This window comes from Lagopus leucura, unplaced genomic scaffold, assembly GCF_019238085.1.
Source record: "Lagopus leucura isolate 7727_CA_CO unplaced genomic scaffold, USGS_WTPT01 Super-Scaffold_1, whole genome shotgun sequence".
Lineage (NCBI taxonomy): Eukaryota > Metazoa > Chordata > Aves > Galliformes > Phasianidae > Lagopus > Lagopus leucura.
In genome coordinates, this window is record NW_024962250.1 from 21,071,131 (window position 1) to 21,193,108 (window position 121,978).

The window sequence follows — 121,978 nt, forward strand, 5'->3', positions numbered from 1 at the left end:
ACTTCTCACACACTCCAATTTGAGGGTTAGAAGCAGAGAAAGAAAATTATAAAGAAAACGGGGAAAACAAACAAACAAACAAAAAAAGTGAGAGAAAAAAGAAAAAAAAAATGGGAGAGAGAAAAGAAGGAGTACCCCAACATGCTGGAGATCCGAAGCCCTCAGCCCCTGGTCCCGCCAGGCTCCAGCTAGCCGTCGGCCCCCCCCTGGTGGCCACGCCGCTGCACCAACCTCTTGCTGGATAGACACAAAGGTGACATTTCTGTACTGTAATTTTTAGTTTCAGCAACTGATAATAGCACAGGGCATGTTATTCCCGAGACCCAGGATTGGGAAGGTTGCATATCGCTCCTTTAAGTACAGGCAAAAGGGAAGGACGCTGCCAGTTCTTCCTAAGCAAGGACCTGGAGCTGCTCCACACCAGCTGTGAGGGTTTCCACAAACCTGAGCCAGTCCCTAACCAGCAAAGTGCCTCTCCAGACACAACCGAACCTCTCAAAGCTGGTTTCATCCTCCAAGAGAACTGGAGAGAGTTGTGCTTCCTTGTACTTCTTTATCTGCTGCAGTAAGTGGCTGTGCTGAAACTCAAGGCAGCCCCATGCTTCAGCTACTGCAGCACGAGAGCCCCAAGCAGCTGCTCGTTCTGGTAAGAGATTTCTAACGTTATTTGGAAAATTGCATCAGTTTACAGGGCTTCAGAATTATGTTAGCATAAATCTCTAAATTAAGGGATGGGTATGGGCCAGCACACTTCTCACAGCCTATCAGAGGGCTGTCTCAAGAGGGAGGGAAGAATGTGGTTTTGGCCACCATAGAATCACTCCCCAAAAAACTACCCAAATTTACTCTGGCCTTCACGTGCCTTGTAGAAAGACCTGGAGCAGCCTTAGGCCAATTCTCGTTTCTCCATCCCTCATCTGGTGCAAGAGTTTTGCTTCCTCTGCCTGCATTCACTGCAGCATTACCCCGAGAGCAGCTTGGCTCTCAGCCTCACTCTCCATTTCCAGCCCAGCGTATGCTGTAGCACGCCATTCCTGCTGAAGGGTAGTGGGGAAACACTGGTTGGGAATTTTGGGTGAACTTCAACTACAGCTGTTTTGTTTTACTGCAGAAGAAAAAAAATTTATAGCAAATTATGTATAAAAATGAACACATTCATGCAGCAACACCTCCCTCCTACAATCAAATTCCATGCTCTTGAGAGCAGGGATTAGTGTTTCTCACGCATTCAGTGAAAGAAAAAAAAAAAAAGAAAAACACAAACAAGGAGAAAGCTTAAAATTTTCTTTTTAAAATCACAGATTTGGCACCAGAAGGCTCTTGCCAAGACAGACTGAGGCTCTTGTGGACTTGAGGGTCTCCCATCAGTTTCTTTCTTTTGCAGTTCCCATAATCACATACTTAGACTTTTTCTGCTCTCACGTGCAAGGCAAGTCAGACACAGAATAGCCAAAAACATACACGTTCACTTTGGGAACAAGGAATTACTGTTTGGTTCAATTGGCAGATTCAGCCATAACATTATGAAAGAGAGGAAAAAAAACATATCCAAATAAAGCATCATTTCCCCAGATGCTTCACTCATTCAGTTATCTGAAGAAAATCCTTATCAGCTGTTCAACAACTGAGCCAAGAAAAGCTTAGCAGTGGAACTGAGTGCACAAAAGCCATTGACAATGGCACAGCTACCTGGACACATCTCAGGTCAAACGGCCACATGTAGAACCAAGGACTCCAAGCCATCAGACAGACAGATGCTGTTACTGAAGACACGTGCTGGGGCAATGCAGATTTCCAGCATGAAGGGCACAGACCCAAGTACATGCCAAACCAAATGGCTACAGGTTCAGCAGCAGGTCAGTGCCACTGCTCCCTCTCCAAGACACCATCAACGCAAACTGGTGGCCAGGAAATACACATCCTGAGGTAAGGGGCAGAAACTTTAGTATCTACTTCATGCTGAAGTCATCCAGCAGGATGTTTGCCGGATAGAAACATACCATACAACATAAAAACACACAAAAGTCTCAAAGAGCTTATCTTTCCTGACTTCAGCAGACCCTCTTGGACAATACAATGAAGCATGAGCAGTGCCTGGACCTGTAGCTTAGAAGTCAGGTACTACACAGTGAGTTAACCACTAATTGCAACAACTGCATTCTTGACTCACATTACAGATTCTTTACAATACATTCTGGGTTTACCAACTACTGTGCATTTTCTGGGAGTCCCACAACAGGCTGCAAGCCCTGAAGCAGAGCAGTCTTCTAGGACCTCACAGCTCCTGGGTTCAGCCAGGCACCTGCAAGCCACAGGTAGAGACCTGCCCTTTCCCTCCCCTCCCACTAGGCCCTAGAGACATTGGGAGACCCCAAGTGGCTCCTCATCCATAGACAGCACTAACCAGCTTGGTTACCTCTGCCAGCCCTGAAAGAACACAGAGTGAGAAGGCAGCATTTTTAAAATATTTTATTTATTGTACAAACTATTTACAAAATCAGCTACTACAACCACAGGCTTCCAAATTTTGGCTGAGCTCTGCCAGAACTTCAACGGAGAGAACTAGGATTTGATCTGTATCATCCACAGCTCCTGGTTTCTAAAAACATGCAACATGGTCTGCAGGTGCAGGCTGAAGCCAGACCCTCTGCACTTCAAAGCTACTTCAAGAAACATGGAACTGTCTGACACGGCACCAGGGTCCTAAAACTTTTTATGTAAGTGCCTCTAGTAAACTGGGAATAAATAAGGAGAAAAAGAAAATAACAAGCCTGTCAGAAGAAACACATAGTACAGGTAACCAGAGCGTACCTGCTGCCAGCGTTAAGGGCAGCATAAAAAGTGAACACTTTGGAAAAGAGTATAAAGCTAGAGATTAGAAACACTGCGACAGATCCAGGAACACGGAACCAACTGGGGGCCTGTGTCAACAATGGAAATGGGTTTCTTTGACTAAGAGTACCTGCACCCACCACAGTTCCGCCTGCACTTGTGTTAAGAAGAAATTCCTTGGCTCTGTATAGCTTCTGAGAAGCATAGGATGCTGGCTGCAATGCACTAGGATTTTAGGAGCTCCTTCCAGCAGAGGAAGAGTGCCCAATGTCCAGCTACTTTGTCCTTGGAGTAAAGCAGTCCAGCTCAGTAGAAGAAGGGAGAATTCCTGAGGAAGATGTCATTGGCAGACCTGGTCCATAGCTACAAGGCTGGAAAGACAAGGCTGGAATGTGGGAAGAGCACCAGGCTCACCTCCCAACAAACAGGAGCTAAGACAAGCCACCTTCTCTCGGTCCCTAGAGAAAGCAGTGAAGTGGTGGCACAGAGAACACAGCCACAGCTGCAGCGGCCACAGAAGCCATCCACAGCACAAAGCTAGCGCTGCATTTTCTACCCAAAGCTCAGGACCTTGCAAAAAGAAGCCTGCACTGAAAAGGGAGTTCAGATCCTACTGCAGTGATCTGTCAGAGCGCAATGGTGGCAATCTCTCAAGCTGGCAATCTCCTAGCACCTTGGCGCCAGTGGCAGAATGAATTCACAAGGCAAAGAAATCCCCCTGAGTAGACTCAACGCTCAGCTTGCTGGTTTTTGGCACCAAAATGGCTTGTTTCTTTCTGCACAGCCCAAGAATAGGTAAGATGCTGACTTACTAAGAACATCCTCTAGATGAAGAGCATTTCCACAAGTTCCCAGTCAATTCAACTAAGGTACACTGAAAAAGCATACACTTATCTAAAGAAAAAAATAATCCATACTGTGCAGAAATATGCCTGGATCAGCTTGAGGATAAAAGAGGGCTAAGGAGGATGATGTGAATTTTTATTTAATACAGTGTTCTAAAGTTAGCTCAGGGGTGCCACTTTGAGACTTCACTCTGGAAGAAATCCAGCCATTCCATAGTCCAGTGAAAGCTTAAATTGCAGGCATTAGCAATGCAGGATGCCTGCATCTCCTGACCTGAACTAAGAGACTGTTGAGCACTTAAAAGATCTTCAAAAAGTTTGCTTCACTGAAGAACCTACAAGCATTCACAGACTCATTTTCCTTCTTTTTCCTTAAGAAGGGCTGAAGAAACTGCCAACTTAACTCAAACCAATCATGCTGGTCTGTCCACTCCTCTCCCCACAAGTCATACAGCGGTGAGTGCAATGTACTATCATGCAGGCTGTTGAGTGATCATTTGAATGAAGTTCTAATTAGCATTTTTTGCTGGAAAGCCAGCAGCCCTGAATAGAGCAGTAGGAAAGGAGAGCTCAAGAAAGAGCAGGCAGGAAGATTGGGAGGACAGAAAGCCAGCTGCTCTCCAGGCACCAACAACCCTCTGGAAACCCTGCCTGAAATGCAGTAAAGAAAGAGAAGCTTCAGACTGCTGCACAACAGAGGTAGAAGCCAAGACCCTGGGGGATGCTGGGGTGGAGGTACGGCATTGTGCCCAGAGCCATCACCCCAAGAACAAACACAAGACCAATGTATATTGTAGCTGCTTACTGACCTGTCGCTGTTCTTATATAACATATATACCCCTGAAGGTGAACGTGGGATAGGCATTGGTGCTCAGCAATAAGGGATCACAGTCGTGCCCGTGCCCCCTCTCCTGAGGAAGGAGAAAGAAGGCAAGGGCGTGGGACAGCTTCCTGTGCAACATCATTAATCGCTATCATAGACATTCAGTGGAGGAGAAATTCCTCTTCCAGTTCATTTGCAAAGGCTCATTACCAGCTGGTGCTGGAGAAGGACGCTTCTGCTGCTGGACCCTGGTGGAGGTAGTACAGAATGACTGTCAGGGCCAGCACTTGTGCTCTGATGAGACTGCTCTCCCCTTTGGGCTATCCCCTCCAGTGAGGCAGACTGCCCATTTTTCTCTGTGGCACAGGTGACAGACAAGAGTATCCAGAGCAAGATGGAGGAGAACAAGAAACTCTTCTGGGCCAGGTGCTGAAAGAAGGAATCACTCTGCACCCTTCTTGAGTGATTGAGCTAGATGAGCTGTTGGGGTGCATCAGTGAGGGAGCTGAGCCAAGACATGAAAGTACTAAGGCTTCCTTTGAGCCAGGTTTCCAGCAGAGCTCTACACTGGCCTTCCCTCTTCTTCCCTGAGAGCTACAATAAAGGCAGCTCAGCATGTTGTTTGCACCTCACTGCAACTTCTGCTCATGAATGTCATCTCACAGATGGATGGGTGTGCAGGGTAATCCTGCACAGTGTCTCCTTGATAAATGCACCACACTCCTTCTGCTGTTTCACACTGAACCAAAGGGAGAATGAAGGAAAGGAAAACTATGAACTCTTGATGACATATTTGAGATACAGAAAGGCCACATGACAACTGGATGACAAATTCCTTTATACAGAGTCTTTGCTCTGCCCCCATTGCCCAGGTGAAGGGAAGGAGAACAGCTAAGGGATTGAACCTGGCTCTTGCCATGAAGAATGATGTTCAAATGGCCTCCTGGAAAGGGGAAATCACAGCATGCCAAAGCCTTCACAACCCTCACTGATAGCTAGCTGCAGCATTTTGTGCACTTCTTCGTAGGAGTCATACGTAGGGAGGCACAGCTGGTTAAAACTGTAAGACAAAAGAAAAAACCCATTCAGATTAGATTGAAGAGGAGCAATCTCCATCAGCTGATTTTAGATGGGTAAACACAAGTGCCCCACAAATTATGTATAATACACACATCACAGATAGCCAGCATCATGCCCAAAGCACAATGCCAGAAGTCCTATCACTCCAGGATGTTTACCAAGTGTGAGCTGTCGGCAAAGTACTGTGAGTTGGAGCTGCAATGATCTGGAAAGATGGACAAAGTGCAGCAAACCCTCCTGGAGGCAGTTGGGATGAACCAGTTGTGAACTGTAACAGCCTAGCCAGCTCTTCCTGTGTGAAACTGGAGACCACAGTCCAAAACCACCTCATGACCTGTTGGGAAACAGTAAAGGTAAAGCCAGGTCAGGTAAACAAATCAGATAAGCCTGTAAGCAGATCAAAGAAGATCAGGCAATTTATCTCACAACCTAATGTTCTAATTACAGTAACAATTTGCTGTTACCAGGATGAGACAAGGATCACATAGTTCCTTTAAGTTAAAAGATGTCTCAACACTTCTACCCACTACTTCACTCCTTTAAGGTAGAAAGACCTCTGCTTTCCCCACAGATTTTATTTTTAGAAATACCTGTACAGACAACCAACTAAGTTTACAACACAGAAGCTCGTTTGCTTCTTGTGCTATGTTCATCTTTTGCTTTTTCACATCCTCTGCTACTTTTGCAGGAAGGTGAAACCATTCCAGTGCTTACAGACAGTAGCTTGTACTCTCACCTCTCTTCTGCTTGGGTGTTTTGGAAGTTTCCATTATTTTTCTAAATGAAGGGCTTACATTCCTATACTGTTCCCACTAGAAAGATTTGAAGGGTACAAATTTAGACTACTACATTAGTAGTCTACTGTAGCACTGAATTCCAAACACACCACATGGGCTGCAGTCATGATCTTAAAGCATCCCCACTAGCAACAATTCCCACCACTTCCTCTCAAATCCCTGCTGAACTGCTCTTAATTAGCAAATTGTTGGCTTTTTGTAAAAGGACTGCTGCTGCTAATTTTTTCCTGCTTGTACTTGATTAAACATTATTTCATAATACTTGCAGTATTGTTCTTGACTCAGATCCTTGTGTTCATCTTTCTGAAAGCTGAATTTCCAACCAAGAAAGCAAAGCTGTTTCCAGTTTAACTTGTTTGCTGTTACTGGTTATCCCAGCTACAGCAGAAGACAAGAGATAGAAACCCTATCACATACCTTCTCTCGGAAGTGCCAGGATCCTCCTACCACTACTGCATGTGCCTTGAAGTCACAGACACTGATATCTCCAGTACCACACATAAGCAGCTGAAAGGCAAGAGATGGCAGTCAAAGTCAGAAGCTCAGGAAACAAGACGACAGCTACTGTCCAAATTATAAATCCTTAGAAAATAAACACTTTGACATTATTCCACATCAGAAGTCTCTTCATTTGTCAGAGAGGAGGCACTGTAAGGGTAGACATGCTTAGGAAGGCAGTGATTACCTCAAGCTCATTTTCATCAAAAATAGCCAGTAGATTCTCAGGAACTAACTCATTAAGACCTGGAAGAAGAGAGGAGAGAAGAGCAAGAAGGTGTTAGCCCTTGGGACATGAAGGCAGAAAAGAGAGGGGAGCAGACAGCGTGTTACCTTTCAGGAAGTGATCCACCTCCTCTCTAACCTGATTGGCCAGCCTGTACTGTGCAAGCAGATTCAGATAAAATATTTTATTTTCATTTGTTACTGGTACTTGAGCCCCTCCTGTCACCAGTTCAACCACCTGAAAACAGAAGATCACTTGACATGAGCATGACCAACAGCAATCCCCAAGCCTGAAGTCCCAACCAGAACAAACACCCCTGGCTAATGCCCAGCACAAAGTCTATTTCTAGGGTGCACAAAGTTTTCGGTCTCCCTTGGTACAGGTAGAAGGGGTTGAACTGTCCCACCTTCAGGAACTGCCTTTCTCACCTTCTCCAATTGTCCTGTTCTACTGTATTTCTCTTCAGCAAAGACCAAATCCATCTCACTCACGTCATTGTTCAGTATGAAACAAACTTTTGATTTATAGAACTCTGGATCATCCGTTTCAAAATACTGAGTAGAAAAAAAAGGAAGGAAGGAACATGAGAAAGAAGAGAGATTTTCTGAAAGTTACATATATTGCTAGCTAGGATTCTGAACATGCTCCTACCACACTAACATTCATCTGTTTCCCAGATCCCATCTTCAGACAGTGCTGGGAAGCTTTTTACCTTGTAATGCATACGAAGTCCTATGATCTGAGCCAGGAAGGATCGGGTGAAACGAGCTCGCACCAGTTGTTTGTAAGCACCTCCCAGTGATGACTCATAAAGACACTTTCCTACAAGGCGGCCTGCAAATTCATACAGCTTGAGTCGTACATACGTGGGACGCCCTGGATTTGGATGCACCTGTAAAGAAATAAAATACTGAAGTACCAGACAAGGCTATCACAGCTAGTAGGTATGAGGAATAAAGTTTAAGTTGCATCTCACTAGGTGCCCAAGAAACTTCAGGGTAATACCCTCAGAGCCAAGCAACAGAAATGAAATGCCTGAGTCTATTTGTGAAGAACATCAATTGTTTCACATTCACAGGTCGGAGGCTGTGTGAGAGAACAAATTGAATCTGAAACAGTCAGACCTAATAAAACATCTAGACACTCTGACAACACCTACTCTTTCCCAAAAATGTAGTCTTCCCTGCTGACTGGTATAGTGGTAGAATTAATGATACTCAAGATTTGAGAGGACTGGCTAAGTTTGTCCCAGTGAAATAACTTCTGTTCTTTCTGACCAAAAGCTAGCAGTCTGAGCTAAGGTAATACCAGACGTGGTATTCCTACAGAGTCCTCCAAGATCCATCTCTCCATATTAACAAAGAATTCACTGCTTGATTCCTTCTTCCATCCCAGAGGCAGGTACTTGGCCCTGTTGACTGTTCAAATGCTCTCTTGCTATGATCATAGTTAACAAAGCTGTCTGGCCTATCTTCAAACTGTATGCGTGTTATTGTGCACTTGGAGTCCCTATATTCTCTGGCAGTGACTACCCTCTGCTTTTCATCCAGCTTTTCATGTTTCAGTGGATTCAGATCATTAAGCAAAGCTTTGAGAAAGGCAACAAAGTGTCTGGGTAGGCCTCCTAAAGGATGGGTAAGGCTGCATGCCTCTTACTAAATTTAGCAGCAGCATTATTTAGGCAGCAGCATGCCAATGCAGAGCTTGGACTATTCAGTACAGAAAACTGCAGACTCACCAAAGCCTGGTTGTTATCACTAAAGCGGGTAAAGAGTTGACTGGTGGTATCAAATAATGCCTTACAGATGAGCTCAAACCACTCTCTGCGTGGACCTCCCCAGTCCAGAGCTATAAGACAAAACAAGTTCAGACGTCACCCACAGGTCATCAGTTCAAGAGTTTCATGCATGCAGTTCAGTACTACCTGATGAGAGAACTAATCTCAATGAACAGCTCTCTGTAGCAGTAAAAGCAGTAAACAGGGACTCGAGAACACCAGGTTCTGTTCTCTGAGTCCTGATACACACATTTTTACTTTAAGCCTCAGGTATCTATCTGAAGTGGTGACAGATAGTACCAGAAGGTTAATTCACCAACATCCGTGAGAAGGTGAGAGCTAGAAAATCACAAAGGACAGAGACTACATGAAACCAGAATTTCAGACTAAGAATTCTACTTCCTCCTCAAACAAAGTCACAGGATAACTCACCTTCTTCATCTTGAAAAACCACTTCAAAGTTTTTGCTCCAGTCAGAAACAGAAAAATTTCGTGTTGCTTTAAAAGACTGCAAATAAATTAGAAAAAAAAAAAAAAAAAAAAAAAGAAAAGAAAAGAAATGTAAAATAGCAGCAGCTGTTACTGCTTGGCATCCTGTAACCAATACTGCACATGTGGATGGACAAGTGAAACTACACAGAACATAAGAAACACAGTCCAGTACTTTAAAGTACAGAACTGAGAACTAGGAACTCCTGAGGTCTAATTCCTATTTGTTGAAAGCCATAGAAGTCAATTACTCATTTTCTATTAAGGGAAGAGAAGCACTACCCATGCAGATCTAGCTCATCTTAAAACCAGTATGAGGTTCAAAAACAATAGTCTTAGCACAACCCAGATATATCCCTCCCATGGCTGCAGTATTGTTTGAAGTATTAAAATGCTTGTGGGTAGGAACAATTTCTGTAAAGCACTTTCAGCCCACGAGTCAGATTCAAAAAAGGAATCTTTCAGAGAACATTAGAAAATAGCTTGAAGGGTTCACTGAATTCATACTTAAAGCAATTCACAATGCAAAGAAGTAGCAATCCTCCAGGTGCCTACAACTTCTTTTGTCCCAGTTATGGATTTCAATTAAAGGAAAATATTATTTAGCAGTCCTCAACCATATGGTTTGCCTTGGCTTAATCCATCTTCAAACAGGTTAGGCACCATGCTAGTCAATTATTTGGGATAAGTGCTGGTCACATTTTTCATGCCTGCCAGCCTTGTACATTAGAACTTACACTTATTATTATGGCACTGAATTTATTTTGTCTTACTAGGCAGTAACACCAGTGCAAATGATGGTGCAGGAATTCCAAAAATAGCAGGAAAAAATCCTTCTAACAGCATTTCTATGACTAATGCCATTCTGTATCACGCTATTAACTGAAACATAATCTTGTAAACAGCGCAAGCTTGTACGTGCAAAAAATAATCCAAAACATGGATTTACTGAATATATCCCAGCCAGTCCTGCTTTCTCCAGAAATGTTCTTTTCCATCTTCATAACATTTCTGTTATGAGACATATGGAAACAATAAGTCAGGATAACTGCCTGCTCTCTTTACATGGTATTCAGAATGTCAATTAAGAAATGTATTATATGAATATGTCAGATCAGATCAGCTTCAGTGAAGACTCAATCAAGGACTCTACAGAATATCTGATGGCTACAAGCTCATCAATGCATGTGTGCAGTTCAGTCATACTTGATGTGAGAGCTCACGTCACTGAATGGCTGTATAGAAGAAAGAGTAAGCAAGGACTTGGGAACTCTTAGGTTCTGACCCTAGATCCAATTCAAATGATCAGTCTCTGTCTGAGCCCCAAGCCCCAAAAATCACGACAACAGTACCAGCATTCCTGCATTTACAGGCCATGCAAGCATTTATGCGAGACATTTCTCAGGGCCTGCTTTACTCTATTTTACTTTTTTTTTTTTTTCCTTAATCAGAGCTGAAGTATCCTCATTACTAAGGAAACAGACAACATTTTACTGGCTGTAGAGGAAGAACACAGCATCCAACAGCATGTTACAACATCTGAACACAAAGGAGCTACCTTAAGATTTTCTTCTTTTTCCAGCGTCCAGCTTTCTACTGGCATCTGCCAGTGGGCAAAAGGACTAATCATTTTTAGTGTGGCAGCCCTAATAAGTGCCAGTTTGGATTTCTTTAGGCATCGAGATGAAGAAAAAGGATGGAGAAGTGCTGGACCTGACTGAGGTGACCTCTACACTCACTCACCGACTCCAGAAGAGAGTGACGGCTGACCTTCAGCGTGACCTTTGAATGAGGTCTCTTCATATGCACTTGACGCAGTTCTCGTTGAAAAAAGTTCACTTTGTCCTGGAAGGTCTCTGAGCCTCCTAGGAACAGCGAAAGTTAGGGTCAGGTCTGAGCTGTCAATGCTTGGAACAGTAAGAAGGCATTCCTAAGCCTAACGGCTTTACAGTCCAAGAGTTTGTTACAGCAACATTTGGGACAGAACTCTAAAGTTAGTCTGCAGTTATTCTTGCTAACGTTCAAATACAAGTGTGCTTTAAAAGAGCATTACAGGAAAGCCAAACTGAATAGGAACACATGGCACAATGAAATATACTCACTGAAAGCACCAACAGCAACAGAGTATGAGACTGCAGGAATCACTGCATTCTCAAAGTTCATTCAGTGCTGATACTCTTCATTGCCAAGCACTTGAGTCTGCTAGTTTTGCTAACTTCCCAACTACTATACCTACCTCCCTACCCTTTTACCTATGTTTTTATGCAGAGAGCGAATGAAAGTGGCTGCCAAGATGTTCCTCTCCTTGCAGCTGAGCTCCACAGGGGGTTGGATCCCATCATCTACCACCAGTGTCAGTAGTTTGTGCACAGGGTCAGGACCAAGATATGAAAACTAGAAGCAAAAAGATGCAAGAAATGGTAAGCATCACGCAGATAAAAGAATCATAGAACCATTAAGAGTTGGAAGGGACCTCTGAAGGCCACCTACTCAAGCTCCTCTGCAACAAACAGGGACATGAATAGCTAGATCAGGCCCACAGCCCTATCCAGCCTCACTTTGAAAGTCTCCAGGGATGGGGCATCGACCACATCAGCAGGCAACCCGTCCCAGTGCCTCACCACACTCACTGTAAAAGATGTTTTCCTTATATCTAACCTAAATCTACCCTCTTTGAGGTCGAAATCATTTCCCCCTGTTCTATTACCACAGACCCTGCTAAAGAGTCTGTCCCATTTTTTCCCCATAGATACTGAAAGGCCACCACCAGGTCACCACAGAGCCTTCCCCAGGCTGAACAGCCCCAGCTCTCTCAGCATGTCCTCATAGGAGAAGTGTTCCAACAGCACATTCAGCAGACAGAACAAGACCACCTGCACTCTCAGATCTTCTCTGCCCACTCATGTAGAGGCAGTCAACAAGAACACTGCTTCCAAGTATCTGGACTCCAGTTGGGAGTCTGCTTCAAAGCTTGCTCCCTAGCCAACAGGCTTCAGGGGACACAGTCACAGCATTCTAGTAAAGTTATGAGGAAAACAATAAAAATGCAAGAGAAGTCATGATTTTAGCCTCAACCTGGGACAAAAGGCAGGAAGGACTAACAGAACTAGTTCCTACTCAAATAACAGCAGAGTTAAGGCAGTGAGACAGCATTCCAGAGTCTGAATTTTACAAAGCAAAGCTTCACTCTGTGTCTGAAAAACCTCCTCTCCAAAAGGGAGAAAAACAGATTCTCACTCACAAGGACTTCTCACAAGGAGAGACTCACCTTTGTACCAGGACATACTCGAAAGGTGAAAAGGCGCCATGGAATGATCTTCAGGTAGAATTCTTTCACTGAGAATTGCTAAGTAACCACAAGGAAAATAAAGTGTTAAAGGTCACTCAATCATTAAGGGGTCTTCCCCAAAACGCTTGAGAAATAGAGCAGTCCTAGGGTCAGGCTTCTGCACACTGATGACATCTTTTCTCTGGTACAATACTTAAAAGCCTTTAAAACTAGCAACAGCACAGAGAAGCTTAACTTGTTAGCAAGAGTTGATCGTGAACACTTACAAGGCATGTAAGATACAAATTATACAGCAATAAGCCATTGTGTTCAGTACAATATCACCACTCTAATCGCAGGGTACTTAATGTAAGTACCCTTGAGAGGCTGAATTCAAGACAACATTGTAACACAAGTTCTGGAAAAAAAATAAAAATAAATCACATTCTGCCTCCCAGAACTCTTGCTACTACCCCCTTAATTTTGACAACCATTTCAAACTATTTTGGAAAAGCACTTGTAATTGCTAAATCCAGGAGATTTGGGAAAAACTTCTTTCCAGTTCATATCTGGCTGAACAAATAACTGCTAACTGTGGAACTGTCAGCTTCCAAAGAGCAAGCTAAGATGAAATTTTAGCATCATTTGATGAAAAACAAAATCATTCTTTGCACTGCTCTAGCTGCAGTAACTGGAGAAAAAATGATGAGTGGCATTTCTCCACTGAGCAATTATACAACAGAAACTGAGCAAATATGAACAGGAACATCTTAAATAACAGCACAGTTACCTATCACATGGGACAGATGCTCTAGGCATATATAGGGAAATCCAGGGATACAGTTATACAAGCATCAGAAAATGCATCACCAACTTTGGCATCTGAAGAGAACCTGCATTGGTACGCACTTCTGGGGAACCCCTTAAGCAAATAACACAACAGAAAAGTCTACAGAAGTCCAGAATGACTCTCAAAGAATAAAAGGATTCAAAGTTCCTAAGGGCCCGCAACTCATTCCCAAAGTCAGCTCTTCATGGTGCATGCTGTCGAGATCTAGAAATCTCTAGCAACAGTTCTCTCCTGTTAGATAAACAATTCCTTGATTAGCCTTTTACACCGATACTCATCACTGCATTTTTTCAGCATGCATTCAGATTAATAGATTTGCAAAGTGAACTTATTAGCAGATTCAGTGGCATTTTCTTTCTAGCTTCCTTGAAAGTTTGAAGGCAATAAGAAGGGATAATGGCTTCTGCTGACATTCTTATAATAAGGGAATCCTCATTTTCTCTCACTTGTTGGAATTCTCTTCCTTCTACTTATCCACACTTCATCCTCTGACTACTTTTTTTCTTTTACTTTCTCAGTAACTGTCAAGAAAAAGGATAAAGCCATAAAACCTAATAAGTGTCTTAGTTCAGGTCTAGAGGCATTAGAAACTGACAAACGGAATTGCTAGTCTGACCTGACCAGAGCAAAGGAAAGGCCAAAGTCTCCTGAACAATCCGTGACAAAATTCCTATAAAGCTTTGATGAGACTTAGAAAAACAGAATCGCAAAGCTTCACAAAGTTCTCAGCCATGAGCTTTACGTTTGCTGTCCATCCACAGGCAAAACTTTCTCAGCCAGATTTTAGGCACCTAAATCTGAAATTGAAGGGTAGGGTACAGGGAATCTGTTTAGTTATTTTGTACTATAAATGTTCCTAAGAGTGGTATCTTTGTGGTCATTACCTTAGGAGATACATAGCAATACACTTTCTTAGGTTTCTTCACTTTCTCAGGAGTTTGGCTGTCAGAAGGAGAATCTTCATCTTCATCCTCAGTGGCAGTAGAAGGACGGCGCTGGGAGGAGCTTAGATGTGTTGGTGGAAGGTGCCACTGGGTGTTGGTGTAATTAGAAGCTTCATAAAGGTAAGCCTCAAAGTAAATACTGACACCCGAGGTGGAGACATTGCGTTCTACGATGTTCTTCTCATTCTCTAAAGGAAGTGAATAAGGGTTGTGTAAATCTTAGTGCAGCCCAGAACCAAAAAATAGATAATCCATAGAACATGACTGCATGGGAACTGCTAAGTCACAGCCTGAACCTCTGACTGATCACCTGAGGCAAGCAGTGAGTCAGCCAGAGGAGCACAGGTGAAGGCAATTCCTATTAAATAGGTTTATTCCTAGACCTATTTTAGAGCTGGCTACCAGTGGGGAAGGATCTCTTCTGGAGATCTGCTCTGCTGGAGTTCTGTAAGTGAGCCCAGGATAGGGGTAAGCTTTCTATCTTTTTTTTTTTTTTTTTTTTGTTATCATTATCTGCTTTGCCTAACTCTCTTGTTTATTTTGTAATTATAACATCTTAATATTCATTGATTATACAATGACAAATTAGTCAGCCTTAAGGTAGTCAGATTAAAAGGAAAACAAAACAAAAAGAAAGAAAGAAACAAACAAACAAACAAAAAAACCAGAAAGCTAACATCCAGAAAAAACCTGGTGACATGAAGTTACTAAAGTGAAACCAGGAACAGGATGTAAGAGTTTCAAGGTAGCATCTTGCCCTCCCTGGCTTCAGATTGTTACTAGTCTTTGGATTTTTTTTTTTTATTATTATTATTATTATTATTTTGGTTGGTTGTTTCTTTAAGAAAATAGCCAAATACTTCAAGAAACAGCCAAAGCACAAGGTTTCATATAGTGATCTTCATCGCTACAGCTCAGTATACAATACACAGCCAGCTCGCTGTATGGCTCAGATGCAAAAGAGTAGGAAGCAATAAAAGTTGCCTAATTTCAGAGGTAAATCTCATGAGACCTGCAAGAGGACACACGTTGTTTTATCTGAAGGTACAGAGAACATCACTCTTCCAAGATCTCCCTTGTCAGCAACAAATTCATTTAGCTTAGCATTTTTAAAAAGAATAGGTATTCCTTGAGCAACTAAGCATGGCTTGCCTGCAGGAATGTTATGTTTAACTTTGCTACAAGACTGCATGTAGCATTCTGCAGTGGGGCACTCGGAGAATAAACACTGCGCAGCTCTTTACTCACCACTTAGAACAATGATGTCAAAATCACCATTACTTATGGGCTGGTTCTGGTAGGAGATGCAGGCATGGAAACACCCCCTACAGTGCAAGGTGAATCGGAAGAACACTTGGCAAGTCTGCCGGTTGGATACCACAGATTTCTCAAACACAACGTCAGAGTTCTCTTCTTCTTCAGGACCCAGCTAAACAGAAAACACAAAACAGAGGACAACTCTCTCTTGTTCACGTGAAATGAATTGGCAAGGGATAAAGCTGCACTCACCTCATGGATGGAGAGACTGTAATTGTGCTCATCAATAAGGGACACAGAATTGCTGGTAGGATTGTCATACTCATCTCTGGGAACTATCTGCAGGGTGTGCTGCTGCCCACAGGTCAGCACCAGAGTGGAGAAATGGCAAACAATTTTGGTTTTGGAGGGAACCACCATCCCTGGGGTAGAAAAAACAGCGTAGAGTCAGAATGCCAGGTGCTGCTACAAAGAAAAAGCAACTAGGGGCACAATCCACTTGAAAACTGATAAAGCTCTCAAAAGATTTTATGTCCTTAGACTCAAAAAAACAAAGAATCTGATCACTGAAATGCATAGCATGAGGCAATGGAGACACCTTGGATTAGAATCTCAGTACCAATAAAGGAAACCCAATCAGTCACCAGCCCTCCAAAGAATGCCCTTTTCTTCATTCTGACCTTCAGCTCAGAAGCTTGCCCACACTGCAGTTACAAAGCACAAGTCAGCTGGCATCCAAGGAAACCTGCAAACTCAGTTTACCAAACAAAATTAATCCTGAAGGGTATCTGAATTAAATCTGAGCTCCCTCTTTCTAAGGGGTCATCTTAGCAAGCTTTCTATCTATTTATAATGCAACTTAGCAGAGAAACTTTCAGTGAAAATGCGCATGAAATATAAAAGATTCTGATGGAGTTCAAAAAGCAAAAGTAGAAAAAAATTAAAAGCGTAAAAAAGAAGCAGCTCAGAGAAATAGTGTGGAATATTCAAAAAAGGAAAGGAATCAAATCAAGGGAATATTTTCAGCAGCATTATCAGTACAGGATACCTTTGCAAAAAACATTCTCTGGCTGCTAGACAGATCACAAAGAATTTATTACAGAATTGAGAATATGCCACAAATGGTTAGAGAGCTTAAGAATTAGTGACTTATTCTGCAAGGCAGTTTCTGTTTTGCCACGTTCTAGTAGTAGAAAGTATGTTTTAATCACAGGTCTGTTGCTGGGATTTATACATGGCTAGAGGAAAATCGTGAAAGGTAACCCTTTCCCAGCCACCTATTTTATTTGGAAATATGTACACCTAATTCCTTTCAATAATTCCACATCCTACTTTTTGAATCATTACAGAGCTACCTAGACCTTACCTGGCTGAAACACCTTGTAGTAGGGGCTGTAGGCCACATTCAAGCCACCGAGTTTTATAGAGATCTCATATCTCCCAGCCCTGCGCACAGTGAAGGCCACTTTCACCACATTGGAATTAGGCTCCTGAAGAACTTCCTGGGTTACAGGAATATCAATTGCTAGTGCCACATGGCAGATGTGAACTCGCAGCCCCAGAGGCCGGTGAGCAGGGAAGGGCTGCCCATTCTTATAGAATAACTGCATGGGAAATGGAGAAATTCAGGTCAGCAAAAATATGCAGTGCACAGAGAGACAGAAAGCAAGTTGCTTTGCAACCGGGGGAAACAAGCATAAGAACCCCAGCTCAGCATAGGAGACAAAAACGAACAGACAGCTCTAACACACAGGCTGTGTTCTCCCAAACAAACAGGGCACAAGTGGGCGTCGAAAAACCACATTCTCTTTTTAGCTGGGGTTCACATGAGTGACCCAAAAAGTAAATGCCTCTGGGCATTTCTTCTCTGCGATGTTAGTCTGTATCAGAACAGAAACCAAGAGAATCCACTACCCAAGGAAAAAAGGCAAAGCTATGTCCTTTCAGAGAAACAAGCAGACCATCTGTGCTCAGCTAAACTCTCCTCAAGTTTGCATAGAATACCATGCAGAAGATGCTGATCAAAGGAGTTGACTGAATCCACGCAGATAAGAAGCATTGGCACGAAAACAACACAGATACAGCCAGTTCCATCGCAGCAGTTGTCCAATTTTAGAAGGTAATTTTAGAAGCCTGTAGATTAGATCCTGCCTGCTGTCAGCAGTCTCCAGTCAGCAAAAAGTTACCATTATTCCCTGCTTCTAAACAGTACAGGGCCTGAAGTAGTATGTGTATGGGCTGACAGGGAAAGTAACCAGTGCTTGCAACAGCTACTGTTGATGAATAAACGACTAAGCAAATGTGAGACAAGCATGGCATGCACAAGCAGGTTGCTGGAGCTGCTATGAATGAGTCAGTGAGGTGAAGGGAGTAAATTTAAATAGCAAGAACAGAACAAGTCCCTTCTAGCTTTTCTAATTCCCTGTTCTGGTGTTAGAACCCCTTCTCATTTACCATCAAGTAAAACGGTTTTCCTCACCTCAAAATGGTATCATAATTGAAACTTTCTTCTTACTTTGATACCTTTCTGGCTGGGTGGGGTGGAATGCACAGGAGCTCAACAAAACCTGCTCAAATGATCCTCACATAGCTCCAGACCCTCAGTGTTCAGGCCCCTCATGAATCTCAATTGTATTCTTGACCCATTCACCTAAACTTGACCTTTCAGGAGTAGGGGGAAAACCAGAGACCTTGGCAAGCTTTTCCAGATCAAAAAGAATAACACTCAGTTTTTGGAATAACCCTTCTAACAGTATGGGGAGAAGCCACGAGGCCTTACAGCTCTAGGGTTGCTAAAATGCTCAGTGTCATGCTCCTGGCTTCAGCTGCATGACCAAAAGATACAAATGACCAAGTCTGCTGAAGGCAAGGCTCAGCCCACTCATTTCCCAGCAAAGGAAGCAGAAGCAGGAAAAGCCTGATCTCCTCTAATTATTTTGAGGATCCTACAGAGATTGTGATCAGGTTTTATAGGAGAGCAACCTTTGGATATGCACTTACTGAGTTCTGTAATACATTAATAGGGGAGAATACAAGAACAGCTAGCTTTCCTACTCCTAAGTTGGTCCCAATTAGAAAGGAGGAAAAAAAAAAAAGCATTTGAAGAGCTCATCCCTAACTCAGACCTACGTCCCCACCCCAGAGATGTTTGGAAACAGAAATACTCCCTTACGTGCACTCGGAAGGCCATGCTATGGCCCACCTCATGGGGCTCCTTCCAATCCCAGGAGATCTTGCAGGACCGGGGATCCAGGTAGTTGCCTCGCACGTAGTCATAAATAGTTCGCTCCCCTCGGCGTTCCCGGTCCTCATGCTGAAGGAAGCTGACTATACGTGCGGCAAGCTCAAAGAGGAACTTAATGGTGAAGAAGAAGGCTACCACAGATACTGTGATCCCACCTGCAGCAAGGAGAAAACAGATGGTAGTTGCAGTAGCATGATGAATCAAGCACCGAAGCCACATCCTCGCTATCCCAAGATGCCTTTTATTAATGACATTCTACTCAACTGCAAATTAGTTGTTTAAGGCAGAAGTTATTGTGCAAACATTTACGGATTGTGTTATGCTAGAAGTTAGGTTAGAAAACAACACATCCCTTAAAACACTGCAAATGATTGCAAGTGGAGGAGAAATAAGCAAAGGTGGTACGGAGTCTCAGGCATGGCCAGCAAAAACACGAAATTCTCTCTGAGTTGCAAATTAGAACTACAGAGATTTCTTTAAGGAAAACAGTAGATAGCCACACAAACCCTGCACATCACATTAAGCCTGGATTAAGAAGCATCATGGAGGCAACAACCCTACACTAGTTCTGAAGAGAAAAAGTAAGGGCATGGCTTAGGAGTGAGGTCAATGGAAGAACTTTGGAAACGAGAAGAATGGTAAAGGGGTAAGTCTGCCAAATGGAGGGCACAGTGCAGGGTGACAATAACTTCATGTTTGTTAGGTAGACTCTAACACGAAATCAAAGGCTTTCAGTAAATTCCTCTAATGCCTATGGAGAGGTCAACAAACACAGTGGCAGCCTTTCCTTCACTTACCAATAATGTAAAACATCAGGTCCCTTCGGTGAGACACAAAGCCGAGGATCACAGCTGCATCTAGAACACAAAATAGGCCAAGTCCAGACCAATACCTCTTCCTCACATACACTGGCCCAAATTTAGTTTATGATTCCTCAAACACCTATCATCTATCTTCCTCTCCAAGGATATCTTTAAGGCATTATTCCATAAGACTGAAATATACAAACAACGTGCTAAAAGGAATAGTTCTTGCACCATCACAGATAGCTGTTCTGATTCAGGGACCCAAAAGGACCTGTATTATCCTCAAAAAACAAACAGTGGGTTTGCAGTACTGAAGCATGAGCTAATTTTGCAGGATTTCAACAAAAATATCTGAAAGCCGCTCATTGGAAATCTCAAACCTAGAGGAATCGAGTCATGAAGTTAACTTCCAAACTACCATGAAAGCATATAACAGAGCCAACACCAAAATGGACAGAAACTGACTCTCAACCAGCAACTTTAGAAGAAAGCCTGTGGAATAAAAAGGATGTGGACCAGACCATTCTGATCGATTGAGAACAAAAAATCCTCCTAGGGCAGGGATGAATCCATTATTTTTTTTCCTGCCTTGTGCCTGTACTGTAGAAAGTAGAAAAAAAACTGTCCACCTCTGTGTACTCACTTCTGAAAAGCAAAAACTCTTGCTGATCAACTCACAAGCTAAAACCTTGATTTTTGCACACTTAAGATAACAGCAATTTTCAGAGTCACCAATCTAAAATTAAATTCTCACTGAGGGAGGTGCTAAACAAACATGTAGTAAAAAGACTACACCCTGAACAACATGTTCATGGTTGATAAGACACAGCTGACAGATGGAACAAGCAGTAGCAGCGAATGTGTGTGACAATCAGACAAACAACTTGGCATACACTAATGCATCCAATATAGCTCACCAAGTCACCATTCAGTTAGTGAGAAGCTACATTGTGCATTCAAACTGTCTTTAAAGAAAAAAGAATATACACACAAAGGGGGAGTTATTCAGCAGTCATCTCAACAGCAGCAGCAATGGACACCAGCATGCAGAAGGCTTAAATGAGGCATATATCCCCCTGGGCCACAACAACGGCCATCATTTTCCAGCCCAGCAAATGCCCCCCACATACACTCCATCCCCCTGGCTAAACAGCTTACCTTTATGCAACTGCCCATGTTCTAAAAACCAAAAGGGTGGTACCCATTCTTCAGCATCCTTCCTCCTTATGCCCAACAGTGGGGCAAATGTCAGCACAAAGAGGCCATAAAAAAGACTGTCACAGAAAATGGAACTCCTGGAACTTGCATCACAGGAAAAACTGCTCAAAGGTGAGGACCTGAGCACAGCAATCTCTTCTTCTTTGCGGAAAAAGGTTGCCCTGAAGCACAGCTCCCTGTAGCCTGTTTTGCTAGCCTCCCTGGAAAATGAAGAAAAAGTAAAGTTAGATCTTTCCATTGCTGACAACAAGTCTAGCAAGTGCAAACAGGTGAGAGGTGCACTGCACGAGTATCACTAGATGTCAAATCCACAGAAGCAATCCTATGAAGATACCACAGTCAGTGAAGCTCTTGGCTTCAACATATTCTCAGTCTCCACATAACACTCTCATTCCACATGATCTGTTAAACTGGAAAGTTCAAGACAGAAGTAAAAGCAAATAAATAACCTGCCTCCATAGGTTTCATCGGGCTCATGAGTTTCCCAGAGCAGCCAAGAAGCTCTGAGTTACTCAAAGCACAGGGAGCCAGTTATGGCTCCAAGCCTTCACGTGCCACAGGACACTTTATGCTATCCCAAACTAATTTTTGCTGATGTTTTAAGGGTTCAGAAAACAAGTTCATAAGGCATTTCAGTTTCGGCAGCACTGTCCCCTAAATCACAGTTTACTGTCAGAATTCAGATTTTAATAATGAAAATAATATAAACTAAATAATAAATAATAATAATAATAAAAATAATAAAGTAATAGAAAAGTAAAATCCAACAGCATGAACATATGTCTCTTATTTCCCTCCACCCCAATAATCAAAAGCCAACTGCTTCTGCACACTTCCACTCAGGCTCTAAGCTTTCTAACTCACTGGCAAAACAATGGGTAAGTTTTTGATTGTGCTGCAAAAGTAAGACTCTCGCTGCCTTCTCTTCCCCCACATCTCAGGGAGAGTCCCACCCACACTGCTATTTTCTTCTCTCTGGTTGAGTGAACAGCGTTGCAGTCCCCGGGGGCATAAGCTCTTAAATTTTCCCCTTAAATAATGTTTCAGGTCTATAAACTCTTATCTCTGTATATTAAGAATCACAGATTAGCAATTTCTTTGATGTTTAAGTTATTTCACAGTATATCTCCAGGATAACATCGAAGTACAGAGTCTTCAGTGCTTGCCTGTGTGCTACAAAAGCCTGCTTGAAACTGCCCCTTAGTGGATTGGCAGTGAAAGGGATGCATTCCTCCCTGCACAGCTGCAGAATTTCACAGAAAGTTATCAATGCTTTGGAATCTGTGAGATCCCCTCCCAGCATCTTACAGAACCTGCTTTTTTGGGTCACCAAAAAGCATCAAACTGACACCACTGGTTCATCTACCCATACTACTCTCAGCCCGTAACTCCTTTCTGTAGAACACACCGCAAGTAACAGCCTCTCTACAGAAAGGAGAGAAAGAGCTGTAATTCCAACTACAGGTGTATCTGAAGACAACAAAATCCTCTTGGTTGGGATTGCAGAACTTCAGGATGATCCCCTGCATCTACAAGCCATTGCCTTCAGTCAGCACAGCTACTTCTCATCCTATCATCTCCACATGAAGTGGCAGGCAAGGCGCCAAGCCGGGCAACCAGCAGAGATGAAACAGCCATGGCACAGTTGGCTTCCCTGGAGCACACATGCCAGCAGCAGCTTTAAGGATGCTCCTTGGGTAAAGTTCCTACCTGTGAGTAGCTAGTATTCAAAATAAGCTGCAGCATACACAGCTAAATTAAAACAGTACCAGTGCTAAAAACTGCCAGCTAACAATCTGGGAATCTAATTCATAAAAGCAGCAATATAAGGTGCCATCATAACTAGGCTGAGAAATGCTGAATTGACCCACAGGTCCCAGTGGTCTGAATTTAAAGACACAGCAGACAATGGTCTCCTGCCACCTGCATGGAAAATGGGGAATCAATAAAAGCTTCACTGTAGTTCGCTTCAAGAAGTCTTTGCACAATTAGGATAGACAGCCAGGAATCATAAGATAAACATTAGTGCCATTGCCTCTCTCATGGCAGAATGGAAAACAAGACCAGTAACAAGAATAAATTTTGTTTGCATTACTGCTGCTGTAAAGCCAAGGGAACACAAGACAGAGCTCCAGGAAGCAGCACCAATATATCCATGCATAGGAGCTATAACAACGATGCCACATTCACATGGCTGCAGCTACAGGGCCAGCTGGGATTTAAAAATGGTTTAAAAGCCTTTCTGTAATTTGGTATCGCTCCAGAATCATTAAGACAGAATTTCACACCTCTGAGCAGAACATCCCCATCCATGCATGCAAACATCCACCACCAGCACCCACTGTGTCTCATGCCACACACACCACACACAAGACAATTCTCCTTCAACCAAGAAGGTGCAGTATTTTTTTACATTAATTAAAGTATGCACAGAAGGACACACAGAAACTTGGCTTTAAAATACACTCATGGAAGACTGAAGAGTCAGCTCAAAAGGCACAGAGCACACTCAGCCCTCAAGGACAAAAGCCACAGCAGTGACAAAGGTATCCGCAACACAAATCTGCCCTTCTCTGTTCATAGCCAGCATTTATCACACATGCATTTACATGCAATTCCAAAGAAATACATGCAACATAAAATAATATAAAATAAGATAGTATAGGGAAACCTCAGTCAGCTACCCAAGGACTTTCCACAGCAGGTGAACGACCACAAGGACAGCAAGCTGTTTTCCCCAGGCCAAGCAGGTGCTGCTTTGCAGGGCCCTCCTGTAGTGTGCCCCTTCCCCTGGGCCGGGACGAATCTCTCATGCAGTACATTGGTGCTGCAGAGCTGATTTGGTGACCAGCAAGTCAAGCAAAGCTGGCCACATTTAGGAGATACCTACAGGTTTCAGTAACCTCAGAAAAACCCACAGTGAAGACAAGAGCCACAAGTCCTGCCTCACTCCTCGTGCACAGGGCACCAGAACCCAAGTGCAAGAACATCAGAAGCATTTCCTTCCCCGTGCAGGAGGGCTGTTACAGATCAAGTCGCACCGCCAGCAGAAAGCACAGCTTAGTAAGACTGAGGGCCACAGACCCTCCAAAGAAGCACAGGTATCAACATCCCCTCTGCTCTCCTCGAAGCCCATCAGCACAGCACCTCCAGCACGGCGCCGTTTCCCAGCACACGTCAGCCCAGCGAGCTTATTAAAGAGCTGCATCCTCTGCTCCTCCGCTCAGCCCAGTGCCCGTCACCGCAAACAGAAGTGGCTCCGGGCCTCGGGAGGCCCCCGGCTCAAAGAGGCAGCCCCGAACTCGGCTGTGGCAGCAGCGAGCGAGAAGCGAAGCGGCCGCAGCAAGCCGAGTTCAGCGCTCGCGGCCCCGAGCCCGATGTGCCATCCCCTACGCACTGCGGTGCCACTCACCTCGCCTCGCCTCACCCCGCTCCCAGACCGGCAGCACCCTTACCGAACACCCCCCTGACAGAGCCGCGAAACCGATGCCCCTTGCCGGCGGCCGGAAGTGACGTAAGTCCCGGTCCTCTCGGGGGGCGGGACTTGTGACGCACATTGACGACGCCGGAAGTGCTGGCTGGGCAGCATGGTGAGGCGGGCCGGGCTGGGCCGGGCCGGGGGCTTTGGGTCTCGCGTCTCGCGTCTCGCTCATCCGCGCCCGTGTCTCCTTATAGGGAAAGCAAAAGAAGGTGCGGAAGTATGCGGTGATGAAGCGCATGATCAGCCTGCGTGACCAGCGCATGTGAGTGTAGCCCACTGCTAGGCCGTCTCAGGCGGCGCGCCGCAGCTTAGCGGCCCGTTCGGCGGCGCGGGGGTCCCATTCAGGCTCGCTGCTGCCCCGCTCCAGCGGTGCGCGTTCTTTCTTGCAGAAATGAGAAAGAACGGGCCAAGGCTCCCGCCAAAAAGAAGAAGGAGGATCCGAGCGCTATCAAGGAGCGGGAGGTGTAAGTGCCGCAGTGCGGGCCTCCTGGAGGGTGTCGGCCTCGTACCCCTCCTTCGTTGTAGGATTTGGTGTCATGTCGATCGCAGTTAATCGATTTGTATTCTTCCCTCCAGCCCCCAGCATCCCTCGTGTTTGTTCTTCCAGTACAACACGCAGCTGGGGCCTCCTTACCACATCTTAGTGGATACCAACTTCATCAACTTCTCCATCAAGGCTAAGCTGGACCTTGTGCAGTCTATGATGGACTGCCTCTATGCCAAGTGTGAGTGTCTGCCTCACTTTCAGATTCCAGGTTACATAGTGCCATGATGTGTCTATGAACCACCTATTTGGCCTCACCACGTTAACTGAGGGTAACAGAAATATTTAATAAAATATGTACTATAATCATAGAACTTGTTGCAGATGGCCTGTGGTAGCCCTGAGACTTTGTTTTCTGACAGTCAGTGGTTTTAAATACTAATACTAAGGTAAGGCAGTGGTATTTTAAAAATCTAAAATTATCATGGATTTGTCCAATTGCTGCTCAGTGGCTTTACATTTCATCACTTTGTACCTTTAGCAGATCTTAGAAATTTAGAACTGCAAACAGTGGGTTACAGAGCTCATGACAACTTTCTGAGCTGTGCTGTTGAGATCTGTGCAGAAATACAGTTTTGTTCTAATACAGGCTTCTAATGCTGTCATTTTTGCATGTAGGTATTCCATGTATCACAGATTGTGTAATGGCTGAAATTGAGAAGTTAGGACAGAGGTATCGCGTGGCATTAAGGTATGTGCACACTATTCCTCTCTGCTTCTGGAACTTTGTATTTTAATACAAAGGAGACAGACAAGAAGAAATGAAATAAATTTGCTATGATGGTGCTCTTGTACAAATGGATTGTAGGTCTTGAACTTGATTTTATTTCTCTGGCTTTCTGAGTTCAGTTCTCTGAGTTCAGTTTTAGATCACTTTGAAAACTTATATACTAGGTATAAATATCCAGCTATAATTTTTTTTTCCCCCTCAGACCATCTAAATAACATTTTTTTCTTTTTCTCTAAATATTTAATCATAAAAAATTATAAAAATAAAGAAAAAAATGACTCAGGTCTTTTGGAACTTTTCACTTATGCCTCATATTTTTCCTCTTGCAGTAGGTAGCATGTACTGGTAATGTAGAGCTGTGTCATTGTGTGATATCTACAAAACAAGTCCAGGATGGCTTGTGCTCTCAAGGTTTACTGTTCAGTTGTATTGTTTTTTACCATTTATTTGAGCTGTTGAGTTGTAAAATATATGAGTGCAGCCCTTAAACGTCTTTGAAGTTCCCCTTCAAAGGGAAAGTGAAGTGTTCCTGTATGAAAAGATACAAGGTACAAAGGATCAGCAGTAAGATCTAGAATTTCTCCTAGTGTTTGAGTTATTTCAAATGATTTTTCTCTGTTAGGCAAGAACTTAACATTACAGAGAGTTTGGAAACCGGTTTAAAAGAACTAAGAAATATTTAGGCAGATTGTATTATTTGTTTGCTCATCAATTCAAGTTAGTGGAATGTACCATTGGCTCCGTGGCTTAAGCCCTTGTTTAGAGGATAGTATGCTGTATATCATAGAAAAGAGGGTCTGTGTTCCACCATACTATATTACCATACATTTCTGGTCTGATTGCTGTGATGCTGCACATATGTATCCCCACAGAATTGCCAAGGACCCTCGGTTTGAACGTTTGCCATGTATGCACAAAGGAACCTATGCAGATGACTGTTTGGTACAGAGAGTCACTCAGGTATTTACCCATACTATACTAACACACTAAAAATTCCTGAACCCTGCTAGTTACTCATGACTTAAGTTTCCAGCAAAGTAACTGTAAAATCTCATAAGGAGATATTTTCAGTACTTAGCACAAGTTTATTTGGAGGGGAGGATGTAATCTCCCCTAAGCATTCTTGTGGAAGATAGCATCAAGAAGCATCTTGAATGGGAAAGTTGTCATCTGTAAAAACTGCGCAGTGTTTGAATGTTTCTTGGAGTCTGTTTTGATTAGCAGAATTATATTATTAATCTGTTATGGGATTCTCTACAAGTCCTAGGAGCGCTTTACTGTTGACAGGTAGCCCTCTCCTGTTAAACGGGCTAATTGAATTGAGGCTTTTGCTTGCCTTTAGCACCAGTGTTGACTCAGGCTTGCCTCTTTTTTTCAGCACAAATGTTATATTGTAGCCACAGTGGATAAAGAGCTCAAGCGGAGAATACGAAAGATTCCAGGAGTGCCCATAATGTATATTTCCAGGCACAGGTAAGGGACTTCTGACAGAAAGGAATGCTGCCAGGCAGAATCATTGTCTGGCATGGACTCTATTCCAGTGTACTTCTCTCCTGCAATGTCTGTAGTGCAGACTGTAGTAAAGGGCCTTGTGTTCACACAAAAGTGAAAGCATAGCTGCTGCTGGGATAGAGACTTGTTGTAGACCTGCTTTTATTACAGTCCACTTATTTGCTACCTGGAAGACTTCTTTCCTTGAGACCGGTGTTTCCATAGATACATCTTGCATAAGCAGTAGGAGGACTATGGGGCAGATGTATTCCATAGATTCTTGAGAAAAACTTCCTGTTCCATGTTCTATTTGAAATTTTTTTATATCCTCAGCTAAGAAACTGAATTTGCTTCTTAGCTAAAAGCTGAAGCAACTTGGAAGGATGCAGCAGTTTCAAAGCAATGAATCTGTACAGTAAGACTTGTGAGATATTGTAACAACACTGGTTTGAGTTTGTTTCCCATTCCTTCTAAAGCATTCATCATATCCAGTGTTTTAGTATTTGTTCTGCATTATGTACAATTTAGGTTCTATGCAAGACAGAAGTTCTATGTCAAATCCTTTCGAAGTGTGGTACATAATTTTGGTAGCATGGTAAAGAAATAAAAACGTGTAGAGAAAAGGGTCAAAGTCTTCAGATGGGATGGGAAGGATGCTGGGAGGCAGGTATGCTACCAGTGGAAACTGAGTGTACTAAAATGCAGACAGAAGCATGTCAGAAATGAGGAAGCTAATTGCTGTAAATACATGGTTTTAATTGACCTGCAAGTAGAAGATGGCATAGAATATTTTCCCTCCAAACATCTTCAGCCTTACTCATTTTGCCCATGTGTCACAAGTTGAATGGACAGGATTTTATTCTCCAGAGTGGTTCTGCTCCTAAATCCTAGATTAGTTCTTAGAAAAACATTTTTTTTTTTCTTCTTTGGGATTAAGGATTTCTTGACACTCGAACTCTGCAGGATAGAGGTAACTTAATAAAGTCTTTTTAGTTTTCTCCGAGGTAATATTTTTCTCCCTGAGGTTCTGAGCTGCAGATAGAAATGCAGCAAAGCTGTTTTATGTTCAGTCTTCCTATAAGCATGTTGCTGCACTAAGAGGGGAACAACATAGAGTAGGTTGTCTTAATAGGTTTTCCCTTTCTTTTGCAGATACAATATTGAGAGGATGCCAGATGATTATGGAGCTCCTCGGTTCTAACTTGTCCAGCCAAGCCATGAATGCCAAGGCCCTGAGCCAGTATAAAGCTCCTTCTTGTTCCAAGCCCTCCTGCTTTCCTCTTTGCTGGAACTCTGTTTGTAGGATATCAGACTGACTTCATGGCCTTGATCTCCTAGGAAAAAAACAACTTTGTGAAAGAGTCTGTTTTAGTCATCTTTTTTCTGACTGCACCTGATAATCCATAGCTTGGAGAAGGATATCAGAAGAAGAGAACTCTATGTTCAAGAATGTGCTAGACTCCCTCTTTGTTCTCACATGGTGATGGGTTTCACCATTCCGAATTAACTACTGGTGATACTCCAACTATGACTGAGAGTGGGACCACAGAGGCATTAGAAGGTTCTTATCTCTGCATCTGCAGCAGGATGAGTATTCCTTTGGTGAACTCCTTTGCATCTACTCCAGAAAGAAATTGGAATCTGAATGCTGGGGGAAAGCCATCAAGTCTGCATCAATAGACTGCCTTCTCTGGAGCCATGGTCTGATAGATTTTAATTGAGAGTCAATGGGCTTTTATTCAACTGTATCTCAATACAGTGAATGAAAACAAGTTGTGTCCTGCTCATGTTCCCTAACTCAGTTCATCCTTGTACGTTGAACAGATTTTCCCTTGTTTTTGTAGGTGCTCAGTGCATATTTAATATCTCCTCTTACCAGTGCACCTTGTATTTAAGATATGATGGTATCATCTCACAGTCTGTCCACTAGGTCAGCCAGCAGTCCAGCCTTTTTGCTTAAATGCAGAGAGATGTTGGCGTTGTTGGGTCTGGGATAGACCTCTCCCTTTTGTGTGATACTTAGGTGCTTTTAAGTCTCATGTAATGGAAGAGGAATGTACTACTGTTTACAGGAAAGTGTCAAACTGAAAGGTATTAGATTGGTCTGGGACCAGAGTAGGTGGGGAGAAATCAGAGCAAATCTCACAGAGATCTGCAGTGTTGGCAGTAACGTGAGGAGGAAGTAGTCAGAAGAGTGAGGGGGAAAAAAATGGTTAAGCACATGGAGAAAAGCAATGGAAAAAATAATTCTGAGATGTATTGCTTCTGTTTTCATGAAGGTGCATTCTCATATCTTCTCCATTAGGCTTTTATTTTTAGTTTGCTCTTCTGATCTCTGTTCCTCTGTGGTGGTAAGAACTGTTTTAGGACAGAGATAGGAGAGAAACTGAGAGTCGCTGAGTCCCACATGCTGCAGCATGGCTCCTGGCCAAAATATTGGAGTTGGGGTACAGAGAAAAGGGGGAAAACTTATACTCCTGGTATAACTAAGAAAAAGACTAAACTTCAGTAGAGCTTGTATCTTGCAATTCCCTACACTAGTGCAGTCTTCAGTGTATGGCTGAAGTCATGTCCCTAAAGGCAGGCAGCACACAGTGAAGGTAGTAGCTCTCCTCTGCTAATAATTTCTTGTCCTTGGGAAATGCCCCAACAAGCTAATAACCTTAATGCTAGCACCTGCCTTTACAGATGTTGCAGGAAACTTTGGGAACACGTCAGACTTGCTCTCTTTGCTTGCTGTGAGCTCACCTGCTAGTCTTATCCCTGAAATAATACCATACTGACACTTCTCCACTTCCAGACAGAAAGAAGGTAACCAACCAGCCTGAATTTTGACACTTTTAAATTGTACATTTCAAAAATAGTTTCCTTCATTTTCTTCTCTCAGTTGAAGTCACTTATTTTTTTTTTTAACCCAAAACTATTGCCATGAACACTTAAAGGCCACGCCTTCTCAAACAACAACTGAGAAATAGCTGTAGCATTTGATCTGCTTATTTGGTTTTCAGAATAATCCTAGTTCTAAAAGACTTCTTCAGGTACAAAGTTACCCAGAATTTTCCCTATGCAGATAACTTGAGATAACCTAGACTGAAGGAGTCTGGAGGAGAAATAGACTGTTGCTCATGGTTAATACCTGACAGAAGTCTCCTAGGTGCTGAAGAAGTCAAAGGCACAGCAACCTGATGAACTTGTGGGATGTCTTGACGGCTGGCAGAATGCTTAAAATTGCCAGACAAAATGAAAGGATATAAAATAACAGAGCTGTGTGTGCATATTAGGGTGATCTTCCCAGAGAGTTGTCTCATAACTGAGTTCAGACTTCGCTGGAAGCTTTTCTCATAGCTTCACAGCTGCACGATGTGTCATTTGAACACGAAGCCCAGCTTTTCCAGCTAAGAGGACAAAGCTTTTTCCTGACCTTCCTCCTGCCTGCAAGGTTTTGGATTTCTCAACTGTTCTTTCCTATAGGGCGGAGGTGCTCAGTTCTCCAGCCAACTAGAGGTGGAACATCAGAACAGTTGTTCGAGTTTCATGGACTTCGACTCCGCTGCTAGTGGAACCCGGCGCTGCCCGGCCACACATAATGGAGCCCGGCTCGGCCCCGCCGCTCTCGTCTTCCGCCCCGGCCGTGCCAATTAGGGGCGGGCGGAAGCGCGGGCGCGGCGCTCTGCTCTCGCTTCCTTCCCTCTCTACGTGCCCCGGCCGGCGGCACGGCGCCCTCCCGTAGTCACGTGGCCTCCCGCCGGGAAGCGCCTCCCGACGCTCTAGCTCCACTCTCGCGCCGCTCTATTGCCCGAGAGGGCGGAGCGCCGCCCCGCGCAGACGCCGTGGGCCGTCCGCGCCGCCGCCGCCGCGGCCTGTGGAAGCGCCGCGCTCTGCTCCGCGCCGGCCGCCCGCGGCGCCGCCATGTACCCGGCCTGGGGCCTTTACGGGGCGGCGGGGCACTACCCGCCGCCGCCCACCTCCATCCCGCCGCCGCCGCTGCCCATCCCTCCGCCCAGCGTGCCGCCGCCCGCCGTGCCGCCGATGCCGCTGCCCAGCTACCCGCCGCCGGGCCCCGCGCCCGCCGCCGCTGCGCCGCCGCCTCCCGGCGGCACCTCGGGCTTCCTCAGCCTGCAGGAGCAGCACCTGGCGCAGCTGCAGCAGCTACAGCAGATGCACCAGAAGCAGCTGCAGTCCGTGCTGCTAGGGCCGCCGCCGCCGCCGGGACCGCCCCCTCCGGGGCTGCCGCCGCCGCCGCTGCCCGGCTCCTTCCCGGACTGGCAGCAGCCGCCGCCCACCGTGCCGCCGCCGCCGGTGCGCAGCTACCAGAAGCAGTTCTCCCACCGCGAGCCGCCCCCCGCCGCCCGCAAGCCGCCCCCCGCCGCCGCTTCCCGGGAGCGCGACGGCGCGGAGCCGCCCGCCGGGCACGGAGAGTGGGGAGAGCCCGCTCCTTCCGAGCCCGTGCCCATGGACATGGAGCTGTCGTCGCCGCCGCAATCCCCGCAGCCCGCCGCGCAGCCCTACCTGCCCGCGCAGCCCTACCTGCCGCCGCCCGCCTCCTCTCCATCGCCCCAGCCCTACCTGCCCCGCCCGCAGGCCTCGCAGCCGCCGCCCGCCTTCTCCGAGCCGCCCCCCTCCTACCTGGAGCCCCCCCCGAGCGGCGCCGCGCCGCCCTTCCTGCCGCCCCCCGCGCAGCCCTACCTGCCCCCCCCGCAGCCCTACCTGCTGCCTGCGCAGGCCTCTCCCTCACAGTCCGCTCCGCCCGGGCCCGCCGCCAAAGCCGCCCAGCCCCGCTTCACCCCCCCGCCCGCCGCCTTGCCCGAGGGAGGCTCGGAGGGAGGCACGGAGCAGCGCGGCACCCCGCAGCCCGACCCGGCTACGATGACGCCCCAGGTAAGGGCTCCGTCCGGCTCCCGCAGGTTGCGGTGGTATCGTGTGCACCCGTGGCGTGCATCGTGTGGTTCCTTCAGTTGGTTTTCCGTCGGGGACCATATGTCAGCCGGTCTGTCTGGTCAGCGTGGAGCTGTGGCTGATCCTACCGGCTGTGGGTAAAGCTTCACGAGTCTGCCTGCTGTGGTACCCCGTTCTCTTTGACTTTCTGGAAATACGCTTTCCGCCACATGGGTTCGATCTTCTGCTATGATACAGAGCTTCTTAGGGAATACCCTGAAATAATAGTTCTCACACATGATTCTTACAGTTAACTGTGCACTTTTACGTGTGCACTAGGGCTGAAATTAGTCCAAGTGTGAGTACATCAGTGCAGCTCTGTATGCGTGAATTTGGGCACAGTGCCGTTGGTGAAGTGTGGACAGAGGCGTGCGGAGCCCCCAGCTGTGTGTGCACCACCCTTGGCCTCGCTGGGGCTTTTGCAGCCCTTAGGGGTCAGCTCATGTAGTTCCAGCTGCAAGAACAAAGTATAAATACTCTTAAGAGTGAATGGATTTTATTTAAGCTTGAAATACGCAGGTTCAGTTGTTCTTTGGATTCTGATCTGAAGAAAATTTGTAGAAATTTTGTATCAGACTGAAGTCACTGAGATTAACTTTGTTAGTTCTTGGGACATCTTTAATTTGTATCCATTAGACTTCCATACCTGCACAGAAATAGCAATGGAAATGTATCCTTTTTACATTTGTACCATATAATGAATCACTGCTCAGCGGCGGAGTGCTTTTAGTTGCAAATGTGATGTTATGAAGACTTCGGACAGTGCTAGTTAATCTCTTACAGGGATACCAATGGGGCTCATATTTAGTACCAAAACCTTGACAAGTCAGATGTTGAAAGTGAATAGCATTGAAGGTGCTGCTGAATTCTTGAATTGTTAAACTTCAGATCGAGCAGTGAAGTAATTTGTCCCCCCACTGTGTAGCCAGAAGTGTCATAAGTGATAGGAGGAGAGAAAACCAGATTACTGAGAATTTTGGGTCTTTGTCAGAGTGACTTTACAGCCGTTGTAGCATGCAGAGAACTGGGTGCATTGAAATTGCTCAGTGGTGCAGGCTTGTGTTCCTCAGAACCGTGCTTCTGGTGGTGTGTGTTCTGGTCACATCTGTTGTGGTGCTGATTTCAGCCTCTGTGTAATGCAATAGGCATAGTCTCTTGGTCAGCCAATGGTGGAGTAAGTGCTCAAATAACTGAATGTGCTGTCAGGACTCTTCTGCATTACCTCAGTGCTTCTGTTTTGTTCAGGAGCTGCGGAAACTCGTGTTTTCACTTTTTTCTCACTTCTCTGTTAGAGCCTGCAGGGCATGTATTACTGACTTCATCTGCTGTGAAAACTATGAGACAGGATACATTGCTGTGTATGAATGTCCTTGTGTGAATCACTGGTCATACTGTGATTTTCACCCCTTATCCAATTGTTTGAGGAGGATCTCTTGGGTCTCTGGGTGAACAGAATTCTGTGACGGTGGCTCAGTGGTCATTCCTCCAGAGGCACAGCATCCAACACCTTTGTTCTAAGTCACCTTATGATGCTGTTTGAGAGGGATAAATGTAAACATCTTTTGTATAGCTGCATTGTGTGCTCCTCCCTCATGCTTACTAACTTACTAACCTCATCTCTCCAAGTTGCAGCCTTTACAGAAGTATTTTTAAAAAACACATTGGTATGTTTGTGTCTGCTAGGTTTTTGACAGTGGAAACCCGCAGTCCCTTTCTGAGTGTCAGGTGGGCTCTCAGGGGAAGCTTGTGCTTCTCTTAAACCTGTTTAAAGACAAATTGCATAGTTCAATTTTGAGAAATCCCATCAGACAATGCCTACCACCGTTGTTACCATGCTTTTTCTATTAGTTCCTTGCATCCCTGTCTTTCGGATTCTTTTTGGTTTGTGAGGAGGCTTTTTACAGATTGCTGTTCTCATCAGTGTATGCTTGGATGGAAAGGGAGAACAGCGGACATGAAAGCTGCAGGGCAGTCACAGATTCTCAAAAGTGGTGGAACTGACATGAGAACATAAGAATGGTTGCGCTGAGTCAGACTAAAAGTACAGTGTTTTATTATTCTGACTTTAACAGTGACTAAAAGGAGATGCTAAGAGAAGAATTCACAAATAAGTGAATAGTGATACTTCTCTAAAATACAGGAGCTGCCTTGCCATGACTGGTGTCTTTGTCTGTAAAATCTGGAGACTTTTCTTGTTGGAGCTTATGTGGTTGTGCCTTGATGCCATGGCAGTTCATTGCTTGCAGTTCTCTGGCAGGGACTTGCATAGCTCAGGGCTGTCAGGTAAAGAGCTGCCTCCCACCAGCTTTAAGTCTGTGTCCTGCTAGTCTGATTGATGCCTGGTATTTGTGTATTACAAGATGAAATGAGCTAATGGTTCCCGCTTGGGTCTCTCTAATGTGCATGGTCCTGTAAGTGTTGAGATACTCCTCTTTAGTCTCTTACTCTTTACTTTAGTGGCATCTCACAGTGCTTTGAAGCTGCTGTCATGTATTGACAGTACTCTGATTGTAGCCTGAATTATTTAAAACTGAAAGCTGAGCCACATCTTAGATGGAGAATTCTTTAGATGGAGCCATATCTACTTTTTCAGCTGCTGAGTATTAATTGTAGAATCACAAAGTGGTCTGGATTGAAAGGGACTTTTAAATATCACCTTGAAACCTCCCTGCCATAAGCAGACATAAGAAACATCTTCCACCAGATCAGGCTGCCCAGGGCCCTATCCAGCCTGGCCTACAACACCTTCAGGTCTCCAGGCAGCCTCTGCCAGGGCCTCACTACCCTCTGAGTAGACAATTCCCCCCTCATACCTAATCTAAATCCCCCCTTTTCTTGTTGAAAGCCATTCCCCCATGCCCTGTTGCTGCACACCTTGATGAAGAGTCCCTCTCCTGCTCTCTTGTAGGTCCCTTTTAGGTACTGGGAGTAATTCAGAGTAATCAGAAATCAGTTTCTAAGTATTCTTTGCTGGTTTTTGGGTTGTATTTTTTTTTCCTAACCCCTCTTTTATTCAAATATTTCCACCATGATTACTCTGCCATCATTTTCATACTACAGGTGTGTGTTCTCTGTTCACGCTCATCATCTTTTTGAACATTTTATCGTTTTTACTGCTCCCCTGCTTGTATTTGTTGTCCACCTTTTCTCCTTCGTTTTCCCTAAGTTAGTCTCTTAGTAAGTACACTCATTTGATAGGAATAAAAAGCATTAACATTAGCAAGCATGGTACCTACCACATGTCTCTACTACTTGGTCATTTTTCTGCTTTTTATTTTTGTTTTCCTTAATTGAAGTCTCTTTGGAGTGGGGAATAAATTCGTCAGTCTTCCATGCCTCACGTATCACTATCTGAGTTTTGATTAAATCTTTTTACTTTCATTGCAGTACTGCTGATAACAAAGTGAGTTTTCTCTCATATAAACATTTTTCTAGAATATTTTTATTCTGCATGATCATTAATGACTATCATAAATTAAAATTCTTTGGTTTTTTTTCGCTGAAAGCCATTTGTCTTAGAAAATTTGTTTATTGTAGGAACAGCAGCAATACTGGTACCAGCAGCACTTGCTTAGTCTACAGCAAAGAGCAAAAGCCCATGCTCAGGGACAGCAGCAAATGAAAGGCCCAGGAGTAGGGAAGGATTCATCTGAGCAGAGAGCAAAATCTGAAGAAGGGAAAATGAGTGCTTCAACTCCGCAGTCTGAACCTCCTCCGCTTAATGAATCCTTGCCTCCAGCATCTAAGGAAGATGAGTCTTCTCTTACATCCACTGAAACTCAGGTAGGCTTTGCAGAGAGGTGCCGCTCTGTGTGTTGTGCTACATGGGACAAAATGCAGGAAATATTGTCATCAAATTCTCATTTACTGTGTAATAAGAAATACAGTAAAACAATCTTTGAAGAACATGTAAAGCCACAGCAATAATAAAAAATACATTCCTCATGTTTAGACTTGCATAGATACTCACACATGCACCAAGCTTGACTCACTTGCACCTTCTCCAACACTGTCATCTTTGTCTATGAGAAACACGTTGTGACACAGAAGTGCAAAATGAAGTACTCTGTAAATGAGGAATGCTATACTTAAGACGCTGTTTTCAGTGCTTCTCTTGGTGGTTGTCTGGTCTGGCTCTCTTTTTCTCTGTGTATAATAGTTTGTCTGGAAGCCAAGAACTTTGTACTGAGTATTTAGTATTTTGTCAGAGTGCTTAATGATAGTTTCTATGTAATGGACGGAGGTCATTATTTCAGTGTTTCAGCAGATTACTGTGGCATGATAGGCTGCCCTACAGCATGTGCTCTGCTTTCACTTACAATATGCAGGTTTTCATCAAGCAGCAAAATTATGCTCTTAAAATTATTTTGTTTCGTCATGAAAATGCACAGTTGTCTCCCTGCATTTGCTGTGAGCAGCACAGAGCTCACAGATCTGTGTTAATCTCTTACCTGTTAGTTTCTGTATGTATGAAAAACCTAATCCCCATCTGCTTAACCTTTAGATCAGACTACACAAGAATAGAGGAGATAAAAATCAGAACACTGGAATACACAGTGATAAGATAATGAAAGCCGAGAGGATTCTTGTAAACTGAGTAGCAAACAAGTGTTCTTCTCTTCTGACAGAAACAGCCTTCCTTTATTTATAGTATTTGCCTGTTTCTCTAGCTTAATATTGATCCTCCTGATGACCCTGAGGAAGATTTGAGACTGCAGCAGTTGCAAGCAGCAGCAGCTCAATGGCAGCAGCATCCCCATCACCGAGTTGGATTTCAGTACCAGAGAATAATGCAGAAGCATGCCCAGCTGCAGCAGATAGTACAGCAGTATCAACAGATCATGCAACAGCCTCCACATCTGCAGGTGAAACATTCAGGAGATGGTATTTGATATGTTTTGTGAGTGACCTAACACTAACAGTCTGCTGAAAAAATGAGTAATTGAGTGATTTCTCATGGTCGGCTTATCTGTCTAATTACTTTTTCTGCATGGACAAAAGTCTGTATCCCTGTTTCCTATTATCACTCAACTTCAGAATGAAAAAAAGTAGCTTGAGAGGTGATGACAAATCTTTAATAGGATAGTGAAAATAAGAATTTACACTTTTAAGATTTTCAGGCATATCTGAGTGATACAGGAGCAGAGTTGAATACAATACAGACCTTACTCAGCTTCTGATATTTTTCTGATTTAGAAATCATGCAGGAGAAAGTGAGCAGGTGATTGTGTGAAGTAAATTGGTAGCTGCCCTATTTCATAGTTTTGAAAAATGTGCAGTGATGAAGTAGAAGTCTTAATTACAAATTTGGATGATTATATCACTGTTGAAACCTTTAAGTTTTTAAGTAAACATTAATTGCTGTATTAGTTGAACCAGCTTTTTCTGAATTGGAAGAGTTTGTACATTAAGCATTTATTTATAGCTTGGGCTGTCTGTTTAAAAAATCTGGAAGTATAATGCCCGAAATCTTAGAACAGGTCAAGCCCATCAGTATTAGCATCTGAGGAAAAACTGACTGCACTGTGCAAATTATGTCATCCAGAAAAGGTTTAAAGAAAAATAACTGCTTGTAGCTGAAGCAACTCTCTGCAAGTTAGTAAGTTTAGAAATTGAAATTCTGGGAAGTAGTCACATACTATATGTACCGCAAGGGTGAAGATTGATTTGTGCTTTAGTAGCTGTTGTTTGCATCAAGTAATAACACAGCTTGAAGGCCTTTGGCTATAGCTTTCTTTAGCTTTCCTGTGTAAAACAAAATAGTCTTCTATGCATAAACGCTTGCCCTCCAGTCATTCAATGAGTAAATTGATGTTAGGTGTCAGAGTTTGCTTTTGTTTGGTTGTAGTTCTTCCTCAAGTATCTGCAAAAGTCAGAAGTTGTGATAGGAGGAGTGACGCTAAAATGTGTGGCTCTGACAGTAACTCAAATGGTATTTTGAAGTTATTCCTGTATTCTCATTGTAGACAATGTCAGTGGAGATGCAGCTGAGACATTATGAAACACAGCAAAAACAGTTCCAGCAGCTTCATAAAGACTGGGAGCGATCAATGAACCAACAGTGGCAGCATCAGCTTCAAACATATCCTCATAAAGACCAACTTCAGGAGTATGAGAAACAGTGGAAAGCATGGGATGAACAGATGAAGGTCACTCAGTCCCATCTGCAGGAGAAAGTGAGCTCACTTCAAAACTTGAAGAATCAGTATCCTGCAAATGTTTCACTTCCACCTCCATTTGTTCCGTATTCCCAATCTGCTCAGGGTGGCATTCCAGTTATGCCTCCAACTTTGCCTTCAACTACACCTCCACTGGTTCCCCCACCTCTATCGTCTGTATCTCAGTTATCCAACTCCTCCTCTGTCCCTTCAGGATCCAGTTCTCAAAGCAGTCAATCTACTGAAACACCAAGGCCAGCTCTACTTCCTACTCCTGGTACCTATGCATCAAAAATATCTAGTTCACCTGTGTATTCAGCTTACCATTCTCAAGGAAGTTCATCCTTCAGCTCTTCAGACCACGGAAAGTCTCAAGTTCACCATAATAAACAAACTGAGCAAGGATGTGGGGAACTGAAAACCCCTTCTGCGTTGTCTTCAACATACACACCTACCATGCAGGATAAACCAGTGAGATCAGGTGGATTGCTTCCAGATCCTCCCAGATCAGCACGTTTCGAAGGCCCCAGAGGTCCTCGGTAAGGATACTTTCATTGATTTATACATGTTTGAGGCTGAATGCACTTTGGTGATATATTAAGAAATGAAACATTGTCTTATTCTCAGATTTTCCTGAGATCAGATGAGGTGTGTTTGGCAGAGGTTTTGTGTATGCACGTTATGGTCTGTATTTATCTGATTACAGCAAAGATAAGTAAATTCTATTTACCTAGTCATCTCCTAAAATGGAACACTTTTTTTTTTTCCTCCTGTTTTTCTAGTGAAATGCTTCAGCATGCTGCTCCCTTTTAATCCTCAGAGATATAATATTTCTTTTGTGAAAATAGGAAAGATGCTGTAAATATTTTATGCATCTTTGCCATCTTTAGCTTAAAGATGATAACTCGCATTTGGAAGACTGACCTTTCACAAAAAGCCGTATAAATTTCCAGCATTCCATATGCAGTACTTGGAACACAATTTAGGAATATCTAAAGCAAAAGTGTTGAGGAACAGTCCCTCAAGTCATTGAGGGATTAAGTCATTGCTGTAGATGATGACACTTCAATGAGCACATTCTGAAAGGGGTTCAAGAAAGTATCCAGATATCTATTTAGTTAAATATACTACCATAGCTTATTACTAGAAATTTAGTTTTGAGAAGAGAAACAATTATTCTTTGTAGTCCAAATCCATTGATTGCAGAAAAAAATGGTAAAACTAAGAGTGCTTCACCTGTGCTTTTTCTTTAACTTCTCTTGCTGTGAGAGTTCTGTAGCTACATCTTTTTCCTATTTGCTGCACTTTCCAAAATGGCTGCCAGATAAGAGAGTGGTGGTCTTTGTCTTGCATGCAAATCAGTGTTTTTCCACATGTGTAGCATTACTTAGCATTCAAACAGCTATAAATGAGAAAGAAAGAAAGAAAGAAATGATTTGAGCCTTTGCCTAACACTGGGATTCCTTTTGTTTTCTATAACATCTGGTAGTTTTGAATTTGAAGGTAACTGTCTTTATTAAGATAGAGTTTTATTAGAATACAAATCTGCATTTTTTCAAGTAGATGGTCTGCTGCCTTACTCTAAATGTGCCTGCTATATGCTTTGACCTAAGAACTTGGTTTTTGAACTGTTTTCTTTCCATAATTGTCATGATATCAGTTTGCAAAAACAACATCTGTTGTGTGTGGTCATTAGTTCAAGGCTGGTTGAAGTGATGCCTACTAAATTTGAAACGAACAGACGAACAAACAAACAAAAACTCCAAGAAAGTAGACTGTGGCTTTATTTCTGAGGACACTTGAAGTATTAAAATAGCATAACTTTTGAGCATTGCTATATTGTGATTGTATGAATATGCTATGGCTTTCCTAAAAATCTGCTTACTATATGTTCTCAGTATCAGCCATTTAAATTTTTTATTGAACTTGTGATAAATTAAAAATGTAGTTGTTAAAAATGGTACTATCCCATAGTTAACAGGTAATGATTGGATGTATGAGGAGACACCCATCCACTCCATTTTAGCAATTAACATTTCTCAAAAATCTGTAAAGAATTTCCTTAAACTAATTTTCTGAATTTAGGGGATGAAGAACATCTTACAGTACTCAAACTTTTCTTCTAGCTATACCCCCCGTGTAAACAGTGATCCTTAAAATTCAAGATATGTTGCTGCTATGCTTTACGATTTCTTTTTTTTCCCTCATCCTGTTTATCTTGACCTCCTTCACCCCAAACAAAATGCAGTTTTGTTCCAAAAGAAAATGTGCTTTCTACTTTTTCATCTTAAGAGGATTATTAAAATTCTTTGATGTTGTGTAAATGATCTAATTTGGTAAATTGTTCACTGAAACCTTAATTTCTGCAGCAAGTCAACTGCTGCTAGTAGGTAGGCAGTAATGAATTGATATCCAGTGAGGCACAACTGTAAATCCCAAACATCCAAGCAATTTGAGTCCAGGCACAAGTTCTATATTCTGTGTGAAATGAATTTCACTTGTTGTAGCCTGGTAGGTAAAACAGTATTGTGCGTGTGCAGGTTGGATTTTTTATTATATGACTGTGAATTATTCTTTATGTTTGTTTGCTTGACTTCTTGTGTTCAAGCAAGAGCAGTTGTAGGTGTTCTCAAAAGGAATTAAAAACAAAACAAAACAAACAAAAAAAGGGATGCCATAAAAATGCACTTGTTTTAAGCATATTGTCTTGCATGGAACTTAATATCACAAATTGTTAAACAGATCCTTTCTGTAAGTATGTATAGATTTTCCTGTATGCCATTCATCACCATAGCAAAGTAAGCTTGCTGCATAGTATTAAAGCAAAAGTTCAGCAAGTCCTATTCGTTTTCACAAAACTGAAAAGCTGAAACTTTTCTCAGTCAACTTTGGAAGGCTTGTGTTTTTTTTTTTCCCTTTTTAAAGTCACATTTAAATCCTGAGATACTTAAGTCAAGTTTTCTTTTTAGGGTCTGCAGCTGGTTTAAATGTCTTCGTTGTGCAATGTTGAAATGGAGATTTCTTCTCTCTTCTTCTTTGTTCTGCAAGTGGTTCAAATGGGTTTGGTTCTAAGGCACACTAGAGTACACCAGTTAATTCAAGGAGGTGTGAAATCTTTTTTTAGAGTTTGATATATTCATTTGAGTAAAATTGCCTTTATTTCATATACAGATTTGATGGACCTCGAGGAAGAGGATATGACAAATTTGAAGGCTCAAGACCAAGAGGTCCCCGTTTCGACTCTCAGCGCACAGAAGGACACAGGTCACGTTTTGACCGACAGAATACTGACGGACAGCATACGAGTAGATGGGGAAATATCCCACGTGGACCAGCAGGACAATTTTATACTTCTCAAAATACATCACATGCACATGGTTCTCGACCTGGTGGTCCACGGTGGAGGGGGCCTAGGCCTCATTTAGGACAGCAGCAGTCACAAACAGACTCAAGATCAGAAAACAAAGAGCCTTTTACAGACGTAGCTGGCAATCAGCAGACTGTAAGTGGAAAGCAATCGCCTCCTGACGTGAAGAGTACCAGTTCCGTTGAGCCAAATGAAGACCTTGCAAACACTCAACAGGAACCATCCAAAGCTGAAGTCAAAGAAACCACTTCAGACCCTCCTAAAAAGTGGACGTGGAGTTCACATGATCCTAACGAGCAAGTAGAAGAGTCCAAAGCAAGTACTTCACCTATTCCAAACCAGAATTCAACATCCCTTTCTAGCAATTCTGTAGCTTTGCAGTCAGGTGTTGCAAGGACAGGAGGTGCAGTAACCCCTGTAACAGGAAATGAGGATCTGGATTCCACAGACAGTCAATTGCTTGATTCAGATAGTACCCAGGGCTTACCTGGGCCAGAAGGCAGAGGGAAAGGGTCTTTTATGCATGAAGATAGAGGCAAGGGGCATATAAACAGAGGAAGAGGACAGGGCAGAGGGCAGGGAGATGGCCGTGGCTGGGGAATGGGCCGTGGCCGAGGCATGGGCAGGATGGATGGCCGAGGAATGGGCAGGATGGACGGCGGCCGGGGAATGGGAAGAATGGATGGTGGCTGGGGAATGGGCAGGATGGACGATGGCCATGGCTGGGGAATGGGCAGGATGGACGATGGCCGTGGCAGAGGATATGTGTACAGAGGGAGAGGGCAGGCTAGGCAGGCATCCATCCGTGGCAGGGGCATGTTCAGGAGAGCAGGCAGCAGGGAAAGGATGCCAGATGGGCAGTCAGGGAGCAGGGAGAGGATGCCAGATGGACGATCTGGCAGCCGAGAGAGGACGATGGGTGGCCAGTCTGATAGCCGGGAGAGGGTGATGTCTAGCCGAGACAGAGAGCTAGCTGGGCGGCCAGGCAGCCGGGAGAGGGGACAGAGGGCAGGCAGCAGGGAAAGAGGCCCTGTCAGGCGGGCAGGCAGCAGGGAGAGGGAGCCCATGCGGCGGGCCGGCAGCAGGGAAAGAGTCCCTATCAGGCGTGCTGGCAGCAGGGAGAGGGTCCTTGTCAGGAGGGCAGGTAGTCGTGAGAGAGGTCCTGTCAGGAGGGCGGGTAGTCGTGAGAGAGGTCCTGTCAGGAGGCCAGATAGCCGGGAGAGGGAAACAGGAGGCGATATGGATAAACCAAGTCACCTAGGAGATGACCCTGACAACATGCCTCCTTACCATCGAGATGAGACACTCAGGGGTTCTTGGAGTCATGAAGATGAGAGAATGCATGAAGAATTTCCTTTGGATAGTAGAGATGACCCTTCGATGGAGCATGAGCATTTGGATGACTGGGAAAGAGAACAATACTGGAGAGATCACAACTCTGATTATCGGGATGATTCTGTAGATCCATATGATAGAGATGACAGGCTGCCATCTCACCATTCAATGCCTCCATTATCTCCACTACCAGCACTACCTCATTTATCATCTGATCATGACAGACGAGATTCATGGTGGGATGACTGGAAAAGGCCAAGGGAGAGGGAACTAGAGAGAGATCTAGATAGAACTGGGAGATCCTCAGACATTTATGATCAAGATTTGGACAGAGAATGGGATAATAGAGACTGGGACATGAGACCTATGGATGACAGAGAAATGGGGAATCGTGACCTGGATATTCCCCCACTACCACCACTACCACCCCTTCCACCTCTGGACAGATATCGTGAAGACAGGTGGAGAGAGGATAGGAATAGAGACCATTATGACAGAGACCTCCGAGACAGAGGTGAGCTGAGAATTCGAGAGTATCCGGAGAGATATGACACGTGGCGGGAGAAACAGGACTTTGTTCCTGAAAGGAACGACTGGGAGAGGGAACGGTTGTCAGATAGGTGGTATCCAGACGATGGAGACAGAGTGAGGTCTTTGGACGGTCAGCTGGATTCATCCCTTCTTCCACCTTCACATTCCTCTGATATGCTGGGAACAGATTCCAACCTGGACTCGGAACAGTCCTTGGGGGGAGTGATGGTCCTGAGCCAAAGACAGCATGAAATAATTCTGAAAGCTGCCCAGGAGCTCAAAATGCTTCGGTGAGTTGCCTGATTCTGTCACATTTGGCAGGAAAAATAAGTAGACATTAAATTATTTTTTTTTTAATCTATTTTCATACTGTTGCGTGTTCTCTAGAACTTTGAACTTCTGAGCTGGTACACTTCAATTGTATAGTATTGAGTGGGGGATGTTAATTTCCTTTTGGACATCTTCATGATAAATGTTTCTTGTCATGCATTAGTATGTTCTGATGAGTTTACTCACTTCTGACCTATCTTTCTTTTTTATTTCCAATGCAAATTAAATATTCTGTGTTTGCCAAGAAGCAGCTAAATTTTGGTGGCCAAAGATTTCATAGGGATTGTGAATCCACATCCAGTTTCAGCTGTTAAGTAGGCAAGTCAATCATATTGTAGCTTTAACTAGCCAAATGGACCAATTGGATGTGAATGAAATTTTCAAAATCTTGATCAGCAATGAGTTGCCTCTGCAATTGAGTTGTTGGTGATTTTATCATTTTTCTTTTGTTTTTTAAACTGTTTACTCCCTTTTCTCATCATGGCTGTTTCAAGAGCACAAAATTTACTTTTAGTAGTATTTTCTCTTTTTATTTTGCTTTACATATAGGTAGTACTAGTTTTAAAGCTGAGTTCCTATGCGGGGAAATGCACTTCATGTATTTGTAACACTAATTACTAAGAAGCCTTGTTTGACATCAATCTGTTTCCAGTTCCAGGAGTCATCTCACTTATGTGCTTTTCCAACCTTGAGAAAAATGTTGGAGGAAGAAAACTTTGTCCTGATGTAATTTCATGACCTTAGCAAGCTCTTGGAACCTCCTTTTTCATTATGTTCATTAACTAATGTAGTTGCCAAATAGGTACCATGAGAACGAACCTGTTGCGTGGTGCTTTTGCTTCTTAAGTATGTTGTTATTCCCACCACAGCTCACCCATAAAGCAAAGCTATCAGAATAGTTTGGTGCTTCTGTGGAGATGGTCCTTGTTTTCCAAATTTCTTCAACTTACACATTAATAGCTTCGTTTCTTTTCACCATAGAATGGCAGTAGAAACTCACATGGAACTAGTTATTCAGAGTATTGCTATCACAGCTTTCATGGGTGAACTTATTTTTTTCTTAAATAATAGAACATTCTCCTGTTGAATAGGGCATTTTCCATTAGTTACTTTTCAACATGCATCCACATCACCTGACCAATCTTTCCATTATTCTCAAAAGAGCTTGTTGATAATTACTTTGTAATATTCCATTATCCTCAGATGAGTTTGGTAATTGTTTCAAATAGTCACGTCAAGATCTATGTTGGAGTGATTCCTAATTTACATAATGGAACCTATTTAATTTTTGAATACTGCTCACTTTTTAATTGAAGTATGGTTTGTATGTTTGTTTTCTTTTTAGAATGTTCCCTCATTTGAACCTGTAGCATCCTCAGTGAATAATTTTGTCCAGCTTGATTGACATTGCTTCTAAGGATCAACATAAGAGCAGTGACAAATAACCAGGAGGATATGAATGCAAGGCAAACTCAAAATGCGAAAGTTAACAAAGAGCTCATATTAGAAAGCATCTGTTAAACCCCCTAACGATTTAATAGGGATTTATATCAAAATAAGTAATAGAATAATATCCTCTTCCACATCAGCAATATCCTAGGGTTCAGTAAATTTAGAAGTAGAAGGAGGAGGAGAACACGCACCTTCTGCACAAACATTTTCTTTGTGATTTGATGCATAGGTTTTGGTGCATTAAATGTATTCTTGAGAAAACCAGAAAGATAGGTTTCTTCCATTATATTCTATGAATGAGATGCTATGAGAGATTCATGTGACCCATCCTATTTGTGAGCCACTGAGAGATAGCTTAGGATTGATACCTAGTAAAGACGAGAGTTTTAATTTCAGAGGGAGGATAAGCTAAAATAATGAGCAGTTAAAGTGAATGTTTAGTTATCTCTGTTACATTAAACCATGTTGAACAATATAGAGATGTTTTGCACTTTTCTTGAAGCCGTTTTGTTTTCAAACTCTTAAGATTACTAAGCATCTGTCCCATATGGAGGCCTTCATTGCATGCAGAAATGCAAGAAAAGTGATTTTTAAAAAGAGAGAATAGAACCGTACTTTGGGAACCACTGCATCAGTGAATAATTTTATTCAAGCTGAAATACTTACACATAGAAATGAAAATGGTATAGATATGCATGTCTAAGTCATTAAGAAGGAGAAATACAAATATAATATTGATACTATTGTTTGTAAATTTGATATGAGGATATTCTTAAAATTAATTACACAGGTACTTTGCATCAGGTCCTTCCAAGCAAGTGACCCCAATCTGAATGATAGAAACAACTTTAAGGAGACTGATTTTTTTTGTTGTTGTTGATTTTTTTTTTTTTTTTTTCTTACTTTTTTGATCCAAGAGCTACATTAGTAGTATGGTACATCATTTTTTTTCACCTGCAAAGGTGAAGCCTTCATCTGGCTTTGTTCTTGTTGTGAATATGACAGCATAGTTGGTGCTGCATACTGTTCTATATTTATTGTGAGGTTTATTCTTCATAAACCTGCCATAAAGAAGGCATAAATGCTGGCAATTGCTCAGTCTAATCTTTGGAGTAATGCAGCACATGGGAGCCCTTTCTGTGAGCCACACTGCCCTTGCAATGGATGCTGAACAGAGGCATTGATGGCCAGGATGGCCTCTGTTGCACGTAGTACAGAGGGATCCTGCTCTAAGTTGTTTTTTGGGTGCTACCATAATACATGCAATTAGTATGATCAAAGATTTACTACAATTAAAAAAGAAAAAAAAAGGGAGAGAGAAAACATTGTGAACAAAAACTGAAAGGAAAGCATACTGAATAGAAGTTTGTAATCTGGTGGTTGCAGCATTCACTGCTGTCCTGTTTTCTGCTCCATAAAAGAGGAAAATGAAAGCTAACATTACCACTTTGTTTTTAAATGTTGGCATCTCTGTTATGCTTTGTGTTGGCCTCAGTCTCGTCAGCGTGCAACCTAGAGTGAGCCCCGGTGCACTTATGCATATCCATGGGGCTTCATGTTTGCAGGTGTTGGTGGAAGCAAAAATCCAGCTTTGTTCTTTACTGTTGAAGCAGAGTAGTTCTAGCCAAGTTTAGAGGAAGTCTGGTCAAAAAGGATGCAGCTAATATATAAATGTTTCGATGGCTAGTAAGGTGGATGTGAAACAAGGATTTCACAATCAGCATTGACCATTTAATGCCATATTCTCACTTAAGCAACAGACTGATACAACTTTCTTGTGATTCATGTGCAGAGAGCAAAAAGAACAGCTGCAGAAGTTGAAGGAGTTTAAACCTGTCATTTCCACGCAAGACTCTCCAAGATCACAGAACACAGGCACAAGACCGGGTGCCTTTCAGGTAAATCCATTTCAAGACAATGTAATGTGCTGGTGGTAATTGCTACCCGTGTGTATTTCAGGTCACTTCCGTGCTCTGATGATCAATCTTTTTTATGGAATTACCTCCCCAGCAGTCCTTACAACTTCATCTGTCTTTTGTTGAGGCAGAGCGACTTTGTGGTTTCTTTAGATTTTCCAGAGCCTATTTTAGTCATTCAGTTCACTGTGTCTTCCAAGCATGGCCCACAAGAGAGAGTAGCTCATGAGATTTAACAGTCTAAATTGCTGTAGAATTATGTGCAAGATGAGGTGACCTCTTGTAAAGTAAGTTTGCAAGATTTGTGAGAAGACAGACCCTCCTTTTCCCCATCTAGCTACGTGGGATTGCTGTCTTTGAATACCAGATTGCTCTACTCTTCCTGCTTTAAGGGCTCTTTATACTTTGAAGAGGTTGAGAGGAAAGAAAATTGAGAATAGTTCCATCAGAAACTCAGATCAAGTGGGCATTAGTTTGCTGCTGGCTGTCTTTATTAGGAGTTCTCATTACCATCTAGAATATTGCGAAATGCTTTAAAGCTCACGTTTGTGCACCTCCATGCCTTCATTTCCTGTTGTGCTGTAAGTTATTGTTCTGCTATTTCATCTCCTGATTGGTCCTAAGAACTCTTCTCAGATGCTCTCAATTGTTTTTTGGTATCTCATACCAGGTCAGAAACCAACTGAACTTCTGCAGTCATGTTTACTCACATTTATGAAGCCTTCCTAAAACAAATAAACAACTTAGTTATGTGTATGTTGAAGGAGATGCTGAGTTGATGCACAGGCTTTTTTTGTGATGTCTTAGCCCAAAAGTTACTGGTACCAATAAACTTGGATGTACTGACCTGTAATCCTGACCTTTAACCAGCCCAAACTTTCTTTGTCCCTCCTCCTAGCGAAGCATTACGCTGTGAATGAGGCACTACAAGTTTTATTTTTGCCTTGCTGACCTCTTTCTTGTTTACAGTGTCTATAAAGTCAAGTAATAGAACACATTTCGTACCAAGAACCGCAAACATGATGACATCTCTAGGAAGTGACTTTACTCCTTAACTTTGGTATTTTGTATCTCAGAATACTTCACCCATCTGCCTGGAGGTTTTCAAACATCTGTTACCTTAAGATTTCTGCTGTGTCTTTGAATGTAAAGCTTTGCTTGTAATTACAACTGTTCTCCAAGTTCTGCTGTGTACTGCTTATGAAACTGCCTATATCTTGGCAGCTACTGTGATGCTAAAAAGTCTGTTGTGACACAGTATGTGGTGTTCCATGAGGATGTTGGGTTCAAGAAGGGATTTTATTTTTTCACTGGGCAGCACCTTCCCACTGACCAGATTGCATTAAGAGTTTTCCAGGTGGTACTGCGCTCTGGGAATTTTTCCAGTGTCTTCCAGAAGGAAGCTGGCCTTATCAATCCTTTTGTGCCTCATCAAGTTGCCCTACTTCTAGACTATTTTAGCCCCCTCACAGCAGGAATCTTCGGGAATTAAACTATAGACACTTTTGAATTAAGATTGGCCTACTGGAGCTTAAATTGTTATGGTTATTTTTAAGGAGAAGATAGTATTTAAGCATTCATGTAATGAACAAACACTAAATTAATTGAGGCTGCCAGTTCATGAAATATTGTCCTCCTACCTCTAGCATCTTGGTGGAGGTACTATATAATTTGACTATAGATTGCCATTGTGCTTACTGACTTAGGATGAGAGAAGATTAGGCGACAGATCTCTATTTAAAGTGCTTTCTGCATCTAGGTCTCTTCTCAGCTATCTTCAGAGGCAACATTAGAAGCCCAAGCTATTAAACCTTCTCCTGCTGTTATTATAAAGCCTCCCGTGTTGTTCAGACAGCCCACCCCTGTGACAAGACCAACTGCCCCACTGGCAAGGCCTGCTACAGCTATGACAAGGCCACATGCTCCAGTTTCTACTCCAACTACAACCCCAAGTCATGGTCAGTCTTTAAAACCATCACCTTCTGCTGTGGAACAGGAACGCTGGGATGAGGATTCTTTCCACGGACTCTGGGACACAAATGAAGATAAAGGAGCAAATATGGAATATGAATTACGTAAACAGGATTCAATGATGCCTCCACCAGTATCCTCGCCTGTGAAAGTACCTGCTGTTCACACCCCTGTTCCGTCAGCTGTACCAGGAACACTGCCTCCAGTTATTCCACCGGTTCCTAAAGCACCTGTAATTCAGCAAACTGTGGATTACGGCCATGGACGAGGTGAGTGTTACAGTGAGCATATTCATTCTGAAATTGAGAGGTAGCTCTCCATCAGCTTCTTTCTAAAGGAGCGTGCTACACAATGTATGCTTTATATATTTTGCAGCTGACATCTAAGCTGTGTATGTCATCTAATGCCAAGCAGTGCAGTTTTTAATGACTCCATGACCTCCAGTCTTGAGTTTTATGTTATCTATAATGCTGTGATAATGAGCTTTTCCATGTGAACTGGAATCCACCTCTAACAAACACCAACTAATGTGGTCATATCAACATGTTGAATTTAGATTGATACTGATACTTTCCCTGAATCCATTTAATACCTCAGTATGGGAATAACTGTTAGAAGGTGTTTTGGATTGTTACATCTCTGAGGAGCAACTTACATTCTGCTTTAAGTTACTAACATTTGTGTTGTTTAGATACTGCTTGATTGGTATGAAGTACCCTCTTCTACAGTACCTAGAGCCCCCTGGCACCAGTGTCCTGTTCTGAGGAGCAACAGACATGTAGTGCCTAAGCAGTGAAAGGCTCTGATTTTTAGTATTAAGCTTATCAAAACTAAAATTCAATATTAATTTTTAATAGAATCAATTTATTTCATTCTTAAAGCTCTTAACAAAAGTGAGGTTGTGTTATAAAGAAGTTTGTAAACTGTAAATTGTCATTTAAAGAGCATTTTTTCTTTTTAAGATGCCATACTTACTTTATTGAAGAATTGAATAAGAATTGAAACCATATTGATTCCGTTAAGTAGATGTTTTACAGAAAAATGACCATTAGGAATCTTAAGTGAGCATGTCAGAACATTCTTAATAGTATAGAAGTTCCACGAGTCACTGAAACTTCCATAGAGTCTTAGGGTTTATGATCTAACTGCATGTACTATCTGAACTAATCCGAAGAAATTAACTCCCGTTGTTAAGAGGTAGAGGTATGCATACCTATGCACACGCGTTTCAGATTTAAAAAAAAACATGCTGTTCCGTATGTATGTGTAGTTCTTTTTACATTATCTATTAAAAGAAATTTGGTAAGTCGTTTCAGTTATTTCTAATACTATTGACTGATTACTTTTCGTGAGAGAGGAAAAGAAATGGTATTTTAAGACCTAAAATGTTTTCTGATTATTTCTGTCTAGATATAACCACCAGTAAAGTGGAACAGATTCCATATGGGGAGAGGGTAACTCTGCGTCCAGAACCTCTACCAGAGAGGCAAACATTTCAAAAAGGTAGGAAGCGTTTGGTTACCTCTCAGACCATTGGTTAGCTCTTCGGCAAGGTTGTAAGGCACTAGAAGTGTATTTTAAACAAAGTAACTTCTGCTTTAAGCTAGATCCGCTTTATTTGCTTTAAAGACACTTCAGAATAACAGTTTATATTGTTTATATTGTCCAGTGGAGTAATACAGTCAATGACCACGCTACTTTAAAGACATGATTTGTTACCTGTAAGTAGGATTACTTGATTTGGTTGTCTTTCAGGGTTTGGAAAAGAGGTTCAGTGGCTGAGTAAGTTCATTTCAGCTCTGGCATCATGTATTTCCACATGCTTCTCCTGTATTTTGTTTTTTGTTTATCCTTCAAAAATGATTACTTTGGGGTATATTTTAGAAATTTGGATTTACACGGGTTTCTCTTTTCAGAGCACCCTGGTCGTTATAACAGAGAAAGAGACCGTGAGCCCTATTTTGAGCGTCAAGGCAACTCAAATGTGGATCACAGGGATTTCAAGAGGGAGCGGGAATTACACAGAGAGCGTGGTTCTGTGGACTATGACCGAGAGAGATTTGAAAAAGAGCGTCATCCCCGAGATGATAGGTATGTAGTTTTGGAACATTACTGAGATCAGTGTGATTCAACCTATATTGTGTATCAGCCTGTCCATTTTGCTGCGGTACATGCTCATTTCTCTTTGGAGTCCATACTAGAAATTCTAGGAAAATACAGAATTCTCTTTTGGCAGGGTTGTTCCTACTGCGCCTTCAAGGACTCCATCTTACCGTGACAAGAAAGACCATCCCTCTTCCAGGAGGGGTGGATTTGACAGACCACCATATGAAAGAAAGACAGATCGTCCAGCATATGATCATGGGCCGTCCATGTTTGGAGGTATGGTCTCTCAGTCCTGAAGACATGCTAAAATATTACGAGAAATAGAGATTAATAGAGGTGGAGTCAGGAGAAGATCAATTGGTTTGGAGTATTTCTTCGCTAAGAGTACAGAATTCATGAAAACTTATTTGGGTAATGTAAGAAAATTTTGTTCCTTGGTAGAGATGAGATCAGGAAAGTAGTTACATTTTCTGTTAAAAATGTCTTTGATGGTAGTAATTTCAAAATTAGAACTTGGTGTGGGGAAACATCCGTGAATTTATCCTAAAGCAATGAGAGTCGATTAAAACTTCTTAATTTTTCTTAACTAAGAAAATTCTTCTGTCCAATCACTGGAATTTGAAGGTGATCGTAGAAATTACCCCGACGAAAGGATTCCTATTTCTGCTCCATCAATGCCCCGTCAGCCACCACCTGCTCCACGAGTGGAAAGGAAGCCAGAATCTAAAAATGTAGATGATATTTTGAAACCACCAGGACGAGACAGCAGGCCAGAGAGGGTGCGTATGCATTGCAACTGTTTCTGTGAAGTCTGTATTCAGACAAAAAGCTCATGAGTGTGGTGCGATGGGAAGAGGGCTATGTTTGAGGAAGCACTCTAAATTTTGCTGGTTTCTTTGCAACCCAGAGTGTTGTAGCATAGCCCTAAGAACTCTAAGAGGAAATGTAAACCACTTAAGTGAACTAATATGTAATTTCTATTAGTTAGTAATATGAATATGTTTTGTATTCTTCTGAGATCTTCCCTTGGGTTTTTGGTTTATCAAAGGAAAGATTTGGCTTTACCCAGAGTCAGAGTTGGCAGTACACCAATTAAAAAAAAAAAAATCAGAACAAGATCCAGCCTATAAAGCATGTTTGCAGGATTTGTTCAATTGATTTTATTGTAACCAGTTTTATACCAGCCTATGGAGTGTGAGCTGAGAAAGCTAACATCGCATAATCTTATTATTACTTCTGTGGAACTTCTTCCATGCATCATAACCTTGCTTGTAAAACCTGGCAGTGAAGCGTGGTACTGGCTTTGCTTTGTGATATGCAGAATGGTGAGTCCAGGGCATATAATTTTCTAGAAGAATTTTTTGGAATATGAGATAGTTAAATGTAGTCTCCTACTTTGTCTTACACAATCTTTGTTTCAGATTGTAATCATCATGAGAGGGTTGCCTGGCAGTGGAAAGACACATGTAGCAAAACTCATCAGGGTATGTAAACAGGTGCTCACTGTGTAGTGCTGCTTATCTCTTTCATGTGCTTTATTTGCTCTTTTCTATCTTTTTGTACAAGGTAAACAATGAAATCAAACATGGTGGAAAGAGACAAGATCAGAATCTAGAATTCCAGTCTGTTGTTATTTCATGTTCTATGTCTTCATGTAGAATGTGAATCTTGTCCACTTTTTAGCAACTGTAAAGAATACTGCTCTCTTTGTATCTTGAATATAGAGCTGGGAATTGCAGTTTGCCAACACCGTTTTGAAGATCTTACATAACAATGAAATTTGTGTAGGTACCTTAGAGTGTGTTTTCTGTTTCCTTTTCTTCCTAGGATAAGGAAGTAGAGTGTGGAGGACCTGCACCAAGGGTGCTCAGCCTGGATGATTATTTCATCACTGAAGTAGAAAAGGAAGAGAGAGACCCAGATACAGGGAAAAAAGTAAAAAAGAAGGTACTTTTAACTGATTTGTTTATTTTGACAAAGAAGTGAGACATTGTGGCACAGCACAGTAGCAGTCAGAATTTCTGTGTGTTGCTTTGAAAGAATGTGGAGGTCTCTGACTTTTTTTTGAAAAACAAGTCAATATAGAATCATAAAATATCCTGCATTGGAAGGAGCACTTCATCGTGTGGAAGGGATCATCGTGCCCAAGTCCTGCTGTGACTAGTATAACTATACCTAATATAACTTAAGGGCAGAATGAGTGAGTGAAAGCTGACTTAGAAGACTTTCTCATGCTTCCTCTTACTTCACAGTCAGGATATTCAGCAGTTGAATATTAGTGGTTTAATAGTTTCCTCATTCTTAAATGCTTTTGTCATTAAACCAGGTGATGGAATACGAATATGAAGCTGATATGGAAGAGACTTACCGTACCAGCATGTTTAAAACTTTCAAAAAGACATTGGATGATGGCTTCTTCCCCTTCATTATCCTTGATGCTATCAATGATAGAGTGAGACATTTTGAGCAGTTTTGGAGTGCAGCAAAAACCAAAGGTTTTGAGGTAAATGTCTTGAAGTTGTTTGAAATTTCTATCACTTGTATGCTGGTATTTCAGAACTTTTGAATGCAAAGACCTTCCCACATTAAGGAAGAATGCTGTGGTCTACAATTACAAATTTGCTTTTTTTAGAATGTACAACAGAGGACCTATATCACCAGTTAGAAAAAGAGCTCTGAAAATTAATTAATGGCATCAATATACAGCATCTAATATTGTCTTCCTCTTTCTAGGTGTACTTGGCTGAAATGAGTGCAGATAACCAGACCTGTTCCAAGAGGAATATTCATGGACGCAAGCTAAAGGACATCAGCAGGGTAACTGTATACACATGAAGTTGTAGGATTGATTGCAGGTTTTCTTGCATTTTTGCTTCCGCTGATGTTGGAAAACATGGTTTCTTTCAGTCTGTGTAATGCCTACAGCTTTCTTCTAAGAGGAGCTGGTAGTTATTTCACGGGATTGACTGAAATGGCATAAAAATGGATTCATCTTTTTGTGATTTTTTTTTTTTTTCCTTTGAATTTCTTGCATTTTTGAAAGTACTTCATTTTTATGTTTTTCCTTCTTAGATGTCTGATCACTGGGAGGCAGCACCACGGCACATGATGCGCCTGGACATTCGTTCTTTGTTGCAAGATGCTGCTATTGAGGAGGTAAGAATATCTCTGCCTGTTAAAATGACAAGTTATGGAGATGTGACTATTCTGAAAATATAAAGCAGAGAAAGATATGATCACAACAGATTGTGCACTTGGCCCTATAGAAAGCCAAAATTGCTGTCAGACAAGTGTATTCTGTTATTCTTAACAAATATGTAAACACAAATGCACCTGCTACTTTGTGAGGTGTTTTTTAGGTCCCAGAATTGATGAATCTTTGAGGAGGAGTTAAAACCACTTCATTCTTTAGCAACTGTTAGGACCAACTAAAGAGTATTTTTGCTCTCTCAGAGCTTGGCACATTTCCAGGTTACTGGATCAGAACTTATTTTGATCCGGTAAGTGAATAAGTGAAGAATGAACAAACTTTTCTGGGTCCCTGCTATGAGAAATCCAGACCTGTGCAGAGAGGTAGATAAATATCATTTAGCAGATTATACTTAATGCATAAATATGCTGCCTTTTCTTTCCATTCGTAGTTTGTCATGATGTGCATCTTCAAAATGCTATTTTTCTGTATTGTTGCATCTTTTTTTGGGAGACATATCAAGAGCTCTAGTGATAAACTACTACATTAATCACATCTTTATTCTTCTATCTGAACTTCAGCTTACCCTGCTTAAAAGATAAGACTTAGAAGCCAAGCAGATCCTTTTAAGTTTGTGTTTGTGCTTTGTAACAGGTGGAGATGGAGGATTTTGATGCAAATATTGAAGACCAGAAAGAAGAAGCCAAAAAGGATACAACAGAGGAAGAAGAGAGTGAACTGGTAGGAGACACATCAGCCATATCTAACAAAATGCCTGTTAATATGTCTGAGGGAGAGCCTTGTAAATGCCAACTCACTGCCATTCTTAGTAGTGCCATCTTAATACACACATTTCTAGTCATTTCTTCCTTAAACATTTCTAAGAGAACTTCAGTGTTAAATCCTGTTATTCCTAACTGAAGTTTTAAAATCATCTTTAAGTGTATGCTACAAACAGCATTATCAGAGTAACATGGCAACATGCCTCTTGCAGGCGTTTGTTTATAAAGTCAGTACACTGTAGCTCTCTCTTCCAGATTATCTAAGTATCACACCAAGAGGAGAGATGGGAAGGATGGGCAAAGGGCTCAATTAGCTTATTTCTTTTCACATGTTTAAAGAACTCATCTCAACTTTCATAGTATGTGATAACAGTTATGAAGAGTACTTTCTGTGCCAAAGCACTCTGACTTTGTCAGTAGGTATTTCCAAGCTGAGGGATGAGATCTTTTGGAAGAATGAAGGTTAGAGAATTGCCCTGTGGTCTGACTCTTTGAAGTATGTATTTAGAAGGCTTCCAAGTGTAACTTTTTGGTGTGTGTTGGAGCTACAACTGATCAGGGCTCAAAAAGTTGAAAGTGTCAAATCCTAGTTCCCACAACCACGCAGTTAAATTCCAGTAAATAGGAAATAAGCAAAAGCTGAGATGAACAGAATCCATTTTCTTGATCAAGATACACGTTTCCTCAGGAGTGGCAGTCTAGAAAACACTTGAAATCCAGAATAAGAAAGACAAAACTTAGGAAGAGTGGATTTTAATGAGCATCTGGTTTTTGTTTTTTGTACTTTTGCAGTATGACTCATTCATTCTCTTGATTAAATTATTCTCTGTCAGAGTATGAGACTGCATAAGGTGTGGTTAGAAGTCTTTAAAGATGCATCCATGTTTACAAGAATATAGCTGCTAGTTCCTCATTTTCCAGAAACAAGTTATGTCTAGAAAAGAAAGTTGTCTTTAGCTTTTTGAGAGAAATGTATACATAAATATGCGTGTGTTTATGGGCTTTGGGGAGTGTCCTGTTGCACAGCACATTATAAGAATAGGCCTTTTCTTTATGAGACAAAGAGAAACCATGGTGGTGAAAATTATGCAAGTTATTAATAACTAAAAGTAATTACATATAAGTATGCCTTCTGTTCAGATTCATGAGAGGTGATAAATATCAAAGAATGATCTGCTGTGTGTAATCTGTACTGTTGAGTCACCTGGCTAATCTCAGAGAGGTATGTCAGTCAGAAAGGAGGAACAGCATATTGTATTTGGTATCTGTCACCTTCTTGAGAACAGTCAATAAGGGTTCATTTTGCTGCACTTCTCTTAATCCTGTGGAAAAAGAGAGGTCTGGAGCTCCATCTGCCGTATGGTCTTAATCTTCTTCTATCCTATCTGAGGACTTGGATACTACACAGATTCAGCACACGTTAGTGCATTTCACACCATCCAAGTCACTCTTTTGTTGCTATTATCAATTCTTCTAGGGTTGTTTGAAGCATTCAGACAATTCTTGCTTTTCTGCACTTGATGGTATGATTTACTGATGCATTTAACTTAGCGTTCTCACCAGTGTATCACGTGTTGCATTGCAGGCTCCTAGTTATGCTGTAACTTTTCTGAGAAACTTTTAATGCACAACTTGACTTAAAAGTAGAAATATACATACATGCCTGAATGTTTTCTGTCACAATGAAATACTGCAGCACAAACTAGTTTGTATTAATTACTGACTCGATTAACAAACATTAAAATACAGAAATCTGATGATCTCAAATCACTGAGGTATACTTGATGGAAGAGAAATCTGCCAAGGATTTTGGAAAAGCAGTGCTGAATGTAACCCAAAGCAGTGTAGCTCTCTGGGATGGTGCACTCTGATTTAATAACTCCTAGCATTCACTAATGTGCGTGTGTTCACACTGGAGACAACGTATAAATAGAGCAGGGAAGAAGTTAGTAAATTAAAACTGCTCTGTGGATTGTTTATTTTCTTGCTGAAATCTTCTAGAGTGGTTCTTTTCCCTCTTAAAAACCCTGAAAACAATGAAGGGGTTCTGTTTTGCTACTGTGGGCTTTTTATGGAATTGCAGAGAAACATATATAGTTTCATATCAAATATGAGCAGCTGAAAGCAGTTATAAGATATTGCTTAATAAGAATTTATTTGTCCAAGAGTATAAAATAAATTACAAGAAAATACCTAAAATAAATACCTTTTGCCAAATTTAATCTCATTATGTTCATTTGCAAGAAATAAACTGGCTAAGGGTAGTTACATATAAAACACTTGGTGCCGTTATTTGTAGGGAAAGAGTGTTCAGAAGGAATCACTGAAATATTTTTAAATGAAAAATAATAGTTAAATCTCAGAGACTCAGCAGATGCTGACTTTTTAAAAATAGAAAAGTAGTTTTGTTGTGGACTGAGCTTTTATAGAAGAATTCAGTATGTTCATTTGAAAGGATAAAGTGAAACTTGTGTGTAGTAAATATTCTTAAAAGTATGCGACTAAGGTAACTTTTGTATTTGTATTTGTAAAGCCTTGAATATCCTTAATGCCTGATAAATTGTGTTGCTGGAACTTTGCCACTTGGGTTTATATAATCTGGTAACAGTGCACACAGCATCTTTGCTATCTGTTAGACTTGTTTGGAGTTCTATGTTGGAAGCAGCGTTCTTGTAATGATGTGCAAGGGCTGCTAAAATCGCTGAAAGGGAAGTGGATGCAGAAGTTCTGAAATACTGAGTAACTTGTTCCCTTCATCTGATAACAAGAGTTGTGTCTTACAAAAAGAAATACCTTAAGCTCCCATTGTAATGCCGTTTCCAGTTCAAAAGTGTTATGCATGTGTATCTCTCTCTAATCCTCCGAGCTTCTCTCTGTGTATGATTTAGGGTTACATTCCGAAAAGCAAATGGGAGATGGACACTTCTGAGGCAAAGCTAGGTGGGTATTTATTTTTTCCTGTTTCTTATAGTTGGTATCTGATGATATTTGCAAAACTTTGATTTTCAGTTTTACTGTGCCTCCCTAATAAAGATAAATAAATATATTGGGTCTCCTACACATGTCTCAAACTGTAAAAGCCTTTATACAGAAGAAAGGAAATTTTCTCTGATGCCAGAGGCAAGGGAATTATGACTTTTTAGCTATCACTGTTTTATATACTCATTAATTGTTCTTTTTCTGTTCAAGGAAAATATTTTGTTGTAAAATTGAAAGCAAGCAGTATTTCTATTCTTTATTCATCTCCATATTACAAAAAGCAAAGACTCAATTTACATTACACTACATTCTTGTTCATACTGCATATGTTTTTCTCAAGCCTAAATGTCATCAATAATTTCTTACTTTCATGGATACGTGCATAGTAAGTAAAACTGTATTGAAGTTGCATCTTGCTTTCCAAAACTGACGTGTGTGGACAAAAATGCCATGTGTACTATTATGTTTTCAAAAATTTATGTGCTATTAATTTAGAAGTTCATTGTGCTTTTCAAATTCCAGGGGGAGTAATAGAGTTCTTAGGAGGGATGCAGAATGGACTTTTCAGGAGTACAAGGGCACTATGTTTACTGCACTTTGGATTAGTACTGCTGGCTGCATTATACATAAGTGCTAACACTGCAATTCTGTCAAAACCAAAAGCAACCTTTGGGCTGAAATGTAGGCATCAAGGGTGTGATAGAACATCAAGGGTGTGATAGTAAACTTTGGGAAGGAGTTTTCAGCCATGTGTATTTTTTTTATTTTTTCCAATGAACAATAATGTCACTAAGTCAAGATTTTATCAGTGAAATCTGCAGAAAGCTACAATTTTGTCACATCTACAAGAAGTAACAAATACCTGGATGGGATACAGCATGTCTTAACATTTTTGATGTCTACTTCTGCACATGTGGTACAACCCTCTGTGTCACTATTTCCCAGTAACCAAAATCGCCACTGTACAGTAGAAATAGCACTGGAAGTTCTGGCCTATGTAAAGCAGCCTTTCAGCTCTTGCTGTTAACTGCACCATCTCTTTTGCTGCTGTGCTCTTTTTTTTTTTAAGTGATATAAGTATTTGTGGTATGTATGGGCTTTGTGGCACCTGCAGCACAACTACAGGAGCATCAGTGGTTCTGGCATGTCAAACAGCAAAGCACTTGAAGACAGAATTAAAGATTTTTCTGCATTCTTGGTTTAAAAGCTAATTATTTTGATATCTTAAGATTATGTCTTAAGTTTCTAATGTTTTTATTTTACTCCTCCTTTTAAAGAATGCCAGACTCTGATATGCTGTGTTGCTCTAAATGACATAGACTGTCCTGCAAACACTGAATAGTAGGAGCAGATGATTTATACTGCATACAGTGAACTTTAACTCATATAACTAATGTGCACTAATTAATGCACATAATTAGCATGATAGAAGTCCAAAGGATGTCCTAAAACAGTTTTACATTTAATTTTTATTAACATGGGGACTGTGACTGCAGCAGAAATTTACAGACCATAGCTTTCCTCACTCATGGTCAAATACTGCTAATAGATAGCAGCAGAGAACTGCACTGACTTTCTTTCCATGGGAAAACTTTGTAATGTTAAATGCAAGAGGATTTTTATACAGTCTCAACATAAATGTAAAATTGGGAGTGAGCAGCAGCAGCATTAGTTATATTCTAAAATAAATTGCTTGCAAGATTGTTGAAATAATCCTTGAACAATCAGAGCTCAATTAACAAACTGAACTTTAACTGGCTACAAGTCACAGATACAGGCGCTGCAAAGGTCCTTCTAATAAATCTGTATTTGCAGTGCTACTTTTGTAAGTAACTCCCAGATTCTGATTTACAAATATGTAGAACTATAGATTAGAGGTAAGGCACTTTTTTTAAAAGCCTGACACTCCCGTGTAATGAATGCTGGGGTTTTTTGAGAAATCTCTCTGCAAGGTCAGAAAGCTTCTAGATCTGGGTACGCTCTATAAGCACTTGCAGTCTGCAAGTAAGTATGATTCCATTAACTTGCAGGCCCATTCTAATGGATGACCTATTAAAATTATTTCCTGAAGGGCACACCAAGTGTGGTATGCATTTGTCGTTCCAGAGTTGGGTTATTTCTGTGAGCTGGCCTGCCCACTAGGTGTATTGCCTTAGTCCCAGCAGGCATGTGTCTGCACAAGTCATTTAGTGCAGAATCCAAAACCAACACTGCAAGTCTTGTTTTGCCTTTTGGTTTTCTTTCTGAATGGACACTGTTACGTGAGAACACAGCAAGATCTTACTGGTCATGATAAGCCTCAGAAAAGGTCTGAAAAGATTGAGTTCTTTTAGCTGCAGTGCTGATTGTGCCAGTCTCCACACTGTTTGGCCCCAAGCTCTTGCTTTCATTTACATTTACTTTGGCAGGAACGATGCATTCCTCTAACTGTGTGCTGGTGTATTGTTTCCCTATGTGTTATAACTGCACAACCACATTTTTACTTTAAAATCTAGTCAGTACTACTTCAGTTTTAGCATGTACTACGCACAGGGTCTTACCCTTACAGAAATGGAATTTTTGAAACCTGACTGTAAGTGTTCGGTGCAATCCTGTTTTGACGTGTGGCTTAACTGTCAGTTAGACAAACCTCTGTGAAAGGTGAAATGAGCTGTGCTGTAGCTGAAGTTCTGATACCATTGTGAAATCTGTTCTGGGATGCAAATAATATTCTTCTTGAAACATTGTGGCTTTCATGTAAGAATTGCAAAAATTTATTCAATTGATAAATTCAGCTTTTCAAGGAGCCGAGTAAGTAATTTACTTCTGGAAACCTCATTATTAAAATTCTCAAGGTGAGTTTTTAAGTTCTCTAGGTATTTTAAAATGCTGCTGCTTCACTGTTTGTAAAATTCAAATGGTACAAGAATTTGTTTGACAGCTTAACACTGAGTAATCATCTACCATAAATATTCACAAGCACCATTGTTACAAAATGACACCTTGTCCCATTTTCAGGAAAGTTTTTTTTTTTTTTTTTTTAAAAAAAAAAAAGCTCTGCAATGTTTTATGGTAGGCATTTCATATCACCCTGGAGTGTGTCTGCTGCATATGAGCCACGATGGTATGGATGGGAGCAGATCTCTCTGGAAAGGCAGTGCAACTTCAAACATGGAAAGAGATAACAAAGTTAATTCCATGTAGCAGTAACGAAAAGAAATGGGGGGGGATGTCATATTCTGAATGTCTCTTGAACTCTGATTACAGCTGGTAATGAGTTACACATTTCTTGGCAGTATTTTCAAGTTGTCTATGTGCAACAGGGACTTGAGAGAGCTAACTGTTCCACGGTGGTAATGAGATACACTTGCATTAGAGCATGTTGTCTTCTAGAAACGTTGTGTCTGAGTTATGCATAAACATGGACAGAGCTCCTGGATGCTCAGTTCTTCACATTCCTAAATGCTCCTCACTGTTTCTTGCTATCCCTTGGAATGTCTTTTTTTTTTTCTTTTTTTTTTTTTCTCCTGCAAACCCTTACTCTGTGAATGTTCTACACAGATCAGCCTGAGAGTAATACTGAGGAGTAGTGCAAGACGCTATGTGCTGAGTAACAGGAATGTTGTGTAAATTGATTTTTGTCTTCTAGAGGGAGTACCGTCTTTCTGTGGAGATTGAGCTTCAAATTTGGCAGATTTAACTTAGAGCAAAAGAAGAATCTTATGTAACAAGATATCATGTAACAAATAGAAATATTCTGCACAGAGTTTTCTTTTTTGCAGAGGGGGATTAAAATGTTTTCTGAGAAGAAGTTCTGTATCTGTTGTAGGGAAATGGGACAGAGTTCTATGAGGGAGAAATTACTGCACCAGTTTATGGCACTGAAACTTTACTAGTGTGTTTACATCGCCATTGCCTCACCTTCTCTCTCCTATATTAAGTAAAAAAAAAAAAAACAAACAAACAAACCCTAATCTCTGAACTTGTTTAAATACATACTTTTGAACATCATCTTCTGCTCTCCAGAAAATATACTGCTGTGTATTTGATTTATTTCAGAGGCCTTTTGTGGGTAACTTTAATTACATCGCTGACTTTGAGCAATGTTACTGATATCACTGGAAATGGTTCACAGAATACATCTACCATGCTTGTTATTTCTTCTTCGTATACTGGTTGCTGGTTTATAGAACAGCAGCATACAACAACAGAAGTACTACTGCGATTTGCTTTGACTTGTGGAGCCAGATTTTGTTTTCATGTCTTATTGTTCATAATCTTGAAATGAGTAATTTCTTTGTCTCCTTTCTAAAAGCATTTTACAGTGTAATTTTAAGACGTCGTCATTTTTTCACTGAAAATAAGTATCCAAAGAGGAACAAAATTTTAGAATCATTTTTCCTAATACCTTTATTGATTCAGTAAGAAAGAGAAGAAAATGTTGACAGTTGGATAATCATATTTCTCAGATATTTGTGACTGACCATGCAACAAAAGATTCTGACATTTTGTGGGTTTTGGGGGTGGTTCTTCCTTTGGGAGAAATAAAAGGGAGGTCACGGTTTAAGGGGAGTTTTTGTTCTGCAGAAAGGCTATTTCAAAAATTTGTATTTGATGCATTAATTTATATGATTATCACCTATTCCCTGATATTGCATGTATGCCATGGTTGACACAAGACTGGGAAAGATGCTGCAGCTTTAGCGTTGTGTTCTAACAAGTGGATCGTAGTTCCTTAAAGAGCGATGGGTGGCTCTGTTGTATCTGTAAGGACATACTCTATATGCTCTGAACATGCCCAAAAAAGCAAGTTTTCCCCCTCCTGCAAATAATAAGACTGAGTGCTGTTGCCACGCAGTTAATGTGAAAGTTCAATAAAACTTGAAAATTGTGCTGAGTCTTCTAGTTTATTTCAACTCTCATCATTCTACCTGTCAAGACAACTGGATGTACAAGTTCTGCTGCTCATTCTTTTGAAACTATTTCCATCTTCGTCTTTGTTTGTGTGAATAGTAGAAAAAAAAATCTCCTTTAACTCTGAGGCTCTGTGTTTGTTCTCAGACAAGCTGGATGGTTTGCGGACTGGCACTAAAAGGAAACGTGACTGGGAAGCAATTGCCAGCAGAATGGAAGATTATCTGCAGCTTCCAGATGACTATGATACACGTGCTTCTGAACCTGGAAAGAAGAGGGTAATACATTTTCAAATAACTTTCTGTAGATGACCATTGAACAATCTCTGTGAAAAAGAATTTGTGTGAAGTTAATCTGTGTCTATGGATATAGGAATTTTATTGACTCACTTTTCATTCTAATGTTCTATTAAATTTTGTAGGAGAATGTTTTTGAGGGTAGTGTTTTTTTACAGATTGTGTAACGAAGTGAGGAGGAGCAGATAGTGAAGGTTAACTATTCATGGCATGGCTATTGAGGGATGTATTGAGGGATGTCCCAGTTCATAGTGAGAAAGGAGATAGTCTTTGTTTCAGAGGAGCCTCTAGAGTCCTTTTCTTACGCAGCGTGCTTTGTGATGAGATTTTGTGGTATGCAATGCATTCTAAGACAAGATTATGATTATTTTACTAAGCTACCTTTCTGATAGGTTTTATAATAAGTAGAAACAGTATACTGTTCTTACTTTCAAAAAGGGTCAGCTGAGGAAAAAATGCCAACTATTGTAGGTGTTATATTGGGTAGGTCTTGTAGGAATTACCTCCTGCATACACCTTACATGGTGGAAGACGAAAGAGGTAATAGGAAGAGGTTTCTGTTTGTTTGTTTTCCAAAACAGAAAGAAAAACTTCTACTTCCAGAGTTCCATCTTAAAGTCTGACTGGTTACAACATGCTAAAACTTACCACTTTGTGTGGGTAGCACATTAGTATTGTCTTGTATTCTTAAATCTTAGATTTATTGCCACAGCTACCATTACATGGGTGGAAAAAGGAATATACAAACTTGTATTCAAAGCATAGCCAATGTCAATAACTGTAAACTAATCTTTGCAAGTTTGTGATTGCTTTTCTGTGTCCCATGAATTTTTGCTTAAAAGCAAAAGGATTGTGTCATTTGTACCCATACAAACAATACTATATGTGAAGAAGCACATCTACTGCCAGTTACAGATCACAGAATCACATATGCTTTCCAACTCACCATTTCTGCTGCAAACATTATGTTCAAACATACGCTCAACTGCCTGGATTTTCGTCTCTATCCACTGTAAGCATACATAGTAGTAACCTACATAAAACAAAACATGAGGCTAAGAGTGTGTCAAGCTTATTATGTTAACTTTAAGAAAAATGTAAAGAAAGGAAGGGAGGGAGAAAGAAGGATGTATGTATTCAAAACTCTTAGAAATATCTGTTACAGCTAGTTTTATATTAAAACTGACAAAGAATTGTGTATCTTGTACAGGACACAGTCGAATTATTTAGTGAATGAGCTGATCAGAAATGCAGTTCATTTGCTTTTACTACTAAAAGTAATTTGAGCTAAATATTCATGTTTGAGTTTGCTGTTTTGTTTTGTAAGGTCAACTAGAAAACGTAGGTAATACTTCACAGTGTATGTGAGAGAAATGGAGTTACTAAGACATTTGCAGAGGAGAAGTCATGGTTGAATAAAGCAAACATTGCTTGTCAGTATGAATATCTGTGGAAATTCAGGTAGATGTTGAATAGAGGGGTGCTGGCAGAAGGGTGTTAAGAGTATGTCCTGAATTAACAGACCAGTCCAAATGAGGGTGTTGAGGATGTCAGGGAGGCATCCCTCAGCTGCTGTTCTTCTCATCCTGCAATTGCGTGTTGCTGTTGAGTGTCTGAACTACAACCATTCATCATCTCCTTCCTCCATCCCTACTGCTGTGCTCCCCTTTATCAGTTATCTGGTTCTGCAAGTGTGGGAATGACTGTATTTGAACAGGACCAGTGCAGGTGATCTGCATGACTGTGAAGAGCCACAGAGGCAACAGGTGCAGCTGTAAAGATGAGAGACAACAAAATGTATGAAGAAGTTTTTTAGTGTAAAGACATGCATAAAAAACTACCACAGAAGATAGAGAAGAAAACAGTCTCTCATTCAGTCATTCATTACTGAGTTGCTCTTTACGCTGTCTTCCTGTAGTTTGCAGCCTTCTCAATGTTTCCATTGTGCAATGAAAAAAGAGGTTGTACAGAAACAGGGACACTAAATTGATCTTTGATTCTTCCTGAAGAAAGTGTTGTGCTGAATAGGAAAATAGTTGTAGTGATTTTTCAGCTCTCTGAATTACAGCACTGAAATGGGAAATGCTAATCATCCATACCTTTTTTCTACTTCATGGTGCATTCGGGATATTCAGTTAAAAATAGCGCAACCAGTGCAGTTTCTGTCTTTACTCGTCAGAAAACTAATAGGCACCTGTTGGTATTAAACTAAGTGAACATTCAAATTCTTGTACTCATCTGCAATGGGAAGGAAGCTGGGATGTGTCTCAGAAATTCTTAAAGGGAGCATCCTACTGACAGTATGTTCTCCATAGGTGCGGTGGGCAGACCTAGAAGAAAAGAAAGATGCAGACAGGAAAAGGGCCATTGGTTTTGTTGTTGGACAAACAGACTGGGAGAAGATAACAGATGAAAGTGGTCATCTTGCAGAAAGAGCCCTCAACCGCACCAAGTATATATGAAAAAGTGGTTAAGTGGAATTTTGTGCCTTTAAGGTATGTATTTGGTCATCTTGCATGTTTATGGCCTTGATGTGTATTGGTTGGTTTGTTTTTAAACTGTTGAGGTTGCAGATCATGCCACTGTTAGAGTTCTTCCAGACAAGATTATTCGATATAGTGGTGTCAGCTGTGCACTTTCAGTGTACATTCCCCTGTACACCATCTACAATTTAAAGGAGAAAGATTGTCAGCTCTCAGTAACCAAAACCTGCTAACAGGAATAGTTGCAACACTGTAAGAATAGTTCAGCTGTGTGTCCAGTCCTACCTAGTTCAGATTTTGCTTGCTATATCTTACCTGTCCATTTTAGTTGGTGTTTTACTTGATGTAACAAACTTTTCCTTTCTTTACAGGCCACTTGCTCTGAGGAGATGTGAACCAAGGTGTCATGAGCATCTTGCATGGGTCATGTCACTCCCACCTTCACTGTTTTCATTTGTTGTTTTAGTTTCAGCAATTTTTTGAGATGTTGGCATATACCCAATGCCCTAAAAAAAAATATATATGTATATCCCACTGCTCCTAAATGAGAGAAACAGTTTACTTTTTAATATTTTTTGGAGGGGAGGGGAGGGAGAGGGCCAGTAGTTTTAGCTGCTGTTAGTGGGATAAAGTGGAAGGATTAGACGGATGTTACCTCCACTGTACTGTCACAATGTTTTATCACCTTTGCTTTGTTGCTGTTCTCGTTTTATACTGTATGTACCTTGTAGCTTATTGTATTAGGAAGCAGAACAATAAATTTCACTATAAACTCTGTGTTCTTGATGGACCGTATAGCATGGATTTTGTTTCACCTTTTAATGTGGTCTGTGTCTTCACATGTTGACAGTACTCAGAACTGTCCGTACCTGGAAGAGGTGCTGTGCTCGTATTCCGGAATGTGTCCTGTCTTCTAGGTTGATCACCCGCTCTTCATCTCATAGACAGCTCTAGTAAGGCCTCAACTTTTGCTGGCCTTTAGAAATTACACCATACTCTTTCTCCATGGAGAGTGGAGATGATCATTTTCTGGATCCTAGTTTGTCTGCTATGTCAAATTTCCATTACTACATGAGTATAAATCGTTTCCAATGGCTCTGAAATACTCAAAGTAGTAATGTATGAAGAACATTTATTTCATGCTGAACTTGAGAACAGGTACTACAGATTTTTGTGGAGAGCAGCCTAGAAAATGTATTCTGGTCTTGCTGTACCTGTTAGTGAATGCTGTTCCTTACCAGGTTTTTTCATTCCATTCATAAGTCTACTGTCTTATAGAGGAATTTCTTTAAAAGAAGCAACAAAGACCAAATATTATAACCCTCTATCCTCTTAATAAATGTTTAACTTGCTGAAAAAGAAAAAATAATACTCCACAGTACTAAAACTGATAAAATCTTCATAGCTGGCGACGTACCACTTCTGCACGGTATTACAGGTTTGCTGGTGAAAACTTTGTTTTGTCCAGTCAAGTTTTGAAGGACATACCTTGTGTTAACAACATCATAACCAGTCAAGGTGTTTAAATCTGAAAATAACTGTTTTTCTAGTGGTGAATTGAAATCTTTCTCCTAGTCTTTTTGAGGGATGCAAACAGAGTCCAGAATTTCCTTCTTTGCTCCTCTTTGTTGCTCCGCTGAGCAACCATATTGGGAAATCAGCTGTTTCTGCTGTGGCAGTAGTTTATGCCATTAAGAAGAGCAAGTGATGCTTAAGGGTGATTCCGTTTGCCATTCTAATGATTTAGTTTATTGGGCATTTATCGACTTTTTCTGCGTTGTATGATCGAAACCTCTTTGGAAAAGAGTGCATGAGTATATGAACTTGTGTTATGCCCTGAATGTTTTTAATACAAGAACATCAAGCTTCCTGAATACAAAAACGGAATGTGAAGACTGTGCTGCTCTTCTATACGTACACTATGATGTAGCACATATACTCCCTTATTAAATATTGTCAATTGTTCTTTGAATTCTGATGGAGATTGTTGACAAGGGAAAACCTATATTAACAAAAGATAGTAGACTGTGTATTACTGTGAAAATCCGGCACGTTTCACCTCAGGGAAGCTTCTCTCTCAAGTGCATGTCAAATGGTTTTCAACCTATGTAAGTACTCTGTAACAAAACTAGAGTTCTTGTGACACTCCGCTGTTATGATTTGATGTTTTGTTCTTGACTTTGATTACTGTTTTCTCTGTATTTCTGGGGGGTAAACCCAAACCAGGTCCTTTCTAACAGTTTCCTTCCAAGCTAAATAATATTTAGTTAAAAATATTTACTACTTGCAATAATTTTGAAAAGCATTTCAGCTGATAACACTCAAAGGGATCGTGCTGATTTTATTTCTGTGGTGACCGCAATTAAAGAGAAGTTGCACATTAAAGTTATGCTTTATTCTGATAAGAAATTTAGGTCAGAGTTTCGTCAATGAAAACAGCTTGGGAACTGTTGCCATTGTTTTTCCTGGCTCCCTGAAGTTCTGCATTTTCCATTGCCATGCCACACAGAACTCATTAAGTGATCTTTGCCATCTGTTTCATTTGGTTTGAATGTTGAGCAGGTCAGTTTTTTACCTGCTTTATGCAAAGCGGCTCTCAAAGAAAATAACGTTTTGCCAGAATTGCACCCTGTAACATTCCACGTACTCTGGTTCTTTGCTGAGGGAAGAAATTAAACAAAAATGAGACATTTCTTTGCTGCTGGCAGAACTGAGAAAAACATGGCAATGTCCAACTAGGTTTACAGTTGTCAGAGCTTATGATCAGTGCTTTCTCTTTTGTCTGGAAAAACCTTTGCTATAGAATCCAAGAAGGCTTGATGGTGATTTAGTTGTTTTTCATCTGCTCTCTGATACTGGAATTAGAATCTCTCACTGCACTGACCAGAAAAAAATGCCTACTTTCATTGTTGCCTACATAGGAAAATTTGCATCTAGTGCTTCTAAATAATGATCCATCTTTGACTATGCGTGCAATTGTGTTAACTTCAAATTGGACTGTTTCTGTCTAGCACGGCACATCTAAAAAGACAACCTTGCACAAAGTCACTGGTAGAAACTGCAGAATTGAGCTTCTACCTCTTAAGCCAAGTTGACTGTTTCAAGAGTGTTTTCTGGGATTTACAATTTCTTATGGCACTTCAGGTTTTTCTCAAGATTATCTGCTTTCTTAAGAATATTGGAACTACCTACCTCGTGGAAGGGATATATGGGCTTTTTGCAAGGGAACTTGCAACCTAAGTCATGATGTGAGTATATTGATAGAGCTTAGTTGTCATCTTTAGCCATCTTGTGTGTTTTACTCATTAAGCATGTTGGCCAGACTATGATATGCAAGAGTAAAAATCCACCATGTACTACTGCATCACTTTTGGAAATTTCACAGTTGTCTCTTAAATGTTTGCATCAACGTAGACAACCCACCTTGCATTATTAACTCCTATCTTTACGAGGGAAGAGCTGGCATTTGGTACAAGTTGGATCTCTGCTTTTCTTGCCTGTCTGTTTGTAAAACAATGTTTGTCTACAAGCATAGTCTATCTGTTTGTTGCTAAAGTCTGTTATTTAAGGTATTGCCTTAACTATCTTCCTTTTGGTTATGAAGATTAACTGTGATGAAGAATAACGATTTGTAATTTACACTGGAAAGGATACTTCCAGCAGAAGAATGGTCTCCTTGGTTAGTGTGCTTTGAAATTAGAAGAACAAGACCTCAAGCTGAAATCTGTTTGGTTTTTTTTTTTTCTTTCCAATTTGAGAACATCTCTGGAACACTCTGGGATTCCTTTTCAAGGGAATGAAGTAATTCGGCCTGCAGGACAGCATGTTGCCCCTAAGCAACTTCATTGTTAGCATAAGAGAAGTATTATTTGCTAATATAAATCCATTTATTTATTGTGGCTATCACAAATTGTTACATGCCCTTTGGACTCAATTTCCCATAGCAGATTGTGCAATTTTATTAATATTACTGCCATGAAATTATGGAAACACAATATTGAACAAACGTCAGGACATGAAAAAATGGTTGGTCTGAGATGAACACAAATGGAACTTTTTGCTTTGAAATTCCTAATAATTCTGTCACCTAGCTTACTGAATCAACTGGTCTGAAACTCAGCGTCTCTCTTGTTGTAACACAGTGTATGTTCACTGGAAAGGAGAAGCCGTACTGAGAGTCTTGTTGTGTGGCAAATGCACCCGGTCTGCATCCCCAAGAAGTCAAACACTGGTGGTGTGCTGTTCTTTTTATTATGCCTCTCTTCATTATTTGTTGTTTCCCAGATTACTTTTGGGGAGCAAAGTTTCTGTACTTCACTTGATCCGTGGGCAGTTTGGGGTCAAACTGCACCAATACAACCTGCATACTCTGACACAAAGCGTTCGAGGAACACAGGTGGCCATTTAAATTGAGATCAGCAGGTCTGCAGCATGAATTGTAAGTGGATGACAAGAAAGTTCTTAAAGTGCCGTGAAACACTGATTTAAGTTGGTTGTCTTGTAGTAGAAATGAGAAGAGAGAGAAATTCCTTAGAATGTAAAATATGAATGGCGCAATTCTCTTTATTTTGAGCCTGCAAGTCAATCTTCATTACTCATAAAATTTGACTCAAAGTAGATCAGGTCAAAGTAGATACATTCCTTTGTCTCAAAGTAGATTTCTCTTTTGCTCATACGTTGCTACAAATAAGAGTCAAAATCATCCTTCATGCAACTTTTACACATAACTTTTCTGATACATGCTCAAGATCAATCTCTTTCACAGTGAAATTCTTTGGTTTCACTCTTGCTGCTGGATTTTTCTAGTGACTGTGAAATCTTTCTACCGCTTCTAAATTTATTTGTTATTGGATCTGCAGCCCGGAGCCTTAGACCTTTATGATGTATGTAGGCTGGAGAATTGCTAATGACAGTATTTGAGGTGGATTATCACTTTTTAGCTGCTTGATGTTGTTTGGGAAGAGAATACACTCTCCTGCTCATGGTTTTGCTTAATGAGATAAGCATAAGTAGTACTGTTGCCACACACACACAAAGTACAGAGAATTTCTGGAAATTGAGAGGTAACTAAAAGTGTTTTCAAGTAGTTGATGTTTTCCATTTTGTGTTAGATTTCTAGTCAGAGGTCTCCGATCAATTTGAATTTGAGGATTTAGAATTTAAAATGAAAATCCTTAAAGCTGTCTGGATGGAATGTTTTTTTTTCCTTGTATTTTTCTAACTCGTGAAAGACTCGCATGGAATCTCTAGACCTTTCTCTGCGGTTTGTATTTTAGAGTTTGAATCATTCAAGTCTTTCTCCATATTGCTTCCCTTGTATTTGCGCACAGGGGGTATGTTTGTTTCCTCAGCTGGTTGGGATAAGAACATATAAATGGATATTCAGCTTTAAGCAGGAAGTTTCTGACACGCTTTATTTGGATGGCATGCGAACTATCCAGTGTAAAGCCCCGTATTCATGCCTGAAGTTGCTCTGTTTGAACACTTAATCATCTCGGGAATATATGGAGACCCCTTCAGTTGTTAACAGTTTACCAGTTCTTGAGATCGTTGCCTTGTTTAGAGGGAAATTGCAAGTGCAGTGTTTCTTGGGGGGAAGTGTTTTAACAGGTAGGTAACACAGGCAGTGACTACGCGCTATGTGGAAGGCAAGGTATCCAAAGCAGCATCTAAAAATTATCTTTTTATTCAGTTTTCGTGTCACATAAGCAGCAAGAGCAGTTTTCTGTTTGAATACACTATATACTATATTGCTTTTTTCTTCTGAATATACGATCTTGCTGTTCAAAGCACAGAAAACATGGCCTTACTGGTGGGTGTCTACGCTGTTTCGATTTATCATTCATTGTGAATGCTGAGAACTCCTGTACAAGTGATCGGATTTCTGGTGTTCTTTGAGATGTTTGCTTTTCTATTTCCTTTGAACTGAAGTTGCCAAATCCTTTTATTTGAAGAAGATGTGGACAAATTAACTCATCTGATAGATACCATTGTACTCTTCTGTTTGAATCTCACAGAAATCAAAGTTTTCGGGTAATGACAGCCAGATGGCACTAAAACTTTGTTTTCATGTTAGCATTTAATTGAAGAGAAAACGTAAGTCTGAAATGATTTCCACCATCATTTTTGTGGTTTCATATTGCCCACTACAATCTTAAGCTATTAACTTCTGCTTTGTAAAAAATCTACCACTTTGCCATGGAAAAAAACTCAGTGGTTAAACATTGCTCATTAAAGCTGCATAAATACGGAACGAGTCTTCATTCTACCTAAATGAGAGGTGTTGAAATGAAATTATCTTTTTATGTTCTGACAAAACACTTGACAACTCCTGATATGTAAGGAAAATTGGGATTTAACTTGCTAGTAGCTGCATTTTGGTTTGTGGAGCCTAAGTATATTGTAGCAATAAATAATTTTGTTTTGAAATCTTTCAAGATTTCTAACCGAATCTTTCACTTCTTTCCTCTTGGAACAAAGAAAAAAAACCTTGGAATGAAGGGGAAAAAAAAGGATGAATATCCAAACTATAGCATAGAAGTGTCACTTCTGACCTAATTTCAAGATAAAATATTAACGATAATGAACAAAATGTTATGTTCTTATTTTATGTTTGAGACAACTTCCTTTGCAAAGGCTGGAAGACCAATACTCACCTGCAGTTACTCCACACAAAAGCAGCACATGAATTAACTGCATTTTCTGTTGAGGCTAGAAGGGCATTATATCACCTGTAAGCATAAAAACATCACTTTTTAGAAGCATCACCCTAGGACACTCACGTGTGGACAAGAACAAGCTATTTCTGTGGAGTTGGTGAAGAAGAGCCCTGCTTGTTCCTGTTTATCTAAGCACAGAACTTCACATCAATGAGAGATTGAGCTTGAGACAAAGATCTGCCTCGGGGAGATACTTGAAACGCTGACATGGGCAACTTTGATTGAAATGCACAACACGCGATATATGTACACGTTTTGCAGTAGGCACTTCATTGCTGAGGAATGTGAATACCCTTTTCCAAGGGGTTTACAATCTCCTTATTCCTCTTCTAGGAATACAAAGGTTTGTATCTCCCTTCCCTTCTAGCAGGCAGCAACGATCTGCTATAAAGCTGAAGGGATGGCCCTAAAGAAACTTGGGTATAAGCTTCCTCAGTCTTACAAGGCTGTCTGCCGCTGCCTCGTTTCCACATGTGTGCTTCAGATGCCGTTTGAGAAGATGGTTCAGAGGCCCTTTAATCAGTTTGTTGACAAATCTGTAGGGGTGAGTCACGGTGAGTATGCTGTGCTGGAAGCAGTGTGTTGGCACTGCGCAACTATCTCCTACTTCAAAATAAAACAAAGATCTGGTTAAAAAGCTAGGCTTGCCTCAGTAAAGCCAGAAGTGACTGGCCGTGGTTCGTTTGGGGGAATTGATGAAGCCTGTGACCCTCAATGATGATTGTTTCTCCAGCCCACCTCTGTCAGTTGTGTCTGGTACTGGGCTGTAGAAGGTCATCTCAACGATGTGGATTTGCACTCTTTCCTGTCTAAGCTGGTTTTATAATGTGCTGCTTTGAAGGAGTATCCAGAAGTTAACTGGCAAGATTTGTGTTTTGCTAGATCTGAAAACACTCCCTATGCCACACCGACAAATCGTGTTCTTTGGTGGTTTATATGGTTCTGCAGCTAAATCCTAGTCTTGTGGCTTTTAAGATGGAATTCAATTGCTCCCCCCACTGCATTTCCGATCCAGTAGCATCCAGGCGCGGTCTGAGTTCTGGTGAGAAGTTCTTTGGTAGTGTCTGTTATGCTTGCGTGGTTTCCAAGAGACTGTCCTTCCTCTCAGAGTATTGCAGAAGTTCTCTTTATTCAGACATTTTTTCTCTGTATCTAATATTTTTTTGGTGATCAATTCTGTAAACAAGTACATGTGCTATGTTGTTTCCACGGGCAGCTGTGCACCATGCTTAATCAGACAATTTCCAAAATAAATGTTCTTTGTAAATCTGCACAGTTGATGTTTAGTCCAGGATTGATGATGCAGTGACTGCACCTGTGCAGGAGTGCTTCATCGAGGTGTTTTAGCCACAGACAGCTTGGTTATAAGGGCCGTTCCCTTGGAAAATGTTCTTTATGCAGTTAGTTCTGAATCAGTCTCTTATTTAGATGAATCCTTTGGATTGAGGCTTTGGTACGTGAATTCCTCCAGTTTAAGAGTTTTATTTTTTCTAAGATGTGTCATTTATCTCTTGCAGCATTTATTTTCCTTCTATGGACTATTTTGGGATTTCTTCTATCTTAGTTTGTCTTTGTCCATGTGCATCAAGGTGAAGGAAGTCTCTTCTCAACAGCTAAAGACACTAGTGAATGTAGATGTTCGGGAGAGACAAGCGATGTGCCTCTCTCCTTATGTCCAGTTAGGTTTGTTATCATTATTTTCTATATATTCTGCATTTTTCTATGAGTCATGATCAAGTGTATGATCCAGCTCATTTGTATGTCATACAAAACTTAAATAAAAGTGTGATGCTGAAACCAGTTGTCTTTACGTTCAGTTTTCCAGTCGGATTAATCCAGTGCAGCAGGGCTGGGCCTCCATCACCTTTCCACTGTTGTTTTTCAAGTTTGTCTGCTGCATTTGACCCATCCCATGTTCTCTGTGGCATTCCTACAGACCTGGAGAGAATAGAGTTCAAGACAACTGAATGTACAAATGGACTCTGTTCTGTGGAAACTTTGCTAGCTTTTTCCAATACGTAGGTTGCTTTCTTCTTTTTAAATAGTGCTTGTTTCATCGTTCCCTTCTTTTGATACACTACTTGTGAAGAAAGAAAGCCTCTATTGCTAAAACTGCATTGAGTTTGAAGTAGTTAAAGTTATTAAAATATTGTACAAATAGGCACAAAGTCAGCATCTTCTCTGGCAAAGTTGGTGTGAGATAACAGCAAAACAAAGAGCAGCCAGTGTTGTAGGGAATTCTGGAAATTACAGAAGGGCAGCAAAACATGAAAAATTAAGAGCTGGAATTCAGCATTCTGTGTCAGATTGTTGTTTTTTTCTGTCTGTGTGAAAAAAGACAAAGATTTTGAAAATAGTGTTAAAAATGCTACTTCTGGTGATGCTGGAGGGAAGCGTAGCAGTTGGCTGGGGCGTACTGCATCGTACTGCATATGTGAAGCTGTGCTGTGGTCGTAATGTTTGGTACTGTTTATTTGTGCGCTACGTCTTAGAGGCACAGAATTGCATTGTTGTGGCAGGGGATTTTCTAAACGCTACAGTCCTGTTTAAATCCTTCATAGGGAAAACAGATTTTGAAGAGATTTCTGCATAAAACCTTTCTCCCTGTTACTCTCAGTGCTCCTTTATTTGTACCAGGATTTAGGACTTTTGTATGCAGGTCTTCTGTATGTGGGACCTGATTTTTAGTAATACCGTATTTGCCTTGTCGCAACTCCATTACTTTGGATTTGTTTTACACCTATATGATATCAGAGTTACTCCTACAGCACTTACATTTATATATCTTCCCCACCTTCCTCTCCCCAGCTCTCTTAACTGATGCTATTTTTTTATGTCCAAAAATCCTTTCTCAGCTTTAACCTTCAATGTGCGTTGTATTTTGTGTGTGGGGCTCTTAACTCTGTGGTCTTTTTGCAGTGGAAGAAGCCACTTAATGCTTTCAAAGACATGACCACTCAGTAATGTGCTGAGTAGAGGCAATTGAGCCGGCACCGGAAGACTTACTGAGAAAAGATCTGAGAAATGTGAACTGAGTTTTGCAAACTGCTCAACTATCAAAACCCAGCGTGTCATGGGGACTGTGTAAGGGCCAGTGACTACTCAAAACATGCTTCTGGGACATTACACGCTGTTCTCAGGGGATGTTGGTGCCGTGCTCACACAGAACGCTTTCCACGCTGGCTCCAGCATCGTTTGCAAAGAGAGGAACTGCTCTGTGAAGACTGCTGCTGCCATTGGCTTCCAGGCAACCACAACTGCAGAGGGCTCAGATGGACAGCTCTTGAGCCTGGTGGGTGACTGTGACTGATACAGCAGGGCAAGCAGTTGTTCTGGAGAAAGAAGACCTCACGATGGTAACAGGCAGGCTGCTGACTGAGGCCTTCATGTTCAACATTTGTTGAGAAACAGATCTTGAGAATTGTGTTTGGGATAGTCGCACATCTGTGTTGGCCTGTGATTCTTGACAGTCTTCCTTGTAGCTGCTCAGAAATACGTCTTCAGAGAGAATTACCTCTGGAGTGAGGTGATTCCTTCCAGAACTTGAAATGCAGTGTCTTCCTAAGTAAACCCACCATCTTCACGGATTTAGATTCCCAATTGGGATCCTAATTCAAGCACAGAAAGCACTGCTGCCAGAATCCTAATTACATTGCAGGACAGAAGGTGCTCGCACATAAAACACAGATCTCCAGTTAAGTGCTGCCCTGTGGGTGAGTACACTGCTGTCACTCCTTTACTTTCAATTAATAATGAAAACGCCATGATGTTCCTGAAACAGAGCGTTCATCACCAATCAAACATCCCCACTCTGGCTCAGAAAGGCAAGAGCCTTGGACAGCTACTCACCAATATGGTGTTTCCAGCTGCCCAGTGCTAGGTCCTGCTCACATCAGAGCTGTCTGCTCTCAGTTTCAGCAGCAGTTTGTGCCATTCAAGTGGCTCTGTTGTTGGCCAGCCCCAGGTGTACAAAGGGCACTTTCTAGTGGTTCTTCTGGGGCACCTGCCTTCTACCCAAAGTTCGAGGTGCACAAGTGAAAAGCACCCAGAGCTCAGAGCGAGCTTCGCAGTGCTGTGCTAGGGCCCAGCCTTCAACAAAAGAATCACAACACACTGAAGAGTCTCTCTGAGGCCATGGGCTGCCAAAGCTGAGAAGATCAGCTGTGCTGCTGAGGCAACAACTGTAGCCCATGACACTTCTCAACATGAACGTTTCAGTACTTGCAGTGGTTGCTCACAAGAAGAGGGTGCTGTGGCTTTAAAATTACAGTTTCTAAAGCATCATCTCTTTGTGACTGTAGCTACTGTTCCTAAAGATTTTATTTATTTATTTGATTAAAAAGAGCCTTTGGAATTTTAATTTGAGCACAGATTGCACTGCCAGCCATGGGGATGCTAGTGGATGTGTGGACACGTGGGGCTGGCCTCATGTCTCCCCTGACCACGAGCTCACCTTGTCTTCAAACCTTGTTTTCCAAAGGTGGTCCTCATTTCTTCCCTTTTTCTTATTTACAGACTGGGTGGCTAGAAAGGGAGAAAGGTGTCTTAGGCTGTGGGGTGTGCTGCCTTCCCTCTGAGGCTGGTGAGGGCTGGTTTTATAGAAAGAGAGGGATATAGGTATGTGCAGATGCATTTATGTTGTCATAGATCTAACTTAGCCAGTTTTGTAAAGTCATACAAAGTATTTTTAATGATATCTGTACTTTGCATAAAGCTATGAATGACATATGACATGCATTGAGTAATTCAGTAAAATACTTTTCTTCAAGTTTCCTTTTTTTTTTTCCTCAGTCATGTATTTTTCATACTCTTCAAGCCTTCCACTTCACCACTGCTTTTAGCTTCTCGTTTGGTAAGATTAAAAAAGATTGACCCTGTTCATTACAGGCTGGCGCTTTGAAGCCTGATCCTCGTTAATCCAATCGAACAAGTACGGAAGCCACAAAAGCCTGAGCAATAAACACCAGCAGGGGGCTGCCACGTTTGGCTTGTGCCAGTTGGATTTACTGCTGTGTGGTTACAGTTGTTTGGTAGGCAGTGGGCAGTAGTCCCAGAGAGTGTTTGTAGGGCAGGTTTTATTGGAACAGCAAAACCAGGAGTGGTGTTTGACACTAATATGTAAAATGAAAGTTACCCTCTGAACTCTTAAGCAAGAGCACACATAATGTGTCTCTCGGCAGATGCTGAGATTTCATGACCATTGGCCACCGACTTAGCATGGAGAAAGCTGTTGTATCCAGGACGTTATCTATGGGAAGGTCCTTTCCAAGAACTTCTGCTTCAGCTGGGAACCTCAGGGTCTGGTTCAGGCTCTGCAGACAGACCAAGGCCATTAGCAGCAGTAAAGATAAGGCAAGGTCTTTAATTGCTTGTTAATTCCCCCCCTCCACCTCCCCCCCACAGGCTGCTGTGGCACCCACGCTCAGCATTCAGCAAGGACTTCCTCATGCTCCAATTAGCTCTATGTGAGTAATGAGAGCTCTTACAGTTCATAATAATGGGCATGAGTAAGTGTTAAGGGCTCTAAGGGCATGGATGTGGTTACATCTCCCTCTCTCGGCTGCCTCCTGCCACTTAGCCTGGAGGCAGGGAAACAGCAGTATTTAGAGCTCAGCAGTATCTGCTGTCATTAGCTGTGTGGACTGCGTGTGGGGCTATGGAGGGACTGGGAATGCAATTGGAAATGCAGGACTGTTCCCAGAGCAGATGGCTAGTGGTGGTAATGGGGATGTTATGCATGTATCACAGATGTTTGGATACAGAGAAATAGCTGATTTTGCTTCAAAGGTAAAACTGAGTCAGCAGGATGTGAGTGTGCTACCCCTCTTGTTTTATTGAATAATTAGTGGAAAATGGAAAAGCAACTCTTACAGCACACTCACACATGGGGAGGTCACTGTTGCCATGGTGGTGGGTGCAGTCTCTTCCCTCTCTCCCAGCCCTACAAGCATGCACACTTAGCCAATGGAAATCCCCATGTGCCAGGCATTTGTCTTCAAGAGAAAACCGCCTGCTCTGTTCTGAGCACAACCAGGCTGCATGAAAGTACGTACCATGCCATCAACAGCACAGCCACTGAAGCCCTTCTCTCAAGGGGTTATTCTTTCCTAACAAAATGCAAGAAATTCCCAGGGTAAAGTTTAGAGAAAAAGTTATCAGAGAGGTCTCTGGGGATTTAAAGTGGTAACGTAAGCCGTATTTATTTAAAAATAGATGGAGTAAATTTGGAGTTGGGTTTGCACAACATACAGACCTCAAGCAACTAACATACAAATCCAGACAGGGAATGTGGCTAACCCCACTCACAATGGCAAGGGCCACTGTAATACAGCCCCTGTGGAGCCCACCCACACTGCACTGCTCAGCCACAAGGTGTTGCCATCCAGCTACAGGCACCCTGCTGCAGGGCTGCTTGTGCAGCATTTATTTTCCTCTCCGTGCATTTTGCAGTGCTCCAGCATCCAGCAGGCATCCCGCAGCGCTTCCAACACTGCCTTGACCCCTTCCAACACAAGTCACACTGTCCAGCTTCAGCTCCTCTGCAGGACACTGGTGAGGCGGTGTGCTGGCGGATACAAACAGTTTGATGTGTCCCAGACAGGGCCAGCCATCCTCATGGGCTGCTTGAAATGCTGGAATTCACCAGATGTTTGCTTTGGATGCTGTTGTGTTGTTTTTGGGCAGGGCCTGACGAGTGCTGCTGGAGCAAGCACAGCGCCTTGGACAGCCGTGCCAAGGAAACGGTGCCCGCTGCTGGGAGCTCTGCTTGCTCTGTAAACAAAAAGGGCCACTTGCCCTTATCTGTGGCCCTGTGGAAATGAGGAGAAAGGTGGCTTGGCCCAGGTCCTGGGGAAAGCTGGAGCAGGGCCAGGAGGAGAGCAGCCATTTCCAGGCTCCAGGCATTTGGCTTCCTCTCCGTGTTCTTTCCATGGGTCTCCACCGCTGCCTTTGAGCAGCCAAATGAAATGTATAGCACAACATCCTGATGCCTGGAGCAAACCGTAGACTTCACCCAAGGAGGCTGTCTGACAGGACAGAAATAAAACAGAATGATGGATGCCGTAAGTCCAGGATTTGTTCAGCACAGCCAGCCTTTCCCCCACCCTGCCAGCAGTTACCCAAAACCTTCTGGGGCCCCTTGCCTGGCAGATCAATTGTGGGGCAGCTCCTGGGAGCAGCCCGCAGCTTTGAACACTTCAGGGATGTGGCTGTCCAGTTTGGAGATGATTTTGTAAATAGGCTTTTTCCAGGAGGGGTCGGCATCCCTGCCCGCCCGCACCGCTCTGAAGAACTCCTGCAGCGTCAGGCTTGCCACCTCCAGGAAGCAGCTGGGCACCTGCGGACAGATGAGCAGGTGGGCTCCAGGAAGTGGGCCCTGTGCCCCACACCCCGGCCCCTCACCTGGAAGTCGTTTCCCTTATTATAGTGCATGTTGAGGGCACGGAAGAGCTCCGAATCCCGTGAGACGCGCAGGGCCATGGCCTCCGTGATGCCCTCCAGCAGGGCCTGCCGGGCAAACTTCTCCACCTGGATGTAGTAGAACTCACGGAAGTTGCTGAACCACTTGATGAGCTGGGAGTTGATGCAGCGGCTGAACTGTGCAGACACAGTGGGGGAAGTGGGTTTTCAACAAACCAGCACCAAAATCCCACACCCCGCGATCCTACCCTGCATCCCACAGCAGGTCTACCTGCACGTCAAGGAAGTAGGACCTCAGCAGAGCTGAGCTGGGGTAGCGGGTGAAGAAGAACATCAGCTTGGCCTTCTTCAGGTGGCCAGGGGTCAGCGCCTCCTAGATGTGGGCTTTGAGTCAAGGAAAACCTGCACATGGCAGCTTTGGTCTGTCATAGCCCATCCCTACAGCCTGGTGTCACAGGATGGCCAAGAAGGGTCCTCTGGGTCCTGCTTGAGCAGGGACGCCGGGAGCAGGGTGCCCAGGCCCACATCCATGTGGCTTTTGGAGATCTCCAAGGAGGAGATTCCACAGCCTCTGGGAAACCTGTGCCTGTACAGTTAAAGCAAATTAACAAGAACGTTATCCAAATGTCCCTTGGATGCTGACAGGTGTGGGTCATCAGTCACCTTTTTCTAGGAAGGTTGTTCCAGTGTTTGACCACTCAGTAGCGGAAAGTTGGCTTTTCCCATCGGCATCTCTGAGGAGCCAGGCCACTCCATCTACCCCAAAGGATACGTGGGTAGGGGTAAGGGGTGTTCTGTTCCCCTCCACCATGTCAGGGCCCAGGGGCCTCACTGCCAATGGCCGCAGCTTGGTGACTGCCCAGCGTGCATCTGCAGGATCCATGCGCCAACTCTCTGAGGCAGTGGGGCTGTCCCAGTGGTTGTGTGGGGTGTAGACCAGCAGCTGGCCCAGCAGCTGACTGTCCTGCACTGCCAGGGCAGCTGAGCCTGGCCTGTGACCCACACTGGGTGCCTGACGGAGGTTTCTGACCCCTTCCGGGCTGAAGGATCTGGCCTGAGAGCTCTTCCCCAGTGATAGTGATGGTGCCTTTGGCTGATGTGAGCCCAGGATGCTCGGGGAGGGTGCCTTAGCAAGTGATTTTCTGCCTTTCCCAGCAGGTAAACACCCTCCCCTGGCATCTGGCCCTAGCTCTAGCTGTTGCTGTAGGAGGTGGCTGGCTGCCTTTGGCCACACAGTCTTCAAGACAGAGTCCACCACACGGGATGTCATCCCAGCCAGCTCGTGTTTCAGGGCCTGAGAGAGCACCCTGGCTACTGAGGGCAGGACGCCTGCACTGCCTCTGCCTTCCTCATCCTCTCCTGCCATGGGCCCATCCACCTCCAGGATGCTCTCCCAGAGTGTGGCTGTGTGTGAATGATGGGTATTGGCAACACCATCCCTGCCCACTCTGTCTCCAGGTTTTCCAGGAAGCAGCTGCACTTTCCCAGCACCTTCCTGGGTTTGGGCAGCATCCCCAGAGTCACAGACCTGGGAGAACCTCTCCTGAAGCCACCTCAGCTGCTGCTCTAGAAAGCAGAGCTGCTCCCTCAGCTGCTGGCACTCTGCTGTGTGGGGACTGCCAGCAGCAGGTGCCCCTTGCCCAGCCACTCCCGCACCCTGCTGCTGAGGTACCCTTGGCTTCCTCTTGCCCCGGTGGGGCACTCCCCCACCTCTCTCCCTGCCCTGCGCCAAACCTCCCTCCAAGCCCTGGTGGGCTGGAAGGAGGCTCATGCCTTGGATGATGCTCTCCACCCTAGCCCTCTTGGCTTGTAGGTATTCATCGGAGAGCTGCTCCCCATCAGCTGCACAGGGCACAGGAGCAGGGCCACAGGTTCTGGTGATAGCCAGGGTTTGTGCTGCTTCTCTGAAAGGCACACCAAGTTCATAGCCCTGGGGCGGCTCCACTGCAGAGGAAGGGAAAAGGGTGCAGGGGTCCAGGCTCCTGCCAACTGCTGTGTGGCTGAGCAGCTGTGACATGAGGGATGAGCTAGGGGAAGGCAACAGAGGGTCCCTCTGGAAACAAGGTTCTGTTTTCATCCCTTGGTGGTGCTTTGTAGTAACACAGCCTCTGTCCTGCACAGGGGCAGACTTGCCATTCCTCGTGTCCTCTTTCTGCCTGGGCACCAGTGAGCTACCCTGCAACTGGTAGGGGATCATTTCCACAGACAGACTGGCAGGCGTTCCTGGCGATGCTTCTGCCAGCTAGAGGTACAGAGCTGAAGAAAGAGTAAAGTATCACTGGTAGAACCAAACACAGCTACCCTCCATGCATGCTCACATGACAGATTTTCCCAGCTCCCACCTGACAGCAGGCATTTGCGGTGCCTAGAGCCCACTTCTAATGGTTTGGGCCTTGAATGTGCCAAGCAGTGAGGGCTCTCTGCACCACAGCTTTGCCCTGGAAGGGTTGAAGATCCATCTCACCGTGCCTTGACCACAACTTCTCCCCCCCCACCCCAGGTAACAGGAGCCTCAGGTGTGTCGGGCACAGGCTCAGAGCGATAAGTAGAAAGGGAGATCACCTTTGGCAAGAGTCCCCTTTGAGCTCGTGGACTATGGTACAAGGGCACTGAGCACCAGATAGAGCCTTCCCCCAGGTGCACCTAGGCAAAGGCGTTTGCAGCTGCCACTGAGCACTATCAGGGTGCCCGGAAATAAGGACAGCAGCCAGAGCTCTACAGAAGGCATTCACAGCATGGAGCAGAGGGAGCCCTGAGGGCATGAGGATGAGCAGCATCTGCCATCCCCCAATGCTGGGGTGGTTGGAAGAGGCACAGCAAGGGGCTAGAAGCAGAAAAAGCACAGTATGACCGCTACTAGCAGGACATTCTGGGACAGTGCTGCTGAGGGCTTGTCAAAACAGAATAAAAGGGATGGGGATTACTGGGGAAGAGAAGAATTCCTGAGCCAGCAGCCTCAGGCTTAAAATTGTCACAGTGAGTGCAGGCAGCCAGCCACCCCTCCTCTTGCTAGTTCTGACACCTTTAAAACAGGAATAGCAAAAGCTCATGTCCTGGTCCGTTAAAGAGTTAAAATCCCTATGGGGTGCTGCCTCACCAACCACATTAATTAGCATCAGCTCTGCATATCTGAAGTTGTTTATGCCTTTTAGAGCCATCTTTAAAGGGCCTGAGATTCTTTCACCTATATCCAGATACATCTGACCATTTTCAGTGCTGTTAATCTCCCGCCCCCATGACTTTTCTCTACAGCAAGTCCTCCTCCATGTTACTGAGTGGTGTTTAAAAAAAAGCCTCTACTCACTCTTTTCAGCAGGCCGCTTGCTAGCCTTTATTCCAGGTTGGTGTTCGGAAGAGCAATCACACACCACGGCACATCACTCCAGTGCAGGTCCTCAGGCTTGTCTTCCCTGTAAATTGCACTGCCCCACCATTTTGCAAGACCATTTTCCCTCTCCCTCCTCTGTCACACCTTTCTGGATCCTCTACTGCTGCTCTATCTGTAATAAACCATTTCCCAGGCTGCCTGACAGCACTTGTTCTCTGTGTAGCCTCCCCTCCCTCCCAGCCATGAGGTTTCCATTTCCCCAGCAGTGTGGCTACTTGCTCTGCCCAAGGTCAGCACAAGGCCCAGCTGCTGGCAGCTCTTGCTCACCCCATTCACAGCTTGCTTCACCCTCAGCCACACACTGCTCCTCAGAGTAGCAGCTGCCTATGGTAAAGCTACACAGCAAATGCAAGGTACATATATATCTTATTCATTCTTCAGATGTTCCACACAGGAAGCCTCAGCTGGAGGACGGGAGAAAAGCGAGGGGCTTTCCAGCATCAATCTGTATCCAGACTGGCCCTATGTCCTGGCCCAAGTAAATTGCTCCCACTAACAGGGTCCTCTCCCTGCAGTTTGCAGTTGGGTGCTCCCATTCCTGCTGCTGCTACCAGCCTTTACCAGTGCAGTCTTCCAAAATAGTAAAAAGAAACAGATGCTCCTCCAAACTGAAGAAAAAAAACAAGGAGGAAAATGAAGATGCCCAGAGAAGCTGGCAGGTATGTCCTCCCCAGACATCAGCCACACCGCAGAGCTCCCCATCCACTTCTTTCTGGGAGCACCATGTCACCCCACTGGCAGCCTGTCACCCCACAGCTTTCCCAAGGCGTCCCATTTCTGCCACCAGTGAGGAGCCCCAGCCCAAGCCGCGTGCCTTTCTGTGCCCCACTCACCTGGGCTGCCAAGGTGCAGGATGTGTGCTGGGTGCTGCAGGATGATGGAGAAGCCACCCAGCAAGTCCTCCCGCTATGCTCATGTCCTATAAAGAGGGAGTGGGGTGGCTGGAGGCAGCCAACCAGCTGGGAACAACTTCTGAATATGCAGATGGATGTCCAGGGGTCTGGCCACCTGCCTCAGCATCCCCCAGGCTTACAGAAATGATAACAACGTTGTTGATTCTGTATCTCCCAAAACACATTCAAAAGGACGAGTATTTGGAGAGGAGATACTGCTTTATTCTGGGCAGGGCACAAGGTGGAATATTCCCACAAATCAAGTGCTCTGAGTCTTTATTCTGGCTTCCATTTATAGTCAAAAGTTTTCACCATATGCCTACCTAATACATAAATGACACCTATCCATTACACATTAAAAAGTTTACGTAAGCATAAGGTTCTATAACATATTTGAATCTTCTGTGCTTGTGCAAGGGTCGTCAGCGATTGTTTGGGGAGGCATCCCACTCCTCACTTTATCCGTATTTGGGCACAAGGACATTTAGTCTCTTCTGATTGGTTCCTCTTTTGGACTTGTGTCCTCATCTCAAGGATGCTGTCCCTGTGGGTCTAATTTATGACAGTCTTGAATCTTTGAAGAGAAACATCCCATCTCAGGAAGGTTGTTTATCAGAGATAAGAAAGACATCTGGAACTTAAAGCAGAGCTTCAACCTTGAGCAAAATACCTCAGACAGACAAAAATGTCAAATAATCAGCTTCCGAGACATTACCAGCACTAGGCTGAGCAGACCATCAGTTCCCCATATCCATCATGGCAGAGCACTAAGCAGTGCCTGTCAGGCTCTGCAGCTCAGTCGTGCTGTGGCAGCTGAGAGGCTGAGGCCCATGAGGAGGCAATTCCTGGAGCAGAGAACTCCATCCAGCATCCTCCATGCAACACTGTACGATCACCCCACCAACTAGCACAACCTTGAGAGAGCTGGGAAGCTGCAATTTGATCTGACAGCACCCATCTAGGACTCAAGACAATTAATCATTAATGAGATGACATAAGTACAACAGGCAGAGGCAAGCGGTACCCATGGCCTGGAGCTTCAGGTGAACACAGCTCCTGCTGAAGGTGCGCAGGTGCTTCTGATATTCCCTACTGTGGTGATGCCAGGGGTCCACAGTACAGGAAACAGTTGGGAAGACTTTTCACCATGCGGTGGCTGGACATGGAACAGGCTCCCCAGGGCAGTGGTTGCAGCTCCAAGCTGATGGAGTTCGAAGAGCATTCAGACAATGCTCTCAGGCACAGGGTTTGAATTTTGGGTGGTCCCATATGGAGGCAGAAGTTGAACTCAGTGATCCTTGTGGGTCCCTTCCAACTGGGGACATTCAGCAAAAGTCAGTACCTTGCTGATTGTCGGGAACTCGAGAGATATTCCTACCACCAGCACAACCCAACCTCTGCTCCAGGATGGAGCTGCTTGACGTTTGGTGTGGGAGGCAAAAGCAGATGGAACTCCTGGAGCTAGACAAAACCAAATTGCCTCTGCCATTTCCAGGTTGTCATCTACCTCATCTCCACGTACTTAATAAATACTGTGATGATTGTTTTATTCATTTGGTAGGCAGGTGACTGTGGTTAAAAGCAGTTGACACCAGGCAGTCCTGCTCAAGGGTCTCAGCCCTCTACAGACAAACTGCAGAGAAACCCCTGGCAGAGAGCCTTTCTGGCACAGCTGCTTTGTTTTAAAGCAGTCAGCACATCTTTGAAGCCTCAGAGACAACACCCTATTGATTTTTCTTCAATCTTTTTTGAAAATCTCACCAAGAATGTTCATTGCAGATTTATTTTAGGAGACTATTTTGAAGGTTGCGGTTTACCACTGATGTATTATTAACCAACAGCTATATTAAGGACGTGTGTGTAACCTTCAGAGATGCTGATTGCCAGACAGAGTTCTGATTTTCCTGGGCTACTTCTCAGAGACTGCAGTAACTTCTCTGCATTTTATTTCAACAACCATTTCTTGCCTGGAAGTAGGCAGAAAGCAGAAGGTAACTGGGGCACCCTCAGACATTTTCAAAACGTGGACCGTGTCTTAGGAGTGGGACTGGGCACCACTGAAAGAGCCTAGCCCTGTCTTCATTGCATCACATCAGGTCTAGCTAGATTCTCCGTGACCTGTTGTATTCCTTTCCAATGAAGCCTACTTAAATCCTTTTGCCTGTTTTTGTTTGCTTGTTTCTATGTGTGGTCTGTTGTTTTGTTTTTCCCCACACTTATTTCTCTGTAGCAGTGAGGTGACCTCCTTGCCCATTTCTAATCAAACTGACGTTTGCAGCAGCGAGCCCGACGGCAGGACGCAGCAAGGTGAGCAGAAAGACCGCCAGAGCTGCTTCCCTGCAGAAAGCCACACCCAGATTCCACCAACAGTCAGGAACCGTGCCCGTGCAGACCCAGGTGAACAGCAGCCCCGGCAGCCCAGCCACACTTCAGAGCCGGACACACGCCCACCCGCCTCGGACAGCAGCAGACCACGCAGCGGCTCCACAGCCGGCCCGCGAGATAGCACCACTTCCCCCGCCCCGCAGCCCCCCCGGCACCCGCCACGCCCCGCTCCCCCCCCGCCGGAGCGCTTGGTGCGGTCTTGCGCACTTCCGGCTCTCGCCGGGCCTGCTTCCGGTGTCCGCCCTCCAGCTCCTCCCGCCACCGCCGCGATGCTGCTGCTGTGGCGGTCGCGCTGCTTGGGCCGGGCGCTGGGCCGCTCGGTGCGCACCCTCCGGCAGGTACGGCCCGGCGCGGCCCGCCCGCGGGGAGGGCGAGGGGCGGGCTGCCGCGGCACTTGGGCGGGCGGGCTCGGCGGCGCCAAGGACACCGGGACGCGCCCGGCTCGGCCCCGCCACCGCCGCTCCGGGGCGGGGGCACCGCGGGTGGCGCGGCCGCGGTGTTGAGTCCCGGCGGCGGGGCGGGCTGTCCGCCTTGGCGGAGGCGCCGTGACTGTGAGGGAGCCCTCGGCTCGGCCGCTCCCCTCGGCTCTTCCCTTCTGGCTCTTCCCTTCCTCCCTCCGCGATTCCCTTCTTCTTTGGTGCGGGAATTGCAGGTGGGCTGTTGGCTGTGCCCGGAGTTATGCACACGGATACACGTGTGTACGGTGCACCGTAAGCGGTTTGTAACTGCGTGTTATGGTTATGTTCGTAACCGTGCTGGTGTATTTGTGGTGACACATTACTTACCGTGCTTGTTTAAGTGGCGTTTTTATAATAGTTATTTTTTTTATCAGCAGTTATGGTGCTGTGTAATTATGCAGAACAGGGAGGAGAGGCACATGGAGAATACGGACTTTTTCAAAACCGGTTTGCATGGAGAGAGGCCACAGCTAAACGGCAAGTGGGCAGTGAGTTGTGGTTAGCCTGCTTGAGGTGGAGGAAAAAGTGGTAAGCTGAGAGGTGAAGGAGGTAGTAGCAGCTTGACATCTCTTGGAGTAGGGATGTGGGGAGTAAGTGCTGATGTGGAGATAACATGGGGCTTGGGGGAACTGTAGAAAGGAATGCTGGAGCATGGCAGGCCTCTGCTGGGAGAAGTGAAAACAACAGACGTGGACAAAATTCAGAAGTGTCCAGCTGAATGGAAGAACGGTGAAGACAGCAAGAAACAGCATGCGAAGGGAGGGGACAGCTGGGTTTAATGCTTAGGAAGAAGGAGGGGTCTGTGTTCATACATCAAGTAGAAATCATGCAGGTGCCACTGAGGCTCCTGCCCCGACAAGTCAGATGCGGTGGCAGAAGGGTGAGCCAAGGCAGTCCCAGGAGGACCAAGAGGTTCTGAAGAGGGATGATGTGATGGGCAGCTGTCATTCATTCACACTTTGGAGGTGAAGTCCTCGTGTTTCTCTGGGGAAGAGTTTGTTAAGAACTTCCTCCCTCGCTTATCCCCTCCACATGCTACAGGAGCTGTCAGCCTGTTGTCTTAGTAACTGTATCCCGTACCCACTGTGAATTGTTATCTCTCCTATCTTTGCATCTGCCTTGCTGTGCTATATATAATTGTGTTAAAGACGCACGGTGGGTTTTCTGTGTACAGCGTTGCTTTGCATCCATCCTTGCTAGTAAAGCAGCAGCCACAATGCTTTGCAGAAGCCATGGCTGGCAAAATGATTGCTGCTGTCAGAGCTGCTCAGCACTAGGGTCTCACTGTGGCTCTGTGCAATGGGCTTCATGCTCCTGTTGAAGTAGGGTCCTGCCCCGACCTGCTCCCTGTTTCCACCACTGCAGAAGAGGTTTGCAGGCATGCAGGCTGTTGTCTTAGCAGACATACACTATAGTTGATTTATGTGTGTGGTGACCTGCTAGAAGGTGACAGCTCCTTGAAGGTGTAGCCTGAGTTGCCACGTGGTGGGGTCACTTTCACATAACAGCAGCGTGAAAACAATTCTGAGAAGTCACGTGTAACTGGGGGAAAGTTTTAATCACTTGTGTGAGTCAGTAGCAAATTAGAACAAGACTTGCTTCTCCAGAGGAACGCTGCTTCCTTACACTGACCGAGGATGCTAACAGCAGCTGGTGAAACCTACAGTTTTCGTATTTTACCAAAGATCTGACACGTGACACACGTAGCCAGGTGATTTCAGGAACAGGTACAATCACAGCGATTCCTTCAGGGGAAAAAAGGGATCGGGAAATAAGCTTACGGGGCATCTCTCAGAGCTGCATGTGCTGGCACACTGTGGTTAGGGGTGGGTGCACAGCAGTTCTGCAGAACACAAGGCAGAGAGCATCTCAGTGTCTTTCTTTACAGCTTCTCAGACCGGTAGAGCTCTTCTCTCACTTCTTTCCTAGGGCAAAGCGAAGCTATGCCATTTTTTCTTTATTTTGCAGCAACTGTAGCACACAGGCTTGGCCCTTCTCCTGGAAGAGAGCTGCAGATTTGCTTTCTCACAGCCATTTACTTTAGCACAGACCTTTTAAACTTGTTTTTTTTTAACCTTATACTAAGACCTTTACACTGGTGCTGTACTTTTTCTTAATGAATTACTGTCTGGGATGCTTGGATTACCTTTACAACTTTATAGAGTACCCAGGAAAACATTAAAGGACAGAGGGGAGCTCATATTCCTTGATATTTTATTTGAGATTAACTTCAGTATTATCTGAGACATTACAGAAATTGAGGGGGACTTGACCAGCGCAGGTGCTGGCACGTACTGAGGCTTGTGGTGCTTTAGGCACACAACCAGATGGAGTTAGCAGGAGGTTTGTCTTAGTGATCCTGGCTTAGAACTGTCTCTGCATGAACTGGATCAATGCTAGCAGTGCTGGGCTGAGGCTAAGCAGTGTAGCACTCAGGATGGTGCAACACCTCTCTCTTCCTTCTCCACATGCCCTGCTGGTTTTGCAGAATCTCGTGTCTAGGATGTTGGGCCCAAGGTGGGCTGCTGCATGGAGTGGTGCTGCAGCTGATGGGCTCTGCCAGATCCCAGCTGGCACAGCAGCCAGGCTGTGCATCCTCAGCACGGCTGATTTGCAGCCATGTCGAGCTGCCCATAGACAATTGAATTGACTGCACATTAATATCTGGGAAGCCAAACCCGTCCTTGAGTTTGGATAATTGATCTGCCAAGGGGCCAATTTCAGAACCGTTAAATAGTTTTGATGATGTGAGGTGTTTGTTGAATGTACTTTAGCATGTTATACCACCCAGTCCTGTAGCTGATAAGACACAGGATTAAATATCTCTTTGGTCCCTGATGTTTCTGCTGTCTGTGACACACATCTACAGAAGTTATTTTGGCATTCAACTGTATCCCATTTTTCTTGCTCTGGTGATACTGAAGTTGGGGTTTCTATATAAACCTCCATCCTGAAACAGACGTTTTGAATGACATCTGATTTTTACCTTCTGTATTTGCTGCTGGATTAGGATGCTTTGAGCTGTTTAAACCATCGTCAATCACATTTCAGTCATGAGTATAGTGATATTTTCCTATAGATTGTGAAGAATGTTTTGGTTCTCCAGATCTGCAGGTTTGGTGCCAGTGAAAGGTGGGTCAGTGATTACTGGGTATGAAGCAAAAGGTCACAAGGAGGTGGAGTCCCCAGCTCACTGTAGGCAGAAGGAGTTAGGCTGTCGAGGAAAATTCTGACCTTCTGGAGTTCAAAGACCCTATAGCCTTGAACAACCAAGAAAACGGTGCTAAGTGCTAGGTTCTGTAACCGTGGGACTGGTGGAGCCCTTCTGGTCCAGGTCTCTTAGGAAAACCAAAGCTCCTCTAGGTTGGGGCTGCCTTTTCGCAGTACTGACATTCTTCTCTCTGACAGGGCAACTGTACTCTGGCAAGGCGCTCCCTGTCTGGTAAGTCTTATGTTTTGTATTTAACTTCAAGTTAATCTAGGCAGAGGTGCTTATTTATTGATAATTGGATTTATTAAGAGTTATTTCTATCAATCATACAATGAAGCAACGTGTGCCCATATGAGTGCCTCTCTTGCCTAGTGTAAATGCCACCCAATGCATCCACCCAAGGTAGAGATTTCTCAGTAGCAGTGCTGTATTTCAAGCATTGTAATGCTTACAACATTTGCTGTTGCAGAGACCAGCTCTCTGATAAACTGCTTTGAAAATTTGGGTGAATGTTAACTGAAATGTCAGAGTGAATATGACCACAAAGTCGTCTGGTGTTTAAACTGCATTTTCTCAGAGCTGTGCTACCTTTGTATGGGATTACATCACTTCCCTTTGAGTCTGCTTTGAGAAATGTGTTAAATCTGCTTATCTTTCCTGGCTATAGAATTCCAGTGTTATTAGCTTTCAGTAGGGGATGGTATCAATATTGTATTACCTTTCTTAAAGATCAAGTGGAGAAATGCTGCTTCTTTTTGGTGTTGTGTAATTGAGATAATTACATTCTATAATTGCTATACTGATTCTCTTTAAGATCAGTCTGGAAATAGGTCCAGTGCCCTGAAAGAGGCAAAGGACAGGAGTTCAGTAAGTAATAAGAATTGCTGTGTCAGGGCATGTAAGCAGTGTGGCAAGGGGTCACTGATGCCTAGAAAACCCTGAGAAGCTGTGCAAATATCTTCCCCATTTTGAATTATGAAGCAGACTTGTTCTTGGGTCAGTGGGTGAAGAGAGAAGAGGGGTGGCAGTGACTCACTGCTCTGCCCTGTACCCCATTTTGAAGGCATTTTTCCTCCTTACTGTTCCATGCAATTGTGAGAGTTCTAGAGAGCACCTCTTAGGGGATTGCCACTTTCTCCTGCTAGGAATCCCTTTGTGTTGGTGGGGAGAGCTCACCAGCAACTGAGGTTTTAGCAGTCCTGAGGACTGGGTGATGTTCCTGTGGGTAACACCTTTCTCATTCACAGGTGTGGCTGGCAGCCAGGGACTGGCCTACATTGACAGCAGGAAGCTCATGTAAGTATCCGTAGGAGAGCTGTGATATGCAGGGGATCTAACCGTGATAACATTTGGAAGCTGGAAGGCAGAATAAAGTCAGCTGTCAGAAAATCTTTGTGCATTTCTGAGGAGCATGGAGGGGGAAAAAAAAAAATTGGGTTCTCTGGCTTTTGCAGGTCAGGAACTTTGTATGTTTCAATAAAATAAGGTCTGTCTGGAACCAGATGTCAAGGCAGGATGGGCAGGAATGAAGAGAGCAGTGGTTAATCAATTTCTTCCCATTGTTCTTATGATTGTGAATGCTCTGTGGTAGCCTCCCAGTAGGATTTCTGTTGGACACATGACGAGGTGGTCTCCTGCAGGAGGAGTGGGATGGCTCGGGGAGCTCTTGTTCATATGACAAGGTCTGCATTGCTGAGATGGTCTCATCATTTCCACAAATACTTTTTTTTTTTTTAACCTTAAGAGTGCATCCAAGAGCTTGATACACTGGTCTGCTTGCACCAAACAGCCTGTGGTAGAGGAAATGCTAAAGCACATTTGCTTCAAGTTTCCAAATACAGTATCCACAGGTATAAAAAACATCTGTGCCAGCTCCCTGTGAAGAGGAATGGTGGAGGGAAGCAGTTGTCTCTTGAATGCTTTGCCGTTGCCATTTTATGGTGCTTTCTCTTCTTCAGACTTTTTTTAGAGGTAAAAAATGGTTCCTGTGATCACATCCTAGGCATGCAGTAGGCTGAGTAGGTCAACCTTTTACCAGTATTTAAAACACAGCAGATATGTTGGGATGTCTCTGTAAATTAAAATTCTGTAGATGTCACTTCACGCTGATTTTCTGAGAGCACTACTGAATTGTTTCCATGCTTCTTGGTTGGATTTTTTGCCCCTTGATCAGGTAAGTGGGAGTCCTTTTGAACCAATACATTTGAACAGCTGAGCAGCCTTCAGATTAGTTAAACAAGCAAATGTAAATTTTGAGCTTGAGACTGGTGCTGGCAGCTTCCACAGGAACTTGCTGCTTATTCTGTGTTCATATCTTATTTTCTTTCTCTCTGCAGAGTAAATAGCTCCAGTGTCTTCACTGTCCGTTACTTCAGAACCACAGCAGTACATAGTAAGTAAAGAGGCAGGAGTCAGTGGGGTGACTCTCATGTTACCTGTAGCTGTTCTAACAACAGCTGAAGCTGCCTTTTCCACCCTTGGTCTAAATTCATTGCTGTCACACTTGGTTGGGCACAGAGCCCTAAAGATTTTGTCTGCTTCTTCTGTCACATTGTGACTTACAACTTACAGTCAGGTGAGGTTTTCTCTCATGTTCAAATCTTAATTGTTACTGAAGCAAGGAGAAGGTCAGCTGGCTTGAGTGCACTCACTCTCCTGGAGTCCTGGCGACAAGAATGAAGAGGTGCCAAAAGTTTTGAGCTCTGAATGTGTTCAAGTCTATCTGTCTGTCTCTGTCACAGGGGATGACGTGGTTACGGTGAACACCCCAGCTTTTGCAGAGTCAGTCACAGAAGGAGATGTCAGGTGGGAGAAAGGTAAATAGTTGCCTCTTCCCTGCGATTCTCAGTACCGTTTCTTCTGCACTGGACAGCTCAGGGATGGACTGTAGTTAACTGGCTGACCATTTTATATTCTTCAGTCTGTGACAAACAAGGCAGTTAAGGTTAATTACAGTTCCCCTGCAGAGTAAGGATTGCAATTACTGCTTCAGTTCCTCTGTCTTGAGTAATGTTGGATGAAGAGAGATGTTTAAACTGGAATTGGACTCTACGCAGTAGATAGTTTGAGTTACACTTTTCTTTAGAACACGTGGAAAACTGGGGTGAAAAAATTCTGGGTTAGTGGGAAACTGCTGTGGGTTAAGAGGGGAGGCTGGAGCACACCTCCTTCCTCACAGTGGTCTTCATATCTATCATTCAGCTGTTGGAGACACAGTGGCGGAAGATGAAGTGGTGTGTGAGATTGAAACAGACAAGGTAGGAGTTCTCTGGACCAAAACGTTTTCTGGTTCACTAGTGAGTACCTTGTGTGGCTCCTCTCCAGCTGAGCCTGTACATCCTGCCTGTCTCTCTTGCTCCCTTCACAGGGACAGACTTTTCTCCATTTACTATGAAAGCAGGCTGTACCTGAAGTGAGAATTGCTTGATAATTCCTTCCTTCCTCATACACTTGATTAAGAATCAGAGGAGCTGATGTTTGTAGGATCTGTAATTTCACTCCCTCCTGTTAGGGTGCTGTCACCTTGGAAACCTGTCTGTGTTTGAACAGGAGAAATCTGCAGAGCAATTTGGTATCTTCAGGCTATTTTAAATTTAACCATTAAGTTTACCCCTTAAAATACTCTTAGGCTTTGAAGCTTGTGCTGAAACTCCCTGCCAAGTTCTTTTTCCAGTGTTGTTGTCAGGAAGATGCTGGCAGTAGGTCAGTTCTGCATTGTACCTTGAAGCAGGAAGATCAGACTGTATGATCTACTATCAGCATCTTCCACACTTCTAAGTGTTGGCACAAAACCCTGCTGAAGGGCATGCAAACTGGTGGAAATGGTGCAGGACAGAGCTGCTCTCTGTGCCAGACTACAATGCGTGTGCCTATTGGCATCTTTGCTTGGGCACTCATTCCTCATCCAGTATTTGGGAGAATTTAAAGACTTTCCTTTTTACAGACATCATTGCAAGTTCCAGCCCCAGCAGCTGGTGTGATTGAAGCCCTTTTGGTACCTGATGGTGGCAAAGTGGAAGGGGGGACACCTCTGTTCAAACTCAGGAAAACTGGAGGTAAGTTTGGGGTTTAACTTGCACTTACCTTCCCATTTCAACCAGTTTTTTGGGTGTTTTTTTTTTGTTTGTTTGTTTTTTTTTAAACAGTGATGTGCTGAAAAAAAAAAACAAACAGACAAATGTAATTGCAGTCTTTCTGAGAGGGAAACTTGCCTTTTCCTTATTCTGGAGGAGACTGCAGTACTAAGCTAAAATTATCCGAGAATTCCCCTCACATACCTCCGTTCTTCACCCTCTTTACTATCCAGTCTTCTGCACAGTGAGGAGATCTAGGGTGTTGATGAGATGAAACACCATGGGATCTACATGGGGTGGCTCCTATCAGTTTATTAGTGTAGAGTGTATAAAGGCAAAATGCTAGAGGATTGACTTCTGTCAGGTTGGTTTGGCTCAGAGGTCCCTGGCAGTAGAAGCTGTGGTTGCTCTTATAATAATTGTTCTTCCTTTTTTTTTAGCTGCTCCTGCCAAGGCCAAACCAGCAGCAGCCCCTCCTCCTCCTCCTGCAACACCTGAACCTGTAGCTGCAGCTCCTCCTCCTCCTGCTGCAGCACCAATTCCAACCACAATGCCACCAGTGCCACCTGTGTCAGCTCAGCCCATTGACAGCAAACCAGGTGAGGCAAGAGCCACTTCCTCTTATTTTAAAGCCTCTTTTCCATGGGGAGTGTTGGTAAAGTTAAAGCCAACAAACTGGCTGTATAGTGGAGGCCTGTCTGGAGAACTCAGCTGTCCCTGAGGCTGCCCAGCCAATGCAAGGCTGCTTAGGCACCCTAAGCAAGTGGCTTGAACAGGCCTTCTGTCTCTCAGGCATTGCCCTCAGCCCCTGGTTTTCCTTTTTGACTGATGTCTTCTTTACTCCTCAGTGTCTGCAGTGAAGCCGGCTGCAGCTCCAGTGGCAGCCCCTCCTGGGGAGGCAGTGCCCAGCAAAGGTGCCAGATCTGAGCATAGGGTAAGCTGTGGGAATAGGGGCCTTGCTGGTTCTTCTCTTGCCGGGTGATGACTTGTTTTGGCATAACCTGTGAACTTGCTGAATGAATCTGAATATATCTGTTCACGTTCAACTTGTCAGGGTTGTGACAGATTGGGAAATGCTTTACATGAGATGACCACTTGGAGGTGGCATGAAGAGAGCCAGGTCTGATCTCATGTTGGTCTTTTCTAGGCAAAAATCTTGTCCTCAGCTCTGCTGACTGAGCACAGACAGCTCCACGAGATCTGCCTGGTCTGTGCACAAGCCCTCAGCAAAGGGCTGAGGGCGCTACAGCTATCTTGTACCTTCTTAAGAAAACTTGATGGAGCAGTCTGCTTTCTCAGCTGTTTTGCTGCTCTTATACTAGCCTTATGCTGGAAATTTGACTGTACTTGGCATTTCTGAGAAACGGGCAGGTCAGAGCAGTTCTACTGTGATGCATTTCAATTCTGCAGTTCAAATGAACTTTTAGTCAAGCTGGGCGACCGATTTCTCAGCTCCTTCTTCAAGGAGACCTGAGGTGAAAACCTTGGACGTTTTACTGGTCAACCAGATAGCAAGAAGGGCCTTTTTTGTTTCTTGTGTGTTTTGCCTCTTGTGTGAACTTGAGGCAGCTTCTGCTTATTTCTTTTTAATTTTCAGGTGAAAATGAATAGGATGCGTCAGCGTATCGCCCAGCGGCTGAAGGAGGCTCAGAACACTTGTGCCATGCTGACCACTTTCAATGAGATCGATATGAGGTGAGGAGCAGACCTGTTGTTTTTAACCTTTGCTAGTAGAAATACATGAGGGCAGTCATCTTTAAATAGCAGCTGAGACCATGCTGATTGCATTTGGAAAGGCTAACAGTGTCTTCTGGCACCTCTTCCTTAGACTTTTCCCCGACCTGTGCGTTTTCATCTGAGCTATGCTGGTGTTGCAGCAGGAAGGGTGCATAGCTTCCTGCTGGGCTTTCATTCCTCTGGAATCATCTATTGCTTGTTAAAGAGGCAGCCCAGTTCCTCATCTATGTGGTTTGTAGTGGAGGACTAGTAGATGTTGAACAGATGAGCATGAGTGAATGCTATCAACTGGACAGTGGCTATTAGGAGACACCAAAAGCACCTGCCAGGTTACTGCTTTTGCAGGTGGGCATATTTGGCCACCCATGAGGTAGTTCCCCAGAGCTTCTCACATGAGCATTGCACCCGTCTGCAGCCCTTGTTGTCAGATGGTTCAGCTTTCCAGAACAGACTGAGGTCCTTCTCCCTCCCCTCTTGGCAGGTGGGGGTCTTCTTACTCAAGTGCTTGCATGGACTGAGCACTCTAATGGCTTTGGAAGGTGGGCAGCTTATGTTACAGTGCATTAGGGGGAAATTGTGCCCAAATCAAATTGCCTTTTGAAATCCTATTCCACTCCTTAAGACAAAACATGTAAATATTTGGGTCTCAAAACAATAAGGTTGGCAAAATAGTCTTGATTGGAGGGGAAGTGCTTCAGAGTTATCTCCTCTCTGAGGTTCATTGAGGTGTCGCTTTACGCTGGCCTCGGGCTCTCATTGCATCTGGTAATCTGGTTTGGATTGATTGCTGTGCTGACGACTCAAGAGGGTCTGAGCTTGGGCCTCCTGCTTCCCGTTGGGGGTCAGCATCTGAAAGGAGTAAGCTGTAATGAGTCACTTTCATAGCAAACCTTGTCCTCATTGCTGCAGTCCTTGTGTCTTGGGAGGCACTAATGTCTTTGGGCAGTAATCCTAGCCCTAAACAAGGTTAGGTGCAGGAAAACAAACACTCTAAACCACAGAGACCCCTGCTCCTTGCTGACACCGTCTCTTCAAAGACTTAAGGTCTCTGGAATCAGGAGAGATGAATCAAGCAATTCCACAGCATCTGTATTATCCTAGAATAGGCAGAGCTCATTTCTTTTTGTAAACATTCTCATCTCTGATAATCATAAGCAGGGAGGGAACAGGAGTTACCTGCTTGAAGGCTGCGGCAGAGCTGGCACTTGGCTTCATAGCATCTGGGAACAATTCTTTCATATTCATTCAATTCCCAAAGTCAAAGAGTGGGGCTTCAGAGATGTCACTGCACTGGCTAGTGCTGGGCTTGTGCAATGGTTGAAGTCTTCTACCTCTATCATTACCTGCATCTTTTCTTCTTTTGGCATTTTTTTCCTGTGTTTTTCATTTTTCCAGATGCATCTGGGCTGACCCTGGATTTGCTTTCGGCAGTGCCACACTGCAGTGGTGGCTCCAGAGTTTCAGCAGAAGTATTTGCAGCTTTATCAGGTCTAAGCAGGAAATATGCCATGCCACATCTTGCTTTTGTGCCTGGCAGCACAAGCCTTGTAAACCTATCCTGTTGAGGTTAGGGTCCAGAAGCAGTTCCCGTTAGATCTTTTGGCAGGGGCTTTGGAGCAACCATCAGCCCATTTCACCTACACCTCCTAAAGGATTTTTCAGGACGCTGGAAGTTTGCCAGTTGGTAGTGCAAGTTTGCAGTCCTTGGGATGGCACTGAGATCTGTTACAGAGTGAGGAAATGGCATTTTCCTGGACTCCCTGCTGACCACTGTTGTAACATGTTTTGCAGCAACATCCGGGAGATGAGAGCTGTACACAAGGATCCTTTCATGAAAAAGCACAACCTGAAATTAGGTTTCATGTCAGCTTTTGTGAAAGCTTCAGCTTTCGCTCTGCAGGACCAGCCTGTTGTGAATGCAGGTGAGTGGTGATCCTCACTGTAAGTCGTATATCTTACCAGTGAATGTGCCAGAGTGGGCAAAAAGCAGGTGGCCCAGTCCAAGGCAGGGCTGTTGGCATGGATAAGCAAGTCAAATACAAGATGAAGAGAGGACAAAGTCCTTCAGGCTGTTGCTGATGTTGCTAATGCCACTTACGTAGGTAAAGTACATGTTGCCAAACGTCCTATTAGCAAGGGTTGCTGGGGCTGGGGCTGTGAGTGCTAGATGTCTTAGCCCAAAGAAAGCTGAGCCTGCTGCTTGGTGTAGTTGCTGTAGGTGCAGTGCAGTTCCTGGTGAGTGTCAGAGGTGTTTGCTCAAACCCAGAGGAGGAGAATAATCAAGGCAATGTCTGAGTGGCACTGACCTCTATGTGCTATGATTCCTTTCTGTATATCCTGATACTTCTCCCATAGAAGCAGTGAGGACACACTTTCTATAGTTAAGCAAGTTGTTATTATTTGTGGCTATTTCTGGCCTGTTAAGCTTTTGATCTTTGGGTACTGCATGTGTAACGTACCTTTTTCTTTTCTTTTTTTTTTTTTCTTTTAGTAATTGATGACACGACCAAAGAGATTGTGTACAGGGACTATGTGGACATCAGTGTAGCTGTAGCAACTCCCCGGGTAGGTACCTTAGGTGCTCTGCGCATGCTTCCTGTAGCCTTGGGTCTGGGATGGTCATATGCTTTGAGCCAACACAGCTTGCAGCAGAATCTTACTGATGGGACTGCTTATCTAGATGAGACATCTGATGTATTTTTTTTATCTGATGACTGTTGAGGTGAGTTCTGGGAGAAGGTGAAGGACAAAGAACATTTTGGCACTGTGCTTAAATGTGTAGTAACAGGGTCAATAAAGATCTTGGTGGTGGTGGAGTAGAGCCAAGTTAGAGAAACCTGTTTTTCTTGCACTTGTGAGAATATGGTATGGACACTAAAAGCTTTGTATGTTCTGACTAACTCTGCTGTTTTGTCCCACCATTTCTGTAAATCATATTCCTGCTCAGAACGGAAAAAGGTGTTCCTGCAGAAGGGAGAGTATGGGATGGAACTCATGCTGAATTAGTTCTTTCCATTGTAAGACAGAGGTCTGGCCAGGACTGAAGTTCTGTCACTGCTCTCAAAGTCTAGGGGAGCTCCCACATGTAGGGACTCTGTTCTTCTCACAGAGAAAGAGATGACAGCTGCCCAGTGCCTCACTCACTGTGGTGGATGTGGCCTGGGGATATGGACAGTCCTGGCTGAATTTATATGACGGGTTTATAGGCAAAGACAACGTTTCATTCACTGTACAGGGCCTTTGTGGGTGCCATGCCAGGTTTTCTGGCAGGCTGACAGAATGTGAGGCAGCTGTGCCAAGCACCTGCTGTGGGCTGAGCAGGAGGCAGGAGTGGTGCTGGGTTGGGCCAGGCTCCTGCCCAATAGTGGTTATCTACTTGTCACTGCCATTAATTTGCTGATTGTGCACTTTGCTTCTTCCTAGGGTCTTGTGGTCCCTGTCGTTAGGAATGTAGAAAATATGAACTTTGCTGACATAGAGCGAGCTATCTATGAGTTGGGGGAAAAGGTAAGAAAGGCGGCTGGAGGTGTTCTTGGAAAAGATTGGGAGGGTGCTGGATAGGCATGAATTGATTTGATCCCCTTGTGGCATCGTCTCTGACCTCTGACACATGGAGTTATGTTGTAGGGAACGATCCAGTTACAGCTGTAGCTGTGCCCATGGCTTACAGGACAGACCTATGTACTTGTTGCCCTTCCAGAAGACTTCCCACTATGTATTAGTGATATGCTGTGTCTTCACCATTCCTTTTGGAGGCCAAGGCTGAACTGCCCTGGGATAAGTCCCTCTTATCTGTTTCCTGCACAAGCAGGATTTGGAATCAAAGGCAAAAAAAGTCTTCCGCAAAGACAGCAAATATTTGAGTCTTAAAACAGAATGCGTTTTCAAGTAATTGATGCTGGTTTTCAGCTGAACAAATAAGTGAAGCTCTGGCCATCAGCATTTGTTGAGAGGCTGAACGTTCAAACCCTTGTCCTTTGTCATTTGTGGTCTGAGTGGCTTTCTGAGACCTTACCTTTCCTCTAGGCACGGAAGAACGAACTGGCTATTGAAGACATGGATGGTGGCACTTTCACAATCAGCAATGGAGGGGTTTTCGGGTCACTCTTTGGGACACCTATCATCAACCCACCGCAGTCTGCTATCTTAGGCATGCATGCCATCTTTGACAGGCCTGTGGCTGTGGGAGGCAAGGTAAGTGGAGCTGCACAGGAGATTTCAGTGAGTAGAGAGGAGTGCTCCGTGGGATGAGGATCATGCCCAGTACGCTGTTTCTAGGGAGGGTGATGTCGCTTTTATGAAAGGCTTCACTGTGAAGGAGGAACAGAGACTAAAAGATGAAAGGGCAACTTTGCTGGCACTGGTACTTGCCTGAGATGTGCAGAGAGCCTTGCCCCAATCGAAAGGGACACAGCTGAATAACTGCTAGGGTGTGGAAAGGAGGAAGGGGCTGTAGTCTCTGTGATAGAGAGCAGCTCCAGAGAAGCGACCAAGCGTTGTGCAGTGCAGGCTAAGCTAGTGCTGGTGCCTGGGTTGAATGAGCGGTGTGAATTGTGCCATGCGGTGTTCCGAGCCCCTGATTCAGGACAGGAGAATGCCAGGTCTTCCCTAGATTGAGAGGAGGGTATCCTGCAGGCAGCAGGGCTGAGCTCGCTAATACCCGTCTTGTTCTCCCCCTTCAGATCGAGATCCGGCCCATGATGTACGTGGCACTGACCTACGATCACCGGCTGATTGATGGCAGAGAGGCAGTGACTTTCCTGCGCAAGATCAAGGCAGCGGTGGAGGATCCCCGCGTGCTGCTACTCGACCTGTAGAGCAGTCACACCCCCCACACAACCCACCCAGGGCATAGACGCAGCACCAGCAGGGGCGCAACGCAGGGCATTCAGGGACTGGCTGGGGTCATTCCAGTCTCCCTCCCACCCCTGAGATCAGAGATGTCCCAGAGGGAACTGGGAGGATAGCTCCTACCTCCTTTCCTGTTCTGTTTAACGGATGGTTCAGCCTCTCACTAGGATTGCCGTGCAGTGGGCCGACCGCTGAACGGCACTGCCTTTTTGGAGCCATCTGTGTGGCATCCTCTCCCTCACGGCACCAAACTCTCACCTCTAGCTTGTCCAATACCACTGGAAAGTGCTTGCTGCTGCTGTGCTAGGGTATCCTTTCCTGCCACTCCAGGGTGGGTTCAGCTTTATTTCCTAGCACTGAGGTTCTGGGAGGGGAGGGAGAGGAAAGGCTACTGTTCTGTCCCCGTTTTGCTTGAAAATATATCACACTCATCTGCCTTGCAAGGGCAGCCTGGGTTCCCCCAGGCCAATTGCAGCAGAGTTTTTGATCAGAGCAGTGCTGAGGTAGGTGTTGTGCCCCTGGCAGTGCTCTAATTACACTCCCTCCACAGACTGGAATGCAGTGGTTGCATCTCCCCTGCTTTTCCTTGGAGATCGTCTGTCTCTCTCTAGCCTGGCCACTGAGACATGAATGTTCCTGGCCAAGTAGGCAGAGCCCATGATCCCTGTGGAGGCAGCACTGTTCCTGGGGATGGGAGGCCACCCTTTCACCATGACATGCCCAACACTAGGCTAAGAAACAGCCCGCAGCAGCTGTCCTTGAATCACAGCGTACTGATGGATGGGTCTGCGTGTGAGGGCTTGGCCTGCTACCATCAGAGAGCTGCGGGGGGGGAAGGGAGGGCTGGTCTGCAAGTGTAATGTATATCCCAGCCCAAGGCTGCTGGTTTTGGGGGGAGGGGGGACAGTCCTTAATCTGATAGCGCACACATGTAATGGGGAGTGAGGGGGTTGCTAGTGCCTGCAGAGTCTATTACTCTTACCCTCTACACTGAACTTGTAACTAAAATATTTAACACAGCGGATTTTAAATGAAATAAAACTGGTCAACAACTGCAAGGTGGGCTGTGTTTGGGGAGGTAGTTCCTGAGAGAGGCCTTGGGCATTGGCAGCCTCTGTAGCACAGCATGAACAGCCCGTTCTCTGGGAGTGAGAGGAAGGGAACTGGAGCTGGGTCTTTCCGTGGTGATAGTAAATGGAAGTTTCTCTGGCTCTGAACTCTCCTGTTCTCAAATCCTCTGGCATAGAACTGTCTCTTACCAGAAAATACGAGAAAGCATCTTTTTCCATATTTCTTTGTCTATTGACAGCAAAGAAATCCCAGCATTTTCTAAGTGGTGTGATGGCCAAGAACGAGAACTGGGACAAGCTCTCAGTATGGTTCTGGAACCAGGTTGGTTTTCCCTGGTAGAACGGGGGTTGTAAATTGTGGAAGTGAGAAAAAGGGTATTAATGGTTGCGCAGGCAAGAAATGTAAACCGAAAGTTGTTTCTCGTTACGGGCACTGAGGGCATTTCTCCAAGGAGCTGTCTGTCTTGGAACATTAAGAAACCATTCCTGGATTGTGGTAGGGGTTTCCCATCTCTGACATAAGCTTCAGAGAATGGTTTGCCTTTACCAGCTATGAGTAAAGGCAGTCTCTTCTGAGAGAAAACTATTGCATGCACAGCTGCATTGCTGATGAGAGAATTTTCTAGTACTTGTTCCTACTGCTTCCTGGCAGCTAAGGAGAAATAGATGTGTGGCATCAGCTTTCCTTTGTGCCTGACTGAGATAGGTTAGGAGAGGAGAGAAGGGGGGAGGAAAAACCCAAACCCTATGCTATGAGAAGACCAGCGTGGTCAGCTGCTGTTGCAAAAATAAACGGAGTGAAAGAGAAGGTTCTGATTTTAAAAATGCTTCCCATGCACCTTCAGAATACAGCAGGGCATCCGTACCTGTGTACATGAAGCTGTATTCTGTTTAGAGTGTGGCCTTTGAACCCCGCAGGCTCTTACACCAATCCAGGGCAACCTGGTTGACTGACTCTGCCTCGCTTGCTGTAGGAGGCTCGAGCAGCTGCTGTGCTTGGAGCTTCGTTTTGTGTGACCCTTCTGGGTGACTGCGAAGGTGCTGCGTGGCACAAGGGTGCTGGGGCAGAGGTGCCAGCTGTGGGGTCGGTGCAGCTGAGCCCCGCTGCATCGCAGCACTCCAGCCGCGTCGCTGCAGCAGGAGCTCAGCTTCTCCCGGACTCTGCTTCCCTCTGGTGGCCGAGCCCTGCTGCTGCCGCCAAGATGAGAGGGGCTGGGAGAGGAGCGGGGTGTTGCAGCTGGCTACAGCCAGGGTCGGAACCAGCAGCCGCAGCAGTGCTTCACTGCTGTCAGGAGCTCATTAGTACTGGGGAAGCTTGGGCAGTGGGAGGTTACTGGGAGGAGAGGATCAGAAGTACACTCCTGACGATGCTAGATACACCTTCGGCCCAGAGGTACTGTGATTCTCAACAAGTCAAGCTGTGCTAATTCTCATCAGTCATCATAAAATCATAGAACAGTTTGGGTTGAGTGCTGACTCAGAAACAGAAGGACACTTCTGCAAGCAGTCACATGTGGTTTATTCTTTTCACAGAGCTGGGAGTAGAAGAGCCAGGGGCTCCATCCCACCCCTGACCTGCAGCAGGCATTACCACACACATGCAGCTGGTGAATGGCACAGAGCACAGGCTCGGGCACCAGCCAGCAGAGTCCCAGGGAGACACAACTGGAAGCCACAAAAAATAACGGGGACATCAACTGCAGTAGCAGCAGAAATAAAACCAGAGGGAAGAAACCCCATGGCACTGTGCTAAGCAGTGGGCCATGGCCTCTCCTCAGTGGCTGAAAAGGGTGGTACATATGAGGTTTAGGGTATAGACTCCATCCCAAGCAGGGGGGTCCTAATGGAAGAACCCTCAGCCTCCCCTTGAAGATGCTAGCAAGCGTAGGCAGCAACAGAAGATTTGTGGCCACAAAACCTTGTATGTGCCCTCCCCCTTTACAAGCAGGCCTCCCACCACTGCAGGCAGAAGAGCCAAGTGGGTTCACAGGCTTTGGGTAGGACGCAGCCTCTCGAGCTCCCCTGCTTAGCCCACCAGCTTGCTCCAAGAGATGGTGCTGAAGAAAGAGTGGGACTTGAGCTTGGAGATTCCACCTCCTCCTGCACCCAAACGCTGTTTGGGGTTGTGCTGCAGGAGCTGCAGAGAAACATAGGAGATTAGCTGGGGAAGATTGGTGCACTGGGAAAGCTGCCTAGGCTTGACTTGGCTCTTCAGCCTTTACCTGAGTAAGTAGTGATGTAGCTGCCAGGCTGAGACCCTCGGGCAGAAGTAGCTGTGTGTGAGGGTAGATCCCTGTTGGATGGCTTTGGAACAGTGGCTGTAGGAGGCAGAGGGTGACAGTGAGCAGCTGCACTGATCAGAACAGTAACACCCTGCTGAGCCTTCAGTACCACCCACTCCCATCCCAGCGTGGCAGGTTAAAATCCAAGGCTCTCAGCTCACAGGGCACTAGGAACCACACTCCTGGAACACTGCAGCATGGGGCCAGTGCTGGAATGCAGCCCATTGCGCTGTTGTGTCCCATGTGCCCCATCCCAGTGCTGCACAGCCCCACTGCTTCTTACCACTCCAGTCAGCAGCTCGTACAGCAGTGACCCAAAGCTCCAGCAGTCCGCCGCTTCAGTCAGCTCTGCGATGCCCCCCACTTCTGCAGAAAGAGCCAGTGAGGGATGTGGGCTGGCAGTGAGGAGCTGGGCCTGGGCAGCAGCCCCGAGGCTGTTACACGGTAGGCCTGCGTGCAGCTGGCCTTCCCCCCAATCAGTAGCACCGGGCAGAGGATGTGAGCCTTACCTGGGGCACTGTACAGCTGCTCCAGTGCTTGGCTGCAGTACTGTGGCTCTACCTCTGTCCACTGGCCAAAGAAGGTGAGACGGACGTGACCTGAAGGCCAGCACCAAAGAGGTTAAGACAAAACTGGCAGAGCACAAAGCCAAGGCCCAGCCACTCAGCTGGCAATAAGCCCTTACTGGGGACAGCTGGGACACACGGCCTCTGCTGTGCCCTGAGTGCAGGGATACTGAGCATCCCCTGCTGAGAGCAGGCTGCTTAGATGGGGGCCAGTCCATGGACCTCGGAGCAGGCAGCAGTGAGGAGCACAGCAGAAGAGGAAGGCTGACTTTCCCCTTGCAAAATTCTGATTTTTGTTCCTAAGCATTTTGTGGCTCTTCAGTTTGCCTCAAACTTTTCCAGCTGCCCAGGGAGGTACCCATGGCTTGAAGCAAATGGCAGGCTAAAGGAACCCTGGGTCACAAGTACAACCTGGGTAAAAGGGCAGTTTCACCAACCTCAAATACTGCTCAGCTGCTCCCAACTTCCCTGTGCCAGGATTTCCCAGGCAGACAGGTCCACACAGGAGCGGAAGCAGCATATTCCTGCGGCCATGTTCCCTCTAGACACACCTCTCATAATAACCTCTTGGAAGTCTCAGATCATGCTTTCAGGCTCAGACAAACCTCCCCATCTTCCCACCACAACAGGCTCAGGAAGCCTGAGACTCCTGGCAATTGGGTGAGCAGCCATCTTCCAGCCCAGTGGCCAGCCTCCACCTACCAGCTGTATCCAGCAGCAGGTTCCTGGGATTGAGGTCCCGGCACAACACGCCCTGTTGGTGAAGCCCCTCTAAAGCCAAGAGGATTTCTGCTGCCCACATCTGCACCTGCTCCTCCTTCACAGCCCAGGCCGTGCGGCCGTGCCCCCAGGCGGCCGGAGCCCTGCGGAGTCCCGATGGGGCTGGAGCACAACCACGGGTCAGACTGGCAGTCTGGCCACCGAGAGCCCTGGGCTCATGCTGAGCTGTTCTTGCCAACATGCAGCCCTTGGCCTCGCCAGTGGTCACAGAGTTCTGGGGGTGGAAGACCAGACCCTGCTCACAGAGGCTGGGGCTGGGAGTGAATGCAGCTTGGTTGGAGGAGCCCTGGCTGCTCCCTTTGGTGCTGTCCTCGCTGTTCTCTCCCCCATGGCCCTGCAGGGCTGGGGAGACTGCAGTACACAGGGAACCAGAACTGGGGGAAGGGCCCTGCTGAGAGCGGTACTTGGCACGCAGGTGGGACCACAGTGTCTCCCCTGGAAAGCAAAGAAGAAGAAGTGATGGGGCACAAAGCAAGACAGGTACCACACCACGCACCCCATCATCTCCCCATCTGCCATCCCCTCTCTGGTCTGATCTCAAACCCATTGCGTAGCCTCTTCATCTCTAACCATACATCCTCCTGAGAAGGGCTGCGCCAGCAGATAAGGCAGACCTAACCCACGGAGACGCAGCTGATGCATTAAGGCTGGGGAAGGAGCGGGAGGCAGCGCTGCACTCACCCTGCACGTGCTCCAGGTGCAGGAAGATGGAGTCCTCACTTGTGTAGTAGCACAGCAACTTCACCATAAAGGGGACGCCATGTGGGATGATGGTCTGGCGCGTGCGGGTCTCCACGAAGGACTTGGGGAGGCTCTGAGGAGGTAGAGTACAGGTCACTGGGGGTTACAGGTGGAAGGTGTGAGCTTCCCAGGCCCTGTCAGGACAGGACCCAGCCAAGAGGGCTGTGGCAGCGTGCCAAAGTCCTTTATTTATAGGGGACTATTGTGTTCCAAGGGTGCTGGAAGTGCCCGCCAGCTGCGCTGGGCACACCATGCGTGTGACCCACCACTGCTTTCAGGGCAGAATGTGAGGCGAAGCCTGGGCCACCGTCACAAGGCTAAGGCCCAGTGGAGAAGCAAACAGATGAAGAGGACCTCCTCCCTCCTGCTCACAGGAGGCGGCTGAGAGGGGCAAGCGGACAACTGCAGATCGGGAAGGCTCCAGAGGAGGCTCCTCGAGCCGCTCTTTGCTGAGCCGCACGACAAAGGAACTGAGAAGCACCGACCACTCGGCCCTACGTGCTGCAGGACCCCAGGCCACTACGGGACGGAGGCGGAGGACGCCCGGAGCCGTTACCCACCTTAAGGATGAAGGTCCTGCCGGTTGCCGGGTCCTGCACTACCTGCACCTGCGGGAAGCGTACGGCACCGATCAGACGCGGTGACCGCTCGCACCCAGAGCCACCAGGGCGGGCCGGGGCCCCCCGCACCCCTCTCGCGCTCCGGCCTCACCTTGTCGATGAGCGCCAGCACCCGGCACCGCCGCAGGTTGTCCACCGCCGAGCGCAGCGTTCTGACGGGCCGCAGGCGGAGGCTGCTGTACCCCTGCGGGCGGGGAGAACCGGGGTGAGGGACCCACCACCACGCGTCACCCGGACGGGGACGAGGGCGCGGCCCCGCTCGGGGCTCACCGTGCCGCCGGGGCTGCCATCGCCCAGCGCCCGCTGCAGGTGGCAGGTGAAGATCTCCTCGGCGCGCCGCAGGTACTGCGTGATCTTCCGCTTCACGGCCTCGCGCCGCTCCCGGTTGGGTTCCACTGAGAGCGGAGGGCGGTGTGAGAGGGCGGCGGCTCCGCCCGGACCCTCCGGACTCCGCACCGCGCCCCCTCCCCCCCGCGCCCGCGCCCCCTCCCCCCCGCGCCCGCGCCCGCGCCCCTCACCCTGCACGCCGCGCAGCAGCACGTCCACGCCGTTCTGGTAGTGGTTGAAGGCCTCCTCGTAGTCCTCGCTGACGTCTCGCTCCAGCGCCAGCCGCAGCTGCCGCGCCGCCTCCACCAGGTAGTCCCGGCCCGGCCGGCTCATGGGGCCCGGGGGCGCGGGGCCGCGGCGCGGGGCTCGGGCATCCTCCTACCCCCCGCCCCGCCCCGCCGGGGCTGCGCGCGGCCGCCTCGGGATCCGCGTTCGGCAGGAGCGCGCCCGGCGGCTGCCCCGCCCGCCCATTGGCCGCGAGTGAGATCATCGCGGCGCGGGAACGCGCGGGGGGCTCCCACCGTCGCGCCGGTGGGGCGGGTGCGCGCGGAGCTCCGCGGCGCTGGAGTCCGAGGGTCCTCAGCGGCTGCCTGGGAGCCGGTGAAAGCCCCAGACCTCCGGAGGCTGCCGCTGATCGGATCGTGCGCGGCTCCGGGGGAAGCGGGGAGCTTCCCGGCACGCCGGGACGGGATCCGCTATCGCCACAACGGCTACGCCCCACAGCACGCGGTCGTGTAGCCCCGCTGCAGCCCGCTCCCAGCCGACACTCCGTCCCCGCTGACCCTCCCGCCGCAGCCCGGCCCTGCAGGCCTCCTTAAACAAACCTTTGCTCCGCAGCACCGGGAGCCTCCACGAGCCAGAGGCACCGATAGCGCCGTGGGGTCCCGCTGCTTCCCCAGGACCCTACCGGCTGCAGCATGCACGGCCCGGCCTCCCCTCACCCGCAGGGATAAGGCACCGCCCGGGATAGGCGAGCTGGGCGCCCGGCCGTCTTACCTGGCCAGCAGAAGGGCAAGGGAAACATTAGGCTGTTGCACTTGTTGTGGGGCTCCGGGTTTTTAACCCCAATAATCATACCTGACAGGCTTTTAAATTAATTAACAGTCTTGTTTTTACATAGTTTCATTCTCAAAGGTCATAATACTACCATGGTGAAAGTTTTACTGTTACAAAGGACGCAAGGCCATCAGGGCCATCCCTCAGCACTGCCGGTGGCTCCTGCTGCTCACAGCACCTCTGGACCTGCTGAACGGGCACACAGCGCAGCAAGCTGCCCGCACCAGGACCCCCACCTAGCACTATCAGACCTGGGAAGGCTGCCCCAAATCTCCTATCCATGCTGCAGCCCTCTCTGACTACCCAGCACAGGATAAGCCATATCTCTCCTCAGCTGAGGGCAGCAGCTGAGCCATCACACAGCCGCTTCAGGTCTGTAGAAATACACCCCCAGCTGTGGCTTGTCAGGGGCTGCCAAAGCTGAGCGAGCTCTAGTCAGCTCCACACTCATAAAGAGGGTGGTTGAATGCAGGACTTGGCCTAGGAACTTCTGTGTCGTCAGTTCCCCATTTTGTCCTTAGGGTCTGTGTGCTGCTGAAGGGTACAGAAGAGCACAGAATGCATGTAGCAGCCAGATCCAACACTGGGGGTGGAATGGAGGAGTCCCAGGGGCAGTGCTTGAGGTGAGCAGGAACCAGGGTGTGGGCTGTCCATGGCCCTGGCTGAAGTGCCATCATGGCCCCAGGGAGGAGCCCCCAGCCCTTTCTCCACTACCGGGGCAAACGGAAAATGAGTGCCTGTAGCTCCCCAGACTGGGGATGACAGTCCCCTGCCCATACCAGTGTGTTCCCAGTAACAGACAGTGCCACTGTGCCAGATGAATGGAGTACATTTCTTGGATAGGAAAGCCCCTGGGCAGTTTACCTCCAGCATCAGCTCCACCAGGGCCAAGGGACAGCTGTAGGACAGCAAGATGGGACCAGACCTCAACAAAACAGAGGGAGTCAGTGCAGGACCACACCAGGAATGGGATGAGTGCCGCAATAGCTGGGACCGCCAGTCTGGGCACTGGCTGGAAGGGCCCTCCAGCTGCCGTAAAAGAGAGGAGCACTCACCCACCCAGCTCTTGGGTCCACCCCCAGCTTTTATTCAGAAGGACACGGCTGGGATGTGGCTGTGGATACAGGAAGGGTCTGAAGCACCCCAGTTCCTCCCCATGCCTACAGAAGGGCTTGCCAAGCTCCCCTCCCCTGCAGACACCCTTCTGGGCTGCACCTTGCCCAGATGGGGACCCATCCCAGCTATGCTCCCTCCCCTCTGCCTGTAGGACACAATAGTTCTGTGGTTCCAGCCCTGCTCACTCCCACTCCACACTGCACCTAGCTCCAGCAGCATGCCCACAGCTCTGTTCCTCTCAGCCCCAAGATGCCCTCCAGCACCAGTTTGCAGCTCCGGCTCCTCATCCTCCCTTCTGGGTCCTTTAGTCCTGCTGCAACCAGTGCAGATGGGGCAAGAGAATGCTTGGCTCCAGGATACGCTTCCACCCAAGCCAAGCATGAATCTCGTCGGCTCCTTCCTGCCTCAGTCCTGCTCCCCAGCACTGTCACTCCAAGGGGCTCAGCACCACACGTCCCCACACTGGGCAGAAGTGCCATAGGCTCAAGCTCCAGAGGCAGGAGCGAGGCCAGGGGCAGAGCGGAGGCTACCTGCGTGGTGTGCCACATCTGCAAGGGAAGCACAGCACAGTGTGAGAACCACTGGGCTCTGCAGTACCAGAATCACCTCCTGCCCCTCTGCCCTCCCCATGCCCAGCCTCAACACCAAACTGAGGGAAGAGCCATGAGATCTGGAGCTCCATGGCAAGGAGAGGGGTGTGGAGCTGTAGGTGCTGACAGAGCACTGAGCAGCACACTTCAGACAGAGAGGAGTATAAAAAGCAAAGTGCCAGCACCGGGCTCATCCCCAGGCAGTGCCTGCTCTGCAGCCACAGCAGGCTGTTTGCAAGAGTCAGCAGGACACAGCAAGGGTAAGGACAGGAGTAACCCAAACAGCAGCTGGCCAAGGACTGCAGTAAGGACATGGCTGGCAGCAGAATGAGGCTAGAACTGGAAATTCATGGATGAAGAACTCAGCATGGACTGTGCAGGCAATATAGCCATATGCAACAAATTCACCGCTCCATCCACCCATCCCCACCCTGAGTGGGACCAGCCAGCTTCAAGCATCCCTGCCAGAGGCCTACTGTACATGGATTGGTGTGTGTCCAACCTCCCAGCCCCACACTGTTCCCTCTGTCCTGCTCCTTCCTGCATTTGTTCCGCTCTACTCACAGCACCAGACCTAACACCTGACCGCAGCTGATCCTTGTCAAGAAGCGAACCACGCATGCTTGCCCTGCTCACTTACAGCTCGCAGTCTTTACGTCTCTTCTTGTCTTGTCTTCTCTTACCTCGGCCCTTGAGTCTCCTCCTTCAAAAGCAAAGCAGGAAAGAGAGGCTGACATGTGGGCACTGAACCCGCAGCCCCAGCAGCGGTGCGCCCCAATGCCACTTACCTGCCTGGCCTCGCCAGGTCCTGCCGCGGCCTGTGGGGAGAGCAGGGTGGTTATGGGGCAGTGCCAGCTGGGAGCTGCCAAGGGGCTGCCAAAGCACCCTAGCATCCTTAAAACATACTCAATAACTCCTGCTCACTTTTCAGCCCCTCACTGACCACAGTAGACAGGGGGACAACAGACTCGGTGACACCCCTGGGCTTCAGCAGTGGCTGGCTGACACCAGCCACAGCACCCGTGGCTCAAGCATCCCCAATATGAGCCATGGCTAGGCTCCATCTGCTGCATTTACACTGAACTTAACAAGGGGAGAAATGTAAAAGTGCTGAAGGGTGCTTGATGAAAAGACAAAAGGCTGTGCAGGTGCAAGACAGACCTGAAGCCAGACTGTGCACTTGTGAATGCTGCCCCAGGAATCACCCCATGTAGGGAAACCACAACAGGCTCAGGAAATTCCCTCACGGAACACAGCTGGAAGCAGGGGGAAGTCGCACACGTGCCTCTTCCCGCTCCTTACACATCCACTGACAGACAGCTCCAGAACCAGCATGAAGCAGGACAGCCCCAGGCCTGCTCCAACATCACTGCCTGCACTGCTGTGGGGGAACACTTGGCACAGGATCCTTATGCTCTTCTGGACAAGGCTCATGCTGCCCAGCAGGACGTGCTTCCCATTCTTTGCAACACTCCACTGCTGATACCAAAGGGCAGTGACCCACTGCAGTTAACTTTGTGCCAGGCTGACAGGCGGTGATGAGCATCTGTCCCAGGTCAGTGCTGCATGGTCTTGCCAGATTGGTGCCATGCATTTAAGCTCAGATGTAAACCCTAAATCTCCATCCTCGGATCAGGCAGCCTGTCCAAAAGGGAGATGCAAGGCCTGGCCTTTTGGCTTACACTCATTTGTCACACTCATTTGTGCCAAGTCACAGAGCATCCTTCCAAGGCTTGGGTGCGCTGCTCCAGAGCTGCCTTACCCTGTGCCCACAGCAGCACATGGTGCCAAGGCAGGTGAGGAGATGGGGGCACATGCACCCCAACTCACCAAGTGCTCAGTGCCTGATCAAAGCTCACCACACCCCTGAGCTGCAGGGAATGTGCTGCAGAGACACAGTGCAGCCTGGGGCCATGAGCTCCAGCAAAACCCAGCACAGCTGAGATGGGAAAGGCCCCAGCATGTCCCCTTGCCCCATGTAGGGGTGGCAGGTGGGCTTGCAGGGCTTCAGCAGCACAGTGAGCCCTACCTGCATTCGCACTGCTTGTGCTCAGTGAATGACATCTCCACGTAGGGTGCCTCCACGTAGGGTGCCTCCCCATTGGGCTTTATCTTCACAAGCTGAAAGGAACAAAGGTTACTTCCCAGACCACTGTCGAGGCATCATTTCTCCACCTCCACTCAGTGCAGGACAATGACCACCCAGCACCATGTCCAGGAACAGGGCCCACTCCTCAGTTCTAGGGCCTCTGCCTCCATAGGCAGCAGCTCCAGCTGGGCTGTGGCTCTGGAAGCTCTCTAACACCTCCTTGTGCCTTTGGGGCTGCATTAAGTCTCCTGTCGGGATTTCTCAGCTTTAGAACAGATATTCGGTCTGACTTTACAAAGACCTTTCATACATTCGACTGCTTTGCACATCTTCCTTCTCGGAAGGGCATTTCTCCCAACCCAGTTTTCCAGACCATTCCCACTGCTGCCACTCCTCCCACCACAGTGGGCCACAGTCCAGACAATGGTGCCTCCTGTGCTGGGGGTGTGGGATTTGCCCTGCCGCACGTCAGCCTGCAGAGCAGCCAGGGGGGCAACCCACACACTCAGGGGCTTCTCTGGGAATGTTCAACCATGCTGTGACCCACACTGACCTGTGCACTGCAGCTGAATGCCTCCTGTGTTGGGGAGCCCAGGAAGGGCACAGGTCCCCACCTCTTACTTGTTTCAAATTTTTGCTCTAATTAAGAGTTTTGAAATTTTTTTTTTATTATTATTATTATTATTTTTTTTGGTAGCTCCCCTCCTGACTTCTGATGTGCTTTCAATCTTTGCAGGCTTTCCAGTCCCTCACCCACAGCACGGCAGCAGCACACCGACTACCGGCAGTGCAGAGCGAAGACACGAGCTGCCCTGCTTGCCATGAAACAACCACGGCCCCTCGTGCTCACCCTGCCCATCCCACGTCTGCTGCCAGCACCGCTGTGTGCTTCCCCTGGCACACGGGAACTTCCCTGCCATCCCCGCTGGCAGGATCGTGAGCCGCAGGGAAACCCCGGCCCCACGGGGACGCAGAAAGTTGATGGCAGCAGCTCTTGTTATGGACCGCGCACTGAGGAGAGGGCAAGGAAGAGGAGAGAGAGGTCTGTGCCACCAGAGGTCTCACCCGACCTCCCGGAGAACGTAGGTACCCCTCTGGCTGGGCACTTGTGCGGGTCCCCTACAGCGCCGTGAGGTTGGGAGGCCGCGAGCGCAACGCTTTCCAGGAACCCACCGACAACCCCGGCCCCACGGGGCGGTGCTCACCTGCACGGTGACCGTGCCGGTCTGCACGGGGACACAGCGGAGCCCCTCATCACCGCAGCAGCCCCCGCAGCGCTGCAAGGAGACGCAGGAGGGCCTGAAGATGTACTCCACCTCGTTGGGGAACTCGGTAATGATATCCACTAGCTGCTCCCGAGGCCGGCAGAAGCTACGGTTCCAGATCTCCTTAAAGGTTAGGACTGCAAGAGACCGGGGGGCTCTAAGGGGTGCCCGGAGAAGAGGGTCCCCAGCCGAGCCCTGCAGCGCTGTCCCCATCGCAGGGCGGGATGCGGAGGATCCCCCGGTGCCCCCAGAGAGACTGCCACTGCTCTGCTGCGGACCTCGCGCAGCCACCCGTCGCCCCGGGGCTCTGTACCCGCCTGCCGGCTCCGTACCCCCGGCGGCCGCGCTGCCGGCTGTCAGAGAGCAGGGGCACAGCCCCGGGTCCAGGCGAGCTACCGCCCGCTTCCCCGCCGCTCCCCCCGGGGCGGAGCCGCGTTGCGCCGTCCCGTAGCATCGCTCGGAGGCGCAGCACCGACCGGGGGCGCCGCCGCGGGCCGCGGGGCTGCGAGACGACAAGCCCGGAGCCGGGAAACCGCCCGCAGTCCCGCACCGACGCCCTCCGCCGACTCACCGGGCGCCTCCGCGCTGGCTGTCCCCCGCGTCTCCGGGGCCTGCAGGAAGGGAAAAGCGGGCATTGTAGGAGCGGCACGGCGGGACCGCCGCCTTCCAGCCCCGGGCGGCGGCCCCGCTCCGACCTCCCCGCTCGATCCCCCCGGTTCTGACCGGGGCGGGCGGCGCTCCCAGTGCCCCGGCCAGCAGCAGCCGCAGGAAGGCTCCGAGCAGCCGCATCGCCGCCCCGACCCCCACTCAGTGCCACCGTCTCGGCCCCGTCGCCCCCCACATGCCAGCCCGCTCCGTCGCCGCCGGGCCATGGGAGCGCGTCCCGCTCAGCCGCCCCTATTTCACCGCCGCTGTCCCGCTCCGCCCCCGCCCGCCTCGGCCCCCGCCCCGGCCCGCTCCGGCCGCGGGGAGGAGCAGGTGCCCGGCCCCGGGGGACGCGGGAACGACCGCGTCCCCGGAGCGGCGGGGCCGCCCCCCTCCCCGCTGCTGGAGCCCGGGAGCGATCCCGGCCTAAACCCCGGTTCTGCCCGGCACCGACGTTCTCCGGCACGCGGAGGACGGGGGTGCGCGGGGTGGCGGGTGCCGGGCCGGAGGAAAGCAGCCCGGTGGCCGCGGAGCGGCTCCGCTCAGTGGGCCGCGGGCGGCCGGGCCGTCGAGGTTAAACCCGGAGGAGCTCCGTGGCCTTTTCTGTGCTATTTTTAAGCCCCGGTAGCCAGGGAAGCTGTGGCAGCCGGAGGTGGGAGGGAGCAGATGCCAGCGGGAACACGATCCCCGTGGGCTGCGGGGCTTGAGTAAGGATGGGCTCTGTTTGCAGAACGGGCCTCGTATCCTTGCTTCCTGGGAGGCAGCAGGGCTGCGGGGGCTCCCGGCCTTCCTCCGTGTGGGATCCGTCCTTGCACTGCTGCAGCACATCCCGGCCCCACGTCCTCTGTCCCAGAGACACGGGGCCATACAGGCCGTGGTAGCTCAGGCACCAGCAAGCATCAGGCTCCAGCTGGACCCCCTGTGTGCTGCTACCACTGAGCACATGAGGAAGGTGCTGGTACCTAGCAGGGAAGTGCTGTGGAGATAAGCTCACAGAGAGGCCAAGGGACTGCAGTCCATCATGCAGCAGCACAGCAGCTGCTCAGGGCCACCGCAAGGTGCTCAGTGCCTGCTGGAGCTCCCATGCCCTTATGGGAGCAGGTGCCATCCCCGTGCGGTGCCTGTGCTGCCCTCCACTGCCCTATGGCACCTCTGGGTCCAGTGCACCCCTCTGCCCGGGGATGGCTTTGGGGTGGGAGCCAAGGGAGTTCTTCCCCCAGCCATGTGCAGGAGTCACAGCCACCCGGAGGGCAGAGCGCTGTTATTGCAGAGGTCGTCACCACGCGGGGCCTCCAGGGCTGCCAGCCCGTCCTTGCAAGAAGGTCTCCTGGGGCCACCCCTCAGACACAAGGCCCCACTGGTGCTGGAGCAAAGGGCTCTCCCTGGGGCCATGTGGCTGGAAGGGGGGACGGACCGGCCCTTCACTGTGAGGGCAATCCTGTTCCTGTCCTGAAGCTATTTCCTCAGAGGCCTCGGGCAGAGTTTACATTCCTGGGATGAGCATCCCCTTTCCGGGTAGCATGAAGCAGAGACAGGATTGGGAAAATAATATTTGGACGCTGGTAACCTGTGACCAGCAACATCCTCCTGTAAGCAGGGGGCATCCAGCAGGGGCCCAGCCATGGGACAGGGCTTGGGGACAGTGCTATAACTGCACCCTGATATCTGCCACACGAACTCCCCGGGGCTCCAGATCCACAGACCTTAGGAACAGGGCTCAGTGACTGGCTGGGGGCTCATGGAAACGTTTCCTGACAGGACAGATGTGGCAGCCACAAAGCTAAGAGCTTTGTCTCCAATATGTCAAGCAAACCCGTGCCACCTCACTGCTCTGTTAGCAGAGCTTCACCCCACTGCACTGAGTGGTATGCACTTTGCCATAGTCCTGTGCTGGCATCAACATCCCCCATGGGAGTCTTCACCCCTGTAAAATCTCACCTTTGGCATCTCAGGTGAGAACAGCCCAAACAAACATCCTCATGTCCCTGTGAAGCCAACTGTCTCCTGGCCCTCCTGCGTCACCTACTGAGCCCTCAGAAAACACCCTGGAAACCTCAGCTCTGTATTTTTGTGCTGCAGCTATTTCTGGCCCACCGTGGGTCAGTCCGGAGCCCCGTGTGATGCTGTGCCCGAGCAGCCTCAGCCAGCAGTGCTGAACCCCACCACAACGGGACCCCCATGGCCACACGTCATAGGGATGTGACACACTGCACTCCTTGGGCCTTGTCCCAGAACACCCCTGCATTGCCAGCGTTTCTCCTGAGGGAAAAAGCCTGTGGACTCCTGGGCCCCACAGTACTCCCCAGAGCTTGGCCAGGTCTGGCCTCCTGTGCCTGGCTGCGGGCAGCCCCGCGGTTTCTCCTCCCAGCCCAGGTGCACAGGGGATGTGTGTGCTGAGCAGCAGGCTGACAATAGGGGGAAATGGGCCGTGCTGCGCACCTCGAACATTGTGGCTGTTGTTGCTGCTCGAAGCAGGCGGAAGCGGCTGCCCTTAGTCAGCCCCGGCTGCACGTGGCAGGAACTCTGCTGTTTATTTTGGTTCCCCGGGATGGACCTGGCCTCCCTGGGGACCCATGGCCTCTGTAGGGCTGATGAGGCTGCAGACACCTGATGGCTGCCCTGTGCTGGCACAACAGCAGGGCTCAGCACGCACTCTGCCTGTGGCACTGTGCCCCAGGCTGGCTACAGGGAAACCAGAGCTGCCTCAGAGCACAGGGGGCACAAGACCCATGAGGGCAATCCCAGCAGTGCAGCCGCACCCCACTGATATCCCACTGGAGAGTTAAGGGGCGATGCCATCAGCGAGCAGCAATCTGACACAGCAAGACCTGAGTCCTAGGACACTGAGCCAGTGGCAGGCACTGCTCAGCTCAGCATCTCACACCAAGTGTGAGCCTCGTTTGGCACTGAGGCCAAGCCCCATTCCCACAGAGGTGAAGCTGTGGGCAAGGTGATGCCGGCAGCAGGGAGGGTTAAGCCAGCTGGCTGTCTCCCAGCTCCGCCGTGACATGGCTGCACCAGGGCAGCGCGTGGCAGCTGGTGGGAAGTCACGGAGAGCACATCGTGCTGGTCGGCTGGCGGGGACACATTGGGACACGGTGTTTGCAGGAGCAGGGTGAGGTTAGGGAGCTGAACCGCAGCATCAAGTATACGTGGGTGCCTACAGGTAAGCGCTGTCTCAGCAGCTTCCCAAACCGAGCCTTCCAGACCAAGTGTGTGGTTGCTGTGCCCAGGCAGCAGCCCCTTGTGCCAAGCTGATGAGAGCCCCCACGCAGCCCCTGTCCTGCGCAGCCCCCCAGGAGAATGGGTCTGAATGAGAGCTGGAGGTGACTTTCCACTAGAGAACAAAGCTCTTTCTGTGTACATCTCCCCTCACGACACACCATGAAGGCTTCATCAGCCCTGGGATGAAGGTGGTGGGAGTCTAACAGGGAGGAGCGGCGCACGTGCTGCCTTGCTGCGTGCCTCTGCCCACCACCTCCCAGCACAGCCAGTTGCGGGCAGGGGCTGCCAGGCATCCTCTCCTGCCAAACGAATGTGATCCACGCCCAGCCCAGAGCTTCTGGCTGCTTATCATGTGGATGCAGTTCTCCTACTTTTAGCTGTCATAATATTGACACAAAGCAAAATAATAGTGACGGCAAGCCCCTGTCTGGTTCTGGAAGGCAAACACATAAGGAGAGGGGGAGCAGCAGGTTTGCTATTGTGCAGAGCAGGCTCCCAACCTCTGCTCACAGCACCAGCGCAGCAATGGGACGCGGGGATGGCGTGCGCGGGCTCTGCACTCAGCTCACCCCAACAGGAGTGAACGTGTGCATCGGCAGGGCTTCGTCCCCAAGCCCTTCCCAGAGCGTGGGTGGAGGGGTGGCTCATCTCTCTCTTTCCCTGAAACCTGGCAGCCACTGAATAGCTCGCATCACCCGCGGCAGACAATGAGTAAAGCGAGCCCGGCAGCCAGCTGCAGCGCGAGGAGCGCGTGAGTGGAGGAACTGCGCAGAGCTGGCCGGTGACCAGGAAGCAGCCCAGACTGCTGGTGTCACGGACCCTCGGTGACCACAAAGCAGCTAGGACGCATTTTGTCTCCCCCAAAGGGCCTGGCTTCCTGGAGCAGCGATGGTGGTGCCAGGTTTGCCTGGGGACTCCCCTGAGCTCATCCTGGAGGGATGCACGTCGGCAAACCCCGGCACCGCTTCCTCCCCAGCCCATCCAGCCTGCTGCGTGCCCTCTGAGCAGGGATGGGACCCAGTCACCACCTGCATGGTGCCAGCCAGTTTTCTGACTTGCTCTCCTTAGCGCTGAGTGACACCGATGCCTTTTCTGGCTACAAAGGCCCGATGTGTTGGTTGTGGTGCTGGGGCCAGCATCCTCTGACCATCCCTGCAGCATGCTCCCTCAGCCCTCTCTTGAGCTTGTTTTCCTACCTGACAGCTGGCTTCCCCCACACTTCCCTCACTCTTCCTGACCAGCCTGGCCTTTGAACCCAGAGCCTCCAGCTGCCGGTATCCCAACCAGGGACCTGGAATAGTGGCAGAGTAACAAGTTGGTGAGCGGGGCTCCCTGCCCAGAACAGGCACTGCAGTGCCAGCTTCCTGTGCCTCTCTCTCTTGTCCCCAGGGTCACGGCCCAGCCTGCACAGCCCACTGGGGGCACAAGTGTGGGCTGCTTCCACAACAGAGTCTAGAAAAACCCTGTGACTTCCCAGCCTCGGCCTCTATTTTAAGGCTCTGAAAAGGAGGGAGCAAGCAGCAGACATGCTGGCAGAAGAGATGATCCCGGGACCGGATTCGGAACCACCTACTTGTTTCCCTGAGGGATTGAGGACTGTGTCAGCATTGCCAGGCCTGCCTGTGGGCACCATGCTGATGTGAGGGTGGGCCATCAGCTCTTTGCCAGGCAGAGGCTGGGGCATATGCGTGCGAGTTGCTGAGCAGTGAGCTGTACCCAGTCATTTGCTATCTCGAGGCACTGAGCTGGTCCTATTACCCCACCCTCAGAGCACCCCCAGCAAATCCTGCCTGTTTCTTGCTGTCCACTTCAATCACACTTCCCTATAGATGCTCCTTCACGGAGCAATTTTTGCCAGGCTCATCTGCAAAGAGCAGCAGAACACCTCCTGGTACCTACGGAGTCAGCCATGAATCTCAAGCATGTTAACACTGCCGATGACTCAGGCCATGTCTTCGTGCTCCTCCAGACGCACAGAGCTGTGTTTCTCAGCTATTCACATACCTGCTTTTGATCATCAGCTATTTGTTTGGGGTTTTTATCATCTTTTCCTGGAAGCTGAAGTATTCACCATGCGCTCAGCACTTGCTTCAGCCTATCATTTCCAGTTCCTCTGCTTACTGTGTGACACAATTTCTTCCCAGTAACATGCAGAAAGCACCGGTTTGGGCTCCCCCGGCCCTTCAACAGAATCACTCCTGTTTCATTATAGTTCTGCCTCCATGGCTGCACAGCCTTGTCTGCCACTGTGACTGTCACAGCTGCTGCCTGGGGCCATTCCTTTGAACATAGACCAGAGACACTCCGGGGAACCCAACTCCTCAGGCTGTGGTTTGTGTTCCCCCTGCCATCACGTGTTGTACAGTCCTGAACTCCTCCTCTGCCACTCATGCCCGAAAGAACCTTTGGCACCCAGCAGTCACCCCATGCTCCTTTTCCCCATGTCACCTATCCAGCCTGTGCAATCACTGCTGTGCAGACAGCCACCTTGTTATTCCTACTGGGCTGTGTCTGCTGGCTCCCGCATACTGGCTCCTTCCCTTCATCTGTGCTGAGCGTGAGCAGCTCACTTTTCTTATCCGTGTGTTACAGACGAGTCCAATTACTAGAGTTCAGCAAACTCCAATTCCCTTCCCTGGCATTTCATCCAGCCCACTTGATCCTCAGAGAGTTTCTAATCCAAACAGCCTCCTAGCACACGATGTTCCAGTGCTCCCAGACTCTACCCAGCCTCTGTGCTGCCTTCTCCTCCCTCGCACTAGCACTCAGGGGATTGCATTCAGTCCCCAGGGAAGGATAAATGCAAAATTCATCAGGCAGAACAGACAGTGTCTCCAGTTGCCACCCCTAAGAAAGAATCCTGAATACCCCAAATTCAAAGGGACCCACAAGGATCACTGAGCCCAGCTCCTGGCTCCCACACAGGGCCACCCAAAATTGAAACTCTGTCTCAGGGCATTGTCCAATTGCCCTTTGAACTCTGGCAGCATGGGGCCATGACCACAGCCCTGAGCAGCCTGAGTCCATACAGCGCAGAGCAGAGCAGGACAACCTCTCCCTCACCTGGGGGCAGTGCTGGACCTGGTACACCCCACAGTACAGTTGGCCCTTTGGGCTGTCAGGGCACTCTGCTGGCTCGTTATCAGTTTGCAGTCCAACAGAGCCACCAGAGCTCCTTCTGTGGGGCTGCTCTGCAGCTTCTCATCCTCCTGCTCTGTCCCATGCACAGAATCAGATAGTTGCTCTTGTTAACCTTCATGCAGTTGGTGATCATTTCAAATTTTCAAGACCTCTCTGCAAGGCCTCTCTGCCCTCAAGAGAGTCAATAACTCCTCCCAATTTTGTGTCATCCACTTACACAGTGCAGCTTCAGCTCCTGAGGAGCAGTGCACCGTGCTGGGCGTGAGATGAGCCATGCCCCAGCTCCTCCACAGGCACAGAACATGTGTGCATCTGCCTGGCTCTGCCAGCCAGCTCATCCCCTCCTCAGCTCCTTCACCCACAGCATTGCTCACACGGCAGCTGGGAGGCCGCTGCAGCCAAGTCTTCCCAGGGGCATCTGGGTATGCCAGGGAAGAGAAGACATGCAGAAGGCGTGACGTGCAGGAGGCAGACAAGAGAGGGGTTGCAGAGTTTAGCTTCTGCTCTGGACAGCTGCCCAGGACCCACCAAGGAGCTCTCCACCTCCACAGCCTGCTAGACAGCAAGACGTTACTGGATATACCAGGACACGAAGAGGTCTCCAGTCACCTCTCCACGTGTCCTAGGCTGCCCTGGCTGGGACCATGCCACCCTGCTTCCCCTCCCTCCTCACTCCTCCTGGGTGCTCAGACCGACGCACTGGAGCCCAGCGGCAGCTGCTGGCCCATGACAACCAGATGTCCCTCAGCCGCAGTCCTGCCAAGCAGCCAGAGCCGGGTGTATGCCTTCCAGTTCTCCAGAGAAAGGCAGCTTCTGGCTCGGTTCAGCTACAGCGGCCGCAGGCTAACCGCTCCCAAATCCCCATTCAGAGGCTTTCATTCATGAAATACGGGGCAGCGGGCTGAAAGCAGAACTCTGCCCCCCGAGGGACACCGGGCTGGCAGCTGTCCTCGGCTGGCTGCGGCGGCACTGCCCGGCGGGACGTGCTGCAGGGAACGGGCAGCGTGAGCGTGGAGCTCGCAAACCCTGCAGCCTGGCAAGGGCTGAGAAGAAACTGCCCCGCAACAGCTCCTGGGACTGGAGCAGGGAATGTAAACAGCCCGGCATCCACACGGAGGTCACAACCCCCGGACTGGTTTCCCTTCCTCTCGCTCCCTCCTGCCTAATCTCGGAGAGCTGCTCTGTTTATGAGCCAGATAAGTAAACAAACAGAGGAAAGCTCCAACGCAATGCATTTTTCTCTGGCCCATTCCCCGCGTGCCCGCTCCCAGGGTGCGTGCGTGGGAGCGGCGTCTGCATGCCGGCACCCAGCGGCAGGCACGGCTCGCGGCCTGGCTGCAGTGCGGCTGCGCAGAGGGGCAGCGGCGTCCTCCCGTGTAATGCGGCGGACCTCTCCAGCACAGACCC

The 121,978-nt window shown here is 46.1% G+C and overlaps 7 protein-coding genes across 17 annotated transcripts; 3 read left to right on the forward strand and 4 right to left on the reverse strand.

The window, feature by feature from the left end:
• Positions 1-2,453: 2,453 nt before the first annotated feature.
• AREL1 (apoptosis resistant E3 ubiquitin protein ligase 1) lies at positions 2,454-24,473 on the reverse strand. Of its 4 annotated transcripts, XM_042862913.1 has the most exons (20): positions 24,410-24,473; positions 20,895-21,154; positions 19,728-19,787; positions 18,859-19,085; positions 17,053-17,290; positions 15,939-16,108; positions 15,678-15,858; positions 14,370-14,617; positions 12,636-12,713; positions 11,620-11,761; positions 11,111-11,232; positions 9,311-9,386; positions 8,840-8,949; positions 7,814-7,993; positions 7,530-7,655; positions 7,209-7,338; positions 7,063-7,121; positions 6,795-6,884; positions 5,739-5,914; positions 2,454-5,560 (listed from the first exon to the last, which is right to left on the reverse strand). In XM_042862913.1, the coding sequence occupies exons 3-20, from the start codon at positions 19,741-19,743 to the stop codon at positions 5,458-5,460; spliced, it is 2,472 nt and encodes an 823-aa protein (XP_042718847.1). In that variant the 5' UTR covers positions 19,744-19,787; positions 20,895-21,154; positions 24,410-24,473; the 3' UTR covers positions 2,454-5,457. The 4 variants fall into 4 exon arrangements, with proteins under 4 accessions (XP_042718847.1, XP_042718837.1, XP_042718856.1 ...); XM_042862903.1 differs by lacking the exons at positions 18,859-19,085; positions 19,728-19,787; positions 24,410-24,473 and having other exon boundaries at positions 20,895-20,994; XM_042862922.1 differs by lacking the exons at positions 17,053-17,290; positions 19,728-19,787; positions 20,895-21,154; positions 24,410-24,473 and having other exon boundaries at positions 18,859-18,944.
• A 29-nt stretch (positions 24,474-24,502) lies between these two features.
• On the forward strand, positions 24,503-28,972 carry FCF1 (FCF1 rRNA-processing protein). Its single transcript, XM_042862946.1, has 8 exons — positions 24,503-24,544; positions 24,630-24,697; positions 24,825-24,899; positions 25,012-25,160; positions 25,598-25,670; positions 26,582-26,669; positions 27,088-27,182; positions 28,353-28,972. The coding sequence occupies exons 1-8, from the start codon at positions 24,542-24,544 to the stop codon at positions 28,399-28,401; spliced, it is 600 nt and encodes a 199-aa protein (XP_042718880.1). The 5' UTR covers positions 24,503-24,541; the 3' UTR covers positions 28,402-28,972.
• Positions 28,973-31,109: 2,137 nt separating this feature from the next.
• YLPM1 (YLP motif containing 1) lies at positions 31,110-77,411 on the forward strand. 6 transcript variants are annotated; one of them, XM_042866176.1, is made up of 21 exons: positions 31,110-32,078; positions 35,673-35,918; positions 36,806-37,000; positions 38,102-38,832; positions 41,465-43,816; positions 47,101-47,206; positions 48,984-49,464; positions 50,606-50,698; positions 51,112-51,286; positions 51,432-51,577; positions 51,893-52,080; positions 52,723-52,785; positions 53,129-53,248; positions 53,628-53,804; positions 54,035-54,118; positions 54,374-54,457; positions 55,146-55,232; positions 58,162-58,213; positions 63,293-63,423; positions 65,757-65,936; positions 66,296-66,696. In XM_042866176.1, the coding sequence occupies exons 1-20, from the start codon at positions 31,110-31,112 to the stop codon at positions 65,901-65,903; spliced, it is 6,627 nt and encodes a 2,208-aa protein (XP_042722110.1). In that variant the 3' UTR covers positions 65,904-65,936; positions 66,296-66,696. The 6 variants fall into 6 exon arrangements, with proteins under 6 accessions (XP_042722110.1, XP_042729989.1, XP_042746103.1 ...); XM_042874055.1 differs by having other exon boundaries at positions 32,000-32,078; positions 51,926-52,080; XM_042890169.1 differs by having other exon boundaries at positions 32,000-32,078; positions 49,221-49,464.
• A 2,382-nt stretch (positions 77,412-79,793) lies between these two features.
• PROX2 (prospero homeobox 2) lies at positions 79,794-82,259 on the reverse strand. The gene is given in 4 exon segments (XM_042872983.1): positions 79,794-79,979; positions 80,045-80,257; positions 80,259-80,435; positions 80,835-82,259. Coding segments are annotated over 4 exon segments (2,001 nt in total).
• Positions 82,260-86,963: 4,704 nt separating this feature from the next.
• DLST (dihydrolipoamide S-succinyltransferase) lies at positions 86,964-101,869 on the forward strand. The gene is made up of 15 exons (XM_042865191.1): positions 86,964-87,066; positions 90,595-90,628; positions 91,645-91,693; positions 92,734-92,789; positions 93,139-93,213; positions 93,599-93,654; positions 94,341-94,452; positions 94,911-95,069; positions 95,319-95,404; positions 96,068-96,165; positions 97,999-98,129; positions 98,699-98,772; positions 99,631-99,714; positions 100,234-100,401; positions 100,890-101,869. The coding sequence occupies exons 1-15, from the start codon at positions 86,998-87,000 to the stop codon at positions 101,022-101,024; spliced, it is 1,386 nt and encodes a 461-aa protein (XP_042721125.1). The 5' UTR covers positions 86,964-86,997; the 3' UTR covers positions 101,025-101,869.
• A 1,757-nt stretch (positions 101,870-103,626) lies between these two features.
• RPS6KL1 (ribosomal protein S6 kinase like 1) lies at positions 103,627-107,915 on the reverse strand. Its single transcript, XM_042864922.1, is given in 10 exon segments — positions 103,627-104,265; positions 104,351-104,446; positions 104,694-104,776; positions 104,920-105,009; positions 105,679-106,191; positions 106,438-106,570; positions 107,058-107,105; positions 107,209-107,301; positions 107,388-107,512; positions 107,636-107,915. Coding segments are annotated over 10 exon segments (1,572 nt in total). The 3' UTR covers positions 103,627-104,154.
• Positions 107,916-108,530: 615 nt separating this feature from the next.
• Positions 108,531-114,367, reverse strand: PGF (placental growth factor). 3 transcript variants are annotated; one of them, XM_042871548.1, is made up of 7 exons: positions 114,284-114,367; positions 114,132-114,171; positions 113,501-113,697; positions 112,236-112,327; positions 110,995-111,024; positions 110,890-110,909; positions 108,531-110,164 (listed from the first exon to the last, which is right to left on the reverse strand). In XM_042871548.1, exons 1-7 carry the CDS (start codon positions 114,347-114,349, stop codon positions 110,100-110,102), a joined length of 510 nt encoding a protein of 169 aa, XP_042727482.1. In that variant the 5' UTR covers positions 114,350-114,367; the 3' UTR covers positions 108,531-110,099. The 3 variants fall into 3 exon arrangements, with proteins under 3 accessions (XP_042727482.1, XP_042727476.1, XP_042727492.1); XM_042871542.1 differs by having other exon boundaries at positions 110,847-110,909; XM_042871558.1 differs by lacking the exon at positions 110,995-111,024 and having other exon boundaries at positions 110,847-110,909.
• Between the last annotated feature and the right edge of the window lie 7,611 nt (positions 114,368-121,978).

What these genes read in the sequence shown, in the direction of transcription:
- AREL1 (XM_042862913.1), bottom strand. An exon ending in TTGATGAAAATGAGCTTGAG is followed by an intron (nt 6,885 to 7,062) that starts GTAATCACTGCC and finishes CTTGCCTTTCAG; the next exon opens with CTGCTTATGTGTGGTACTGG. An exon ending in CCTGGCACTTCCGAGAGAAG is followed by an intron (nt 5,915 to 6,794) that starts GTATGTGATAGG and finishes GTTTCCCAACAG; the next exon opens with GTCATGAGGTGGTTTTGGAC.
- FCF1 (XM_042862946.1), top strand. An exon ending in GCTATCAAGGAGCGGGAGGT is followed by an intron (nt 24,900 to 25,011) that starts GTAAGTGCCGCA and finishes TCTTCCCTCCAG; the next exon opens with CCCCCAGCATCCCTCGTGTT. An exon ending in TGGTACAGAGAGTCACTCAG is followed by an intron (nt 26,670 to 27,087) that starts GTATTTACCCAT and finishes TCTTTTTTTCAG; the next exon opens with CACAAATGTTATATTGTAGC.
- YLPM1 (XM_042866176.1), top strand. Translation starts at nt 31,110, where the DNA reads ATGTACCCGGCCTGGGGCCTTTACGGGGCGGCGGGGCACTACCCGCCG. An exon ending in GGATTACGGCCATGGACGAG is followed by an intron (nt 49,465 to 50,605) that starts GTGAGTGTTACA and finishes ATTTCTGTCTAG; the next exon opens with ATATAACCACCAGTAAAGTG. An exon ending in CACTTCTGAGGCAAAGCTAG is followed by an intron (nt 58,214 to 63,292) that starts GTGGGTATTTAT and finishes GTTTGTTCTCAG; the next exon opens with ACAAGCTGGATGGTTTGCGG.
- DLST (XM_042865191.1), top strand. Translation starts at nt 86,998, where the DNA reads ATGCTGCTGCTGTGGCGGTCGCGCTGCTTGGGCCGGGCGCTGGGCCGC. An exon ending in CAAACTCAGGAAAACTGGAG is followed by an intron (nt 94,453 to 94,910) that starts GTAAGTTTGGGG and finishes CTTTTTTTTTAG; the next exon opens with CTGCTCCTGCCAAGGCCAAA. An exon ending in TTCAATGAGATCGATATGAG is followed by an intron (nt 96,166 to 97,998) that starts GTGAGGAGCAGA and finishes CATGTTTTGCAG; the next exon opens with CAACATCCGGGAGATGAGAG.
- PGF (XM_042871548.1), bottom strand. Translation starts at nt 114,349, where the DNA reads ATGCGGCTGCTCGGAGCCTTCCTGCGGCTGCTGCTGGCCGGGGCACTG. An exon ending in TGGGAGCGCCGCCCGCCCCG is followed by an intron (nt 114,172 to 114,283) that starts GTCAGAACCGGG and finishes CCCTTCCTGCAG; the next exon opens with GCCCCGGAGACGCGGGGGAC. An exon ending in CCGGCACGGTCACCGTGCAG is followed by an intron (nt 112,328 to 113,500) that starts GTGAGCACCGCC and finishes TGTTCCTTTCAG; the next exon opens with CTTGTGAAGATAAAGCCCAA.